A 135,715-nucleotide genomic window follows, 5' to 3' on the forward strand; every position below is an offset into this window, starting at 1 on the left:
AAGGGCTGTTTGATTTGTCACATCCAAGCTTGTGTTAAATGATACTTCACTGATTCACCTAGATTTTCCTAAACAATAACACCTGTTAAGCAGAAATGTTTCTGATTTCATAGGCGTTTTCTTTTTTACCTAGGGAATATTAGTTGGTCCTCAGGTTAAATATGTGTGGTAGTTGGAGAGGACGATCTTTTGTCTACGTCTCCATCTGCACTCTTATGACAACATCAGAGGAGGAATCCTGAGGAGCCTGTTGGTATGTGTAACGAGTTGCCGTGGCTCTTCTCCCAATAAAGGGTGTGTTCAGACTTTGCTTATTTATAGACCAATAAAAAGAAATTTCCACTGTTCTCTTCAGCAGGCTGAGGATAAATAGCTCTTCCGCTTCTAACATTTAATGTTCACAGATACAAAAACAACTGCTCTGAATATTAAGCCAACATTCGTATGTTTTTTTTCCTATGAAGGGGAGAAATCCTTGAATACGAAACAATGGCAGATTCAGATATAATCTTTCCCATTTTAGAACTGTTTTATTGCAAATTGTGTTCCTTAACAAAGAGGCACTCCAGGCTTAATTTGGTTACTGGATGAAGCATCAACTCACATGCTGTGACGATTTTCTCTGTGACCTGAGAGCTTAGGGCTCCATGGCATGAAATCTCACTCCTGAAGGCAGTGCAGCCACAGCACCAAATGCCCTCTGATGAGGTGGCTACTGCGGGGTCGAGCTGTTCTCCCTGAGCATGTGTGCAGCAAATGCTTTCTATTTTCACATTCTAGAGCAAGGAACAGCATAAATTATCCCTAATTCTTGATTCTGTGATGAAGTAGCCATCTGGTCTGATAGTACAGTGACAATGATATAGGAGTGAACACTCTATGCTTGGTCTACTGCACAGAAAAGGACAATAGGACATATTTTAAAATGTCAGGATCCATCAGAAACATGTTCAGGAAAGTTTGCATTTATGAAAATAAATAGTATTGAAGATATATCATGATGCAAATCTAATTATGGTTGTTGGGCAGCTGAATTAAATTAAGAGTAAATCTGAATCTTTCCAATTAAAAATGTGTTATTCCTTTTTTGCTGTGTTTTCTGTTTGCAAAAAAAGATGCTTCGCTCTACTTTGGGGAAGTTGCGTCACAAAGGCTGTTGACCTGCTTACCCTTCTCCTTTGACATATGTATGTGGAACTCAGACTCCATATATGATGAATTTGGCAATTTCTAGTTAGTTACTAGTGAAAATTGTCTTCACCACTAATCTATGATAAGGCATATATACTATTGGAGTGGGGACTATTGAGAAATCACATGTGCGTGAGCGTAAAGTGTATTAACAGAATAGCAAGAGGCTTATTTTTTCTAAAGACCTCCCATTTAATTTATTTATCTACCATTCATTCACTCAACATCATTGAGTGAGTACTTTTCATGTATCAAGCATGAATAAGGTGTCTTCTTGAAATTTGGGGGAGGAGAACAATAATAGATTTGGATACTCCTAACGTAGTTGATAGACATTCCTTTTAGTAAGAGTGATTTGCAACCACATGGTGATTGCCTATGAACACCCAGCGTCGGTGTCTGTATCACTGCTGTAGGAAGCCAGTCAGATGAACATCAGGGCTGCAAGATCTTGGGTGGGACAGATGAGAAGCTGGCTGAGGGTAGGGAAAAGACCTGCTCACTGGGTGAGTGTTGTAGGTACTAAAGCCAGCTTGTAGATGCTCATATAGGCACAGAGTTCAGAATATCTAAGAACGTCAGCTATGATTCAGGCAGCTGGAAGCAGGAGGTCTAACTCAATGGGAAGAATACTGCATCAAGATCTGAGTAATAATGAGAGCCCCCAACTCTTAGTGGAGGACAACTCTGAATAAAAATTGAGCCTTTATTATCTTAGTTTCTAATAGATACATGCCACTTCTCAAAAGATCTCAGCACTCTTTCTCTGTGGGGTCCAGATATTGGGAAATAGTCATTCCTTTTTTTTTTTTTTTCTGAAGGAGTAAGGAATTCACAGATTCAAGGAATAGCTATTGGGTATCTGTTGTATGTCACAAATAGCTCAAATTCATTGCACATAGAACAGTCCCAGAGCCTGTTTCAAAGATGAAATTTTACCAGGTGTTGTGATTATGAATCCCTCAGTGACTCTACATTGACCTTTGGAAGCAAATCTATGATTTGGCCACTGTTCATTTCCCCAGCCTCATCCTTTCTCCCCTCACCCCCTGGGGTATCAAACATCACAGCCATGCTCAACAATTTGAATTCTGCCTTTGTCTTTCCGAGTGTAGCCTTCCATCGGAGTCTTCTCACTTCCTTCATTGCAATCTCATCTGGATTGACAAGATTTTCTGCTTCCTTTCTAGAAGTTGGTCCAAAGGATAAAACAAGCCCTTGATTCCCCAAGAATTGAGATTGACTTCTCCAAGTACTGAGGTAGTGAGCAAGGTCCTAGGGCCGACACTGGTCTTCTCGTTTGCTCTTATATTCTTCTTCTAAAAGGTCAGTACACACGAGGCGCCTGGGTGGCTCAGTCGGTTAAGTGTCCGATTTTGGGTCATGGTCTCACAGCTTGTGAGTTCGAGCCCCGCATCAGGCTCTGGGTTCTGTGTCTCCCTCTCTCTCTGTGCCTTCCCCACTCACACTCTGTCTCTCTCTCTCTCCCAAAAATAAATAATAAAACATTAAAAAAAAAAAAACTTTAAAAAAGTCAGTACGCACTAACAGTCCCTTGCCTAGGAACCTTACTCCCCACCCCTTATTCTGCTTATTGTTGTGCTTCCTTCCAAAACACAGCAGATGGTCTCCTGACAGTCTCACCAACTTGGAAAAGAGCATCATCACTCTACTACTTTCCTGAGCAATGGCTTTCAACCATGGTTTCCCTTTGGAGAAAAGATATTTGTTTTTGTTTTTGGTTTTTTGGGGTTTGTTTTTTGTTTTTTGTTTTTTGTTTCCAGATGATTGCTAGGATTCTGGGGTCTGGCAGCATTAATAGCCTCTTATTTGAGTGAAACCCTACTTCCTGCCTATGTGGGGTATGTCTTTGATCCTTATCACTCAAGCAATAAAACACTGCCTTCATCAAAAAAATATCCTAGTATCCACACAAGAATCACTTATAAAAAACAAAGGAGTTATTTGTTGAAACAGAATTATATTCTGCTTTTATGTGTATCATTATAAGCATGGATATTATGTATTCACTCAAATACGCCCCATTAAATAAGACCTTATTTAAAAACAATGGCACTGGGGCACCTAGATGGCTCAGTCCGTTAAGCATCTGACTTTGGCTCAGGTCATGATCTCGTGGTCCGTGGGTTCGAGCCCCGTGTTGGGCTCAGTGCTGACAGCTCAGAGCCTGGAGCCTGCTTCGAATTCTGTGTCTCCCTCTCTCTCTGCCCCTCCCCTCCCCTTCTCTCTCTCTCTCTCTCCCCCCCTCTCTCAAAAATAACTATTAATAAAATAAAATAAAACAAAATAAAAATAAAAATCACTGGCATTGATAGAGCCTACATTTTCACAGAAACAGATGCAAAAAATTTGCACATTTCTTCAGAATGCTGTGCACTCCCTGAATCAGTCATGTGCTATTCACTGAATATTCATGTGCTCCCATGTGCTCAGTGGGCCATGAACAAGAGTCACTCCTGGGCTGAAGCATTCAAGAGTCAATGTGCAACTCTCTGACTCTCTTTTCTCCTGCCATGACACAAAGATGAGTATGCATTGAGATGGTGGAGCTGTAAGGTACAAATAGCTTGGATCTGTATGTCATAGCATGGTGGACAGCTACTCTGAAGAGTTAGCTGACTCACGTTGGGACTCAGCACAAGTAAGAAATAAACCGTGGGGCGCACCTGGGTGGCTCAGTAGGTTAAGTGTCCGACTTCGGCTCAGGTCATGATCTCATGGTCCATGAGTTCAAGCCCGGTGTCGTGCTCTGTGCTGAAAGCTCAGAGTCTAGAGCCCGCTTCGGATTCTGTCTGCCTCTCTCTCTCTCTCTCTCTCTGCCCCTCCCCCTCTCATGCTTTGTCTCTTTGTCAGAAATAAATAAACATTAAAAAAATTTTTTTAAAGAAATAAGCCTTTATTGTGCTAAGTAACTGGGACTCTAGGGTTATATTTTTATTACATCAGAGCCCACGCTATCTTGACATACATACTCCATTATCTCAGATTCTGACATACACAGAACATGGCAAGTTACTTTAAAACTGATTGAGGTATTGATATAGGGAAGCATGCCAATTAATGTCCGTTTTTATAAAGATTCCGTTCATCTTATCTGAATACGCTGAGGATATGGAGAACAGTGATAACTAGTCTGAGAGCTTTCGGTGCTGGTATGTTATCTGCGTTAATGTGAACTTTTATCACCAAAACTTAGACAAGTTAAGAAGTTGGATGCATACCAAAAACACGTACATTGTAGCAAATCATTTTAAAGACTCACTAGAAGCTTTAAATATTGGTTATGTAAAATGAAACCTTTTCTATCTAATCTGATTTAGGCTCAGCAGTTCAAAGAAGATTTAAGGCATAATTTGTCCAATGGAACTGTTTGAGACACAGGTCTGTTCGGTTTTGGAAAATGAATTCCATACTGAAGAGACCGCTTTCTCTCCCATGGTGGATATATAATCTGTATGAAGCCACTCATATCAAATTCTTGGTCTTTGGAAAGATGTTGAACTTGGACACCTTCTCCTTGTGGCCCACTTATTAATTGCTTATGATTTACTTGCCTTCCCCATTTTGGCTTCAAAATATTGAGCCAACGAGACAGAAGTAGTTACAGTTTCAAGAATGTTTCTTGCTTTTCTGTTTTTTAACAGGGTAAACTTTCAAAAAACGATTTTTAAAAATTGTGTATTGGGGAGCTAGAATGAAGATAAGGTGGGAAAAAAAAGGGATTGTATCAGAAAATCTAAGCTAAGAATTATTATTGAGATTAAACATTAAATTTGGCTCTGAGTTTCCTAGTAGTCAAAACAAGAGGGCAACCTGAAAAGTTTTATAGCCTCGTTTCAATTTTGGCAAAAAATAATGTTAACGGCAAGGGTTACTGGTTGACTCTACAGATCATTTAAAAAACTATTTTGATGGTCTGATTTCAAGCAGCACTTGGTCCTGCCTAACTAGAGGAATTCTCTACAAAGTTTATCTTCAGGAAACTAAATTAATTTACCGGTTGAATGAAATTATTTCATACTGCAAATTCTTTTTGAATGCTTAAGTGAGGAGATTATATCTGAGAAGTAGAGAAGCAAGTTGAGCAGGATAGAGACCCACCATTCACAATGATTTTTAAAGATTTTTCTCCGAAAGTCAATTAATCGCCTGCATTAGTGTGGATGGTAGTTAGCAGATCCCATCTAGAGAGAGTTCTGGGAGACTCTACAAAATGTGTAACAATCATTATAGTACTGGGGAAAATAGCTCACTCTGATGTTAAAGAAAATGTTCCCCTATACGAGCAATTAAATCCTGAAGTCTTTATTGACCAGGTTGTCCAGCTGCAATCTGTTCCAGTATATTTTTCATAGAAAGAGTTGTTCCAGGGGCGCCTGGGTGGCTCAGTTGGTTAAATGTCTGACTCTTGATTTCAGCTCAGGTCATGATCTCATGGTTTGTGAGTATGAGCCCTGTGTCGGGCTCTGCACTGACAGCACAGAGCCTGCCTGGGATTCCTTCTCTCTCTCTGCCCCTCTCCCTACTCTCTCTCTCTCTCTCTCTCTCTCTCTCTCTCTCTCTCAAAATAAATAAATAAACACTAAAAAAAAAAAAGTTGTTCCAAAGAGGTAACACATTTCTTTGTCATGTCTCCTGAAGCCATCTTATCTTTCTAACTTTGCTGGCTTTTGTGGGCTTCACGGTAGTATTTGCAAATCAAAAGAGGATGCCAGTTACCCAGTCACCAAACCCAGAGAAGGCAGGGTCTGTTTCAATTCCGTGATTTCTTAATAGGGAAGCCCAGCCCAAGAGACAGGTATTGGATCCCAGAGGGTCACCTATGAACTGGTGTCCTTGCTCCATTCCAAACTAGAGACCTTTGTTTTACGATGGCTACTGCCGTTGGCTACTACTACAGAAAACTCTTGGCTTTGACCTGTCAGTGCACCCATGTCCTCCAAAGTGCAGGAAGGCAGACGCTCTTGGAGTTTGGTTTAACACCGGTGCTCACTTTACTGGCAACTCATAGAGACTGTCTGCAGTGAGAAGCTAACCAGCAGTACAAGCTCTTTGACACTAGGGCTTACAGAGCAGAGTGTAGAGACCCTTTCTGAGCAAACTTGCTGTGTGAGTCTGTGTGGCTAACTCCTTACTCAGGTCCTCCAAGAAGAAGGGAGATCTACCCTGGGATCTGCCTGGTACAGTTATTGTGATATTCACAATGGATGCTACTCTTTCAAGAGCTCACCTGGGAGAGAATGGTGGTTTGGAGGCCATAGGAAATGTAGGTGAGTTTTACCTTCTCTTCCTGGGGAAGAAGATTCAGACAACAAGTCATATGGAGAGGGCTTGCTGGTGAGTGCTCCTAGGAGCAAAGCCTGTAAGGAGTTGAGGGAAGGAGGACTGGGCAGAAGCGAAGTTGAACTGTGATGGGTTGCAACAGGAGTCTCAGATGATTTTACAGGGAGGTCTGGAGCTGGGATGGCCTTTCAGAGATGCCCCCAAATTGCAGCAAAGGTGCTGGGCTTTGTGCCCACGTATAGTCTAGGCATTACATGTGGGCTGCCCCTGTGGAAGCAGCTAATTTAGGCAATGCAGCTTCCTTTGGCCAGGGGAAGTTTCTGACAAGGGTCTCAACTATGAGCTGTGAGCAAATGACACTTCTGGAAGTGGGAGGGGGAATGACATTGACCTTTTTGGACCTTGGTCCAAAAGGAGGAAACTGGGTGGCATACCACACAACTAGGTGACTTTTTTGTTGGGGGAGGTGGGGAAAGGGAGAGGACGGGGGAAGGGTAGAGGAAGATGAAGGGAATCTTAAGCAGGCTCCACACCCAGCACAGAGCCCAACGTGGAGCCCAATGTGGGGCTCGATCTCACGGCCATGAAATCATGACCTGAGCTGAAATCAAGACTCAGGCACTTAACTGACTGAGCTACCCGGGTGCCTCAACTAGCTGATTTTTTCTATCCCAGTACCTTCATATAGACAATTAGCTTCAGAAATATATTAAAGGGAATGATATATTTAAGGGGTGTGGGTAGGGGTGAATAATCACTTGCATCTTGACCCAAATTGTTATAAGGATATATACAAAGTAAAGGACTATTTATTAGAGGAGTGGGTGAAATGATTCCATGATTCTCAATGGCTATTAGAGAAATTTTTCTTAAATTTAAGAAAATGGTAGCGGTAAGTAGGCAGAAGTTCTTGTTTACATGACCTAGAATAGTCAAGCTATCCAATGTCCACCCATGAGAATCTTTCTGGCTTGGAGTAGAGCTGGAATTGGTTATCTTTCAGACCACGCTTGACCTTCGAGACGTGGAGAGACACACTATCACCCCATGATCATCCGGTCCCCAGACACAACTTCATCCCTTGGGCTTTCAGAAACCGACCTGATTGAAACCTCCCATATCAAGAGACATTAAATGAATAAAGCCCATGGGAGACCTTGCTGTTAATGGTTTCACCCTTAATGACTTCTCAAGGTCATTTCAAGTCCTATGCTATATTTAAATAAATATATATACATACACATTATCAGAAATTCAGACAATACACAATGATGAAATAAAGAATTAAAAATTAACTTTAATCCCACCATGGCTAACATAATGGTAAACATTCATTCTTCTAGTCTTTTCTTCCTACCCATGTGCAAGTACTATTTTATTTATTTTTATTTGTTTTTAATTTTTTTAATGTTTATTCATTTTTGAGAGAGAGAGACAGAGCACAAGCAGGGGAGGGGCAGAGAGGGAGACACAGAATCCACAGCAGGCTCCAGGCTCTGAGGTGTCAGCACAGAGCCTGAGGCAGGGCTTAAACCCACAAACAAACCGTGAGATCATGACCTGAGCCAAAGTCGACGCTCAACTGACTGAGCCACCCAGGCACCCTGCAGGTACTATTTTAAAAAATGATTTTACCATGGAGACATACAGCTTTGTATTCAAATCCTGGGTCCACCACTTACTCCTGGTGTGAGTTCAAGTAGTCCACTCTTGATTTTTTTGTTCATGTCTAAAATGGGAATAATTACAGTCACCTCATGGAATTTAAAACAAGGTGATACATGTAAACCATATATTCCATTGTCTGGTACAAAACAAGCATTCAACAAATATCATATCCTTTACTTCTCCACTCGAAGGGCTAACCTGGAAAAACCACAAAGGACTGAACTTCCAGAACTGAGTTATGATCTAAGAAAAGCCTCCTTAAAAAGATCTCAAGCTTCACTGCTTAAATTAATTCCAAACTTTTTCAAGCTATTAACAGGCAATGCACAATTTGATTCAGATATGTAACACGAGACTATGTAATTAAACATATATATCCTGAAATTAATTTTACATTCACTTTTATAATACAGTACACTTATATAGAATAACACATGGCTCTTGATTAAACAGCAGACTGCCATTCAGTCAAACAGCTCAAGATAGATCATAAAACGTGAAAATGCAGCATCAGCACCAAAATATGGTTATGGGATTTTAATATTCACTTCCACACTTTTACCTAGGTAGCATAAAAATGGATGTTTCCGAGAGAAAATGTTAAGAAAATGTTAAGCATTAAGTACATCACATTTCTGCTTAAATGCTATTGGGTCATCGAGATTTATTGTAAATAAGACAAGAGAAATTTAGAGATTTGTCTTTCAAAGTAAAGTTAATTAGGGCCAATATAATTTTGGTTTAAAATTTTCAATTATGGAAATAAAAAACTTTTAAAGGCATTTGAGTTTATTATTTTCTGTATTTCTTATTTTATTTTCAAAATAAAATCTACTGAACTGTGCACATATCATGATGGAAATATTTTCTAAATCTCAACTCTAAATAATCCAAACCCATGCACAGTTGGGGGAATAGGGAAAAGGATAAATGAAATACACAGATTATTCCTTAAAGTCTTGTTTCATTCTTTAATGTGATTTTCTTCCCTTCCACAAACCTTTATCTGAGCAATAAAAAAGACAGTCAAATTGGCCATTTGAGTTTCATTTACCTTACCTTCCCATGTTGGAAGACTTTTTAGGTGGGAAAAACACTACGCTCTACTAAAACTCACCCACTCACTGTTCCTAACATTAAAGTCATTTTCTCTCAATCTGATCATGCCCAAATAAGATCTAGCTAAAATACCACATAATTTTAAGTTTAAACTTTTTATTGAAGTACACCATGTTGTAAGATAATCCTCTGGGGGTCTTTCATGTTTCTGCAAGCCTTGTGAGCAGAGAGGCACTGATAGCTTTTGTTCATGACTACCTTTTCAAGGATGAATATATAGAGAACAGCCTTGGAAGATAGTGTCTCCCTCCCAAGCAGAGGACGGGTTTGTTTACTACCTAGTATAACAAAGATATTGTCTCCCTCCACGGAGGTGGGGCAGATTTGCTTGTATCCCATTATGAAAGATTTGGGTTCTCTAAGCTTGGGGTTCCTCAGTTGACACAAAGCCACGGCATGTACAGCATTCCATCTGAGCCCCCCCTGTGCAACTTTGAGGAAGGGGAGCAAGAGGAACAAGAACAAACGTATAACTTATGCTGCTTGCTGTGCTTCGAGTAATCAATTCCTTTGTCTCTGACCCAGGAGTATCATGTCTTCTGCCAGCGTGCATAAAATTGTGGCAGGCTTGCTGGCAGAGTAAGCCTCAGACACTTTACAGTTCTCGACATATGATACACAAATCCTAAGGTACACAAATCCTAAGTGTACAGGTAGGTGAATTTTAGTGACGTGAACACATATAAGCAAACCACCCCCCCCAAAAAAAAACCCAGAATGTAACCAGAATCCCAGGATTCCCTTCACACTTCTTATGGGTCACAGCCTGCCTACACACTGTAACCAACCATTTCTAACACCATAGCTTAGTTCTGTCTTTCTTGAACTTTATATAAATGAAATAATACAGTGTGTATTCTTTTATATGGCTTATTTTGTTCAAAACTATGTGGAATTTATTAATTCTGTTGCATATAGTTGTAGTTTCTTCTTTCTCATTACGGGATGGTATTCCATCATGTGCATATACCGCATTTCCTGAATTGCATATCTTCTTCTGAACTTGCACAATCCTTTATTAGTAACTTTCCTATTCAACTAATCACTTTTTGCTTTGCATTGTATCACTGAAGTATATGTATTATTTCCTATACTAGACTTATCCAACCCTTGAAAACTTAAGCCTCAAGAGAAGCTAAGCAGTATATTCATTCATTCATTCATTCATTCATTCATTCAATTATTCTACAAATATTCAAAAAGAGCCACTTATGTCTGCAGTATGACAGATGTCAGCAGTATGCTCATCCACATAACAAGTACTAGAAAACATTTGATGAATGATTGAGGGTTTAATAAGCAGGAAGCAAAGCGAAAGAAGGTCACAAGAAAACAGCTGAGGAAATTGACCAAAGAGAGAACGTGTCTTGACTAATGCAGAGTTGATTGTGTTTCATGAGGAACGAGACTGGTTTTTAACAAAGACTCAAGGACTTATATGGTAAACTGCCTTGTAAAATCTTCACAAGATTGTCTTATAGGCATTTGTCAAACTTAATCAAAGAAAACTTGTAACTTACACCTCCCCAGATCTGCTCCCTCCACAAATCTTTCCCATCTCATTAAAATGTACCTCAATCCATTCAGTTGCATTCGGCAACATTTTCTCTTTCCCCTTTTCCCCATATCCAGTGCATTGAGCCCTACAGACTCCATCTCAAGAGCACATCCCAAGTCGGTATGTGGTCTATCTCCACCACTATCCACCTAGTCCTGATAGTTTCCTTGCTTTGAGTCTGCCCCTCGCAAACAGCAACAACAGATAGCTTCTGAAACATAGATCATGTTATAACCTCGCTTAAAACCCTCATAGAGTCTCTCATTGTTCTTACAACAAAATCTAGATTCTTTACTCCAGTTTTTACAGCATATTCTTAACTGTGGGTTTATTCTGTCCTTACTAAGTTCCAGCTTTCTGGCCTTTTATTTGCCAAGCTTGTCTTGTCTTTTGGCCTTGGTACTTTCTCATGCCTTGTCCTCGATGCTTTTCTTCCTTATCTTCACACAACTGACTCTTTCTTTTCAGTCGGTCACCACCTCAAAGAAGCCTTGCCTGAGCTTCCAATCTCAAATAGCCATCCACTTACTTTCTGTCACATCCCCATATTTTAGTGCTGTGGGTAGCACTTTCCTTACCTGACATTTTATTTCTCATTTTTGTGTCTATTTTGTGTCTGCCTGCTTCAACTGAAATGTAAGTTCATGAGGGCAGGGACCTAGTCTGTGTTGCTCACCAAGAAAGAAATAGAATGAGATTCAGTAGGGACATATGGAGGCTTTAATTTTATTCACAGTGTCCTGTTTCTTAAACTGACAGGTACATTGATATTCATTCTATTACTCTTTCTACAGTATACATACATTATATGTATTCTTTTTTGTATATTTCATAATTATATTAACTATTTTATAACTTAAACAGTAAAAATATAAAAAGTTAAGTTATTTACTTGTAACTAAAGCTTCCATGTTCTGTACTATAGTTTTGGTAAATACGTTGCCTGATTTGTAACCTAACAGCATATAGTGCTATGAACTCTGTTTTCTACTTGGATATTGCAAATGGTTGAACTGTGTTCCCCAAAAAGATATTTTGAAATCCTAACCTCCTGCATCTCAGAATGTGAACTTATTTAGAAACAGGGCCATTGCAGATGTGACAAGTTAGGATGAAATCATACTGGAGAAGGGTGGGCCCCTAATCCAATATGACTCATGTTCTTATAAGAAGATGGCCACATGCAGACAGAGACAGGAAGATTAGAGTGATGCATTTACACTCAGTAGGAATGCCTGGAGCTACCAGATGCTATGACAGAAGCATAGAACAGATTCTGTCTTGGGGCACCTGGGTGACTCAGTTGGTGAAGCATCTGACTCTTGATTTCAGCTCAGGTCATGATCCCATGGTCTTGGGATCAAGCCCCAAGTAGGCCTCCATGCTGCGCATGGAGTCTGCTTAAGATTCTCTCTCTCTCCCTGTGCCACTCTGCCCCTCTCCCCTGTTTGTGCTCTCTCTCTTCTCTCTCTCTCTCTCAATAACAAACAAAATAAATAAATAAAAGAAAGAAATAAAAAAAATGATTCTGTCTTAAAACTCTCAGAAGGAATCAGTCCAACCAACTCCTTGATTTTTGACTTGTGGTCTCCAGGACTGTGAGACAGTACATTTCTCTTGCTTTCAGCCACCCAGTTTGCAGAAATTTGTTACGGCAGCCTTTTGAAAGTAATACAGATGTGTTTGAGGGAAATAGATTAAATATGCACGTTGATGATTTAAGGTCTTTCCATGACAAGAGTGAGACCATACTGGATCCAACAATGAAATCAACTTTCTCTACTTTTTCAGTTTTTTTTCCTTCTGCAGGCTCCAATAAAGCATGTAGTGATAACACAGTGCGCCTGAGATCCAATCCCAAATTTAAGGTGCTTCAGAACATACTAGGGTATATGAGAAAATTAAATAGCTCATTTTCCCTAAGACCTTCATTGCCATTGGTTGAATCAATCATTGAGCTGCATCCATAGCTATTATTCATTGCATGTCTGGTACCATTATGACCTTTCAGATCTTATTAGTTTAGTTGAAGTTGGTAGAATTACATTTACATTGATTTCTAAAGGGCGGTATATTTGACAGCATGCTTGGTGGTGTTTACCAAATGGGGTTGACGGGGTAAACACAGATAAAGAGTTAAGAACACTCTAGAGTCGGCCAGATGATAAAGGCAAATCTTATTTAAGAATAGCTGATTTATGTTACCCATAAATCTGAATTGTATCTGGGAAATGCTCCTTTGTATCCAATCAGTCTATAGGTAGGGTTAGAGGAAGAATAACATCTAATCTCCCAAGATCACTTCTTGACCATGGTGAATAGTTGCTATCTTGTTTTTTAATACAGAAATCTTGAGAATTTCTTGAGAATTCACACACATGCCAGCGTGTGACAAGAGTGCATCTTATGCTCAACTCTCAATGGACATCCAATAAGTATTAAATGATGTCGCTTGAACAGAAGTCTCTGATAATGTGGGAATCATTGTTCACTGTTATAAGATTTTATCTCGATGAGAGAAGCTTGGGAAGATGGCAGAGTAGGAGGACCCTAAGCTCACCCTGTCCCATGTTTACAACAAGATATCCCCCACATCCGAGTGTATAAGGTTTTATCTCTACATGAGTCACACTAACTTGGTCAAAGGATTCTACTTGCTTGGAGGTTTGGATTGGCGATAGCATGGATGCTACACTTTTAGATCGGAGTGGCTGCTGAATTACACATGGCCAGATAACCTCTCCACAGATGACTGATGGCTAGTGGCTGAGAGTACAGGAGTTGGAAGCAAGTATTCCTGAGTTTGATATTTGGCTCCACTCCTTAGAGGCCACTGACCTTTAGCTAAATTATTTCACTTTGCTGCATTTCGGATTCTTTACCTGCAAAATGAGAATTAATGATAACACCCGCTCATTAGAGGTCTTGCGAGGATTAAGTGGGGTGAGGATGCGGAGGTGAGAGGGTGACTGCTGTTAGGAATGAGGCCTCTACCCACTCCACTGCCCAAGAGTTTCCCGTAACCAAGCTTCGCCAGCCCACCTGAGCCTCCATGCTTTGTATCACCAGGTGGTCACCTGCCCCTGACACCTGCTCTGGCCCAGTGGGCAAGTGAACGACTGGACCTTCCCTGCCTTACTCCTCTGTACCCTCTTTCCACCCCTCTCTCCTACTCCTGGATTGGTGGTGGGTTGCTAGGGAAAGGACCAGAAGGCCAGAGGCATTTTTAAGGAAAGTAGTATCTCAACTGTACAGTAACAGCTGCAGAGAGACCTCTCTTTATGGCTCTGTCTTCCCTCCTGCTGCTCTGATCTCTTATATGCCTGTTTCTCTTCAACTCTCTCCAGCAACATCTGGTTTCACCTCCTTCTACTGCATGTTCTCCCATCATGGTGGAAGTCCACTACCATAATCCAAATGCACAAGGTTCTCAATTGGAAATGATATTATTAACAATAAGTGCTGACCCATCAGAAGGGACTGTGGCAGAGGTAGCCCTGGGCCAGAATCCAAAGACCCCATGCAGGCCCAGGAGTCAATCCTTCATTGGCTGGATTCTGGGGGGAGATCCTGGAGAGCCTCTGGAAAGGGACAGAGTAGGCTGGTAGCAGGTACAGCGGGCTTGGCGGTGGGGTGCTTGGGGGGCTCAGGGCAATGGTTATTTACACAAAATCCTTTAGCTGTTAGGCTGTTCCCAAGTGTACAAGTGAAATACCAGAACTGATCCCAGACTTCTCGGTGTTCTTAACAAGTTATCCTTTCTTTGATTCCACATGTGAGAGAAATCATATGATATTTGTCTTTCTCTATTTCACTTAGCATAACACTCTCTAGTTCCATCCATGTTGTTGCAAATGGCAAGATTTAATTCTTTTTGATTGCCAAGTAATATTCCATTAAGAAACAAAACAGATGAACAGGGAAAGGGGAGCAAAAATAAGATAAAAACAGAGAGGGAGACAACCCATAAGAAACTCCTAAATATAGAGAACAAACTGAGGGTTGCTGGAACGGAGGTGGGGGGGGATGGGCTAAATGGGTGATAGGCATTAAGGAGGGCACTTGTAGGGATGAGTGCTGAGTGTTATATGTAAGTGATGAATCGCTAAATTCTATTCCTGAAGTCATTATTACACTATATGTTAAATAACTTGGATGTAATTTTTTTTTTAAGTTACTCTTTCATTTTCCTTCTTTCCCCCTCTCTCCCCTTCTCTGCTTGTCTGTCGTCCACTGTTTCATCTGGAAAATGTCACATCACACACAGCAGGCAAGAGATCCATTCTGTCCTATGAATAAGGCAGGTGGACATGAACTCAGGAGAGTTGAGGGGCAGGGCTGGTCTGCGCTGGTTCCCCAGGGCTGCTGTAACGAAGCATCTCACAGTTCCAGAGGCTGGAAGTCTGGGGTCCAAGTGTTGGCAGGGCCATGCCCCTCGGAAGCCCACAGAGAAAGCATCTTTCCTTGCTTTTTCCAGTTTCCAGTAGCCCCGGACATCCCGTGGCTTGTGGCAGCATAATCTCAGCCTCTGTCTTCAGAGTGTTTTCCCTGGGTCTCCAAACATATCTTCCTTCTAAATTTCTGTCCAATTGCCCCATTATATAAGGGCACCAGTCATATTGGGGTAGTGTGCCCCCTGATGACCGTCTCATCTTAACTTGCTAAAATCTGCAAAGACCCTGTTTCCAAATAAGGTGACATTCTTCTGAATGCGGGTTAGAACTTAACATATCTTTCTTGAGGAGAGACGATTCAACCTATAACTGTGGCCCTTCCCCATGAGGTAGCCCTTGGGTGAAAAATTCATGAGGTTCTCTGCTCTTGTGCCAACACCAAAGCCACGATTTGAAAACTAAGAGCCTCTGTTCTCTATTCAGACACAAAGCATGCTGGGCTAAGGACATGTGGTCAATGTCAGAGAGCAACAGTGCTCACTGAGCTTCAGTGCTGGAAGGCCTTTCCGAGGTTTCTATGAGCGACCTGCCCACTTTACAGATGAGGAAAGTGGAGGCCCAGGGACAGGATTCACTTGAGATCTCAGAGCTTGTAAGAACGGCAGCTACAAGTAGGTCCCGCGCTTCTTTGCTCCTTTTCTGTCCCACTCTCACAGGTAAGGCGTTAGTTTAACCAACATTGCATTTGCCTTCTTTGGGGTCCTATTTTGAACCGTGTCTTCACCTTACCCAATCTCTGTAGACATAGCTTCTAAGACGATCCCTAAGGAAATACTTCTCGGAGACATCAGTGTATCCAACAAGTCTCGAAGAGTAATGATGAGAATCAGTGGGTAAGGCGCTCTAACAATCCCCAAATGTGTTTTTAACACTGTTATTGTTGTTTTAACATTGAATACACTTAACCAGGAAATTCAAACTTCTTTCTGAAGCATTCCAACTGTTGTGTTTATACCCAGTTGCCACACAACATTTGCTCCTACTGTGTTTTAGTTGGCAAGGGCTGGAGGAAGGGGTTTTAGAGCCAAGTAGCCTCAGATAGGGAATCTTTCCAATCCCCAGGGACCTGGCATAGCCCCAGAATCAATAGTCACAGGGACAGATGCCAACACTCATTTTATCCAGTGTTTTAGCTAACCTTGGACCAAGCCCCTATTTAGACCCTGAACCTGGATAGGAAGAACCAGCTGAAAAAATAGAACCTTACAAAGCTTATAGATAAATAAGTAAAAACTGAGTTTTTTTTTTTTTTTTTCCCAATCGGGAAAAAAAAGGGAGACTCCTGCAAAGGATATATTAAATTTTTACTCCCCTCCCCCCCAAAAAAATCTCAAATGCAGCCCTGTTGCCAACCTCATGAATTAAAAATGGACAAACGCAGTCAATGTTTTACTATCATTACGTATTTTCCAGACTACAGAATGCAGAATTCTGTCACCACCACAGAGTATTTCCTACTTTCATTACACAATTTGGAGGCTGTGAAATGAAAATACACATGATTTAAATAGCAGTGCGTAAATCTGACATCTTTCTCTATAAGACGTATCATTTATTTCTTCAGCAAACTTTGGCTGAGCACCTACTATGACATACCAGCACAGTGCTACGCGCCTTGACTCTTAGGTGAATGAATCTGCACCCCAGAGGTGCTCACAGATTGCCAAGGAAGACACTTGTGCCCCGGCTACGGCCCACTGTGTCACTTGCTATAATAAAGGCGGATAAGCAACGTTAGAGGAGTGTAGCCGCATGATTAATTCTGCCTCTGGGGGAGAAGTGGAAGACAGGGGAGCATGTTCCAAGAAAGGTTCAGTCTGCTCGGTGTTTCAGAGAGATGGGTCTATCGATAGCGCAGAGGCCACTGGCAGGCAACATGTACCCTCTGTGTATCCACTCCGGGCCCTCGCACATTATGCGAATATTTAAAAGTTTCTTCAGGGCTGTGTTTCTCAGAAGGCAGATTAGGACAGAGAGGTTCCCTGTGACCGTTCGAACGTATCCAGCCATGAGGAGGCTGGTGCAGCGTGGGCTGCGGTGTTTTCTCAGGACCTCTGCCTGACATCCTGACCAGGGACAAGCCGCAATTGTTCACCTGTCCGAACGAGCACCAGATTATACCCTCTAACTGAGGATGCACCAGGAACTGTAGTTGCAGGGAAGGCAGTGGGGAGGGGAGGAGGAAAAGAAGGGGGCCCGGGGAGAGCGGGACCACAGAAGGGGAGGCTGCAGGTGTGGAACTCATCTGGCTTCGTTTGGATATTGCTCTCTGGGACTCCAAATGGAAAATAGGACTGAACACCCATGATTAAAAAATGCAATACATGCTAAGAAAGTCTAAAGTAATTTACACCAGGCATTAAAGTGTTTTGCATGAGAATATAGTATGATGTAGACAACCGAAGAATTATGACTTTCATTAAAAGGTTTGCAACTCAGTGTGCTGTGATATAACTATAGCAGTTTTTCTGTCTTGTGATGGTTTTTTATTTTCAACACTGCCTTCCAAACCAAGGAATGCAAATGCCTCGGGAACACTCGGCCTTGGGTTTTAACTTATTGCCACCTCTTACTAATCACTTCCCTTTAGTACTCTACCTGCTATGGCGGGGTGAAAGGTGAGAAGTTACACCTCTATTGCCCCTCAACCTCATGTATCCTGAACCCAGCTATAAAGTAAACTGTCATTTCTTTCTTCATTATTCAAAGTTAGGATTCACTAGTTCAAAGCCCGTTTGAGATTGTGCATCAAGAATGATATACATTAAGGTTGGGATTAAAGGAAAATCAGTTACATGAAAGAAAGGTGTTTTTGCCACAAATCTTGTGTGTGCATGTCAAGAAGTATATTCATTGCCTAATTTAAAAAGAAACCAGGACAACTCCCAGAGATATATACCTGCATCTGGCCAGTCTTTCAATAAGGACGCTTTCTGTTTGAAGTTTGGCTGTGAAGTTAGAGGAAAAACATCTTTCCCTGGATAGCACATGCAGTTTGTTTTTTGTTTTTTGTTTTTTAAAATTACCAGGTATAATTCTGATTTTAGACACTCATTAAGAGTAAACTCAAAAGGTGACTCATCCTGAATATGCTTAGACAGGGTAAGAAAACCGGGCTCACAAGTAAGATAGACAGGTTTAGGCTAACTATAAGGAGAGATTAGATGAATTTTCACAAGCTCCTTTAACCCAGCAATTCCACAGTTTTATCAGTTATTGCCTAATTATACTGATGATCCTGCTGGCCTGTTTGAACCAACTCTTCCCTGACTTGACACAAGTCTTGATGATGCCTAGTTGGACTCAAGGGAACCGTAATGGGCCAGGCACTGAATTAGGTGTTGTTTATGAATCGTTCCATTTAACCCTCAAATAAATCCCTTGATTCAGATATTATGGGTTTATACCATGCATCTTCCTCCATGGCATGATTTACCGTATACCTTGGACTATTTTTAAATTGGGCACCCGAGGTCTCAGATCTGATGCAAAACTGAATTTTAAACTACCATGATCGTGTTCTGTACAATATCTAGAACACCGTGAGCTCATGAATGTTAGATAATAAAAAATACTAATGCCTGTATTTTGCTGGATCAGTTTTGTAACTTAGAATGTAATGTGCAAACCAAATGTGTGAATGTGAATTTACCAAGATGCTGGTGCTGTGGAGCAATTCTGGCTCCAGAGGTTGAGTGCCTTCTGGTCTCTGTGATGTTCCTAATTCCACCCTGACTCCCAGCACGTCTGGCGCTAGGGATGGGTTTGATAAATGTGTGTGGAACTGAACTTAGGCACACCAACCTCTCTTCCAGGCTCTCCTAAAGCACCTCCAGTCCTCTCGCTTCCAAATATTATGATGGGAAGGTCAGAAGGGCAAGACCTTTCCATGTGTTTCTGGCATTCTCTCTGATCAAGACTTGATAAGCGGGAGTGTTATCTGAGGCCTCCAAAGCAGATGCTCTGAACCCATTTCTACTTTTAACTCAAAGTCAGATTTTGCTAAAGGACTTTTTGGGGCCTGGATAAGGGCCCTGTGATCTGTAGAATTTGAGGAGAAGCATTCAATTCTTCTGTAACGTGGGGAGGGTGCAGAATATTTCAGTGGGTAGAAACTAGTGGAAACCATACCTCTGTCTCATAGTTTTGCACCCAGCTTAGGCATCTCATCACTTCCATCTGGTTTTGCTCTTGTATAACAAAAACATCAAAGCAGACTTGGCAAGGATCATCCCCCAAATATGCTTTCATTATCTGTGTCAGTGAATCTCTGTCCAGTCAATAGAGGAGAATGTTTTACTGTGGTTAATGCCACTTGTTTCGTGGAAATAACTCACTTAAGCAACTGTACCTAATCCTGAATAAATCCAATGATTTTGTAACTAAGGAGAAAACAAACACTTATTGAGTCGCTTAATTTGATCCAGGCATTTTATTTAATGCAACTCTGTTTCCAAATATCTACCCTACCGGTGAAGAAGCACAGACTCTGAAAGATTAAGCAATCTGCTCATGATCACAGAGTGTATCAGCGGAGTTAGTGACTGAGTTAGGATTTGTACTCTGGTCCATTGGAGAAGTGAGACCCAGGTTTTTCTACTAAACTCTAAGACGTTTTTTGGATCAACAGAGACACAGAATCACTGATTCATACCTCTGCTTCTCCATCTCAGTGTGGCATGAGTTACTCAGGGCTGTCTCTCTGTTCTAAGGAGGACCCATGAAGCGTTGACACGCAGCTCTGTGAACGTGAACGTGAACAAGGAAGGATGGCTGCTGGGTGTGCTCGAGGGTTTGATAAGGGACAGGTGCAGTCACCCCAGGCCAACTCAGCAGCCTTGAAGAGCCTGGGTGGTAGTTGCCATGAGTGCTTCTGACCAACACAGTGCCAGGTGGGGCCTTTAAGGCTCTAGATGGACGTGACCATGTCTGTCCAACTGAGAGAGCACAGAGGTGTTCATAAGCATCATCCAACAGCAGCGTCAGCGTGCAGCCGCGCCATTACAAATAAATGACTCCCATATTCATCAGTGAATTCTTCCTTCAACACTTAAAAATTACACAAAAGTATAAGTCAGAAACACCAAGCTGACCATGGTTTCCGGGTTATTCACTGCCTACCTACTAACTTCAAATGAAAATAAACGTCTACACCATTCAAATGACACATTTGCAAACAGTCCACTCTCTTGCTTGTGGAACGTAGTTAATGGGTGAAATGAACAAAAATCAGTACGTTTTAATCAACTTGGGTGAAAAGGTGAGTGTCTGTTTGCCATGGTGATTAAAAATACTGTATAGTTAATATGTATATGTAATTCTGCAGTTAATATGTGTATATAACTGAATTACTTAGCACTTGATTGGCAGAAAAGTCCGAGGTTATCACTTTTATTATTTCCCATGGAGAACCCATAAGATTGGGCAGTAGCCTTGAGTTTGTTTTCAGACATGAAGAAGCTACAGCTCAGAGAGGTCAACCATCTGTTTCAGAGTCCACAGCAGGTGATGAGTTCTAACACATGCTCTGGGTTTCCCGCCAGAGCCAACTTGCTTACATGACCAATAAAATGTCAGTAGGCACAAATGGTAGTGTAATAGCACAAAATGTTTAACTGTTCCCAGATGAATTCTTGAAATTAGAGTTTGTAACAAAACATAAAATCTAACAAATTAGTGCTGTGCAAACGTCTTCTTCAAGTGCATTCATTTAACAGCATCCTGATGAAAGTTTTTGCCTTTGAAAAATACCTCATTTTGGTAGCTATAGATATTTTTCTTTTCTCTCAATGTTTTTACTAACCATGTTTCTATATGGCACCTTACTTAATTTCTGCTCAAAACCACATTATGAGAAATGGAACTGAGGTTCCGAGGGTTAAGTGACTTGGCTAAAGCCCCGGGGTTAGTAAGTGGTAGAACCAGCACTGGGACTCAAGTGGCTGGCCTAAAGCACATGCTCTTCCCAAGACTGCCCAGAACCTGCTCCGTTAGGCTTCCTGAGGGGTGTCTTACTCATACAATTGGGAAAGGACATGAAGAACATGAAGACAACCCACGCTAGACCATCACAAAATTTTGTATAGGCCAAGGTTGATCTACAATAAAATGGTGAAGTGTACATTGGGTCATTTAGCTAACAATGCAGGATTCCCCTCCTCCAGGCTACTTGGACTCCATCACTATCACTAGCAGCCCTGGAATCTCATTTCTGGCCTGGTGCCTTTTTTTAAAATGCTTATTTATTCATTTATTTTTGAGAGAGGGAGAGAGAGTGCTCACATGCGAGTGGAGGAGGGACAGAGGGAGAATCCCAAGCAGGCTCTACACTGTCATCGTGGAGTCTGACGTAGTGCTCCACTCACTAGCTGTGAGATCGTGACCTGAGCCAAAATCAAGTGTCGGATGCTTGACCGACTGAGCCTCCCAGGCTCCCCATGGCCTGTTGACTTTTTTGATCCAACTATTTTCTAATTCTCTCCATCCTCAAAATCTTCCCTCTTCAAAAATATCTAGAGCTACCAATAAATGAATAGTGAATCTGATAAGCCAAGCCTGTTTTTGACAGTGACCCTGTGGAGACATTCCTATCCATAGGCATGATGGCTAGAGTGGAAATTTCAGACACATCAGCAAATGAGTGGAGAAATCTTCTAGGAGGATTCACGATCTTATAGTGCCCCCAACAATCATTCCTGAATGGGACCACATCCTGGAGTGGACATGGCTGGCCTCAGAGTCCCTACATGTGCAACACGCCCTTGTCTCGGACTTATCGGATGTTAGATCAGAGATACATATGACACATATTTGGTTAAAAAAACCCAGAAACTCACTTCAGGTAGCCTAAAGGGAAAAAATTAGTTTGTGTATATAGATGTGAGAACCGGAGAAGAACCGAGGAAATAATAATTTGGATAATTTGGTCTCAGAACAAAGGAGAACAGAGGCTGTTTGCAGGATGCAGATAGATGTAGGAGTTCAAAAACTTTGTCTTACTATTAACGTGACTTGGTTCCCAATACCCAGACCAACTCTCAGCCCAACGTGTTGAAAGAAGGAGTCAGACTGAGCCAGTCTGAGTCAGGTGGTCATTTGAGCCAATGAGCTCTAGCCTGTGAGGATCATGAGGTCCATACCATACATGAAGTGAGGAGGAGAAGAGTTTACAAAGAAACATTTCTACTAGGAGGCCATTGTGACTGCCTTCGAGTCAATTCTTTTCATTACAGGAGTGGAAACAGAGGCCTAGAAAGTTGAAGTGACTGCCCTAAGGCCAAATACTTGGTAGTAGAAGAGCTGGAATAAAAATACAGGCCCTCTTAACCCCCAGACAATGAACTTTGACCTGTCCTTCCACTTTTGTCTCTTGCATATTTCATAGCTTCAATCTATCTTTCCTCCCACTCACTCTCCCCATTGCTGACACAGAAGTCTTCTGATAGCCCAGATCTGATCATGATGCTTCTCTGCTAAGTAGTCATCTATCACTTCTAGTCCAAACTCCTTAGCACTGCAGGCAAAGCCTTATGGAGTATATTAGTCTGTTTGGGCTGCCATTACAAAATACCATAGACCGGATGGCTTAAGCCACAAAAGTTTTCTCGTGGTGCTGGTGGTTGGGGAGTTCAAGCTCATGGTGACAGCAAGGTGGGTTTTATTCTGAAACACTGTCTTTTGGCTAGTAGGTGTTAGGAATCTCACTGTGTTCATATGACCTCTTTGAGTGCTCAAGGAGAGAGAGAACCCTGGTGTTCCTTCTTTTTATAAGGACACAACCCCTGTTGTCCTAGGGCCCCATCTTTATAATCTCATTTAACCTTAACTACCTATAGAAAGACCCTATTTCAGATATGGTTACTTGGGGGTTTGGGACTTCAACATATAAATTTGGGGGGAACACCATTCATTCCATAACATGGAGCTTGTCCCACTCTTCAACACAGTCTCTATCTTCCCCATTTACTTTACCTTCAGCCCCTAGACTTACTTCACCCCAATCCCACAAGTCTTGCCCTTTTAGATTCTCTCCCCTTGCAATGTACTCTGGTCTTTGTTTTCTGCTTGTGCGTCAAGTCCCAACTCAATGGTTGTTACACTGTGAAAGCTTATGGATGGACTTCCTCTGAGTAAGATGCTTTCCATGTGCTCTTTTAGCACTGCCATGAATGTGTGTTATGTGTGTATCCTGTGTGTGGACCATGTATATATATCATTGCATTTGCCACATTCCATGTTAATTAGTTTATGCATTGATCTTCCAAATAGAATGTGAATTCTTACAAGGCAAGACCTGTCATTGACTTTAATCTTTTGTCCCTATTGCCTACATTTGGCACATGGTAGGTACTGAATAAGTATTGGTTGGATAAAAAGGCAGCATGATTATAAAAAAGGAAGGCTGATTACCACAGTCTTTGCCTCCATTTCATCACCATCTATTTCGGGAAAAACAATTCATTGGTATACATGTATCAGGAATTGAAGGAGAAAGCGAAGAATAGAAATGAGAACATTTTAATGAAGGGATAAGGAAAGCAGAACTTTGCTTATTCACTAATGACAGTGGGGAGACCCACTTCAGATTACGAGATTTTGCATAGTTGATCCCTTATGCATAAACAAGGGGTGAATTTATCACACTCTTTCACGTTGCTCTCTAATATTGCTATGAGACCGCACAGAAACTGCAGTGGGAGACCTCACAAAGCACCTCAATAGGCAGATGGGAAACAAACATGATAAAATACAAGAGTACCACACTGCAAGTCTCACTTTTTCATTCACTTTGACAAGGATAATGCAGTTTTAATTACTAATGATAATATATATTGCCTACTAGTGAATGTCTTGTGGTGTATTTTGTAAACCTTTCATCTTAGCACACCACGGTACTCCCAAATTTGTTCATTAAACCTTCGCTACAAACCAAGAGGTTATTGGCTGTCAGGAAAATATGAGAGAGTTGGTGAATTAGCAAAAAGGGATTAATCGCCTCCTATGGTAGCAGTTGTATCCTTTGAAAAGCAGAGTGCAAGATGCAGTAGTCTTTTAAAATGTTTAGTTAATTGGAATATAATAATTTCAAAATTAATAAGTTGAACAAAGGCCGTATTCAAATATGTCTCAAAATAATGGAATAATTGATTAAAACCTAGTTTCATCTTCAAGGTCAAAGAAGGAGTGTATAAAATGTGCTTGCCAGACAAGCTAGCGGAGATAGACAATTGTTTTATTTTGTTTATGTTTATAATTTGTAGCACTCAATGCTCCTATTGATGTGTGTTTGTCTTCATAACAAATCAGGCACAATTATCAATAAGAATTCAAAGAATGCTGCTAAGGTGTGAAATTATACAAATCATTCTATTGCAAAGAAAAGGCCCTGGAGGTGAACAGTATATTGAATTTTTCAAAGGAAAATTATGTGTTTGTGAATGTGTGTGTGTCTCTTGATGAAATGATTGTCATGGAAAATTAAATCTCACCTTGAAAGAAATGAGTAACAATGAGAAAAATCACCATAAATTCTGTCTGTATAAAGGAAGTGTACCTTTTTATAAAGGCATGTTTCTCTAAGCCTCTCATCATAGTATATGATTACGTTCACATATGGATTGATATAAGTATACATTTTTACCCATGCTATTCTTTGGGCCTAATTCAGATTAATGTCAAAGGGAAATAAAAAACTTTGGCATCATTTAATTTGTGTGTTCCTCAAAGTATGGCTCATGGACAGCCTATGTTAGAATCCACTGGGATACTTGTTGAAAACACAGCTTTCTAGGTTGTAATCAAGACCTGTTGACTCAGAATCTCAGAGGCAAATCTTATAATGAGGCAAGTTAGGGAAACACTTGTCTAATTTAGGCACGATTTATTTACAAACCATACAATTGGTTTCAGAACCTCGGTACAGTGAGACTGAGTGACAAATTAATTGATGGTGAAAAGGCTTTTGTGACTTGGAAAAAAAACCATCAATTACAAAATGCTTCTTAGGGGTGCCTGGGTGGCTCAGTTAGTTAAGCATCAGACTCTTAATTTGGGCTTGGGTCATGATCTCAATGTTCGTGAGTTCGAGCCCCACGTCAGGCTCTGTGCTGATAGCGTGGAGCCTGTTTGGGATTCTCTCTCTGTGCCTCCCCTGCTTGTTCTCTCTCTCTCTCTCTCAAAAATAAATAAACTTTAAAAAAATGCTTTTCAAGAAATTGGTTTTAATATTTTTAAATACTGTATATATTATAAATGAAGACATAAATGAGCATTAATAGATTTAATAAGGAGCATTCATGAAAAAGTTATTATTCACAACAGGCCTGTCCTACATATTAATGCCTCCTAAATATAAAACTTTTATAATATTCAAGACTTGGTTACTGGACACAGCAGTGAAAGCCTCAAGAAGAGATTCATAATTTCTGAGTCCTTGTTTGAAAAAGCTACAATTTTTAAGACTGCATTCTATTTGCTTGAGAGGAAGGTTCAGGAATTTATAAAATAACACATTTCAAACTTTTTGTTAAATAAGTATTGCACAGACATCACATGAGTTATAAGAAGAGTCCAGATTAATGGAGCTTGAATTAATGGTGTTTGACTGAAAGAGTTCTGCAGGGCATCTTGGCCATGGTAGTGGGGGACATCTTGGTAACATCTATAATAAAAATAGTGAAATCTGTGATCTCTGGATGAACTTCTCAAAAGAATATAACTATAACTTTAAATATGAATATCACCTCAATTCAGTATGCTTTACTCTAATATTCTTAAGTAGCGAACTTGGATTCTTGGATTTTGTGACATTTAGGAAACTACCCAACCCCTCAAAATTGCTTGCTTGGAAGGGTCCCAGATCTCAGTCTGTGGGATAATCCTTGGCAAAGCTGTGAAATGGGTGAATGTTGCCTCCTTGCACTCAGATTAATGTCCCCTATGACCTATGGGAAGGTCATATATAGGGGAGTGGTTAAGTATGTGTGGCTTGCAATCAGAAAGCAGTTGTTTGAATCATGGCTTTGCCACTTACTAGCTATGTGACCTCAGGAAATGCACTTAACCTCTCTGTACCTCACTTTCCTTATCTTTGTCACCTATCATGCCAGACTGGAATGGAATGAAGCAGGTTATACATATAGCAGAATGCTTGGTACATAATGAGCATTCACTATATACAACACTGTGATTGTATTTGTCTCCCATCCCAGCTCCCATCCCAGGCTCCAGTATTTTCTGAGCAAATTTAGCTCCAAAGGATTTCTACTGCACGTGCTACCCAGACAATGACCAGACTCTTCTCACAGGGCTCCTCTCCCTACTCTTTTCTTGGAAGTTGTTAGGATTGGGCCCATGTATTCTGTTTCCCATGGTAAACATTTACAGGGAGCATTAGATAGGATTTATCTGATTGCAAGTGGTAGCAACCTAACTGAGCAAGCTAAAGAAAGGAGAGATTTATTGGCTCCCCTAACCAAGAAGGGCAGGGACGTAGCTAGAGAGGACTGTTTGTCTGTTTCTCTGTTTCTCTCCTCCCCCACAAATGGGGGGGGGTCTCATTTACCCCACTGCCTACAGGCTTCCTCACTACACAGAAGCCATGTCACTGGTACCTCTAGGCTCATTTCTTCATTCTCAGAGAGGAAAGGGCTAACTCCAAAGAGAAGTCCTGGGAAAGGACTTGGGTGGATTCATTTGGGTCCCGCGTCCACCCATCAACCAGTTGTGGTGGCCAGGATGTAGTGAGACCTTGATCCCTCTGAATTGGACTACATGGTGAAAGCAGGGGCAAAAGGAGTGGTTTCCAGAAGAATGGGTGGGGGTAGCACTGACCCAGCTGTGGGAAGAATCACTGTAAACTAGGCAGCCAAGCTCTGTCTCTTTTCTAGGTGACTATGCTTAAGGTAGAAGAATTAATTGCTAATGACCGTTTCAAATAGCACCTGCTGGCCTATGGAGAATGGAGATAATTTATGGCACCGAGATGTAGGGCCCTCCAGAGAAATGGCTCACTGCAATAGTCACCAAATTTTTTTGGTCACCGTATTATCACTATAGAAGTAGAAAACCAAGATCTTTCAGATGATAAAAGCTGCTTGATTCCACTTTGAAATGTGTACATTTGAGTGGCTGTTAGCTACAAGTTTTAAAAGCAATGATGAGCTATTTGTGCCTGAGCAGGAGTCTCTGAATGCCCAATATAGTGCGGTGGTTCTTAAAGTGGTGTTCCAGGTCAACATTGCCTGGGAACTAGCTGGAAGTACAAATTCTTGCACCTCACACCAGAATTCATGGATCAGAAACCCTAGGGATGAGCCCAGAGTCTGCATTTTAATGAGCCCTCCAGATGATTCTGATGTGCACTAAAGTTTGAGAACCCCTGGATAAGAGTATGCTGTTGTAGCTGGCCCAGATTTCCTCTTCAGGACTGTGGTGCTTATTCACCAGGACCTTGGGGATTTGGCGGCTTCCAGCTCTCAACTGAGTCCTCTCCTGGCTTTGCAGTCAGCTAAAGAGAGTTACCTCATCCAAGGTCACACTTTCTCTCTGGAACTTCCTGCGTGCATGACTGGTCTATGGAGGTAGAGAGCGGGGATCTGAAGGCTTGACACCCTTTGCTCAACCTGGGATGATTGTGAAGGGCCATCCCAGTCCAGAGCTTCCCAAGGGATCCAAGGAGGCCTTTGTTGTGACTACATCACTGTTCAACTCCTCCCCCTACCCAATCTGCTACACTTGGTCCTTCACAGCTGTTGATCTAAGGACATGCCCCAATAAACTTCATGCATGCAAATCACCACCTCCAAGTCTGTTTCCAGGACAAACAACCTTAGATACCTGGTCCCTCCTGATAAGAGTTAGGACCATGCACAGCCAGTCCCATAAAAGAGAGGGCACCATAGTCCCCACTCTGCAAATGCCCAAGGCAACAGGACCCTGCCACTTCCCTGCTGCTTTGGTTCCTCTCTTTGAGGCCCATGGATAAAAGTTCTATATATCTTCCAACCCACCTTCCAGAGGACCTTATTGAAAATATTCTGTCCAAACCCCTTCTCTGCCACCACAGCACAGTAATAATCCCTGCACATGGTGAGAAATCACAAACTATGACCATCAACTCCCCTCAGAGGTTGGAACATCCCCTTCCTCCCCACTAGGTCTTTGGAGGACCCAAAGCATCAAAAGGCTCTCTTGTAGTTTTCCCCACTCACGATGTTTGCATCCCTGTGTAAAGGCCAACTCATTTGGAGCAAAATGGATCTGCTTTTAACGTCATGCCTGGGGTTTAAAAATTTGTCCTTAGTCCTACTGAGATGAGTACTGTCCTGAAAACCTGGCCACATCTGCTTGGGCATAAGACCTACCGTGGGCTGTGTATCAGAGCTTTCCTCACCTCTTCTCTGAAATCCCAACCCTTTCCAAGCAAAGATACAGCAGCATTCTTAACTCTTCCACCATCCAGGCTGGACTCACACCTCACCTTCATTCTCATCTTCAAACACCTTTATCTGACAACACTCAATAGTTCATTGTTCCCCAATCTCAACCAAGGTTTTTGTTTTATGAGCCTTTGTCCATATCTGCCACCACGTGGACCATCGTTGTACCCGTTCTGCTCCAGCTTCATCTCGCCCAAATTGAAAGGCCAACTCAAGTACCACTTCCTCCACGAAGCATTCTTGGATTCCCATGTAAAAGTAACGTACGCCAGCTCTGAGCCCCACAGTCCCCTGCACCTGTCTCACAGTATCATCACTCTCTGCCTTGAGGTTGACTGTACATGGCTTCTCTCTTCTGCTAAATTACAAGTTCCTTGAGGCCTGGGGTCATGCCTTGGACAACTTTGTAGCCCCCATAAGACCCAGTGCAAGTGCTTTCACCTAATGCAGAGAGGATTCAAAATATTTAGTATATTGCGGTTACTGTTACAAAGAAATACTAGCATATTGCTGCTGCTGAGACACTTTTATAAACACAGTCCTGTCCTTCTCCAAAAGAAACATGAACATTAAAAATCAATAAAAACTATATTCCTAAGAATCTGTGCCCAGCATGAACATGTGTCCTGTTTCGCCCCCAGGACAGCCCCAATTTATTCCTGCTGTCTTGATATAATTATTAATACCATCTTCTTTCACTTTCAAAAGTGTCCCAGATTGGATGATAAATTTTATGGTCATCCTACTTACACAACTCAAACCATTAGCTAACAATATGCTCTGCTTACCTATTTGTAGGAAAGTCACATGATAAGAATTTCAAAAGGAGAGTGTACCTTGCAGATATTTTTACCTGCCTGCTCTTGCGCGCAAATGCACACACATTTTTTTTTTACTCAGGGCCAATGCACAAAGTTATCCCACACCAGGGTTTTAAGGGCTACTCTCCAGCAGGTGGACACCAGTGCGAGCCCGGTCAGATCCTCTACTCCCGTCCCAGTGACCTGTCTTCTCCTTTGCACCAATGACAGAATATGGAGGCTGTTTGAAGGTCCCTGGTTTCTCTCATTCCGTTTCAACCAAAGCTGACTGCTTTCTGCCTGAGGGAAGATATATCCCCCCTGAGGCTCTTCAGCAAAATTACTCAGATTGGCACGGGAGGATTGGGGACAGATCGTAACTGTGGTTTTTCTACTCTCCAGATGCAAACAACTGCTGCCAACAGAAAATATCCCAACCTCACCGAAATGGCGAGGGGGCCTCAACATATTCTTCTTTATATTTGCTTCCTGATCATCAAGTAAGTAGATAATTATAAGTAACTTATAAACACATGCTTCATCTAATCCTCACAGTAGCCCTGTTGGATGCTATTGTAATCACTATTCTACACATTTTCGTATTTATGGTTAGTATTGGTAATAGATTCCATGTCTTAGCCACTGCATAAGCAATTTATAGATATTAGCGTATTTCATCCTCACCACACCAGCTGAATACAGATCTATTGATTATTTATTGCCCATCATACACAAACACAAGCTTTGTAAGGGCAGGACCTTGTTTTGTTCACATCTACATCCTCTGTGAACACACTGAAAATTTTGTTTGGCACAGACTAGGTTCTCAGTAAATACTTACTGAATGAATGAATAAGTGAATGAGTGGATAAGGGAATGAATGAGTGAGTGAGTCAGCAAACCTATGAGAAAGGTGTGCTTATCCACATTTTGCAGATGAGAAAACCAAGCCTTAAAAAGGATAAGGAGTTTGCCAAGATCTTGTAGATCACAAACCGAGGACTTGAAGGTTTCAAAGTCGTAAAGATAACAATGTATACACCCTCCCTTCTCATTTTTCTGATGAGAAAATTATGGTTTGGGAAGTGATGTGCTCAGGACCAGCTAAGCATTAAGTTATTAAAGCTCAGACCCAGGAACCCTGACTCTGACTCACACTATTTCCTGCTCCTTATGCTGACAGGTGGCAGAGTCAAGCCCATGTCCTTGGTGGGTACAGCCATAGTGTCCTCTGCAGGGGAGAGGGGTGGGTGGTTCACCCAAATAAGATTCAAATCCTTCTGGCAGGAGGAAGATTGATTATAATCTTCTACCTTACCCCTGGGCATTAGTGTTCAGCCAACTGAGAATGAAATAGGGACCAAAGTTGATTATCTGGGTTAGGGTAATGCTTGCTGCCCCGACAAACTATAACATTTCAGTGGGTTAACACAATAACTGCTTATTTCTTAATCACTTAATCATGCAACATACCAGATAGGCATCTTGGTGAATGGGCAGCTTTGCTCCATACTGGAACTTCAGAAATGCAGACTCCTTGCACATTTTGACTTGAGAATCCTAAAGGCTCCAGTCCTCTGCTTTTAGTGGCAGAAGAGGGAAGAGAGAACACGAAGAAGGTTTCTTAAACACTGTGGCCAAGAATGGTCACACCTCACTGCTCACAGACCATTGATGAGAACTAGACCACAGCTCTGCTGGGATGCATGTGGGGCTGAGAAATGCAGACCCTGGGCAGCCAAGGGCACTGCAGAAGGGGGAGCACAAAGTTTTGGTGGGCCGCTAGCCATCACAACCATGATGAGAAAAGAGGGGGACAGGGAAGAAATGGGAGATAGGAATCTGGGCTGCCGCTTAGAGAAGGATGGAAATTGAAAGGAAACAGTGGAGGCAGGGCAGAAAATGCCAACTTTGGCAGCCTTAGAGGATTTTGTGGACTTTCCCTCTTTACTAGCGATGGAGATGGGGCAAACCTGTCTTTGCTGCCAGTTTGATGCACACATGGAGGAGAACTTGGAACCTCTCATCTTAATTATTATCAAGCATCTACCCTCAAAAGCGCTACCCAAGAGGTTAGCAATTTCCATTCACGCCCACCCCTGCCTTCTCCTTTTGGGCTGTAAATTATAAATCATGCAAAATTGGGCAATAGCATAAAAGCCACAAGATGTATCGAGTGCCACAGCCTTCAGTTATCTTAGTTCATTAAACAGAAAAATAGGTGTAATTTTTTTTATTTATAGGAAAACAGTATCAAGTAATGTCACACAATATTTCAAAATAGCGTTTGTCTTTGTCAGCCAAAAAGTGAACAATAAGGAAATACTGAATGTCCTTTTTTAGAACTGATTTGAAATTAATTTCAATCCATTCTGATGGTTCAGTAAAAAAGAGAAATATAAGCTTTGGTAGGTTTCTTAATGTAGATTGTTATAGTAATTTAAAAACAACAAATAATAAAAGTAATAATTCTATCATGCTGCCAGGGTGCTTGACAGAAAATAGTATATTTAAAAAAATAAATTTGCCAGTGCAACATATGCCAATGAATAGACTTCAGGCATTGTCTTCAGATGAGAAAGATTCATAAGATCATTTTCACTTATTTTAGAAAATTATTTATTCCGACAGAAGTAAAAATATTAAGAGTTTAATTATTGACAATCTTTCTTCCCCTCCTGCCTCCCAAGGAGGGTCCTTTTGTAGCAGGAGTAATGGATAGGGTAGGGTAATGGGGAGAGACACAGACTTAGAGAAGTTGAGAGGCTTACTGGCTTGACATATGTGTGAACATAAGAATGTCCAGAGAAAACCGAAAGAGCTGAGAGTGGAAAGAAGGTGGACAGATCTTGGCCAGAGAGGGAAGAACTGAGAATTTTTGGAAGCTCAACTGGGCAGTTACCATGAGGAGGGGACCATGGGGAGAGAGTTCAGGAAAAAAGGAGCCTTCAGAAGTCTTAACTCATGCAGGGCACCTGGGTGTTTCAGCTGGTTGAGTGTCCGACTTTGGCTCAGGTCATGATCCCACATGGGGCTCTGTGCTGACAACTAAGAGCCTGGAGCCTGCTTCAGGTTCTGTGACTCCCTCTCTCTCTCTCTCTGCCCCTCCCCTGCTTGCTTGCACGCTTGCTCTCTCTCTCTGTCTCTGAAAAATAAATGAACATGAAATAAATAAACATGAATAAACAAGAAAGAAAGAAAGAAAGAAAGAAAGAAAGAAAGAAAGAAAGAAATCTTAACTCATGCTACACAGAGTAGCTCCCACAGCTATTGCTGCTAGAGGGGACCTTACCTGAACTCCCTCCACTGCTGGCCTGCGCTGTGGAGAACATAGCCTAGCAGATTAAGATAGTAATGATTATAGCTAATGCTTACATAAACACACTTCCTAGGTGCCAAACAGCAAGCTAAACTTATCTACGCTAATCTTTTAATCTTTACAACTTTATGAGGTGACAGTAGAAAGTAACACTCTTACTAACCTTCTTTTACAGAAGAGACAACTGAGGCACAGAAGGGCTACTTCACTCTCTCAGGATGCACCAGCTAACAAGTAGTAGAGCTGGGATTTAGGCCCAGGCAGTCTCGTTCCTGAGCCTGTGGGCTGTGCCCTGATACTCACCTCCCAGGCTGTTGCAAAATCAATATAGGCAATACATAAGCCTTATGTCATAAGAACACCTGAAATCTGGACTAAACTCCAAGTCAATGGTGTTCAGTTTCGCTTACAGTACTCCCAGGCGAACATCCCTTCGAGAGAATAGCGTGTAATTGTAGGTGCCCAAATGCCAAGTTGTTTACATGGCTCACAATATTGAAAGTTGCTTATTTACTAAATTTTAGGAAATAAGACTGAGAAAACAAAGGCATAAGGAATTACTCTTTTTCCAAATTTGATTTGTCTGTGGCCTGTTTTCTAGGCTTATATGACTTTGGTAATAACTGAATAATGTTATAAAAGATCGATGCAACACTCAGAGTCTCTTGACTGTAAAGGCTCCGTTTTGACTGGCATTGGAACTAATTCATAGGAAACCAGAGACTCTTACTTGTCCGGTTCTTGGTCTTTTCAGGTCCCATTTATTTATCTACCTGTTTATCTATCTACCTCTTTATTTATTTTTGCATATGGAAGTGTTTGAAGCTTTATTTATTTATTTGTTTTGAAGCTTTATTTTTATTTTTATTTTTTTTAATTTTTTTTTCAACGTTTTTTATTTTTATTTTTGGGACAGAGAGAGACAGAGCATGAACGGGGGAGGCGCAGAGAGAGAGGGAGACACAGAATCGGAAACAGGCTCCAGGCTCCGAGCCATCAGCCCAGAGCCCAACGCGGGGCTCGAACTCACGGACCGCGAGATCGTGACCTGGCTGAAGTCGGACGCTTAACCGACTACGCCACCCAGGCGCCCCTGAAGCTTTATTTTTTAAAAAGTTTTTTTTGCTTCAAATTTTTATTTAAATCCTAGTTCATTAACATATAGTGTAATATTGGTTTTCAGGAGTTCAATTTAGTAATTCATATGTAAATTCACTCACTTACATATAATACCCAGTTCTTATCCAAACAAATGCCTTCCTTAATGCACATCACCCTACCCACTTCCCCTCCAGCAATCCTCAGTTTGTTCTCTGTATTTAAGAGTCTCTTATGGTTTGCCTCCCTCTCTGTTTTTATATTATTTTTGCCCTACGTTCACCTGTTGAGTTTCTCAAATTCCACGTATGAGCGAAATCATATGATATCTGCCTTTTTATGACTCACTTATTTCATTTGGCATAATACACTCTAGTTCCATCCACACTGTTGCAAATGGCAAGATTTCATTCTTTTTCATTGCCTAGAAGTATTGCATTATATATATATATATATATATATATATATATATATATATATATATAATCACACACACACACACACACACACACACACACACACCACATCTTCTTTATCCATTCATCAGTCTATGGACATTGGGCTCTATCCATAATTTGGCTAGTGTTGATAGTGTTGCTATAAACATTAGGGTGCATGTGCCCCTTTGAGTCAGAATTTTTGTATCCTTTGGATAAATTCCTAGTAGTGTGATTGCTGGGTAGTGGGGCAGTTCTATTTTTAACTTTTTGAGGACCTCTGTACTATTTTCCAGAGTGGCTGCACCAGTTTGCATTCCCACCAACAATGCAAAAGGGTTCCCCTTTCTCTGCGTCCTCACCAATATCTATTGTTTCCTGAGTTGTTAATTTTAGCCATTCTGACAGGTGTGAGGTGGTATTTCCTTGTGGTTTTGATTTGTATTTCCCTGATGATGAGTGATGTTGAGCATCTTTTCATGTGCCCGTTAGCCATCTTGATGTCTTCTTGGGAAAAATGTCTATTCGTGTCTTCTGCCCATTTCTTCCCTGGATTATTTGTTTTTTGGGTGTTGAGTTTGGTAAGTTCTTTATAGATTTTGGATACTAACCTTTTATCCAATATGCCATTTGCAAATATCTTCTCCCATTCTGTCTTTTTGTTGATTGTTTCCCTCGCTGTGCAAAAGCTTTTTATCTTGATGAGGTCCCAATAGTTCATTTTTGCTTTTGCTTCTCTTGCCTTCTAATAAGAAGTTGCTACAGCTGAGGTCAAAGAGGTTGCTGCCTATATTCTCCTCTAGAATTTTTATTGTTTCCTATCATATTTAGGTCTTCCATCCATTTGAATTTATTTTTGTGTATGGTGTAAGAAAGTGTTCCAGTTTCCTTTTTCTGCATGTTGCTGCCCAATTTTCCCAACACCATTTGTTGAAGAGACTATCTTTTTTTCCATTGAATATTCTTTCCTGCTTTGTCAAAGATTAGTTGACCATATAGTTGTGGGTCCATTTCTGGGTTTTCTATTCTGTTCCACTGATCTACAGGTTTGTGTTTGTGCTGGTACCATGCTGTCTTGATCACTTCTGCTTTGTAATATAGCTTGAAGTCCAGAATTGTGATACCTCCAGATCTGGTTTTCCTTTTCAAAATTGTTTTAGCTATTTGGGGTCTTTTGTGGTTCCATACAAATTTTAGGATTGTTTGTTCTACCTCTACGAAAAATGCTGTTGGTATTTTGACAGGGATTGGATGAAATGTGTAGATTGCTTTGGGTAGTATAGACATTTTAACAATATTTATTCTTCCAACCCATGAGCATGGAACGTTTTCCCATTTATTTGTGTCCTCTTCAATTTCTTTCATAAGTGTTCTATTGTTTTAAGAGTACAGATTTTTATCTCTTTGGTTAGGTTTATTCCTAGGTATCTTATGGGTTTTGGTGCAATTGTAAATGGGATCGATCCCTTGATTTCTCTTTCTGCTGCTTCATTAGTAATGTATTGACATACAACAGATTTTTTATGTTGATTTTTTATCCTGAAACTTGCTGAAATCATTTTTAGTTCTAGCCATTTTTTTTATGGAGTCTTTTGGGTTTTCTACATAGAGTATCATGTCATCTGCAAATAGTGAAAGTTTGACTTCTTCCTTGCCAGTTTGGGTGCCTTTTGTTTCTTTTTGTTGTCTGATTGTCGAGGCTAGAACTTCCAGTACTATGTTAAATAACAATGGTGAGAGTGGAATCCCTGTCCTGTTCCTGACCAAAAATAAAATCTCTCAGTTTTGGGGCGCCTTGGTTGCTCAGTTGGTTAAGCATCCGACTTCAGCTCAGGTCATGATTTCATGGTTCATGAGTTCAACCCCACATCAGGCTCTGTACTGACAGCTCAGAGCCTGGAGCCTGCTTCAAATTCTGTGTCTTCCTCTCTCTCTCTGCCCTGACCCCACTCACGCTCTGTCTCTCTCTCAAAACTAAATAAATGTTAAAAAAAATTTTTTTTAATCTGTCAGTTTTTCCCCATTGAGGATGATATTAGCTATGGATCTTTTGTATATGGCCTTTATGATATTAAGGTATATTCCCTCTATCCATACTTTGTTGGTTTGTTTTTTTTTTTTTTTCAAGAATGGTTGCTTTATTTTGTCAAATGATTTTTCTGCATCTATTGAGAGGATCAAATACTTTTTATCTTTTCTCTTATTAATGTGGTGTATCATGTTGATTGATTTGAGTTTCCCAAACAAAAACTAAAGGAGTTTATGACCACTAAACCAGCCCTGCAAGAAATATTGAAGGGTACTCTTTGAGTGGGAAAGAAAGACCAAAAGTAACACAGACTAGAAAGGAACCAAGTAAACCTCCAGAAATAATGACTTCGTAGGTGATACAATGGCACTAAATTCATATCTATCAATAATTACTGTGAATGTAAATGGATTAAATGCTCCAATCAAGACATAGGGTGTCAGAAAGGATTAAAAAAACAAGACCCATCTATATTCATCTATATCTATGCTGCCTACAAGAGACTCATTTTAGACCTAGAGACACCTCCAGATTGGAATTGAGGAGATGGAGAACCATCTATCATGATAATGGATATCAAAAGAAAGCCATAGTAGCCATACTTCCGTCAGACAAACTAGATTTTAAAAGAAAGACTATAACAAGAAATGAAGAAGGGCACTATATCATAATAAAGGGATCTACCCAACAAGAAGATCTAATAATTAGAAATATTTATGCCCCCAACTTGAAAACACCCAAATATATAAATCAATTAATAACAAACATAAAGAAACTCGCTGATAACAATGCAACAATAGTAGGGAACTTTAGTACCCCACTTACAACAATGGACAGATCATCTAGGCAGAAAGTCAACAAGGAAACAATGGCTTTGAATGACACTCATATCATTTATTTTTAAGGGTAACTTCACCACCAGCCATGCTAGGTGTAGAGCAAGACAAATCACAGGGAGAAAAGTACATTAGATACTGGAATACTTATTGAAGTTGAGATCACAGACTCTGGAAATTTATCATTCTTTAGTTAATTCTAGACCCAGGTCATTCCCCCATAGTTCATAATAGAATAAGAACATAGAACCAAGATGAATAAGGTAGGTCTTTGGGGACCTACATGAAGGCTGAGTTACTCCAATCAAAAAAGATTGAGGGGCTCTAGAAAATATTAATCTGATGATGAGCTCTGGGAGGATTGACTTAGGAATTAAAGTAAGCCTTTGCTCTATTCCAGCATTAGCATGTGACTATAAAATGATCTGTATGTCTTAGATCTATTTTTTCACATCATATGTCATCACCAATAATTTTATTCACTACAGTTTATTCACCAGCTCCACAAGTGGTCATGACCTCTGGCATGTGTCTTCCATGGATTTAAGTGGGAATAAGGACTCCACCCTTGCTCTCTTCCAAAAGTGAGAAGAGGACAAAATTCTACCTTTCATAGTTTGAGAGACAGTGATGCTGTGTTCTGCAAAAGTAGATTAGAAAATTAGGCTTCATCAAGGGGTATCCACGAGGTTATCATCTCTGGGTTGACAGTGAATGCTGTGGACCCACTCATACTGAGAGTGGATGTACCAGTGAGATGCTGGCTTAAGGACCAATATTTAGTCATGACAGCAGAGACCTGGATGTCCAACAGTAGCAAACTAAGACAGCTGTACCCTGGTCAATATTCTCTGGAGTCAGAGCTGCTGCTTCTATCTTATGATAAATTGCATTGATCATGTAGGTTACAGAACCCCTATCAGTATCAAAGAAAAGACATTAGGTTTTGACATTGTCAATTTCTGGAAGTGTCACACAGCACCGCGGGGAATGGCTCATTTAATTTCAGTTTATAAATTAAACAAAGCAGAAAACCAAGATGATAAATCTGAAATGTTCCAAATATTTAAACTTAGAATAGATCAACTTCATGGAACCGGGGCCAAAATTGATACTACCAAAACTTCACCAAGACCACCTTCAGAAAAAAAAAAGAAGGTTAAAATGCTCAGAGGCAGAACGTTTGTCATGCTTCCCAATGAGGAAAGTAGAATCTGGCCTCTTTTTTGGAAGGGGTGTTATGAAAACAATTACAACAGGTAGTTATTCATTGTTTTAGCTTATTCTGTCCTAGTGAGACTTTAACTTCATTTTCAACTCTTCATTTTGCAATTAATATCTTCTTTTAAAAAGCCAGAAATAAATTTAACCTTTTGAGACTAATAGGTTCCTCAGGTCTTTTAAATAGTAAGTCGGGCGGAGCCCTTAGAAACATTGCTCTGGGCGTCTTTGGCTATTTTTACAAGGAGTGTTGCACATCTGTGTGTCCACACGTAGCCTGGGGTCTCACCTCTGGGGTCTCCTCACAGAGGCTTGGCGGAGCTTCATTTATCTTAGGAAGGGAAATGGTGGAGTGGAGCCTGCCTGACTCTGGACCTGTGATTCCAAGGTGGAAAGAGTCCAAGATTGTTGCTCAGTCCATTAAGCAATCCCTTTTAGCTGAAGGGATTCATCTATCAATCTCGATTTTCAGCCAGTAATCTGCTTATTTAGAGGCTTAATTACATTTTCAGGTCACCCGAGCGCTTCTCCAAGATATTTAATAAAATGAGTCCTTATTTTATTTATCACACAGTGTATTTTACATGGGCTACCCAGGACTGGGATGGAGTGAAAGGGGCAATTACTTATAAAAAGATAAACAAGTGAGATTTCCACGTTCAAGGTGTCCCGAGTTAACACAGAAATTATTTGGGTCCCGGGGCTCAATGACGATAGCAGATTGATCTAAAACTGCATGTAGCAGACACCATTCCTGAAACAGAAAGTCAAATATTGATTTCCCAGTGCTTTTATGACCCATTTAACAACAGGCATTTTGGATTGGTTTTTTCTTAGGGCTGGAGAGAATGTTCCAGCCAGCCTCCTTTTGAGCTTCCTCTTAATTATCTTCTCTGGAGATGGGTAAAAATTGATGTTTAGCCCTGGTCCTGCACACGCACGTGAAAGTGCACACACACAGACACCGTAAAAGAGGCCGACACACGTGTGGCACCTAACACTATGTAAGTTAGCTTGGATGACGGGTATTTAGATATTTTCCACAAAAACTACCAAATTGGATGAGGGGTAGGTCCCATTGGATATGTCTGCTAACAAATTCTCACTAATTGACATCAAGCCAGTTAATTTCTACGTAATAAGTGTTGAGTGATTCAGGGGCCTTCCCCACCCGCCAAGGCTGGGTCTATACAAAGACCTCTACCTGTTTGGCTCTCAGAACAGAACATTTAATGTTTTGCCAAATTTTCAAAAATGCTGGGAGTAGGAACAGCATTTTTAATCTTTTGCTCTTTGGGCTACTAATTATGTAGCTAAGGGTATAAAGAGGGCTTTACAAATCATTATTTCCATTAGGAAGGTGTTGGAACCGATTCCACAGAGGGCTCCCCTCCTATTTGCGCAGCTGCTGTTCCCGGGGGAGGCGGCCGCTGTGGTGCTGGTTGAAGCGGGGCTTCTGTTCTGTTTCCCCAGCACTTGGAAGAAAAACAAAACAGGCCTAATGAAAAACACACACGGGAAATGCTTTATTACTTCATCAGCCTCACCTACTGCGCTCTGGCACGGCTCTGTGATCGGGAGGACTTCTCCCCGGCCGGCTTGCTCCCTCTCCGAGCGAGCGGAGGCCGAGTGGGGCGGTATGAGGCCGATACTCTGTCATTTCCTGTCAGATCATTTTGGAGGAATTTGCTCTTATTTCCTCCTGGCCACAATTCCCCACCTCCACCCCTGCCTCCCCAGCTCAGCACTGGCCCTATGCCCTACAGTACAGTGGTGGTAACTTCAAAACACAGGGATCAGGGGCTCCGGGGGGGCGGGGGGGGGTGTGGAAACTCTGGGCACCCAACGCAATCAACCTGTAACTTCCGAAAGCGGAGAGATGGGTCAGAACCACAGAGTGAACCTTAACCTCCAGAGAACACCAAGGGGCACCACTTCTCTGGAAAACCAGTGAGTTTGGGGGGAGAGGGGAGGGTGCTGAAGTGAGTCACAATATTAATCCAGACTGCAATCTTCCCACATACATTTTCTTGACTTTTCACCAGAAAAGAGCGTCAGAGAGCAGACATTCCCCAAATCTCATTGGACCGTTAGCAAGTGAATAACTCCTTTCATAAAAAAATGTCTCCATTTCTTTATTCCACACAGAGTGAAACCTGGATATAATAGACAATGCATTTATTCACATGGTACTCAGCAGCCCCCTACCAAATAATCCAGGCATGGTCAAGCAGGTATGGCTACCCAGGAAATTGGAATGCTTTAGGCCAGACCTCGGTGGGGCCACCAATGCCTGTCTGTAGCCATGCATCACTCACAGCTTTTTTCTGTTGTACAGTTTGGCAACTTGGAAATGGTACCGGGCCCTCTGCTTAGAAGATGTGTAATGAATATTTGCTAGATGTTCAATAAATATCTGATGAATTGAGAGGATGGAATGCTAAGCTGCCACCCAGTTTTGTGGTAATGGAAAGTGGGTGCTTCCAGGTAGCACCCCTATATGTTGCCACTCTCTTGGGGGTCAACACCACCTACCACCATAGCTAAATAGTAAGAGTTCTAGAATGTGGGCAACTTTTCCTTGATGAAATTTCTACCAGATTGGGTAGTTTTATCTGATATTTGTTAAACTACAACTTATGGCATGGGTAATACAGTATTATTACTTAGATGTTTCATTCAACGTGCATATCTTCTCAAAGAGTATTTCGTAAATAGATGGATCAGTAAGGGTGATATTTGTATAAGTGCCAAGTAAGTTTGTGTGGGGAGCCTTATGGTGAGAATTGGTCTATGTGTATAGACGTGCCCAAATGTAAGATAGTCCTGCCGAAATTTAATTCCCCATGGAAATGTAGAAATAAATCATGTAAAGTAGCTTGTCTGATGGAAAAAATTCGAGATGAGAACAAAATGATCCTCCAAAGCAGAAGCCATCCAAGATACCTGCCACCAATAGATGGCGGGAAAGGTTCTGTCTGGTGTATCTGTACTTCATTTTGAGGCATTTGATAAACATCATCAATCCCATCACAGTTGATAACTACAAAAGCACTGAGAATACTAGAGACGCTAAGTATATGATTATGATGGAAACAGTAAACTTTTTTTATAAAGGCAAAAGGCCTAAAATGTAAAAGTGCTGAGGAAAAACAAACCTTGCTCATAGGTATGGAGTGTAACTTTGACAGTAAGAATAACGCAGAAGGACAAAGAGTAGTTTTCCAACCTGTGGAAAGGTACCTACCTAGCGGATCGACAATTGTAGCCAAGAGATTGATGAAATAGGAGACATTCTTGTCTGGGCTATTACAGTGGCTTCCAACCCTCACTTCACCTTTGAATCATCCAAGGAGCTTTTAGAAACTGCCTTGGGGGGCCTACACCATAGACCAATGAAATCAGAACCCCCAGTGGTGGAGCACAGACATCTTGACTTTTTAAATCTCCCCACATGATCCACTGTGTAATCAAAGTGGGCCACAGCCATAGCGCTCAGGTTTTAGTATCAGGATCACCTGGAGGGCTTATGAAGCTACAGTTTTCTCATTCTCACCAGAGTTTTTCATTCACCAGGTTTGGGGCAAAGGCTAGGAATTTGTATTTCTACCACGTTTCTAGTTGATGCTGCTGCTGTTTAACCTGATGGTTTCTTCTTGACTTTATGGCGATAATGCAACTAGGGAAATTTTTTTTTCTGCAGAATATGGTTCATTCTTCAGTTTCAAGGGCCATATGAATCTACACATGATGAAAGTAAGTGCTCGAGTAGAGTGTGAGACAATGCAGCTGCTAAGTTGTTTCCTCAACGCTTGGCTAGATCAAGGAATGTGGCCAGTCTCAGCATACTGTGTCTTAGAAGACACCAGGTAAAACATATATCAGCAACGAAAAGAGAATGGTGGGGTATAAAGCATCTCAGAAATTCACCTTGGGGCTGCAAGTTCATACCCTTCCTCCACCAGATGTTACCAACAAACGAACTTTAAAGCATTCATCTGGAACTTCTATATTAGCCAATGAATATTTGCTATGTTTGTAACAGTAAAATTGTGATAAGCACTTTAAGCATAAAACCATGCAAATTATAAATGAAAACCATTCAAAATTACATGAGAGAAAATTGGGCTTTAAGAATGTGACTTTGAGGAGATGGTAAGTCAGAGAAAAACTGTGAATGAATTACTGTACCAATTACCATTAATTCCTAGCCAATAATTGTTTCAAGGAAAAGCCAGGTTTCACTTCCATCCCCTTCTCTCCCTGGCCACATGCCCATCTTTTCACTGCTGACAGATGCAAACGTAGCTCATGGAACCATCACACAGCTATGGCATGAGTAACCATCTCTGGTCCTCCAGTGGATGTGGCCACCAGCCCTTCTTCCTTAACACTTTACCTTCACGTCTAGTCATCTTTAGGTCCTCGCAATTCCATGGCAGTTTCAACCACGTTTTTTAAAAAATACAAATTCTCCAGTGCAGTTACAAAGGCTACCATTTGTAAAGCTCTACCTTAAGAAATGCAGCCCTCTCTTCCTGTTTTCTCTTTTAAAAAATATTTTTAGATGATTAATGAAAATAGTGCAGTAGTCAGCCAGGCTGAAAGGAGACTGTAAGCTCATTCATGATTTACTGAGGTTTGTTGGGTGTCCAGGGGTAGCTCTCTGGGGGTGTCACATCCAAGCAGCTCTGTCTAGTCTTTGAATCTTCATATTAAAATCCGATCATGTGATTTTTACATTTCTCATTTTCAGTGGTAAGTGGTGGGCATAGAGAGGGTCACTTAACTTGCTTTCAAGCACTGATAGTACCTACAGTCTTTGGATTCATCCTGCATTTTGGAAGTTTGTTGGCTTTCATGCGGGAAACCTGTCAAGTGAGCCATGTAGCATTAAAACTCCAATTAAAAGTAAAATGATGGGGTTGTGGCTGCTTCATAGAGGGGAGATTGAACCACATGTGTGGGTGAAGAACGCAAAGGAGAAATATGCATTTTGATGACTAAATATTACAGCATATTTTTAAACTATGTACTCAAATATATTTGGTCTGATCAAATAAATCAGAATGTTTGGAAATAAGACACTCTGATTAATATTCTAATTAACTGAGTATTAATCAGAATTTGCGGGGGGGGGGGTGGGGAGGAGAAATCCTTATTGAAAAAATTTTAAGGGAGAAAAAAAACTGTACTCACCCAACTTCTCATTTTAGCAAATGGGGTTCATAGAATCAAGTGTATCCATTTACAATTGTAAAACTTGTGTCTAGTTAATGAAGATCAGCTAAATGTGGAGTTCAGATTAGTTGTTACTCATTTAGTTTGCTTTTCAGTGTCAGACTAACCTAACAAGTACCAAATAATAACTTCAATTCCGGGGGCATAATAAAGATGAAAAGGAAAGATCCCCACCCTGTTGGTTATATATATATAAGTCCTTTTTATTGTTTAAACATGTTAGATAATGTAAAAATATCCTATTAGTGTCAGTTTTTGTTTGAACACATTTTTCTTTTAAAAGTGCCTTTTTCAGTAAAGCTGTGGGAGATTTTTCTTTTCTGGTATTTAAAGTAAGATAAAGTTTGGCTGATCCCTTTGCCTGACTATCCACTTCCCCCTCCAAAGGCTTAATAACCACAATCCTAAGATTTATGGTGAGTGACAAAGAAAAATAAGTAAATTATCTGTCTGAGGAGCCATTCTTCCTCTCTCTGGCCATACAGACTATTTTAAATGCTGCTAGCAGCAGTCTAATTAAAATAATTTCTGTCAGAAGTCTGTGAAATATGCAGCCACAGCCCAGCTCAATGTTCTCGAGCAGGAATGACAAATATCTGCTTAATTGGTACTTAATATGGTAGTACAGGATTAGTAATTCTCCAGGATAAAAGGAGATAACAAGTAGAAATCTCTTGCTTGGGGCAGGAAGCCTTGGAAGATGAACAGACCAAATAGTGCTTACCCCCAAACTGTTCCTATCAAGGGTTGTTAGTTTGGCCATCATTTATGAAATAAAAGACAATTAATGCACACTTTATGGCGAGTTCTAAGTCCTAATTAAATACAACTATGTACAAAGAATGTGAACAGCCTGACTTACAGAGACCAAAATAAATACTGGCAGAATTATGGTGACCACTGCAGCCTTCGCTCATCTTTTTATCCTGTCTTGAGGATAAAAATCTTGGCAGAGTCATAAGCTACTTCTGAGGTACAGCCATTAAGCTGAGACTCATAGTGAATTTTAGAAAATTTGGAAATTGTAAAAGAGCTGAAGGGAGAAAATTATCCATAGTACCATTGCTAATAAGTTGGGTAATAAGTTGGGACCACTGCTAACAAGTTGGAATATTTCCTTCCTGTGTGTGTGTGTGTGTGTGTGTGTGTGTGTGTTTATTTCCAGTGCACAGTTTCTCTGTTTTGCTTATTCCAGGAATTGTTGCAGGCCATTTTGTATTTGACTTTTTTTTCACTTGATATTAAATAGAAACATTTATTTATATTCATAACTGCTCAGTATAAGCATCACGTTTCATGTTGACACAGTATTCTATCAGGTACAATAATAGTAGCTAATACCTATCTTGTGCTGACTGTGTGCCAGATGCTATTCTATAGGCTTTGCTTGTGTTAACGAATTAAATCAATAATAGCCCTATGAATCCAATACTTTCATCATCTGCATTTTGTAGGTGTGGATACTGATACACGGAAAGAGTGCATTAATTTCTCCAAGGCTACATACAGTGGTTAGTGGAACAAGGACAGTCCAACCACAAAAACTGTTTTCAATTATTCTACTAGGTCATCTCTTGAGGCACTACCTCAACTTAACCAGACAATGCCCTTGATCAAAGTCAGGAAACTTTCTTTGCTAAAGGCCCAATAGTAAATATCTAGACTTTGTGGTCCAAATACAGTTTCTGTGTCATAGTCTTCTTTTTTCTCTGACTCTTAAAAAAAAACAACAAAAAAACCCAGCATTTTAAAAATGTAAAAACCATCTTTAGTTTACTGGCCATGTGAAAACAGGCCACAGGGCAGATTTGGCCCCATGCTACTGAATAAAACCTAATTGTGTGAGTAGCAATTAAGATAATTAATTTCAAAAAATTTGACACTAATGAAGCCAAATAATTGATTTGATTGGATTAATTATTCTTACTTCAGCTTGTAATGTTAGTATCATGAATATACTGCATAAGCATTTGTGTATACATATTTCTAACGGCAGTTGAACTGATTGAAAATATTTAAGTTTTCATTGAAACCTAAAATTTAAAGGAATTGTGATTTGACTTAAGGACAAAATGAATTTGTTCTTGGTTAATCTCACAAAGTTGATAGAAAGTCACAAATTTATACATTTAATAATCAGTGTATGCTTTTGGATGGACCACATAAAATTCTAGTGTGTTCTGTTCATTCTTTGATGGTAGCGGTTCTCAAATTGTGGCCCTGAAACCAGCAGCATTGGCATCATTTGGCTTTGTGTTTGTTAGAAATACAAATTCTTGCATCCCATTCCAGAAATCAAAAACTCTGGAGGTAGAGCATATTAAAAGTTTGAGAATCACTGTTTTGGAGAAATTTAGTTCCGAACAAATTTTTTTTGAGAACAAAGCTCTGTGTGTGTGCACACAGGCACACACATATACACATGAACAAAAGGACTATTTGTGAGCTAAAAGTATCTCGTATTATGCCATATTATGATACATCATGGAACCGCCATGTAGATAAGACACAAGAATGAAAATGAGCAAATTTTAGGGTTGCATGTGTCTCTTAGGAATATGAATAAATCTATACTGTCACACCTATCTTGTTATATGACACTGTATTGATTTTGTCACAGCTATTTCCTGGCTCATTACCTAAGCATGTCTTTCTTTATAACATTAAGGGATTTAAGACTTAAATATCTGAAAACTTCTTTTTAAATTGAATGTCCTCAATTATTGAGGACACTGTCCCTGAAACTTTAATTGACAAGTTTATTGTAACAAAATGTGTCATTTTAAAATGTCACTCTCAAGATTTAGGTTCTGGGGGAAATGGAGAAAGCACACTCTTCTGTGTTCTCCATTTGAATACAGGTGTAAAACTTGGACAGAATGTGTGGACCAGTTGCTTGAGGACTTTGAAAAGTAAGCAGTAAATAGAAAGTTGCAGAAGAGGACCCAACTTCAAAGTACCATTGAACTGGTGTGAGTTTACCACTATTGTTTCCCTGTCACATGACCCTGGAGGCAGATGCAGCTGTAGAAATGCATGACAGAACCCCAGCTTTCTGACAGCCTCAAAAGGGAGTCCCTGGAAACCAGAAGGAGATTGTAGAAAGGGAAGGGCTCACAAAAACAACCCCATAAAGTTATTTGCTAACTCTGAGACTCCAAGATTTGCACATGAATGATCCTCATCCTAATCAGTATATACAAGATTTTGAAAAGTGAATAGATTTTCATCTAGGTCTCAGACCGGGTGGTACACTCACGGCACAGATCTGAATAGCAAAGGGCTTAAAACCTGAACTTACAGTGGGACCACAATCCATAGAAAGCAAGTTGAAACTTGTGGCCTGAAAATAATCAGGTCAATTGACTACTGAAACAAAATATCAATATTCTTCGCAAGCTTTAAATAAAATCCAGAGTCTTGTAATATAATAGTCACAATTTCCATACTCCAATCAACAATACTTGGCATATGAAGAACCAGGATAATTCAATTCATATGGGAAAAGGCAATCAGTAAACATCAATGCCAAGATGACATGTAAGTTCAAATTATCTGATAGAATTTAAAGCAGCTATTATAAAAATGCTCTGATAAGCAGTGACAAATTCTCTTAAAGCAAAGGGAAAAAAGTCTCAACAGAAAAACAGAAAATATGAAGAAGAACCTAATGGAAATTTTAGTACTAAAAATACAATAACTGAAATAAAAAAGCTCACTGGATGGGCTCAATAGCAGAATGGAGATGACAAAGTAAAGTCTGAATGTAGAAATTATCCTGAGTGAAGAAATTATGCAAACTAAAAAACACAGAGAAACTAAGATTAAAAAAATTAATAGAAACTCAGGTGTCAGTGGGAAAATAATAAAGGACCAATATTCATGTCAAGTCAGTTCCAAAAGAAGAGAAAGGGAATGATGCTTAAAAAAAATTGAAACGATAATGACTGAAAATTTCCCAAATTTGGTAAGCCATAAGCCTAAAGATTCAAGAATCTTACTGAACCCCAATGGGACAAACTCAAAGAAATCCATGCCTGACACATCATAATCAAACTGTTGAAAACTAAAAGCAAGGAAAAATCTTGAAAGCAGCCAGAGAAAAAACAGCCTATTATCTATAGGAGAAGAAAGATTCTAATGACTGCAGATTTCTCATCAGAAACCAAGGAGACCAGTGGGAAGTGGCACAAGAATTTTCAAGTGCTGAGAGCAAAGAACTATCAACACAGAATTCTTTATCTAAAGAAAATATCCTTTAGGAATGAAGGTAAAATAAACATTCTTAGATGAATCAAAACTAAGATAATTTATTGCTAAAGAAATTGTTCAGAAAGAAGGGGAAAGATATTAAAAGGAAACTTGGAACATCAACATACGAATAATCAACTATTCTCCTCTTGAGTTCTTAAAAACTGATAATTGAAAAGGAACATTATAGCATTTTCTTATAGGGTTTCAAAGTGTGTAGATGTAATACGTGACAACTATAATATCCAAAGAGAGGAGTATAAAAGGATCGATATGGTGATAAGGTTTCTACATTCTATTTGACATGGTACTGAGTCTACATAGATTGTGAAAAGTGTATACATTATAATCCTTAGAGCAACCACTAAAAACTTATAAAAAGAGGCATAATAAAAACACAATAAGTTAAGATGGAATAGTAAAAAATAGTTCAAGTAATCCAAAAGAAAAAAATAAAAGGATAGGCTTAAATCTAAATAGCCCAATAATTACATTAAATGTAAATGGTCTACACACTCAATCAAAAAATAGAGATTACCAGAATGGATTAAAAAAATCATGCCCTCCACTTGTGCCTTCTATAAGAAACACACTTAATATATAGTGATATAGGTAAGTTAAAAGTACAAGGATATGCCCCATATAAATAATAAATGAGGAAAATAAAATAATAAATAAAAAAGGACATGCCACAAAAACATGAATTAAAATATTGCTTCCATTTGCTCTTCCTGGGAAAATATCTGCCATTCAAGAACCCTGATACTATAATATGAAGTAAACTCATTTTATTACTTGAGATTGTGTTGAATGATCATCAGCTCTGCTTAAGCTGCATTTTTTATTTTTAAGTGGGCTAAATACAAGCTTAATGAGGAACGAATTAAGCTTTCTTCTGTCATTTCCAAGGAAGTGTCATTTCCTCACACTTTCACAAATGTTTTTGTGTAGCAACAAGCACCACAAAATCCAAAGATTGATTTTAATTCTAAGGCAAAATCAATCTGAATATTCACATATAATCTTTTAAATGAGAGAAACACACATAATCCTCAAGCTCACATGAGGCTCTAAGTGTTTATTAAATATCATAAATACATCAGATTTGTACCTGTGCTCACAGATAGACATGCATACACAGGCAGGTCACAGCTCCTTGGAAAACCACCCATGTTCTCTTCCTCAGCTATATTATGTAACACATATGGTTCCTGTCAGTACCACTCATTCAGAGAGATAAAAATCCTGCAACAGCTAAGTTCAGCCTCTCTCCAGTGGCCCTTTCCTTTGATTTCCAAGATATCAAGTGACTATTCACTAAGCCCTATAATTGCCAACCTTAGCCAGTCCCACCTCTGAAAGAAGAGGAAAGAAATGGCCCATTTAAAAAATATTTTCTCCAGTACATTGCATAATTAACCTATCGTGGTTCTTTCTGATAATAGCCTTCTTTGTTAATTTTTTTAAAGAAATAAAAGCCATCAAAAGATACATGTGTTGATTAACTGTACATAAAAACTTGAAAACTAATTTAGGGACATATATCATAATTTTTGTTGTTAATATACACTATTAAATGTGTTTGATAGCATAATAAGAAGCGATAGTCATGGGCATGGGGAAGTTTCTTTCTTGAAAACTTTTACAGAGATGAAGCTAGCATTGTTTTCTTCAAACCTGGCTTGAATTCAACTTGACACATTGTTCTTTTTCTTTTTTGTTCTTCCTGTCCTTAACTTCTCTTCTGCACTGTGAAAATACAAGGCAGATGTCTTCATCTCACTGGAATGCTTTTAACCTTAATGAAGGGTTGTAATAAATCAGTACTTTCAACCTGCTTTCTATCATCAACACATACATACTTTTTGAGATATTGGTCTCTACAGAGATTATTAGAAATAATTAGAACAAGTTAGAGCTTACAATTATCAGTTTGTTAATGGACATATAGTTGTTTTTTGTTTACTATATTTAACTTACAGAAAATTATCTTGTTTGTTTCTACAAATTGTAGTTATTGGATAAGACCTTTTTCTAAAAAAGCCATCAAGAATTCAATTTTATGCTAGAATATGTGTGGAATATGTATGCATATTTACACACAGAGATACACTCACATGTACAGGACTATTAAAGTAATTGGGTGATTTTTAAAGGTTACATGTATAAATCATACAAACTTACAAACTAGGAAATGAAGAACTTTTTTCACTTAAAGATTTTCTTGATTAATATGATAAAATTAGAATTTACCTTTTCTTGACTAGATACAGTATTTCGTTATTTTGCATTTTGTATTTTTTATTTACTCAGGATTCAAATATGTCAATTTTTTCGATGAACAAAATTCAGTATCCTGAACTCCTCTCATTAATACACAGAAGAAAAATAACCTGCAAAACTGCAGCCCCAGAAAAGGGAGGCAGTGTAAATAACCTCATAAAAACGTGGTGTCTTGGTGACCTATTTTAAATGGAGGAAATTTGGCGATAGCAAAACAAATCACTACTTTCCAAGATCACATCAATTAAGATGCAGCTAAAATTTCTGCTAAAAACCACAGCTAGCAATGGCTGAAACTGAAGATGTGATGGATATGAATAAGCTTTGCAGTATACTAAGCTGAAATAAATTTTTCTGATGGTGACATCCATAAGAAAATTTTATAAGGCAGACTAACTACCTATCTTGATTCTCAAATGTTTAAAAAAGCTGTTCTGACTTCCAATGAATCAAACCTACTCATTCACCTTTCAAGAGGCCATAAAGTTTCATGCATGAAACCCTGGATGAGAAATTATGAGATTTAGGTTATGGGCTTCCTTCTTGGAAGAGGAGAACCAGGCCACCCCAATTCTGTGGCACCCTTCTGCCACATGGATGGCCTCCCATGTGGGTGGCTAGGTTATAAAAGCCTTTTATATTTTTGAGTTTGTGGAACGATGGAATCCAAAGACTCAGTTTCTGATGTCAGCTTTGCCACTTGGGTGACATAAAGAAAATCAACTGCCTTGCCTAAGTTCCATTTTCCCATTTTTAAAATGGGGCTCAAGGTATTCTTACGATGTGTGTGCAATTGCTTGTGACCAGTAAAGTGGCATTCAGCTGTCTAGGTAAGCTGCACTGGATACTGTAGATACTGTTGGTAGCTTGATCTGTATTGACCTGTCTGACCTTTAGCATTTGAAACTTGCTCTTTCCCCTTAAAACTTCCTTTCCAACACAACACACATTTTTCTGATCATAATTCCAGGCAGAGTTGGATGGGATCTCAAAACTAATCTCAAGGCTGATCAGTTAGAGAAACCAAGGCCTGGAGAAGAAGCCAGAATCCCTCAAGGAATCAGGATTTGAATTGAGGGTCTTTATACCACTGGTGTAATTCTCTTCTCTCTTTTATTAACTGATTTATTCATTCCATAAACATTTACTGGGCACCTATTATGTGCTAGCCACAAGACTATCCTAATCTCTCTCCCAAAATGTAGTCTGTGAAAGTATTATACCATCTTTTGGGGCGCCTGGGTGGCTCAGTCAGTTGAGCATCCGACTTCGGCTCAGGTCATGATCTCACAGTTCGTGGGTTCGAGCCCCGCATCAGACTCTGTGCTGACTGCTTGCTCAGAGCCTGGAGCCTGCTTCAGGTTCTGTGTCTCCTTCTCTCTCTGCCCCTCCCTCCGCTCATGCTTTGTCTCACTCTGTTTCTCAAAAATAAATAAATGTAAAAAAAAAATTTTTTTTTTTAAGTATTATACCATCTTTCAATGCTGGTGTCTATGGCGGAGTTAAGATTCTGGTCATAATTTAATCATCATTAAGTCACAATTTTATAGTCATACTGGTACTTTTCTATGACTGTTATTGTTGTCACTGTTAATACTGCTAAGGAAGCCTTCTTCTAGGTGGGCACTGAGAAAGAGGTCCAAGGTAGAGCTCAGATAGAAGCAGGCTTGCTCCAGGTGAGGCAGGAGTACTTCTACTCCAGAACTTCTGAGGCACCTTAGCCAAACTCCTAGAGGTTCAATGGTATCAGAGTCTAAACACCATGGCTTTGCATGATTCTCTTTTGGGTGTGTGTGTGGCGGGGGGAGGAGCTTGACTGAGTGGTTTCATCTCTAGATAGAGTATAGAAGTATTTATTATTATTTCAAGAAGCCAGAGAAGCTTAGATCGCCTCAAAAAAGTTAATCTGCTTTCTTTCCAACATTATGCCTACATCCTTGAGACAGAGGGGTAAGAAATGTACATTTCCTTGTTTAGGAAGATGCTTCCTTTAGGTATCGTATGTTACTTTGGCTCTGACTGGCTACCATTCTATGAAATAAACAGGCCTGTTAAGACTATTCTAACACCAGGGGCGCCTGGGTGGCTCAGTTGGTTAAGGGACTGACTTCAGCTCAGGTCATGATCTCTCGGTTCATGGGTTCGAGCCCTGTGTCAGGCTCTGTGCTGACAGCTCAGAGTCTGGAGCCTGCTTTGGATTCTGTGTCTCCCTCTCTCTCTGCCCCTCCCCCGCTCATGTTCTGTCTCTCTGTGTCTCTCAGAAATAAAAAACATTAAAAATTAAAAAAGAAAAAAAGACTATTCTAACTCCAAATGAGTGAAGTTGTTCATTGGCTTGGTTATAGTCTGTAATAATATTCCAGTGATATTAACAAACTCATCATCACAGTGTATTTTTATAGCTCCAAAGCCTTCTTTTCTCCCAGGAGCATGGGTGCTGGGACTGATGTTTTGATAGTTCTTCATCACTAAAAATACGCTGTCAGTGAAGACTACTGAATTAGGAACACACATGAGCTAATTATGGTGAGCAAGTCAAAATACAAAAACAAAACAAAACGTATTAATAAACTTTCTTATGAAATCTGAAACAACTGTGTTTGTCTAGATTAAGTTTTTTTAAATGCTTTATTTATTTTTGAGGGAGAGAGAGAGAGAGAGAGCACACACAAGCGGATGAGGGGCGGAGAAAGATGGAGACAGAGAATCTGAAGCAGGCTCCAGACTCCGAGTCACCGGCACAGAGCCCTACACGAAACTTGAACTCACAAACCATGAAATCATGATATCAGCTGAAGTTGGACACTTAACCGACTGAGCCAACCAGGCACCCCTATGTTTGTCCAGATTAAGAAGAGGTATATGACATGCAATAAATTGATTATTTTGAATTGAGCAGTTTTGGAAAAAGGTTACATTTAGAACACAGTAAAATTTAGTGACATCAGTTTCTTTTATAAAGAATGGATATAATAGAAGAAAACCTTCCTTTAAATAATTGAGTTTGGAATTTCCATCAAGCCAATCTACTTTTTGCACATTTTCAGGTAATCCATAGGCGAAATGACTTTCATTTGTCTCTAGGATTAATGCATGACAACTGGTTTCCACAAGCCTTGGACTAAGCCCATTTCTGTCAAATAATCTGGAGGCAGAGAGCCTACATTTACATTCTTCTTGGGGTTATGAAACATATTTTTGCAGTAACGATACGTGTTTGCTAGATTTTTATTATTAAAGCTCCAGTTTTTTCTTTGTGGTCAATAAACCACATCAACTGATCTAATCCTCAGGATTTTTCCACACTAAATTATTTATTTTGCTTGTTCACAAGAAGAAAAGAAAGGAAAACAGTATTTCCACTCTGTCTGACTCTACAAGTAAATTACATAGAATTAAAGCAATTTGCCCTTTGGTTTCTTACATAGACATAATTAGATAGTGAAGGGCTGGTGCCATAAAACAACACTATTTTTACCCAAATTAGACTTATCTTATTTGAAGAAGTGGTTTTGCTTTGCTTTGGTATATTTGAGACAGATCCCTACTAGTTTATGTTTCCCTATTTTATTCATACATGATATATGTGGGAAAGAAAAATGATTGATCATTCCAAATGCTTCTAAAAATAAAAAGCTGGGATTTCATTTTTCAAATCTCTGCTTAAAGATGAAGTAGTCCCTTAAGAGTTTAGGGCAGATACCATTCTTCCAAGAAGCCAGCCCAATTTCTAAAGATTTACTCCGTGGTTTTAAGGACCAGAGCCATTCTAGCTCACAAGAGTAAGCCATTTTTGACCACAGACAAGGAGCAGATTCTTGCCAAGGGGGGACCCCAGGCCACCATGCAAAGGACACACACACTTAGCAGGGCAGTACTATGAAACACCTCAACAGGATTTTTTTTTTTATTTGTTAGGGTCCTTTCACATACTATAATACAGTGCTCTAAGCGCTAGTTACTGCAGAAAATGAATAAAAATAAAGAGCACCCCCTCCTATTATAAGTCTGTCACAAGGAAAGCACTATATCCTAAAGAACCAGGTTGAGGATAGTGTATTTACTTCCTTCCTCTCCCTGCTCCCCTACCACTCTCTCTCCTTTACAACGACCTTACCAAAGTGCAATAGAGCAAAATATAAAGCCTGGGGTAGAAAAGGACATGAATGGAAAGGTGACGGTCTCAGACCATCCACTGTCCGCTAGATATACAGATAAAGAAGGCCCCCGCTTTTCTGGGATAGAAAGAGGAGTTCACCAAAAATCAAAAAAAAAAAAAAAATATCAGAAGTACCATACTGTGTGAATGGAAACTGGTGCCTTTCTGGAGGAGTATTGGGCAGTATATTTCGCAGACGCTTGCTGTCAACGTGTCCAGTGATAGGAATTTCTCCTAAGGACAATAATCGTGAATGCATACCGAAGAGTTTAACTACAAATATGTTCATTGCAACATTATTTATAACGGCGTAAAACTGGAAACAATTTCAATTTCCAGCATAATGGTTTGGGTAAGCTACAACATAATCACCATTCAATGATGCCAACAACGAATATTTAATAATTTAATAATTTTGTGATATATTGATAAGTGACAAGAACAGATAACATTAAAAATGATGTCTGTGTGTAAAATAAATATTGGAAGGCTCTATACTAAAATTTTAACAGTATATATCTCTGTATTATGATATGTGGGGTTATTCATCTATAATATTTCTAGATGCTCTGCAAGAAATATGAATGACTGAAAACAAGAAAGTATGTATGTATGTATTTTTTAATGTTGAATTATTATTGAGAGACAGAGAGAGACAGAGCATGAGCATGGGGCGGGCAGAGAGAGGAGGAGACACAGAATCTGAAGCAGGCTCCAGGCTCTGAGCTGTGAGCACAGAGCCCGATGTGGGGCTTGAACTCACAAACCACGAGATCATGACCTGAGCCGAAGTCGGACACTTAACCGACTGAGCCACCCAGGAGCCCCAAGAAAGTATTTTTTTTTAATAGTGGTAAAAAAAGAAGTGCCCTGAAGAGATGAAATGGCTTTGTAGAAATTGACTGAATGATTGTTTAGAAATCTTCCTTGTACCTTCACATTTTAAATGCAATCCAAAATAAAATATGATTTCTTTGTAGAAAGGCTTGTTTTGTTTTTTTTTTAGGAAAACTGTCTTCAACTTGGCAACGTAGCAGCCTATACATCCACATGTTTTACTTTTATTCTTTTTTTCCTCCCAAAGTTCAGATTTATGGTACCTGCTGTTGCTTTTAATGTTGTGGTTGCTCCTAATTTCTGTAGCACAGTGAAATTCCACCAGTCTCCATTCCACGATTTGCCCTCAGCCACAAACAGTCTGGGAGACATAAAACCGAGATATTTTCTAAGGGCAGGTAGCAGACGCTTTTACTAAATATGAAATACCAGGGCCACCCCAAGCCAGAGGGCATTTACTAAAAAGGTTGCAAGTAAGCAGCAGATAATTTCAAGCTACTCTAACTGGGCAACTTTTGAAATTGGATACAAGCCCCTTCAGTGAAAGAGGTCTTTGAAAAGAATCATGAGCCATCCTCCACGTAGACCCACAACTGTCCATCTGGAGAGATGTGAACTTGACCTTTGAATAAACAACCTGAGAGAAAAAAAGAATAATATTTCTCTTGCCAAAACCTGATAGGCATTGTAAAGAGATGGTTAAAGTCACAGGCAATAGAGCCCCTGTCCAAGTCCTATCTGTTTGAGCTTGGGGGAGTTTTAATCTTTCCATGCCTCAATTTCCTCAGGTGTCAAAGGGATATTAAAATGTGCTTAGTCTTATCAGGTTAAAATAGAAGTTAAATAAAACCATTTTTATATTTTGCATATATTTGACAAATGGAAAATAATCTACAAATGTTACTCCTTTTATTTTTTAATTTTAGGATCATTTTTATTATATTTATTTGGTTCAGTCCCATCACCAAGAAAGGGACTCATCTTCTTGTGACTTCCAAGCAATAAAAGAAATTCTTTAGAAATGTTCAGAAAACAGAGGCATATTCCTAAATCGATTTCAGATTCATAAATACAGACCCAACCGATTTTTGGCTACAATCCATAGCTTCCACTCATAATTGCAATTCATAACTTCCCAACTCCTCTTTGCTTCAAGTTACATTCCTACATAGCTCTCTATTCTGACATGCATATATGTGATAAAAACAACTGACTGCCTCTTTAGAGTGGGAAATTGTGGGCAGTCATGAGCAGTGCTTAAAAAAAAAAAAACAACTGCCTTTTAAAACAAAAAAGGGTTTGTGTGTTCCTTTAGTTTTTGAACAATGTCAATCAGCAATGATTTCTTCACTTCCTGTTAATCTCATTGTGGTCACAGGAACGGACATATCATTATTCTGAAAATAACTTCTATGCTGCAGAGGAATCCTACTTAATCTTAGTCACTATACCCATCTTTGCCATTACTTCAACAAATCACCATCACCTAAAGGAAAAATTAACACCTTAGGATGTCCTCAGCTCTGTTCCACTGAGCACAGTACAGGTTGCTACCAATTTTTGTGTGCAAGCTAAACCATTCACTCGTGTAGCCATCCCTACTGAGAGTAAAAAATGTAGTGATCTTTATAATATTCTCATCATTCATATTTGAACATGGAGGTCCATGTCATGACCATCAGACTCCAAATACTATCGTAACATATATTATCATAGCAAAGAGGAACATCAGTGGCCCACATAACACAATAAATGGATTGTATTTTTCAACACAAAAAAGGTAAAAGACAGTTAACCACGGACACTTGCCTCTGCAAATTTACCACTAGCCCCTGGAAAACATTAATGGGCCCATTGATCCATTAACTAAATGTCCAAGTATCACAGACTTAGGCACATAGGTGCTTTAAAATCATTCCAATTTTCTTCATTCAAAAAAAAATATTCCCATTACACACTTTGTTAAGAAAACACCTCCACTGCAAAGGCTCTAAAGAAAGAAATGATACCAGATTTTAAAAAGTAATTCATGTGTGTTCAGACTATATTTTAAGTCTGAGATTTGTGTAGTCAATATAGCATAAGACAAGTAACGCGAAAATGCAAACACTTACTGGCCACAGGAACGCAGAGAGTTATTTGCTACGGTTGTCAAAACCAAATGGTGGAACGGAGGTGAAGGCTCTCCTTTGCTCAAAGGACCAAGGTCTGGGAGGTTCAAAGAAAAAGAAGTTCTTAGAATTAGGCTCCATAAGGGCGGGGGTGGGGGGGGAGGCTGTGTTTTCTTTTGTGCTGTGTCCCACAATGGTACACAGTAGGCATTCAATACCTGTTGAATAGATGGGCGAATGAAAAAAAAATTAGAAGACAATATCATAAATGCCCTGTATGTTACTTACAGGGTGTGATCGTGTGCATGCGCGTGCATTATTCTGATAATTGCAGGTGAACACTGGCACCCAGAGTAAGCAAACTTGGTAAGCAAAACTCTTTGCAGCATGGTATCCCAATAATTCTTATTCCTGCCAAACACCATCACTTAGCAACAGAAAGTGGGAGAACTATGCATTCCCTGGTTTTGTTTCTTCTGGCACTTGGGACATCTTGGCTACTACCTAGGAATTACGCAAAAAGTAAAATTCTGATGCCTACGTTAGCAATGACTTTATGTAAACAGGAAAAAATATTTATTGTTTAAATAAATCACAAAGTTGGACTAAGGCCTTGAAAAGGCTGAAGTTTCCGTATAAATGGCAACTGTCCAAACAATTTTACATTCTTAAGTGTACTTCAGAAAGATCTTTTGTGAAATGGACACTAGGGAATCATAGTATCAAAAAGGGAATAAAAGGACTTGGTACAATATCACCGTAAAACCCAAGTATTTGAGGTGCTTTCTTGGAAACTTTCAACAAAGTAATCTCTATTTCTGAGATACATAAATATATATATTTGTAAATACGCACAAGGTTAGCCATAAGTTTTATCACTGCTGTTGTATATTCTGGCTGCCTCTGTTACTTCCTGGTATTTAAAGAGTATGGCTGTGAACAAGAGTTGGAGATATGGTTTTATATGTCCTTTTTAGCCTTGGGTCATTATTTGATGCATAAATCAAAAGCAGGAATTCAGTTTTGCTACTAGAGTGCATGCACTATAACAGAACCAAAAGAAAGCACCAGATTTTCATAATTTGGATTATAATGAAAATCATAATTCCACTCCAGGCAAAGTTTTGGTTTTTAATGTTTGTTTGTTTTGTTTCATTTTTGTTTGTTTTTGGCTGTAGTACTTCTGCTCTATAAAATATTTTTATACAATTTTATAGAATATCTCCACTGAAACAGTTTGCCGACCATCACAGGAATCAAAGCTTAATATTTTGAAGTTTGTCTATTTCAATTCTTTGATACAATGATTTTCAAGCACCCGTTAAATGCCTCCCACCACACTGGGTCCTGCTAAAGATGCAAAAGAAATGCATTAAATAACCCTTGCCTTCGGAAAGCTTACATCAGATGAAGTTGTACTCGGCCAAAAGTCAAGTGGTGAAATGTGTACTATGAGCCGTGCATGCCACGGAAAATCAGGCAGATGACGGAGGACAAAGCAGGTGCTGTGGAGGGAAGTGGAGCTGAGAAGAGGCTGACAGAGGGGGAAGCGGGTAACCGGGGTACTGAACTGGCAGGTGCAAAAATGTGCCAGCAGGAAAATCGCGCAAGATAAAATGGAGTATAATTTTCTTTTGGGGAATTTCAAAATGATCTAATAGCTAACCTTCATTGGATATTTATTAAGGACCAGGCTGACTTGACTTCCATCATTTAATTTAAACCTAAAAACAAATGAGATAAGGTACTATTATTATCCCCATTCTCCAGATGAGGAACATGAACTTCTGAGCGCAGATAACTCAGCCACACAGCTCATAAGCAGTGCAAGCAGAAGTGAACCCGGGCAGTGTGGCTCCTAAGTCATCTTTTATACATTCCATTGATCCACGGAGTTCTACATGCAATATTACTAGAAAGAAAGCTAGACAGGCTTAATGTTAGTGATACCAGCATCACTGTAGGGAAACTATTTAGAGATTGGAAACATAATTTCCAAGACTGTGTAATACCCTAGATGCTGAGAATGATCTTTAAATGGATTCCTCATTCTATAAAATGTGCACGCGCTCACAAACAATGCAGTGGTGATATCTCTTTGATCATAGAATCTGCTGTTATCATGCAGTTCAAGAAAGGCATCCAAATTCTACACAAGAAGTCAGCCAAAGAAGCCAAACCCTGGGCCAGTCACTTAACCTTTCTTGATCTCAGTTCCCTCATCCTAAATGAGGGGTAAGGACTTGGCGATCTCTAGGGTCTGTTTTGAAATTCTGCAAGTATTTTATAAATGTCACTAACAATTTCAGACAAACATTAGAATTCCAGAAATGGAAATGTCAACTGAATAATGAGTAGCAGGCGCCATGTGGAAATTCTGTCATGATCGTTCTTGAAAAATAAGCCTTCTTTGTTTCATTAGCGACACAGGAAGGCAAGTACCCCAAAGACTTCCTTTAACAACTTGAAAGTCTTTCTAAAAAGACAAATGCAGAAGAGCTGAGGTGGATTGTATGAAAAATGGGAAATGTGTATTTAATATCAATTTTTTTGGTCGTAAAATCACCATAGCCTCATACCTCAATTAATCTAAATATTCAAGAGAATGAAATATGTTTTACTGAAGTATGCTTGAGGCCAACAGTATCATTAACTAATTGATCTCTTGCTTGGCCAAGTGATGAATCAACCCTAAAATATCTATTTCCTGACTGTTTACGTTTAAATGCCACCATTTCCGAAGGAGAAACTTGCAAATGAAGCACTTCCTCATTTAACGGGAACATTCTGAAAACTTGTCCTGGAAGGTCTCTCTCCGTGAACTCCCAAGCATATCATATAATGATCTGAGTTTCCCTAGCCCCAGCATTTTCATGTCCTGTGGCAGAAGTGAGAACGGGTGAAAGGTTCATGTGTTTTCCTTTATCCTTTTTTCATTTACTCCTTAGAATAGAGTCATAATTTTATCTCTGTTCATGATTGTTCTTACAAAGTATGAACGTGTAGTTTTGCTCTGTGTATTTTATTTTTGGATAGCTTTTTAAATTTGTTACGCATTAAGCTACAATTTACAAACAGTAAAATGCACAAATCTTAAGTATACAGCCCAATGATTTTTTTCCATATTATGTACCGTGCTAACCACTGCCCAGATTAGGATAGAAGACATTTTCATCACCCAGAGAGTTTCCTTGCGTACCTTGCTAGTCAATAACGCTTACCCCACTGAAGTAGTTCACATGCAGATTTCCATTTCCATAGACTCGTCATGCTTGTCCTTGAAATTCATATAAATGGAATCATATGTTACAGACCCTTTTGTGTCTGACTGCTCTCACTCACTGGAACTTTTTTTAGATTCTTCTGTGTTGTGTGGGTATCAGTAGTTCATTCCTTTTATTGCTGATGCAGGAATATAAGAATTTGTTTATCCATTCACCTGTATTAGGGCTCCTGCCAGGCCTGGGAGGATAGGTATATGTTTAACTTTCTGTGCATTTTATGAATACCATTGGAGAATTGCCACATTAAACATCTATTGTGCAGGTGTATGTAGCTGAGATCTGCAGGTAGGAAAAAAGTGGAATTTCTGGGCACACTCATAGTAATCTCCCAGATCCAGCATTTGGACAGTGACTAAATAGCCGATCCAACAATTTTTCCAGAGTTACCTGCTCATATATAGAAGGTGAATGCACCTTTTACAACCTTCATGGATGCTGGGGAAATCCTGCCCCTCTACCACAGGGAGATCATTCTCTGGAAACCAGGTGGTATTTCCAAACTCAGATTTCCTACCAGGAAATGTGTCGCCAAACAAATCCTAGCATGTGAGAATCCTGGGCAAGGCCAACCTGACATCTCATTTGACCATTCAGGCTTCCACAGAATTTGATAACCCCTCACATCTAAGACTTGCCTGTGTCCCTGAACACAGTAGACTTCAGCCTCAGGAAGTTTCAGTCATTTTAAAACCCATCTCCCTCTGCTCAGATAATCATCTTGCCTGATTTATAGTGGCTAGCCTGCAGGTGTTGAAAAGGTGGTCTTCATTTAGCCAGAAAGCAATAATCCCAGAAAGTATATTTCCACAGCTACATCACCCTTCCCCCATTACCCACCATCAAAGCCAGCCAGCTCCTCACTCCCTCCAGCTGTGAATCTGTAACGTGCCTTGGGTCATATTTGTGTCATTGGTAGCAAACTCTTATAATTCTGCCCCCAAGTCGAAGTAGAAAAATGCCCACAGGGATCAAGGAGAGTGTCTCCTTACACAAATCTTTTTTCTGATAAGAGGTGACCCATAGCCAGAACCAGAGATTTATATATGCATTTTGACATAAATCTGCATCTGTAATTATGAGTCATAACGATCTTTATAGGCTGCACTAAATTGGTGAAGAAGAGTTACTGTTATTGACAAAGCATTGACCTGAACATTAGTGGAGGAAGAGCTAATTATTTTTTTTTCCTGAGGAGTGAGACTTCTTTTCTCGTTGTGAATCACTTTGAACCCGGGCCTTTGTTAAGTGTCTTTTCACATCTGAAAATAAACATAACTAAGCCTCCCATACTCATCCTGTATCTTTACATAATTGTAGATGTGTGAAAATGTCAAACCACATTCTAGAAGCTTTTTGATCATTTCCAAGACAGTGATCAGGGTACGGGAGGTGGCTGAAGAGGCCAATCTGCATTTTGTGAAAGCAAGTCATCTGGTGAGACGTGCTCCCGTGTCTCAAAGACCAAAGCCTATTTTCAGCTGGACATGCTGAGATTCAAGTGTGGATCCACCATTAGCCTTAATAGAGCTCCGGGCGGCTCACTGCTGTGGAGTCAGCCCAGAAAATGTACTCTTTGGAGCGGTGGAAGGTTAAAGCGAGCTTTAAATCACAGCCTTATCATACTTGCATGTTATTGGCAAGTCTGCCTAAAAATAGAATCTCATTACTTTAATTCTACAGTATTCTTAGGTGAGCCAACCTTTATTATTAATAACAGCATATCACATTTATATAGCACTGTCTGCTTAAGAGAACTTCACAAATTATACACATAAAACTTTCCTCCCTTAATGTAACAAGCTATGGGTTAAGAGGCCAGGAGCTAGGTGGTACGTAGTGGCCCCCACTCTCCAGCCAGACAGGAGGACTAAAGGAGTGTCACCAGGTGGCTCTAAACAAAGCCACTCTTTCAAGTGGAGCCATTTTAATTCTTCGAGAGTATGTTGTGGTTTGCATTGATGATTTGCAAGGCCCTGGGGAGAGTCACAGTAACTCAAGAATCATAGGCTGCTTCTAGAAAACATTTTGTGTATCTCTATTTAGGTCTTAGCTGAATTTTGGAAACAACGGGGGCAACAAAAATGCACACCTTCTCCCTGCTTTCCCCCAACCAACCGGATAGTTCTGGAGTGCCTTTCTATGGGTTCCCATATCTAGCTTGGGAACCCAAACCCAGCTATTTAGGATGGAAGGAAGATGGAACATTATAATCATTTAGGCTTATACCAATTCCTTACCAAATTGCATAGAACAGTTAGGACAGTAAGTAGCCATGTTTTACAGATAAATACTGTGTGGATGTGTAAAGAATGCCTTTTAGGTGTGGGGCAGTGTTGTAGTCAAGATTCTAGTTCAACAATGTAACTTAATCATGTGTGTGTGTGTGTGTGTGTGTGTGTGTAAGAAAGAGAGAGAGAGCTATGTAGTGGCAATAGGTATTCAGTCAGTCAGCCTACATTGAGTGGGACAAACATAGGAATGGGATAATACATTCTCTATACAGTTAGTGAGTTTTACTAGAAGCTCATGTCATCTAAAGAAGCTGTCAAGCCAAGACTTCCACAATAACAACCATTTATGAAGTGCCTTCTCTGGGTCAAACACTGAATGGGCATAAAAACACCGAAGAAGGCATAGTATCTAGCATTCAGCAGCTTGCAGCCTAGTGAAGAACGTTAAGTAAAAAGGAATTCCAATCAGTGGGATAAGAACAGAGTACACAGGCATTTTGAGGAGCCCATAGGCAAGGAGAATGACCAGATCTTGGGTGGTCAGGGAGTGCTTCCTGGAAGAGATGGCATTTAAGGTAGCCAAGCAGGCAAAGAAGGAAGGAACTCCTCTAAAGGAAGAGGAATCAACAGGTACAGAGTCCTCAAGGCAAAGAGAGCTGCACAATCCTAGCACTGAAAATGGGTAAGACCGGGGTGTATCTCGTGAGGGGCAAACAGTGTCCACTGGAGGAAGAAGGAGAATATTGATGGGCGGGATGTGCCCCTCTAAGGATCTTGGGCTTTATCCTGAGAGCAGTGGGACTTCACAAACTAGTATTTTAATGGGATAAGACTGTTTCTATTTTGAAATATAGCAGGTAAGATATTTCAGCTTACTCTGCCTCATAGTTGTACTTTTGAAGCTAGCCTGCAGTCTCTCCTCCCCACCCCCCCCCCCCACTTGATTTCCTTTTTCTTACCTCCACACAAACTGTCCCAGGATACCTACACCTCAGCATTGAGTCAAAGTTAGCACACTGGGTCTTCTTGCGAACTCAGAAGTAAAATCAATGGAAAGACCCCCAAGACAGTGGTTCATACCTGGATGCATTCAATACTCCCAGCAGCTTTTCTGACACCAGTCTCAGAGGTAAATCCTACAAAATGTCACCTAGTCTTGCGCTCTTTAGATGGACCAAGGCATGGGAAGAGGGACAAAGGAGAATTGCACAAAAAAAGGGCATTTCTCTCACATTGACTGTGATAAATATGTTTGTTCAGGAAAGAAAAGGTGAACTAGAAAGCTCAGGAGTCTGATCTGGAGAGGAATGCATACGTGTTTGTAGTTCACAGATGGAGAAATGCTTCATGAAAGGCCAGCCCATTGGCACTGTTAACTCCTCTCATGGTGCCTGATGATGTTTGCAGAATGTTGGCTATTTCCACACTGCAAAGTTTCAAGGGGACCTGCTGGCCCAAAGGTTCAAGATCATGGTGGCATGAACACTTCTGAAAGCTTCTGGAGAGGGAACAGTTTAAGTGCCTTTCTTCTTCCTCTTTTTTTTCCATGTTGAACCCCATCGGTGATTCTCCCCCCACCCCATTCCCGCCTCCAACGCCTCACATGACTTTTGGAGAAAGTACGGTGGCTGTTAGCCTGAATGAAAACAAGAAAATTATACTGATTATTACGAACTCTCCTTTCCCCTTTGAAATTGTTCTTTTACATGCTAGTAACGTTTTCTCAACTGTAAAATGAAGATTTGGGGAGGATTCGATAAGACAATCCATGTAAAGAGCTAAGCATGGACCTGGCTTATAAGAAGACCTTAATCAATGTTAGCTATTCTTGTCTTCCTGTGGTTCCTGTGAATTATCATATGGTTCTTCACAACAGCCTACAGGTCCTGCGTCCAACATGGTGATTCTTCCTTGTCTTCCAACTTCCAAGGAGTCTTGGAAGTTTGGGTAACGTATTTCGTTATTGTGTCATCTGATAGGCACTTACATCATTCAATGCAGTGCTCTTTTACCAAATAGTTTTGAGGTGGAGATTTTCTGTAAGAGAAAAGAATTCAAGCTTATGCTGGAGTTTAATAAAACTCTATTTGCACAATGCATGATCAGTTGGAACGAAATTTGGAAATATATATCAAGTTCCATAAAAATGCTCAACTTTTTAACCCAGTCATTTATCTTTTATTTCTGGGAATCTTTTCTGAGGAAGTCAGCCAGAATGTAAGAAAAAAATATGATTATAAATATATTAACCACAATATGATTGAAAGTATCTTAAAATTTACAACAACCAAAATATCTACCAATAGGGTTGTGGTTTAATTCATATTGGCATATCCGATCAATGGAATGTTAGATTAATTCTGAGGGTCCACTGGGAATTTTCAAAAGGATTCTGAAATGGCATTCACGTGGGAGGAAGGTTTGAAAGAAGAAACTTAATGGGCTCTTTTTAATACAGCCTTCTTTTGAAAGGGGTTATTTCCAAAGTTGCCAGCCAATTTGCTCTTCAAAAATGAGCCTAATGGGTAGTGGCTCTTTGACTATAGCTGCCAAATCCCAGTAGCACATGAATGACAGCCTCATGCTTCCTAATAAATGGTTAGAATAAACACGGTTTGGGGCACGTGGGTGGTCAGTCAGTTAAGCTTCAGACTCTCGATTTCGGCTCAGGTTGTGATCTCACGGTTGTAAGACTGGGCTCTGTGTAAGATGCTCTCTCTCCTCCTCTCTCTGCTCCTCCCCCTTCAACATACTGTTTAGGGAGGCTACAGGCTATGACTTTTAGTCAATTTACATCCATGATTTCGTTTTATCCTCACAAAAAAGTCAAGGAGGTATTATTATCCCATTTTGCAGATAAGGAAACTCAGTTCCAAAGCAGTGTAACCGATCTGCCTGACGTGAAAGCCAGGCACGAAATTGTCCTGAAAATTCAATGCCATGGTGCGTATGGAGCCATAGTAGCCTCTCAATACATAGCAGCTGCTAGTTTTGTAAACCACTATGCAACATTGCTTCTAGAAGTGCTAAACAATCCAATTTTTTTTAAATAAAAAGTAATTCTTGGTCTGCAACAGAAAACATTCTTGCCATGTGGACAAGTTCCAGAAGAATAATTTGGCCAGTACCTTTAGCCAGCATAGCTTTTCAGTAATTAAAACTCGTCTTTTGTCTGTCACTTTAGTGCCAGTTCCTTGCTAAGCTAGAGATAAAGGCAAATAATGGTGTTGGTCAACGGGTTTCTTCACTATTGGCCATGGGAGAGCCTTCCACAAAGACGGACAACCAGAACAGCTTATCCCTGGGGAATCATGCTAAGACACTTTAAAAATAGGCAGGAAGGGAGGGCGGAGGTTAAGAATATAGAAGAGCATGAGTTAATTTGCTATGAGAAAGTATTCTTAGCGAATGAATTCATCAGCACAGATGTATGAACTGTCATTTGATAAAATTAAATGAGGCAAATATTTAATGGGGTTAGGTTGGAGCAATCCAATTAAATGATTGGTTTTCTTAGAGTAAGAGTGTTGTTCTTAAAAACAGTCTTTTCACACAGCATATGAAACTATCCTTCAGTGAACATGTTCCCCTTTTATTACATTCAAAACTTATTTTTTTAAAGCATGTTGAGCCAAGTCCCCTTATTCCACCTCACATTCAATTATTGCCCCCTTTGGATCTTCAGGCAGATCACCCTGGCTTCCCCGTAGATGTGCAAATAGCCTTTATTATAAAGCTATATCTGAGCGGGAGAGAGAGAGAGTGGGCAGAGGCTGGGCGGTCCCAGGGTTCTGGAAGCACTCTCACTGAACCAGTCTGCAGCAGGGAGTAGGCACATACTAATTTCTAGAGGATAACCCAGTGCGAGAAAGCCCTTGCTTTGCTTCTGACAATCATAAAGTCTTTATTACATGGAGTACAGGTATTCCCTGCTTTTCAAAAGTTCACACTACGCCACTTTGCTTTTATGAAACACCTAATTAGTACCTGCTTTCGCTAACTGAAAGAAATCTGAAGAGGATTTTCATTTCTTTGAAAAAAAGCCAAAAGCAAAAATCGCGTTTTACAGCGAGCCATTATAGCGGCAACACACACCTTGAGCGCCAAGAGTAACCCGGCCAAGCTCCCTTCCCGGGGACCACACTCAGCATCTCGCATCCAGGCACCGCAGCTTTGAACTGTGTCTGAGAGCATCTGTGCTTTATCTCAATTTATTTTGTGCATCCATTAGCAAGATGTGTCCTAAGGTATCAGAAAAGCCTATGAGAGGTTATTTTTGGGGTCTAGGAACGCTCAACAGTGTTTCCATATTCATTAATGGTAATTGCTTCTTTGCTCTATATTGTTTTGGCTTAGGAAAGATTTCATAGGAATGCTCGACTTTCAGACGGTGGGGAAACCTCTATGTGCTTATGCCTTTTGTACCATCTTTCTACTTCCACAAGTTCCAGGACAGACTTTCCTTACCTAAACTGGAAATAAGCATGATTTTGCTTCTCCTCTTTATTCTTGCTGTTTGTTTTTGGCTGTTTTTTTGACATGAGAATAATGGCAAAAAAAAAAAAAAAATGAGAGAGGTATCATTCAAGCTTTTTTTTTTTTTTTTAGCTAGGGCTTACTTAGAAGAGGTGTTTATAAAACAAGTAAAGTTCAGCTGGTTGGCCTCTCTGGCATAGAAGGTGAAAACTATGGAAAAAGGCCAATACTCTAACTGGTGCCCGAGAAAAATCGCCTCTCCACCAGGCGCTTGGAAGAAAAGCCACGGAATGAAGGCACAAAATAATCGCATAACATCTCAGAAACCTTGCTCTGAGCTGCTTGACGAGCTATTTGTGTCTCTTCGTGGATTTTTTTTTTTTTAAGAAAAATGAGATGAGACACTTTCAATTTTCCCCTCCTTTGTAGTGTTAGAGGTTGTTTAATCTCAAGTGAACTCAATTCACATTTTCCTGGCAGTGTTAGCTATCAACTCAAACCATTTTACTCATTGCATCATACTGCCAGTCAGCAAGCAGGGACCTAATTAGCTCTTTGCTTTAATGGCAATAGTTAAATTTACATTATTAATTTAAATATTACAGACTCTGTGGACTTGAGCACATAGCTGACATAAAGATGTAAAATGAATAATAAGGTGCTGAAAAACACCAGAGTCATTATTCCCATCATGTTCAAACTTTGAGCTATAATGATGTCAATTAAAACTCTAATCCTAGCGAAAAAGCTTTCCTGGTTTTCTTTTGTTATAAAAGCTGCCGTTACATTTCAATGCTGGGCTGGGGTATTCAAGCTATACTTCGCAAAATACAGTGGTCACATATGTCAAGAGGCATAATTACAGTTCTCATTATATTTTTGCTTTTTAAAAATCCCCAAGCAGTAAAAATATAGTGACTTCTTCAATGTCCTGTCGTGCATCCCTGGCTCTTCCTACGTCCCGAAGCGTTGCAATCACTCTGCAGTGTCAAAACCTGTTTGGGTTGCAAGACAGATGGGACCTTCAAAATGAAATGTACCTATGACTGTTTGCTACTATATATATAAAATGTCTCATTTAGTCTCATCTGTGATTTTCCAAGAGGAAAATGTTTCCAGGAGCAATTTATCTCAGTCCTACAGGTTTGTATCACTGAATGACCATCTGAAAAACAGGACCAGAATCTTTTCTTAAAGGGAAACTGCATGCTGGAGATGTTTTCCATGCAGTGGTTGAACGGCATTGAATAACATTAAATTGAATGAAATGCACAACAGGAAATAACTGGAAATTGCAAACTTCAAATTTTCATTTGGTGTACGAACCCTTTCATTTGAGTTCATACAATATTTCACATTGTAGCTAGGGGAACAAAACAACTGGTAGAAAAGATAGAATTAATACACAAAAACGTTTGTCATTTTAGTGCCAGATCGAGTTTTTTTTAGCCCCCTTGCTATCTAACCAGCTCTCTACTGAGTAAACCAGTTTCTCACTTCTTTGACATGAGCTCCCTCCCCTGCCAAAGCAGCCGTTCCCTCCCCCCAACAGGGCTGCAAGCCCAGCTGAAAAACCTCCTCAACCCCCTGACTCCAATCCCTCTTTTATGGCTATTACTATTCCTTTACCTTTGATGGAAGATTCTAATTTCCCCTTGCAAATGGGTTCCTTGTGGTCAGGCTCTGTGTCTGATTATGCCTAGCATTTGGGAGGCGATCCCTGATGTTGACAGAATGAACTAGAAATGAGCTAGCTCTAGAGGGATGATGCAGTAGTTCACCCACCAAGTTCAAAGTCACTTTTCCTTTGGATACAGGAAATACATTGTTCTAATTTTAAAAGATAACCATGGTTTTTCATTATTTATTTGGATCCAAAGATCTGGGTTCAAACTCTATGTGATTTGCTCATCGGTGGAGTGGTCATGGCCCAGTCATTGCTGTATCCAAGGTTTCGCTTCTTTAGCAGCAAAGTGGGGAGAACAGTGACCCCCTGGCTAGGGTTATGTAAACAAAAACCCTGCAGTATTTTTGGTAAAACTAAATAACAAAGGCGGGGAGGTCTAAATAGCAAAGCACGTAACACCCCATTGTGAACTGGAAATTACAAATAAAAGTGTAAAGGATTATGACTACCAGTACATCTGATCAAACTGTGTTTCATTCAACACAACATGGTGGTAACACATAAGGACTCATTCTTCAAAGAGGACAGTAGAGTAGCATCTGGTAATTTAAAAAATGGGTTAGCAATCAATATGACCTGTGGATGGTGGTTTAGGGTAGTCGTTAAAGGCATAGACTCTGGAGTTACAATCCTTGGGTTCAAAGCTTAGAATAATAACAGTGTCTACCTTTAGGATCCTTGTGAGGATGATTTACATAAAGTCCTCAACATAGTCCTTGGTCTTTGGTGAGCCTTCAGTAAATGCTAGCTATTATCAAAGAATAAAACTGTATAAAATTCAAAATTAGCTCATCTGTATGTATAGACAAGCTTCATGTTACTTTTTAAGGAATTGCATGTATTTTTGTCTCTCCAAAAAATAAGAGCTCTCCCTTCTATTCTTGAAAGGACTGGTACAAGTTGCCCACAGAGGTCCTTTCTTGGTGTCCTTTGAACGAAAGGATGAATGAATCCAGGTCAGTATCTAGGATCAGAGCTCCAAAATTAATGGAGAGGACGTGCCATCAGGAGCCAGAGAAAGTGTCTATAGTCCACTGGTTACATGTTGTATAATTGAACCAGTGTCTCCTGGACTGTCCAAACCACTGAGGATCCATCTCAAGCCAAACAAAAACTTTGTGTAACACACCTGAAGAGTCCCATGCAATAATAACAGTAAGAGCAAACACTTAGTGATGGTTTACAATGGACCAGGTACCATGCTAAGAGCCTTACATGCATTATCATATTTCACCTTACCGTAGCCCCCTACCTTGCGACTATTCTTATTCTTATTTTATGAAGGATGTCACTGAGGCTCACGGAGGTGAAATTAATTTGACCAAAGTCAGACAGTGACCAAAGATGGTAGTAGGGCTTGAACTCTGATCATTGGTCTGACATAATCTAATACTGCCTCTGTGGAAATACTTAGGGATATGACTTCAAGATCTGGGAACTCCTGAGACCATGCTCTATCTACTAAAATCTTGAGATGCTCAACTTTTGAGACTTAGCAGGACGTTAAGTCTCAACTAAAGTGATTCTCCTGGTTGTTAACTCAAGGGCCCCGTTTGGAGCCAAAGTCAACCGCAAATCCTGTGAAACAAGCCTCCACAGAATTAAAAAGGTGACACCGCCCGGTGGGGCAAAAGGTCCCCCTCTTTCCTCCTATCCTCATCATCTGCCAGCTGCTGTACTTCTGGTGTGTTAAAACTCATGGGGCAGAGAATACTTAGCAAATTAATAGAAGAAAAAACCTGACTTTCCTAGCTCATAAAAGGCTGATACCTTCTAGCCATGCTACTGAACAGAACAGGATTTATGCTGTAACTTTCTTCCCAGATGGGAAAGTGCTTTACAAATAATGGAACTAATGCAATTTATTCCTGGTGAGTAAATTTGTCACCGTGGATGTTGTATTAACTCTCTAAGGCCAATGCAATTGGGGATTCAATAAATAAGCTCTTTCAGCGTAGCACATGATGCCCCACCGGTTCGCAAGAGTCCTAGATAAATAGCAATTTGATCCTTTGCCACCTTGAATTCTTGAGTCCTCGAAACATGCTTTTGAGAAATGTGGAGAGGATTAATGCCTCCATTTTCCTGCTGGAGAAGCTGAGGAACGTGCAATAAGGAGTGAATCAGATCTCAGATCTCGTTCAACTCTGTGACCATCTAAACTCCTCATTTCATGAGTGTCTTCTAGGTTTGTTCCCGGGTCATGTTTTTTAAAAGTGATCAGAAAACTGTGCTTGAAAAACGGTTCTCTGACTCAAACACGGTTGTTGCTGTCACCCTTAGGTGAATCTGAAACTACCTCCTTCGGTATCCCGCTCTCACAAGCTTCTGTTTTATTCTTGCCCTTGGCCACTCTGAAGGGTTTCATTCTTTGAAGGGGCACCACTCTGTGCATTATGTACTGGATGCTTCCTTCATACGAAGCTGAAGGTCATTGTTTATTGAGTCAAAGTTGGCACTGAGAATGGAAACAAATGGGAAAAGGATGTGTATTTGAATTCACGTCGTGTTATTTATGCCCATGGACGATGGCATGGAGCACGTACAAGGAGTATTTATTTATTTATTTATTTTAGTGAACTCAAGTCGTGCTTCATGAAATGAATGAGTATTGCATGAAATTGGATTTTGGAAAAGAAAGAAACTTGTATTAAAGAGTAATGTATGTGACCATGCGGCAGTGCAATTCTCTGAACAGAATTCCTTTGGAAAAGTGAAATGTATGCACCTGGTTTCACTAAACTATTAAGATGGGTTAAACTGTTGCCCGCTGGAAAAGAAAAAACAAACCCGCACTAGAGGAGAAGCCATTCCTTATAACTCAATGGATAATAATTCAAAAGTCCACGTAATGCTCCTTAATTCCAATGTATCCTACATAGGATTTAAAATGCCGTGGGGGATTTGCTGGAAGCATTGTTTTATTTATTTTAAGCAAGTGTTGCTTTATTTTGTTTTAAACAAGGAAGATGGATCAGAATTGATGGGGTTTTTTTTCCACCTAAATAAATAAGAAGGTCCATTTTAACGTGAGCACTAATCTGGCAACCATGTTTCCTTTATTAGTAGTTGGCATTGTTATTATTCACTTAGTATTTTGTTCTCATGATGTCACCGTGGGTAGCTTGGTATTTCTGGGCTTTTCCGGATTCTTTCCTGTGAGTAATTCGCCTTCTTTGGATATTTGATAGATGGCATTGTAGGAAAAAAATATTAAAATACTCCTACGAACAATGTACGTGTCCATTGTGAATTCTACATTAAAGTGGTGTAGAAGCGTGTTGGGAACATAGAGGTTTGGTTCATTTGCTTTTTCCAGCTTGCCTTTTTCTTTTTTGTGAAACATGCTGAATGTACTGTTTGTCTTGATGCAGACTGTGTTATTTATGAAAGGTCTGCATGGAGGAAGAAAACATAGGCAGTATTGTTCAAAGAATCATTAAGGAGATATTATTTCAGATAATAATGTAATTAGATTCCGTTAGAGGGGAATGTAAGTATTCGTATTTTTAGCTTCTATATAGGAATGTAGCTGTGGCTAATTAAGGGGAAAGTCAACTAATTCACAATGTTTAAATTTAGTGTTGTTAAACCTGATAATATATCTGAAATTACAAAAACCAAAACAACTCCAGTGTTGGCTCAAAAGCAGTTCTTTAATTCGGGGCCAGATAAACACTGTGTATAGTAATCAAAATTCTAATTTTATAGAGCCTTCTCGGTCTTAAAAGAAGTCAAAGGCAAAAGAAAATTCCCTACAAATCTGCCATGTTCAAAGTATCCACTTCAAAAGAGAACTTTTTTTTATGTCCAATTTATCCCGACAAAAATTCTCTTGGGTTTTTATTTCAAGAGATGAAAAATGAGCCATGGCAGTCAATAGTGTATGGTGACTATTTATCTGTTTACACCTATCCATGTGATTGCTAAGAAAACCAGATTAGACTTTGAATGTGATATAAAGAATCTATGCTATTCACAAGCCCCTATTCCCCAGAGGAGAAATAGGTTAAAAACACAAAATTAAGTTTTAGAAACCATACATTTCATTTTGGGGAACAATAACTCAAAGCCTGATTTTTTTTTCCAGGTAAAATATATAGGCCCAATTTTTAAATAAACATATCATACAGCAAATCAATCCATGGTTTATACTTTATCCCAACAACAAAAAAAAGCACAAAGCAAATTATTTAATGATGTCCACATTTTAATTTATGTGACAGGTGTCTATCTGAACAATCCCTATACATCTGCTTTTGATTAATTGAAGAATATCATAAATGCACCAGAGAAGCCTTTTATTTACAGCCTTCTTCAGCAAATATCTTTACAAAGCAAAGGGCACTTTATCAAATTAATAATAGCCCTGAATCAGTCCCATTCTCAGTTGTCAATTTTCATAGATTGCATTTCTTTAAGAGGGTGTGCACCTGTAGGAAATTTTATACGGCAGGCGGCCACACTGCCATAATCAGAAACCAAATTCATTTTCAGAGGAAAGGAGGAAATACACAATGGCATACGTGCCTCTTTTACGGCCACATCTGCACAGCTCGGGGAGAAGTTTGCAGATATGTCTGGTGATCACATTACGGGGCTGTTATGAGAGAATAAAGTTGCACCTTTGATGGGCCATTGTGGCTGAGTTAGAGGTCCCCAGTTATTAGAAGTTTTGCATGTCACGCAGCGGAGCAGATTGGAGACCCAGAAATACTTTATGCAACTCGCTGAATTTTTGGTCATTCCCATCAAATATCAATGGACTTGTTAAACAGAGATGAACCACACACACACACACACACACACACACACACACCAGTAATAAAGATGACTCTAGCTTATTTCTGACTTTCACCTCCATAATAGAAAGTCCCTTGTGCTCATACAGTGCCTTCAGGACACCAGCTGAGAACAAAGCTGCTTTCAGAAGCAGCAAGTGATTTCATTCTATTAATGTCCAGGTGATATGTGAAGCCCATTATCACATCACTAACGTGGCAGCAGACATTTCCTGGCCAACCCAAGGTAGCTCACATGTTGGCGAAATGCGTAACTGGAAGAGGTAGTCCTAAGAAACCCTCTCTATTTTTTTTTAACCAGTGTCCCTAAATGCTAAACACAAGCAAAGAACTGATCTTTTAAATTTCAAAAAAAAAAAAAAAAAAAAGTTGAACACATAAATGATCACAGGAGATACCGAAACGAAACAATTTGTAGAATTTAATTGAAGGGTTTGGGGGGAAGCGTTTGTGTTCCAGATGTAATGGATGGCGTGTTATCAGAGAGAGCCTAGAATATGAGGGGGAAAAGCTATTAATGTAAAAAATGAGAAATTCCGGGTCGCTGTCAGAACACACAGAGTGAACAGGAATCATCCCTAACTGTCCATTGTTCTCCTGAGGACATATCATAACACATCGGGGGCCACCTGTGTGGATTCCAGGCAGGCAGTGTGCCCTGTAAAATTAATGTAAGTTGTGAGCAGGAGAATCCGCTCCTCGACACATCAGGCATACTGAAATACAGAGGCAAATCGCGAGGCTAAAAACAGAATCTGCAACATGATTAAAAACGACAACTGCTACCTACTTTTGAGAAGGTCTTGGGAAACAGCACACACGTGCTTGTTTAATATTTTTCAACCATTCCAAGTCCATATGACCCGGGACTATCACTTCTTTGAGAACCCACCTCAAATAAATGAAAATTTGTCATTTTCCAGATGGCAACACAGGTCGATCCAACACGTCTGATTTGTTTAAATGAGATATGTTACTTTAAAAACAATTAGGATTAGAATTCTAGGTAAAAATCTTAAGATCTAAAATGAATACAGTAAAATCAATATTGATTATTAGGTGTAAAAGTGCTAATTGAGGCTGTTAAATCTTTTAAGAACTAAGAGGAGAAAATTTCCGGTAAAACTACAATAAATTACTATTATTAAATAACCAGGATATTTGTGTGTAATTTAATGTCAGTACATCAGGCTCCCTGTAATTTTTTTTTTTTAAATAGTGTATTACTGATTCAGTCCGGAAGACTATTCCAGTAATATTACAAGAGCAATGTCACTTTGGCAAGTTACCTTTTCAAATGATATTTCATTACATTCTAAAGAAACCTACTTTTCAGATTTCTTAGGCTTTTAAGAATTCATTTTTAATTATTGCTTTTTTTTTTGGCCCTCAGGTCTTTCAGAGCTTAATATCTACTGTTCTCACACTAGTTAAAGCCAAGCGATTTTATTGATGGACCACATTTTAATATTTAACACAACATTCTCACAGCAGATATTCTTGATGGCAATTTGGAAGAATCAGAAGGGCTCTATTCTTTACTGTGTTCTTACAAGATCTGACCCAAATTTTCAGTAAGCTGCCTTGAATGGGCACATGTTAGCAAGGTCCAAATCCCCTAGAAAAGCTGCTTTAATCAGGGCAGAAGCTGGTGCTGACTTCGGGTCAAAGAACCCCCACATTAAATCTGTATGTTAGCATTTAAACACTCCACTTAAGAACTTTTCATTCCAGAACACTCCAAGGGCTCCATCTAGGCTGAAATCCACAGTCTGGAGCAGCATTTAAATGCCCTGTAATATATTATTGTTCCCTTTAGAGGCATAAGGAATTCTGGTCTTTCTCAACAGCTGCTTCTCTGTCTTTGCTCCCTCTCATTTAGTCTCATCTTTTCCATTTGATCTATCTGCTTCATATCTTCCCGAAAAAGAATTCACATTTCTCACTTTCTAGCCATATTTGAGGTTTCATCTACCCACCCCCCCCAAAAGATAAGAGGGAAATGGAGACACTGTAAACTGGACAACAAAATGTTCCTTACAATCTTTATTGACTTGGTTCCCTTCCAGCATCTTATGGGTGACATGGAGTGACAGTGTTGTTCAAGGTTCTTGAAGGCCCCCCAGAAATACTGTGGGAAGTGCCCTGAGCTGACGTCAAGCAGGCCTCACCTTCCTGATTGGTCCCTTTTGCTGTTCAAAGAGCCCACTGAAACATAGATTGAGCACAGATTCATAAAAGCCAGACCTGGAATCTACCTCAAAGAATATCTCTTCAAATAGGTCCTTTTGCAGATAAGAAAACTGAGGCCTATGAAATTAAAAAGTTAACAGAGAACTGGGACTAATCTCCTGCCCTGGTCTCCATCCCAGAGGTCTCTTTTCAGGACATAGGCTACCCCATGGCTTTTGTGGGCCCCTGCGGTTTTGCTGGAATTTGCCTTTGGTGGAAATTGTGTAAGTGGCCCTAAGCATGTAAGCATTATGGGTAGTCTGCGGTCATCCAGAGCTCCCAAGCAGCTTCTGAACAGGCAAGTGGGCAAACCCCAATAACATAAGGCAGATGCTTCAGAGTTACTAGGATTTCTGCACATAATCCCAGAATCCTTCAGGCATGTTGTCGGTACGTTACAAACAACACAATTGTCAAATGCTCTGCCATGAACAGGTACTATTTTTAAAAATTTTTTTAATGTTTATTTTTGAGAGAGAGAGAGAGAGAGAGAGAGACAGAGTGCGAGTGGGGGAGGGGCAGAGAGAGACGGAGGCACAGAATCTGAACCAGGCTCCAGGCTCCCAGCTGTAGGCACAGAGCCCGATGTGGGACTCCAACTCAGAAGTGGTAAGATCGTGACCTGAGCCGAAGTCTGACACTTAACCGACTGAACCACCCAGGTGCCCTTGTATTATCTTTTTAATAAAAAACACTGGGGCACCTGGGTGGCTCAGTCGGTTGAGCGTCCGACTTCGGCTCAGGTCACGATCTCGCGGTCCGCGAGTTCGAGCCCCGCGTCGGGCTCTGGGCTGATGGCTCAGAGCCTGGAGCTTGCTTCCGATTCTGTGTCTCCCTCTCTCTCTGCCCCTCCCCCATTCATGCTGTGTCTCTCTCTGTCTCAAAAATAAATAAACGTTAAAAAAAATTAAAAAACAAAACACTAAACATTATAAAAATATCATCACTGATAATAACACCTGTTTGATATCCCTTTATAGTTTATGAAGACTTTTCATGTAGTTATCCTCACAAAACTGTGAGATTCCTTGCAAAAACTGTAACGTAGTCACAGTGTCCCCATTTTCCAGATGAGGAAGCTGAGGTTCAGAGGAATTAAGAGATCTGCCTAAAGATACTCAGCCACTAGGAGGCAGAACAAAAACGTAAAACCCAAGTTCTCTGATCCTAAATCACAATCCCCCTTGACATGAGCTTGAAAATGTCCTCTTTACAAGTTTTCGTGAGCCTCTTGCTGAACCCAGGTCTCCAAGAAGCCCAAATGTGTTTTCTAGCTACTGTCTGGCTTCTCGTCCTCTTTTTAACATCCTCTTTTTACTCTTTTGAACTTAATTTTGAGAGAATAAGGCCCCAAGGAGCCCGACTGTGTCCAGGAGACACAGACACGTGAGGACTGGAAGCCAGGAAGCCCACACTCGGGGACCCCACCCGAGGCAGGACTTAAAAGTTACATGCCTACCGGGAGCACATCTTTTTAGGCCTCAAGCACTTTATCTGCACACTTTAAATTTTACCATCTTGTGAATTCACGGTAACCCCCTTTTACTGTAAGTATGTTGAACAAATACAATTGTCCAAGGACACAAATCAGTAAGAGCAACCACAACAAAACCCCCGAGGAATTCAGCAATTTACCTACTACTCACTTAACATTCAGTGTGCTTCAGGGAACATCTATCAGCTTGGGTTGCCCACATGTTCTTCTCCAGGAGATGCCGTAGAATGCAGTTTATGACCAGGCCTGATGGCGGAGCTCTTGGGAGAAAATCGGGAGCTGGAGTGTCTGAGAACTTGAAGTGAGCTGTGTTTTCCGCCTCTCATGTTTCAAGGAAGTCTTTCTGTCACCCACAGCTTTAGCAGGGAAGGAGAGCTGCATGAAAAGGGCCAGTCTGGGGTCCTTAGACAGAGATTTTCTGGGAGCACTGTCCGCCACTACTTTTACTAACGTTCAGCTGGGTCACGGCCGTAGCTCCAATGAGGAAAAGATAAGACTCAACTGTCCAACTGCATGAATGGCTGCCATATTGACTCCCTGCAGTGAAGCTCTGGTGTAAATATTTGTGGTTCTCTAGTTTTTCTGGTCACGTTTCTAGAAGAGAAAAGCTACGAGATACACACCTGCGCATGTGTGTGCACACACATGTACTCACGCATGTGAAGTAAACATGACTTAGAGTTGGAATCTGGTTCAGGGATCGACTCTGCCCCGGATTGCATAAAAATAATAGTAGCATAATCTTTTAAAGCATTATTTTCCTTTCCAGTTTATCTTTGTGTTGTTCCTTAAGCTTTTTTTTTTTTCTTTTTTTTTTTTCTTTTACATTTCATCATTTCTGCTTTGTTTTTCTAAGTATTCACACTTCTCGCATATTTCTCCTCTAGTTTTCACTTCAGGCCAAGAACATATTCAGTGACCTCAAAGCTTCCAAGTAGAATTTAACATGCTAAATTAATTTCTTCTTTATTTGAAGTGTTATTATAAGAGTAAATGTGAAAACGCTTAACAAATTGTAAAGCAATATACAAATGCAAGATGATATAATCACAAATTCAATTCCTTAACTGAATTCACATATTCATTTATTAAACAAGTATTTATGCAGTGTCCATGGTGAAGTAGTATAATGCCAAGTGTTTGATGCTGTCAGGGTTGCCTGAAGACCCCTATGATTCTGGTGTATGGACAATAATTTATCAGTGGGTAATATGCCTTTGACATTATTCCTAAGTAAAAAGGATAGCATAGGCAAAAGCTTTCAATTTTAAATTTGCAAACAATTGAATTTGACTAAGACTTTGAAAACACACTATTCTATTCAAAGCATGAATAATTTTTTTTTAATGTCTGTTTATTTATTTTTGAGACAGAGAGAGAGAGAGAGAGAGGGAGAGCACAAGTAGGGGAGGGGCAGGGAGAAAGGGAGACACAGAATCTGAAGCAGCCTCCAGGCTCTTGAGCTGTCAGCACAGAGCCCGACGTGGGGCTTGAACCCACAAACTGTGAGATCATGACATGCACTGAAGTCAAACATTTAACAGACTGAGCCACCAGGAGCCCCCAAAGCACGAGTAATTTCTTAGCCTCATCAGCTGCAACAAATTTTATCTGGTAAACAAAGGCAGTGCAAAATAATATAGCTATTTGGTAAGTGTTTACTTAATTTTATTATTACAGAAAGCAAATTAGAATAACTTATGCCCTTAAGGGGATTTTTCTTCCTTTCTTCCTTTCTCCCTTTCTTTTTCTATATTGTTGTTGTTAGTGGGTGGGGTATTTTGAGAAGAGGGGGTCACTGATTATCTTGGTGAACTGCGTTGATCAAGTGAACAGATTCCATGGGCTGGGCAAGCTCTAAATGTTGTTTGGCGTTTGATGCCCCTAAGTCACAGTAGATTTTGTTATTTGGATTTCATGGTCAATTTTATCAAATTGAATAACTTCAACCTAACTTTATCAAAAACAGGGTTTCTCTGCTTAATACAGAGGAAAAAAGAAAGGCAGAGATATGGTGAGCAAAGAAAGAGAATTGTTCCCCAATAAGCCTGCATTTGGGATCTATAGACAAACACTCATTTTGCAATTTCTGCCCGTGTTCTATATAATGTGCCTTTTGTGCCTCATGGCATCAAAAGGGGGATACACATTTTTTAAATAACAGGCTCTTTAAAAGCAGTTTCAAGTTCCCTGAGGTTAGCAAGTTTATTTTCTCTCTCTAGCACACAGCTTGGGTGCATCCAGGTTTGCTAAATAAACAAATGAGTGAATGAACAAACCAAAGACAAATAAGGGAAGCATGACCTTCTAAACACAATCTGATGAATAATGATAATGTAGTATTTTCTTCATGTCTTGAGATACAGCACAGTGTTTGATCCATACTATATTTCCAACAAGCGTTTGGTATGTGGTGAATTCCATTGGCAAATGCTAGCAACCTTTGTAAGCAAAGAACGAAACAAAAACCTTAATCATTCAGTCACACATTCACTCAGATTAAGAACACTGAGGGGGCGCCTGAGTGGCTCAGTCGGTCGAGCACCCGACTTTGACTCAGGTCATGATCTCGCGGCTCGTGGGTTCGAGCCCTGCATCGGGCTCTGTGCTGACAGCTCAGAGCCTGGACTCTGCTTTGGATTCTGTGTCTCCCTCTCTCTCTGCGCCTCCCCCATGTGTACCTGTCTCTTTCTCTCTCTCAAAAATAAATAAAACATTTTAAAAGAATAAATAAAATAAAATAAAATAAAATAAAATAAAATAAAATAAAAAGAACTGAGGGTCTAGGAGTATCCAGTAAATTACAGTTTCCAGAATGTGGCTGGTGGTGTTATCCCCATTTTATATTCTAAAGAACTGAGATCCAGAGAGCTTAAATTATTTTCTCAGAATCTCCTAGCTAAGTGATAGAATGTCCGATGGTAGCCGAGGTACCTAATTCCTTGCAGAGAGTTTTTGTGACATCTCGATATGCCAGCCCAACCATAGGCCTTTAGAAACTCAGGCCTTGTACACTAGATGGCAAGTAGGAGCTTCTAGAAACAGTGGGGCCATCCAGGGCTCCGCTCTTGTGATATGGAACTGGGTGTTGAATCAGAAGCTGGGTCTTTGCAAGTATTACCCTGAATTAGAGCAGTCTTATGTATTTGTGAATAACTGAATCATGTTAACACCAGCAGCCTCCACCAGAGCTAGCGAACAAGGCTCCAGCCAGTACTAATTGACGAGCCACCAGAATTTTAAAGATCAAGCACACAGAAAGTTAGCCTGAGCTAGGAACAAAGCTATACTAAGGTCATAAGCAGTGAGAATTTTGTGATGCTGCTCAGCATACAGCAGTGACTTCCCAAAGGCAGGTCTGTGCAAAGATTTTCAGAGGTCCATAGCAAAATGAGAGCATTTTTTTTAAAAGGGAGACAACATAGGGACTCCTTCCTAAAATTAAATGTAGGCAATTTGAAGGGCTTCATTGTCAGATTATGGTCTTATACTGCAGTACTAAAATTCCCCTTTTTGTATGAAACATGAATGTGAGGAGACTGGGTAGCTTCAATGTTTTTACTGGTCTACAGGCGGGAGGGAGTTGGCAATTCTTTGTGAGTCCGAGGATTCTTTCTGGAAACTTGGCTAATTCATGAAATGCTATGGTGAGGTAACCAATGGGCCACAGAACTTCACCTGTCTGCCTGCTCTCATGAAAGTCAATAAAGCCTGTGACCACAAGTCACAATGACCCCCCTATCACTCTCATGACTGCCTGCAGCAAAGGTGGCGACACCCAGACCATCCTCTCCTCCTGATGTCTACAAATTTCTAGGCATGTTACTGACTGCATGTGAGGTTTTTCCCAGTCTGTTTTGAATTCATTCCTACGCTGACACAGGCTACATTTTCAACCATGTTTTTCCTACTAAATGCTTCGTTGGATTCCCCGTGATTGGAGGGGCTTCAGAATCATTTGGTTCCCGAATCCAAAAAAGCATTCCAACGCGCTGGCATCAGAAGAGGCAGAAGAGGGAATGCTTCAATGACGGTGGAGGCTGCCACCAACCTCCCCATCCACGGTCCTGCTTTTCATGACGGGATGCTAATTTCAAACCAGAAAGTCTCTTGAGTCAAAAAACAGAAACTCCCCATGTGACACTGGGGCTGCTTAAGATCACACAGTCTATTACTCTGATCACACACACATGGGGCTCTGAAATCATTAAAGAAAAATCACGCCAATTCTGGGCACCCCAGCTGCCTGAACATTCAAAAGCTTAGATTGTCATGTGCTTTTTTGCTGTTATTCGTGCTGAGAAGACCTTTTCATCTTTTTTTTTTTTTTTTTAAGTTGGTCAGAGAAAATGGGTGGTGCTTTTCCTTAAAAGAACTGGAACAAAAGCTAGAAACAAGATAACATCTGTCACAACTGGAAACTCTATATTGTACTCATTCACTGAAAGCTCTTCTGGCAGGGTCTGGAGAGCCGGCCAGGCCTGGAAGTGAGGCTGGACAAGACCGTGAGGCTGGACAAGAAGTGACACTGGGCTGTGAACCTATATACCCCTCATCCAACAGAGCTCATCATTCTCGGTGAACTCAGGGAGAACTTTGGTTCAGCAGAGAAATTCTGTAATGGCAGAGAGCCCTGGACTCGCTGAGCTGTGTGTCTGAGAATGCTCAGGACGGTCCTCTGGACCAAATGCACGATTCACTGACTTGGTTTTCCCAAACCGGAATAGTAGTGGATGCTGACTTATTTCCCAAGCCTTCCACTTTGACCTTCTCTAAGCAGCCTACAAACCATGGCTTCTGGGGGAAAGAATCACATGTTCAAGAGAAGGTAGAACACCCAGATGTTGTACAGGAAGTTCCAGAGCCACTGACTGATACCAGCACATGTACGCTGATGTTAACATCAGATGGCATGCTAAAAAGAGAGTTCTGGACGTAGAAGTAGTGAAATTGGTTGGAATTCTGGCCCAAATTCTATCAGGCCTTGTCTCAGGCAAGTGATTTTGCCTCTTTGAGGTTTACTCAGTTTCATTAGACGTAAAACAGAGCTTGGACTAGAACATCACCAGGGTCTCAAGCATCTCTAACATTTTCTGATTCAAGTTGTTAATCAAATGTCAAGAGAGGACTGTTAAGGACTAGCATGGTTTTCAAGATCAATTTACATCATCCTCCTCAATCTGTGATGATCATCTTCTATGGTAGAACACAGCCCAAGGGTCTGGGGGAAGTGGGCCCAAAAGTTTAAATCCAATCTTCACCTAGGAAGGGTCTGACATTCTGGTGTAGGAGATATGACACATGCATCAACTGCAAAGTGCCAATGCTTAGCACAGGTACTGCACGGAATCCAAAGGAAGGAAAGCTGTGCCAACGTTTGGGGCAGAAGGAATTATTTGCAAGAGAGGCAGAGCTCTAGCCTAATCTTCCTTGAAGGCTGGGGGGCCTGGGTGGCTCAGCTGATTAAGCGTCTGACTCTTGATTTCAGCTCAGGTTATGATCTCATGGGCTCATGGGTTCGAGCCCTGTATGGGACTCTTCAGGGACAGTGCAGAGTCTGCTTGAGATTCTCTCTCTCTCTCTCTCTCTCTCTCTCTCTCTCTTTCCTCTCTGTCCCCTGCTCATTCTCTCTCTCAAAATAAATAAATAAATAACCTAAAAAACATCTTTGAAGGTAAGAAGCTAGATTGGACCAGTTCTTGGGATCCTTAGAATTCTAAGATTAGAACGAATCAGAGACAATTAATGTTCATGGTACATAAAGGCTCCACTCTAATAGGTATAACTATAATTATTTGTACCATGAATATTAGTAGAATTTATAAAGGACTTGTGTTTCTAGTACAGATATTTCAGGATAGTTAATTACAAATTCATTTGACTAATTGTATCATATGGGCTAACTGCCTTATATGTGACTTAATAACTAATTCTGGTTTACATAATTGTTTACAAATAAATTGAAGATGATTGCTGAAAACTATTGCTGCTAAACCATTAGGATGTTATTTCTTGAACTTCCAGTAACCATCTTCTCACCATTGGTCATTCTGGGGTGGCACACGGGCAATTAAAAAGAATTAAAACAGGGGGTGCCTGGGTGGCTCAGTGGGGTAAGCGTCTGAGTCTTGATCTTGGCTCATGTCGTGATCTCACAGTTTCATGAGTTCAAGCCCTGCGACTGGCTCTGCACTGACAGTGTGGAGCCTGCTTAGAATCTCTCCCTCTCTCCCTCTCTACCTCCCCCTACCCCGCTCACACTCTCTCTGTCTCTCTCAAAGTAAGTAAATAAACTTAAAAAATTAAAAAAAAAATTAAAACAGCTATTTGGCAACCATAAAGAAGTCCTCTCTTGCCATACCACCAACCTTTTTGTTTTTAAACTGGTGGATAGGGAGAAGAGTAGATTTTACAGTTCTCATAAAGCAGCTTTGTTATGTTGGGCACCTAGAAATTTGATAAGGACGCAAACACAACCTTCTGCCTGGCAAGTGGCAGAGAAATGAGCGGGTGTCCCCTCCTTGCAGTGTTCCCCAAACGCGACAGCAGAACTCCCACTGGCCGTTTTCAGGGTGGAACGTAAAGTGTGTCAAATTTAGAAATACACGCAGAGACAAAAGGCTAATTTCACAGAATTGAGCCGTCCCAGATCTGCAGCTCTGATAATGGCTAGAAAGGGCAAGATTTTAAAAAATAAAAAGAAAGAAGTACAATGGGAAAAGGCTTACTTAAAATTAATGTCACACCTCATGTTCAATTAGTCTCTCATGAACTTTGCCTCACTCCCACCCCTGTGCTTGTATATGCTGAAACCTGCAGATGACCATAAAATTAGTTTACATAAAAACGCTAATTAACATACACCGCTGGAGGATAACAAACCAATCTTTTCATCTATTTTTAAATTCTTATTGTGAATCCTTAAAATATGCCCCATTTTAAAGCATCACTGACTCAATTTTAAAACATTGCCAAAACCTGCTTTGCTCATCTGCAAACTCGATAATTCTACCCCAAACCTCAGCACACTCAGCAACAATTTAATAGCAAATATCTCTAGTGGGACCTCGTATTACTAAGATTCTATTACTTTTTATATTACACAAAAAGTGCTAGCACACTCTAAAATATTATAAATAGTTCAGACCGGGCAATGCTTGTCAAAACACGTGGAAGTTTATTTTTTTGCACTCGGTAACCTGGGATTTTTATCTTGTGTGTTTATAATCTATAATGTGCCTCCCATAATTAGCAGGAAATGTAGATTACCAATCAACTTCCTAAAGTTTCTGGACATTTTATTTCTGTTAATATGATTACTAAGGGTGATACGTTGTATGGTTAATAACCCAATCCTGCTACTAAATGCAAATTCTAAACATATCTTAAAATAATTGCATAGATGCCGAAAATGGGCTTCTTTAATTATATTCTTCTTAGACTGCTAAGCAGCCCTTTTTTGATTAAAGGCGTTTGTGTTTATGGTTCTTGAAGAGGTTTAGTTTGAGGTTTTAAGAGACAGCTATTAATTTGGTGCTTATTTAATAGATGTTGTAATACATCTTAAATGACATATAAGAAGTATACATCCCCCTTTATTAATACTTCATATCTTGACAGAAGTCTCTGTAAAACTGTTCAGTTTTTGAAATGTTCGAGTTTTTTCATCATTAATATTAGTCCAGCGAGAAGTATATGAAAGTATGTCAATCTATAAACACAGAGATCTTTCCATGTAGAAGAGATTTTACAAGGCTCCTGTCTTTTCAGCAAATTCATGCTAGTTCAATTTTTAAATTGACCTTTCCTCATTTATTGTGCGACCACGATGCTATTTATTTATTTATTTGTAATAAATACTATTCACAATGCAAATCGGTTTTTAATAAACAATTCACACTCTTTAATAGAGATGAATTGCAATACGCCACTTTCACCACGAAGCAAATCCACCGCTGACATTTGTGCCAAGTGGGAATTGACGTGCTTGGCAGCATGGACCTATCGGTTTCCCACACTTCACAAAATGTCCCCAAGGGTCACAGAACGTCTTTCTTTTGGCTCAGCTCTCTGCCCCTCCTCCGCCCTTCCCTGTCTCCCTAGTATGTTCTATCGCTTTAAATTCCCTCTCCACATTAATATTGTTACTACTCTTCTTTTAAAAGCATTTACAAGGAACTATAGCTGTCACAGGAACCAAAATACTCCAGCTTCTTTTCTCCCTGTAGGTGGATCCAACCAGCCAGCCAAGTCACAAGGAATGGCTCCTTGGTGAACCCTGACTCAAACAAAGGAGGGTTGACTGGAAATCTTACATTTAACACACAAAGCGCATCCCGAGCCCTGGAGTGGTCTTGCTCACAGGAATGGAATTTTCCACCTCCCCACTGAGGGAAGCATAAAACTGCTCTGGGTTCCCTTTGGCAACCGTGCAGCCCTACTTCCTTACCATTTCCGTGGCATAATCTGGACTGTGCCCCAGAATGGGATTGATTGAAATGCAAAACCGGGACGGCACGCCTGGTCTCTGATCCACTAGTCAGGTGCCTGGAAGCGACAAAAGTCAGAATAGCTTTTGTAGGTCGACAAGCAGATGCTATCCTATCAATTTCTTATGCAAACAGTTCTGACAAACCCAAAACCCACTACTGTTCCAAAAAGGCATTTTTGCTACAGGTGTAGTATTCAATAAGCTTGATGCCCAGTGGCTTGGAATCCTCAAAATTCCAAGGTCCTTCTTTTACAGACACAGAAAATAAGACACAGAGAAGTTAAATGATTTTCCAAAATTTGACAGCTAGCTAGAATGCTCCTGCTTTTCTTTATAGGCATTTTTTTTTTTTTTTTTGATGAGACTTCATCAACTTTACTGGTTTTACAGCTACGAAGTAAATTAGATCACAAGCGATGATTGCAGCCAGGCAGGTGGGGGCAGAGGGAACAACAGTGTGCTCAACTTTGGTTTCAGAAGTTAATGGGGGTACCTTTATGTTGTTGTTAATGAAAATACCTGCAGCCTGAATAAAAACTGTTGAACTCAAGGTTAGCCCCCTCATAATGAGAGTCTCTAAATTCTGACTCCAAAACCAAGAAAAAGCCATGTGCCTATAGATCATGATTTGTGGGGAACAGTGAAGAGGGGATACATGAATTAACACACAACCAATGCCCCCCAACTCCTCTTCCTGGTTATTACCAAGTCTCACAACCTATGAGTGTTTCTCCAAATTCTCTCTTCTCCCTCTAAAACTCCTTCGAGGCATTTATCCACTCTCCCAGGGATGCTTCTGCTCTTGAACCCTCCCCAACTTTGTTGCTTGTATGAAATAGGCCGTTCTTCTCTGGGCTTCTCAAATCTACATTTCTACTTTGTGTGTGTGTGTGTGTGTGTGTGTGTGTGAGTGTGCGTGTGTGTGGGTGCACGGGTATGTGTGTGTGATCCATCCTTGCTACCTTTCTAATCTTGAGTCATATACATAAAAAGAATATTTTTATATATTTTCAAGCTTCTAGAACTAGAGCCGATGTCAACTGTGACAGTAACTAGAATAAATGGGTTGGCTGTGTCATGGAAAGATTTTTCGACTGGACTAGAGAGAGGATAATCTTTCCCTGTCCTGGTCCTCAGTGTCCACCTCCCCGCCCCATCCCCGCCAGATTAACAGAGGGCATATTTAGGTTATTAAAGTTATTTCCTCCTACTAGTGACATCAGTTATGATGGAAGATGCTCAAGCATCTCCCTTCTGTAATGAAAAAGATTAGAATCTACTGTTCGTGTCAGAGGATATTTATGAACTCTTAGAGTCCTACTAATTATACCATGTATACAATTCTATATAAATGAACCAAGCAGTCAAAACGTCCAGGATGATACTATAACCAGATAACAATCTGTTCAGCTTTAGGTGCTTCTTAACCCTGGAAGTGACCCGCAATGCTCTTGATTGCGCCTACCCAAAAGCCTCACATGCGTCTGCCCCTTCGCATTCCTTTGGTTAAACCACTCAAGTGTTAGATCAAAACCAGCCTGCGAGGAAGTTGTTCAAGAGTTAAGTATCGATGCCAGAGATAGAAAAAGTAATGAAGACATTTTGGTTGTAAAAAGGCATTTGGCTTTCTGCCATTGGCCAATTTCTCCCTTCAGTAGTGACCACTGAGCCTTCCTTATTTCTCTTCCATTGTTTTTCTACTTTTTTCAGGAATTATATCACTTCTGACAAGAAGAACTCGAAATGGTCTGAAAGGTTTTCATTAGGCCCTGAGGATACAGCTGTTGGTGCGTAACTCAATTCCCATACCCCCAATCCTGGCTCATCAAGGGGAGATGCAAAGTGTTGTGCTATAGGTTTGTAACAGCAGGTGAGAAAGAATACATTTTAGAAAGGCTTCATCATGAAGTATCCAAAACTAAGGTAAAGTCCCCAAATCTTAAACTCTTCAGGAAACGCAAATGCAAAGATCTGAGATTTGGGGTTCTGAAGGATTTTGTGACCATCACATGTTACTCTATTTGACAGATAAGAATATTGTCAACTGAAAGGGCGAGGATCATTAGTTCTCTGAGATTTTTAAGAGATTAAAATGAGAAAGAGGAAGCATTAATTGGTGCCATTTTAAAAAGTAACCTTTTGTCTGCACAGATCTTATATAAGCCAATTTCTAGTTATTACATAAATATTAATGCCATGGATCTATTCAGGAAAATAACCATGCTAAGTTACAGAGAATATCTAGTAATGCTGACTTTTCTTAAATACTAAACTGTCAGCTTTTTTTTTTAAGTTTTTTTTTTAATTTATTAATTATTTATTTTTTGAGGGAGAGAGGGCACGTGTTAGTGAGGAGGAGAGAGAGAGGGAGAGAGAATCGCATGAGGGGCAGAGAGAGACGGAGAAAAAGAGAACACACATTGATAGCACGGAGTCCAAAGCGAGGCTCGAGCTCACAAACTGTGAGATCGTGGCCTGAGCCAAAGTCGGATGCTTAACCGACTGAACCACCCAGGCACTCCTAAACTGTCGGTTTTTAAGGACCAGTGTCTCAGCAGAGAAGGTGCCCAGGCCCCCTGACAACTTCAGAGCAGGACCAAACTGGGAGGGCTGATAAGAACATAGAGCCTCTATTGCCTTCTCTGACAGTCTTTTCTGGAGGAAGCAACAGAATCCTAGGAAAGCAGCAGCCTTGGTCCAGTTTTAGATCTGCCACTAAGCAACTGTATGGTCTTGGGCAAGACATCCAGTCTCTCAGTCTTGATTTTTATGTGCAAATTAAAAACTTCAAAACCCCTAAACACGTCCTTCCAGCTCTGAAATTCTGTAAATTCACTACGCAGAGCTAGGGAGTGATCTCATAATCGCCATGTGTGTGCTCAGGGCAAATGTCTGGTCCAAACACAGAATTAAGAGGGCAGGATGGGGTTAAGGAGGTAAGCATGTTGGAACAGCAGCTGAACATAGGAGGGCCCCAGCTCCTGTGTATTTCATGTAGCCATTTTATTGACAGGAGCGGTTATAGAGAAAGGCGTGTCGGTTTTCCAGGCAAAATCAATAGAAACCAAGGTATCCGACTCAAGAGTTCAAGAAGATTGGAGAGAGGAGATGGGCAGGATGAGGATGACAGTGATATGGGACCACACAAAGACATAACTCAAGGGGTACGCACGAATAGAGAGATCGACCCAATACAGTCATGCCTCTGTCATCTAGTACCAGCATGGTCAGAGAATTTTCAAACTTCTGGCTCTGGAATTCTCTTGTGGCAGCCACTATTGTTAAGAGAACCCACGGCCATTTCCTTCTCTCCCTGCTTCCTGTCCCCCCTACACCAAATCTCAGGCCAGCATCAGCTGCAGGTATATGGGGTTCCTTCTCAGACCCAAAGTCCAAAATCGAAGAATCCCATGTTGTATTTAACACCCAGATGTTAATTTTAGTGTTTTGTCCAGGGCCACAGCTACCTCGACACAGATTATACAGCTGGCTTTCAAAAGGGAGTAGCCGGGTGATGTCGGTGCTGGGTAAACCAACACTCCACGACTGCCTTTCTACTCATCGTTTCAACACAGAAATGACAGAGGACGGGAAAATGAGATCCACTTGCAATGAGGAAGAAAGACGGAGACACAGCTAGCCACACACTCCTACCTCATTCGTGAAAGGAGGAGCCTAGGGTAGCAGAAACCTTGCCACACCACCCAGACGTGGCAGGCTGGAGATGCAGGGCCGGTTTGTTTATGGAGTTTGATGGTTTGCTCACTTAAAAAAATTTTTTTCCATGTTCATTTATTTACGTGGGGGGCAGGAGGGGCGGAGAGAGAATCTTAAGCAGACTCCATGCCGTGTCAGCACAGAGCCCCCGGCACAGAGCACCCCCCTCCCCCTCCCCACCCCCGACGCAGGGCTCGATCCTTGGAACCGTGAGCTCATGACCTGAGTTGAAATCAAGAGACAGATGCTTAACGTCTGAGCCACACAGGCACCCCTACTTGCTCACTTCTTAATGAAAACAAAAAAGTGGTATTTTCTGTGATTTCTATGTTTTTGTGGTTTTTCAGAATTAAAAATGTATTACTTTCATTGTTAGAACACTAACCCATAAATATCCAGCTAGTACTGCAAAGTATGAATTTGATAACTACTATTCCTAAGAATACATGAATTTCTTTTAAAACATGATATATAAAGTAATATATATATATGAGTGTGCATATATATTTTAAAGGAACCAGTAGTTAGCATAGTATTTCAGAGGAAAAAAATTGTGAATATTGATTTCTTTTTCCTGATGAGATATTACCTGGGAACCACAGCCAAGGTAGGACTATTTAGACTACTTTATTCTTAACCTTTCTTCACATGTAAATTCACAGACATCAGACTATAAAATACACTTGCTACTTCTCCCAAGGGACCTGAAGTCTGGTACAAGCTCTTATTTTGAAAATGAATGGTTCTTATACCGAAAGCACTCCAAAAATTCTTGGGATAGCCCATTCACGAGTTCAGTCATATTTACAGACCATTAAGTCTTCCTGTGTCTAAAAACAGACTCTTTCCTGGTGCCGTTTAGTGAAACTCACTTTCTTCTGCTCTGTCCAGTGAGGTGAAGAAGGCTAGTTGCCCAGAGGTTAATTTTGTCTCTCTTCAGCCTCTTCTTCTCCAGGATAAATAACCCACCTCCTTTCCTTGTGTACATAGTCTCCAAGCCCTGTCGTCATTTTCCTCTTTCTCTACATGAATTCTATGCAATTTTCATGCATATGTTTTAAGTTACAGGCGCAAAGTGTAGTGTTCAAATAAGAACCCAACCTACGATGAATTTACACAAGGATTATTTCCTAGCTACACATGGTACTCGTCTTAACACAGTTCAGGATAATATTGCTTTCTTAATGCCATCACTAGGTTAATGACTCGTGTATTTCTGGAATACCAGGTCTTTTCCAGCCAAGTTTATGTCAAATTATACTCCCCCTATAGCCCTTTCTCCTACCACCAACTACTCCCCCAAAGAAAGTCACTGTTAATAAATTTAGATGTTAGTTCTTTTAGCGGTTTTCACTGAAACTTCAAGTAAATAATATATCTACACCTCTTTCTCTTGATTTTTCAACCTTAGGCAGTCAGTAGCTATTGACTTCTCTACATGAACGATGAAAACTTTCACTCATTTATATGCCTTCCTTCTCCATCTTCTCCCCAATTTAGGTTAGTTCATGATATTTTACTTCTTCAGTTGAGGAGCTGCATACTTTTAAGTGATATAATTATACTTTTAAATGTATACTCTTAAATGATATGATTATCCCTCCATTCCCGGATCCAGCAGCTTTACAAAATATTTATTGACCTTGGTACTCTAAAAATAAGGAAGTTAATACAACACTCTACCTCCGGACATCTGTTAGGGTACAGCTTTTAGACTGCCAAAGTTTATAATATTTACATTCTGTTTTATAAATATTATGACTTCTGATACTATTATTATATAAATATTATTTATTGCAGATGCAAGAAAAGGGAAATTAATCCTAGGTCACCAAACCCATACTGTTCAAGATACAGTGCTCTAAGCATCACCATCAAATAGATTCTCTATCCTTAAATGCCACCAAACCCTTAAAACCATGCCACAATTTAGTTTACTTCTTATTTGAGTCCTGGCTTTTTGGCAGTTTTAGAAATATCATAACTGGTTGCAAGCGGTTGAAACTGATCAACAATGAATTTGTTGAAAGAATACAGTGTGACTCTCAAAATGAAAAGAAAAGCTAGGGATGAAGCAACTACAGGTTTCCAAGATACTAGATTATGAAACTACAGAGAGAGCTCACCAATTCCTGGAAAAGAGCACCTGATTGGCCTGCTTTGGATCACAAGCTAGGGGCAGAGCACCTTGACTGACAGTCCCGTCAAGGTTACATGCAGTGGTGAAGAGTGGTTCTCAAAAATAAAAGCTGGGGCACCTGGTGGCTCAGTCGGTTGAGCATCCAACTTCAGCTCACGTCGTGATCTCCTGGATCATGGGTTTCAGCCCCTCACTGGGCTCTGGGCTGACAGCTCAGAGCCTGGAACCTGCTTCATATCTCCCCCTCTCTCTCTACCCCTCCCCTGCTGGCAGTCTGTCTCTGTCTCTCTCTCTCTCTCTCAAAAATAAAGATTAAAAAAATCTTTTTTAATTTAATAGAACAAATAAAATAAAAGCAAGTCGATATCATCAGAACCAGAAAGAATAGAAGCAGAGTAAGCAAAAGAGTAACACTTATTATGCACAATAACACTTGTTGCATTTTAATTAATAATTTACATAGTTAATTGTTTGATATTGTCCTTCCCCATCAGGTTTGATGTTCCACAGGGAACATAAAATCCACATGCTTAGCACAGTATACAGCATATATAAGCACTTACTAAATATTTGTTGAATATTGTTTTAAAAAAAGAAATGCCAAGGGTTTCTGGCATATGCTGCATAGACTATCTGTATTCCTTTATTTTAATAACAAATACTTTCAGATGGCCGAATTACATATTAAAGTAGGAAATACTCTTTCCAAAGTTTTCTATTATAAGTGTTGTATTTTAAAATAAAATCACCTCTCAAAACCTCTAGACCATGGCAGGATCCCATGATCTTGTCTACTTCCAAACAACTAATAGTATACAATTACCTGATGCAAAGAACTGGTCGGTAATTTGAATTTTCATTGTGCATTCAGGATGCAACAGCCTCTGGATCTCTGCAGCTGGATTTGATAAAGTAATATTTAAGATCTGATCTAATATCTCCTCTGTAAATCTCCTTGCCTTCCCAAGGAATCAATCCTTCCCCCCCACTCCTCTGTGTGCCACTTTTCCCAGTTCTTAACAAATTCAGTGAGAGTTATTTGTTTATGTACCTGCCTCTACAGCTAAACTATGAGTCCTGTTAACATAAGAAAGTATGTCAGATTCATCTTTATATCGCCAGTGCCTATCACAGAACTTGAAAGTAGGAAGTATTTTTAAATGTTCATTGACTCTGAATCACCATCAAGCAAGAAAGTCTTTAACAAAGAAATAGAATGAGTTCATAGAAACACTAGTCCAGACTCTAAGGAGAGATTTCATCTTCATTTAAAATAATAAGACCAAAAAAGAAAAGAAAAGAAGGAAAAGAGGGAGGGAGGGAGGAAGGATGGGGAGTTTTAGTTCTTTAAGTTGTAGAGAAATTGTAAGTTATTTTTCAAGTGAACCCATTCACGGATTGGCCAGAGAGGTATAATGTCTCTAAATCAAATGATGACAAAAGAAACAACAAAGAACGCAGAAATTCGCCTCTCTAAAATTTCCATTTGTTTCTATCAATCAAGAAGAATGTTAATAAGGAAGTTTCAGCAGGAGTCACTAATTCCTCACCAATGTCAGAAATTTAGTTTCACTTTTCAGAAGCTGCTTGTGGCCATGCTTGCAAAATCAAAACTGTAATTCGTCTCTAGACAATACCTAATTATTACTGATTACTAAGAAATAAGTCAACAAAGATATTTTCCTGTTTACATTCTTATCAGACTGTATCAGAACCATCTGTTTTCAAGTTTGTTGGTTGCTGGGGGTTTTTTTATCCCAAGGGATAAATACTCCACATTGTTCTCCAAATATATGCATGCAAAACTGCCTCTTGCTGCACAGCTGCAATGTTCACTGAAACATTTGGGTAGGGGAAAAAAGAAACACATATTCTTCTGGGAAAGAAAATGAAAAGAAAATTTGATATCTCACTAAATTCACCTTCAAACGAGGGACACGTCTGTCCCATCTCTAAGTACCATCTCCTCACCTGCATGGGTAACTATTGATTCTGTTAAAATATATGTGTAGTTTTAACACATTAACGTGGCACCAATCTAGAAAACATAGTAAAAGACTCTCTAACATGAGAAAGATTCTGCAATTTTAAAACAAATAATATGTGACCCCTTTGTTCCATTGTTCATCAGCTCTAATTTCCTGTGATACACACGATAAATTTTCCTTCTTTAAAGAGAGGCATAATTGTTCCATTGCCAAGAAGCAAGAGTAGGAGATTAAAATTGTGGTATAGACGGAGTTGCTACATGGCTTCGGGCAAGCAATTAACCTTTGGTGTCTCAGTTACTTCATCTGTAAAATAGGGATAAGGGTTTTAGCACAGGTGTGACGCCTGGACTAATTACTATAATTAGCATTATTGATGGGAAAATAAGGTTGACCACTGATTTCACATCTCATGCTAACATCCAAGATCATTTCTATCTCCTCTACACTGAATCACTTTTTTAAGAAGTCTGTAAAAAAAAAAAAAATGATGACAAAAGCCACATATGGAGGCTGGGACAATACAATTACAATGGTCCATACTCACATAGGCATGTATCCATTAAGGTGGATTATGTTTTGGTCATCTGTATTTCTCACTTAGATGTTTTCTACACTTAGGCTAATTATGTAAACCACAAAAATACAAGGAAACCTCACAAGATACCCATTCAACAGGTAACGTGCACCTGCTGCAAAATGTTCTCCAGCTCGTTGGTAGGCGACATGATGACAGTACTATAGTGGCTTCGGCTTGAACTACAGAAATTAGGGTAAGTGAAGTCAAGTAAAAAATATACACTGAAGACCTTGCTCTTGCATCATCAATACTCTCTACTTCCTTGTGCATCATCTGCCTTGCAAGAACCCCAGCTCAAATAGCCAGGACAGAGGACAGGGGTACATGAGGTGCCACCTCTACAAGCATGGGAGGGAGCATTGAAGCTGGGTACAGTAGGGGGTCCTTACACAAGAGCGCAGATAATGACTGTGCTCTGCGTCAAGGGGAGAGACGGAAGACAAAAATGGGGATTCCCTGGGTTCTCATCTAGGACTACGTGCAGCCGCTTTAAAAGAAATTACCTTTGCATGTTGGCGAAAGTGGCAACGAACCACAGAGGGAAACATAAACATTAGAAAGTGCTCCAAAGATCGGTACTCAACATTATGACCTCTGCCTCCTTTTGTGTAAACACGTGTTGTTTGCAGATCCAAAATGCCTCTCCGTGGCTTCCGATACTAGGATTTCTCACCGCAGAGAATTCTCTTTTCTTGAACTGAGTAGACCTCAAGCTCCAAATCTCCCGTGTCTTTGAAGAAGTTAGCCTCTCGACAAGTCCTTCATACTAAGGACTCTATCCCCTGCCTCCATACTTGCCTCAAAATTATAGGCAACAATTTCCAAATTGGAACACTGAAGCTGTTGCCATTTTCATACTCTCCTCACCTATCATAGGCAACATAACAATTAGCATTTTAGCAGGACTAAAACTGCTAACACAACTTCTTATGTCCTACACCATTAAACTCGATTAGAAATCCCTTCACGATTAACATTCATCTCGCTGTATCGCGCTTGAAGGTTAATAATACCCACCATCTCCGGAGAATGGGGGGGGGGGGGGGGGGCGAGGAGGGGAGCGTAAGCAGGAAAAGAGGAGCCGCGGAGGCGGCGGGAGAGGGAATTTCCCCTTCAGTCCACTAGAGGGTGGCTCGGCAGGCAGGACGCCTGAGACCGAGGGAGGCACGGCTCCCTGTCTGGCTCGCCTGCCTTGACTTGGTAAGATGAACAACATTAGTATTCATCGTTCTCTGTGCTTCACTCTCCGTAGGTTTTAATTTCTAATAAGCCCCTTCACAAATGCCAGAAGTCATTGTTGGCTGGGCCAAAGCGCGACGGGGGAAAAAATATCCACCTACGATATTAGACTGCTTAAAATGACATCCCGTCTAATTCTTCTCCATCAACACTGGGTAAGAGAAATACATAACATGTATTAGCAGAACCTAAGTTTAAGACCTTCATACGTTATGCAGCAGTACGCGTGTGCTGCGGACGTGGCTATGGGGTGAACCGTGCATGTACGTTATAGGGCAGGGCAGTTACATTACAGACAATGCATAAAGAAATGTACCTAACCTTTAGCACGCCGGCCAGTTCTGCTTCATAGGACCGAGTTATCCATGAAATGCAGTAGGACATTTTGTAGTGAATATCCTACTTAATGGACTTTCTTAGACCCAGCCACCTATGCGGATTTATATAACGGAGGAAGAAACAGAAATGTTACCAGTGAAAGAAAAACCGCCAAATTTTCCCTCGTCAAAATATGTTCTAAGAAAGAAGGCATGGGGGAATGAGCCTGTTTTGGTGGACTCCACACAGAGGTTAAAGCAAAATATAATACCTTTCTCTATCTGTAATATTGTTCAGTGTAGCAAACCCTTTTGCTTGTTACAGTACAGTAAATGGGGTGTTTAATTTGGGATTCAATGTAGTCTAGAGTCAAGGTGCAGCAGTTTTATTACAGAAATACAATTTTATTGGAGGCTGAAGATTTAATTTCCACCTTACGTAGAGAGCCATAAACGTCATATGCCTATTTTACATTTTGCATAGCATTTGATATATGTAATTTCTGGTCTAATTTTAGAGTTTGAAAAGGTGGAAGAGTCACAATATGTCGATTCAAATTCTCCAACATTTTAGCCACAAATGCCATTGAAAAATGAGCAATTTTCTGTTTCTCAGTCCTGGATTTGAAGTTATTTCTTCCCTCCGCCGATTGAATTCTGGATCACACCCTTTCCAGTTCCAACTAATTAGGTTCACCGCAAAGCCACCCACAGAACACCTTTGCGTGGGAGCAAATGCTTCCTTTGTTTAAATTTGTCTACTAGTTAGTATTGTACTTAAAAGTAAGATGGTCACATGATATGGATAGTTTCTCTATTGTGCTTAATATCTGTCTGGGTCACATGTTAATGGCTGTTCCGATGGATGCATTTGGAATACAACAATTTGGAAATGTATTGGGAGGGTTGAATTTGAAGAAAATAATCAAATGAAGTTAGCTGTAAAGCTATATAAACATTGAAGTCCAAATTTGGGAACTGTGTCATTCTCTTTCCTTCAAACGTATTCGTTACAGGAAACACACTAAACACTGCCTTTCCCATCTGTTTCCCTTTGCAGCGTTAGTTCTCTTCAACATTTCATACCTTCTCTTGGCCGCCAGGTGGAGCCCTTTGTTTATGGACATCTGTCCATTTCCTTTTTCTCGAAGATGCTACCAGATAAATAGCTCCAAAGCTAAAATACTGTTGCAAACACGAAAATTTAACACCCACAGATAAAAAAGTAAAGCTTTTCCAGGCGCTGGTATAATAAACCTTGCCTTAAGAGTCCTATTGCTACTAGATTTAATAGCGTACACATTTTCCTATTTACAACTTCTGCACACCAAACAGCAGAAAATAATACTATTGTGTGTGCCATAAACAGTGTTGCTGCAGGTCTGTTTTATGTAGCATCATCGTTTTTATAATCTCAAATGTTTAGCAACTGCGATCAAAAGGCAAAAAAAAAAAAAAACCAACCCGCAAACCTATATGCTATGAGCCTCAGTTTTCTTCAGTCTTAAAAAATATACACCTCATTAAGAAGAAAATGTTTTCCTTCAGACAAAAGAGAGTGGTAATTCAGCCGTAGGTAATAGAGGGCAATGTCAAATTCTTCTCTTATTCAAATTCATCTCTCTTCTATTTGAGATCCAGTTAAGGGTAAGTCAAAATCTATCTTACCTTTGGTTCTATTTAGCAGCTAATAAAAAAATGAATGCTATTAGCAATGCTTAATTCTTACATTGTTCAATTATTTTGATATTCTTATTTTAAAGAATCAGTTAAAGATCTTCTCATGAACAAAAGGCAGTAATATAAGAAAAAATTAGAGCCCTGATTTGCATGCACAAATAACTGTGGAATGAGTTCACCTAAACTAGTTTGCCAATGACCTCAACCTTGATCTGGAAAGATCATTTAGTCACGAGTAAAACATTCACATTCTCTACGCTAACTCTGTCTTGGATCTTTTCTCAAGGTAGATTACTAACTGTGACGTTCCTGGGTCTAGGTCTATTAATAACGTATGCATTTAACAACACTAGGGCGTTCTGTATTTGATTGAACTGTCATTTCTGTTGCATTTTTTTATTTTAGTCAGGATTTTCTTTGTTTTATATATATGTATGTATATATAAAATTTTGCTTAAGCATCTGCAAAGCGGAGAGTGGAGGAGAATTTGTGGGTATGCTTTACTGAATCGGTCTCTGGGCCTGAGAAAAGTGGCTTTTCTTTTGGTATCCAAACTGGTTCTGCAATCTGCCATCAGAAGCTAGCTGCGTAGGAGCCCTCATACAACAAAATGCTGGAACCACCATTTTGCTGTCCGCTCGCACACCATAAAATGGTGGGACAGAAAACAGTTAACACATTGTGCCCGCGAGAGTTGTCTTTGAAAGTATTCTACTCTCTGATCCAAATATCGAGCTGCTTTTTTAAAATATTGTTACCAAGGGACTAAAGGTATTCATTTTTCTTTAATATATAGAAACTCTGTGTGTGTGTGTGTGTGTGTGTGTGTGTGTGATGCTGGAAGAATCGGCAGTATACATTCCACCAAAGAATAGAAAGAACTGGTGAAAAATAAACACTAGAGCTCAGAGGGAAAGCAAACCTAAATAAAAAACGCAGATCCTGAAATTACTTCTCACAGCTCACAAAAGCCTTGTGGTGAATTTGGCCTCGATGACTCCTTTCATTTCAGCATCCACTTGGTGCAATTTAGAGTTAGGAAATTTAAGAGGAAATTCTTCCTTTATCTTCATCTTTTTTTTTTCTTTTTTTAGAGTAAATGTCCTGTAAAAATTAAGAGCAAGCCCATATTTGACTCTCACCTGGGACCCCCACGCTCATTTTTTATAGGAGAAAAAAACAAAACCAAACAAAACAATCGTCCCCTCTTCTTCCATTTCTTCTGCTCTTAGTTTTAGTCATTAAAAAATGCCGCCTTCGCTCTGTTTAAGTGTGGAAATTCTCATTTTTCTGCAGTGCTTCAGACGCTCATAGACTCCTTGGGGACATAGTGAGGAGCTAACCAGTGCACATGGGAAATGAGAATTTTCGTGGTTAGGAAAACTGCAGCGTTTGGTAATTTTCCACATGGAGTACGAGTCAGCAGTGACTTTTTTCTTTTAAACATAATGACTTTACTCAAGCACTTGGTATATAGAGTTGTAGGTTCGAGTTCGAACATTTGAACGCGTGGGAAGTTCTTACAAAATTTAACTAGACCCATCTTTATAAACATTGTCACTGTTTCCGAGTGCATAATAAATAGGTTGGAAGAGGATCCCCTCCCTTCTCCCCGCCAGCCCCGACAGAATTATAAAAGGCTACTGTCTATAAATGAGAAATAACCCTGGAGGACCCACCAGCCGGTCATGCAGTATATGACACAGACCACCAGGGGCTGAAATGAAACCACTAACACTTTTTTCATAGGATCATTAGCTAGAGTGAAACAAGGTGTCCGAGTGAAAAGACGGGGAGGTTGACCTGGCTCCTTACCTTTGCATGCCTTCACTTTAATTATTTTTTGCATTAAAATTAAACACTAATATTCCATTTTATAATTTAAACACGTGGTCACCCAAAGACAATACGTCGCTTTTTGTGTTGTTAAACGATTCATAATGTGTTATTCTGTGGTTACTATTTATGGCCGGTTTTCAATAGATACTAACCATCTTGTGAAAATGCCAATTTAGATTTCAGGCTAAGGGGAGGGTTATTTTTAAAATTTTCCCTGTTGTACTTTATGAGGCAAAATTAATTGATTGGTTTTGAAATTTGGGTCTTAAGTTAAAATCTGCCTCCAACCAAGATGGGTAGGTCTAGGGTTCACGGAGTGAGTTTGCTTAAGTTCTTGACCTTGTACTGACAGTCACTGGGAAGGATATGTTCTCTTTATAATAGCTGCTTTACAATTTCAGAGACATTGCTCAGCTCTCGCATGTGCTAATGCTAGTTGCCCCCTGTACCTTAAGTAAAGCCAATCCAATAAATTTACGATTGTGGTTGGGAAATAAATGTCACGTCAGTAACTCTCAACCAGGTATCAGAAGAAGGAGTATGTGATTGTTTAGTCCAAAAATTAAGTTTCGTGTTTTTAATTGGTGTCATATCCTGTCCCAAGTCTATAGTGCTTCTATCAAAGGCACCTATATTAACCTGAAGGGGAATCATGATAGCAACTCCTTTTATCCCCTGGCTCAAATGTTTGGGTGTGCAACCCTAATTTTTGTTAAAACACTTTCAGGCCAAGGCAACAGGAAATCGTAAACGTGGCTACACCATGAAAATAATTTTCGAGTACGTTATTTCTCTCCGTGTTCAGAGTGAGTTGTGCAAGCTGCAGAGGAAACTGTTGTATCATTAAACCCAGTGCGACGAAAACAGCCACTCTTCCAGCAAAATAACTACCCTCCTCCTTTCATAAATCTTGATTCCAACTAGACGGAGGCCAGAAATTGACTCTGTCTCTCACATCAGTGGCTTAAAACTGTTGCATCACAGTAGTATGTTCAAAGGGAATCAGAACTATCCAACAACAACTTCAGGGGCAGGGAGGCAATTATAACTGACAGCCAGATGTCTGGCCTGGCTGCTTTAATACCCATCAAGACTGCAGATGGTCTTGAGACCTCTGCATCCAAACAGTGAGTCCCAGTGAATGATAAACAACAATACCACAAATCATCAGCGCAAACCAAAAATGCCACTGGGACTGATCAAGATTTCAGATGTCAAGAGTTGGCCACCTTCTCTCCCTTCTTCTCCACCTCCCCCACGCCTGACCCCTCTCCCAAACAAAAAGCTTGTTAGTGGTGGAGGGCCCAGCAGGAAATGTTTTTACACCCAGGGCCAAATGCTAATCCTTCACTGAAGCTTTTAATATATTTAAATGTTTAGATGAAGGAGGCAAGAAACGGATTCCAGTAGAAATCACTTGACATGTGGGATATGGAGATTTCATAATTTGGTTAAGTCTATATTACATTCAGTGGACTTCCTCTTCAATTTAGGATTACCTTAAAGGAGCACATTCTAATTCAAAGAGAAAGGGAATTGGCTTGAATTATCCTTTAAGCAACTACCAGCATGAAACTTTTCGTTCCTTAAATGCGTGTTTCTGGGACAAAGCACGAATAAGTTCTTAACCTATCCAGGTGCACGTATTTCTTCATTTCTTCATATTCACTGGCTGCACATTGTGTTGTCTTGAAATACTTCTTTGGGCATAACTAGACTTGACATGTACTTGCGATTCATAAACTATTACAAATATCAAACCACGCTCCTCCAAATACGGCTAAAGGATTCTGGGGAAAACTCGGTAAAATTGTCTTGGTGTGTAAAGTGGTTTGAATTTTTCACGATGGCTTCAAATATTTGCAAAACTGAAAGAACTAGGTTCTTCCAATAATCAGTGGTGGATTTTTCAGTGCGGTGACCGGTTTTGCCGTTTTCACCCGTGTCTCTTAAAGTAACTACAAATATGCCTTCTCAAGCAAATTCCTTTCTATGAAGTCTTCACAAAGGTGTTTCGAGTTCCCATTTCAGATACATCTCCCTTTTGTGACGTTCTCCCCAAGGGCTGCGGTGCACACTCCTGTAGTTATCTGTCCCAAACCCATTTTGAAACTCGGCTTTCTCAATAAAAATGTCAAAACCAGGGGCCTTTCAGAGTAGCTGCTATGAACACGAGCCCTTTCTTCACAGCCGGCCTGACCGTGTCTTCAGTCTCCATCAGAGACCTGCTGCGTGTGGACACGCATAGCAGTTTTCCCAACAGAGACGCATCGAATGCCCTTTTCCGGAAACAACACTTCCAGAAATGTGCTGACCAAGAAGAAACAGCAGGGGTGAGAGAGGTGGCCAAAGCACTCACAACATCTTAACAAGCACTAATTAAATGTCTTTCTTTAAAAATATGGCTTAAGAAAGCCAAATACAATAACTTCTTACAGATGGTTTTAGGAACTAACAAGACCCATAGGAAATGGTGCAGTCATTAAGATTAGTGTCCCCAAAGTCTCCTACAACCATTAGTGACTGGAGGTGCTGTGCACTTTAGGAAGAAATGATGAGAGTCTGTCTGATGTGAAGTGCCCCCCACCCCCCGCCCACCACCACCATTTGTCTCCGAAGGGAACTTTGCATCTGTGTTAGTGCATTACACAGTCAATTATTGAAAGAGCTAGTCAATTGAATATAAAACGAGTATTAGCAGCCTTGAAATCTAGTTTTCTGTCGGGGGGCCAAAGTTATCGTGAAAAAGGATCGTCAGTACCAAAAAGGCAGGAACTGTGTGTTATCATATCAATACCTCAAGTTCCAACACATAGTGGGCATGTGGTAAGTGCTCATTCATTTACTGGACAAATATTCCTTTAGTGGTTACCCTGTGCAGGCACGGGCGAAGCTTTGGAAATAAAGTAAACGAGAAGACAGATAAGGCACCTACCTTTTAGAATAGATAGCCTGTGTGAAGATGTTTGTTAAAGGGATGGATGGATGGATGGATGGACGGATGGATAAATGATCTAATAAAAGTATTTCTCAGACGCACTTCTGACTTTCCTTTAGGATACGAGCCTTGGGCTGAGCTCATTCAAAGAAATGTAGAGCCAGGTTCCCAAGAGAGATGGCTCAAGACAATCCCTGTGGCAGTGATTGGCTTCAGCGTGGGCTTGGAAATAGACGCTTCCACGGCAATCTGAGTTTTAGACGAAGGAGCTACTAGTGTGAAATGAAGTTTAAAGGATCTTAGAACCCGTTCGAGATTACTATTAGCACTAGCGTTCTTAATAGGATCTGAAGACGCGCCTCTGGTAATAAAGGAAAACCCAGGCCTGACACTCAGAAAAAAGATTTTCACCTTCAAAATATAACTAAAAGACTAAAAGGTAAGTGTGTGTCCGAATGTATGATTCAGAAAAGACCTCTTGTTTCTAGCTATGTGTGTAATCCCCCTCTGGAAGACGTGTCTTGACAGCCCCCAACTGCTTTTCACTCTGGCAGGCTTCTTGATCTCTTTGCTGTTTTGTTTTTCTTAAAAAATTCTATTCCCATTTGCCATTATTCAGCTGCTTAATGCTGATGTTCTACAGCTTGTAGATGCAGGCTTCATGATGCAGACTGGCATCCAGGAGCAAAATGACTGTTTGGAACCAGTAAGACCAGAGGGACAGGAGACCTTCACACCCGCTCCCCAGGGCAGTTGGCTGAGTGCTTTGGGGACGTGGGCCCTGTCACAGAAAGCATCAGGTAAAACTTCTTGGTGGGAAACAATAAGTCAACCTAGCCTGGCCGTGGGGGAGGTGGGGGAAGGGATTCAGGGGGAAAACTCCTGCCTAGGCGTTTTCTGTAAAACAGCTAGTTAACTGGATGGTTGCTGGTTGCTTTGCAGTATGATGAGAGAGAATTTCCAAGTTATTGGGTTGACAGGCCAGCACCGGACCCCATAGAAACACCTGTGCCAAGTCACTCCGTTTGTCAACATGACTTACCAACCACCACCACCACCCTTCACAAACAAAGAATCCTTACGGCGACCGGTGGGAGAAAACAAACTCTCTTTGGATGTGGTGTGATTTATTTCATGCATTCACTCAACAAACACTTACTAAGAAACTCTTCAGTGTCATTTGCCGAATAACTCTACCTGAGCAACTTGGCAGAAAACAAAGAGCTGCTAAAGAAGCTATTAGGGGAAAACATTAAAATTATAGCATTACAAATCAAATCTTCAGGCTTGGGGACAGAGTTGGGGGAAAAGTTGCTGCATGTGGCTACCATTCACAAGGTGATTGCTTGCCACAAGACCCCACTGCACTCCATTCCTTCCTTTCATTTTGTTGTTTAATGGCTACAATGAATCTATTAAGTAGGACTCATTATTCTCATCTTATAGATGAAGAAACCGACGGCCAAAGAGGTTCAGTAACATCTAGTAAGTGGGAAGATGTGGTTTGCACTTTCAGTCTCTGCAAACCTCCCTCCAAAGCCCACAGGAGTCTCCGGCTTCTCTCACATGCTCTACTGCTCACATTTGAAGCCAATTAATATTCAAGTCGAAACTTTAGGTGATTGTCACTAACGCATCTCACACATGTGAGAGTTGAGTGAGTGTCTTTTAAGTGCATGTGTTAAATGCAACATTCACAGGTATGGTCCAAAAATGTTAGTAATATTTTATGAGCTCCAAATCTCATTCTTTGTGTTCTCTTTTACATCAGACCTCTCTCAGAGGGGCTATAGATACAAGGTTTCAGATCAAAAGTTGTTGATCTTGAGGGCATTTTGCTAAGTGAAATATGCCAGACAAAGAAAGAGGAATGCAGCGCAATCTCACTTACATGTGGAATTTTTAAAAATCAGATATGGTGGAAACGGGGATCCGATTTGTAGTTGGTGGGAGTGGGGCAGGAGGGTGATTTAGGTAAAGGTGGCCAAATGGTACAAACTTCCAGTTGTAAGATAAATAAGTCCTGGAGACGTAACGTACAACGTGACGGCTATGGTTAGCAATGCTGTATTGTAGATTTGAGAGTTGCTAAGAGAGGGGTGTGTGTGTGTGTGTGTGTGTTTGAGGTGGGGTGCAGAGACAGAGGGAGAATCTTAAGCAGATTCCATGCCTAGCGCAGAGCCCAATAAGGAACTTGATCTCATGACTGTGAGAGCATGACTTCCACCAAAATCAAGAGTCAGGTGCTTAACTGACTGAACCACCCAGGCTCCTGGAGGGTAGATCTTAAACGTTCTCATATGTAAGAACTACGTGATTGGATGGGGCCCCTATGTGTGGTGATGAATATTAACTAATCTTATTGTGGTAGTCATTTTGCAATCTAGACAAATATCAAATCATTCTGGTGTGCATCTTAAACATACTCAATGCCATATGTTAATTCTGCCTCAATAAAAACGAGGAGGGGGAAGGTGTTGCCTTTTCCTCTCCCCGACAGCACAGTCTTGCCTATGTTCCTACGGCAGCTGTGATGGTCAAGGAGCCCACATATGTGATGCCTGACAGGAATGTCCCTCAGGGGTCTGAGGTGCTGGTAGGGAAGAGGAAAGAGGAGGGGAGGAAAAGCAAAGCTAGCAAAGCAGAGGGAGAAGCAAGGCAGAAGGAGAGAGAAAACCGCTCTCCTGTCTTCCTCTCGCATCCTTGTAGCCAGTTCTGTGGTCACTTCACAAACAGCCGGCCATTTGTCACCATCTTCCAGGTGGCCTCCCCCCTCACCCAGGCTGCTTTCAGAAATGAGCAAAAGAAGTGTGTGGGGGCAGAAGACCCAGAAGTTTTGGCTTGTCATCTGAAACTTATGAACCCAGGCAAACCATGAGCCTCTCTGGGTCTGTTTCCTCATCTGTAAAAATAATAAGGTGCTCTTCACCAAATATTGAACATCTAATGAGATTGTGCATTTTCAATAGTTTCATTGAGTTATAATTGATACATGACAAACTGCATATGTTTAAGAGACAGCACATTTAAAAGGGCATTTGTAAACCATAGAATTTTCTTCTCCACCAGGCTTAAAATCTCTCAGTAGTGCCTGAATTTTTGAAGACAGTTTCTGCTTAATCTTTTTGATGTTTGTTTGCTTGTTTGTTTGTTTGTTTGAGACAAAGCACAAGCAAGGAAGGGGCAGAGAGAGAGAGAGAGAGGGAGACAGAGGATCCAAAGTGGACTCCCAGCACCCCTTTATTATTTATTTATTTATTTTTATTTTTTTAAGTGAGAGAGAAGAAGGGAAGGAAGGAGGGGGAGGGGCAGAGAGAGGAGGGAAGGAGAGAATCCCAAGCAGGCTCCACACTGTCAGTGCAGAGCCCGACATGGGGCTCGAACTCACAAACCGTGAGATCATGACCTGAGCGGAAATCAAGTCAGATGCCTGACCAACTGAGCCACCCAGGCGCCCCTTCCTTCCTTCCTTCATTCTTTTTTCTTTTTTCTTTTTTTTTTTTTTTTAAATCTGCTTAATTTTTAAGAGCCCTTCATAACCAGGCTGCGCCTTAGCTGGTCAACCTCATTTCTCACCACTTCCTGATTCAGTCACTCTGATACAATAAGACTAACCTTCCTCATTTCACATTCTTTTAGCTGGCTTTTCCCTGGAACACTACCATAAACTCCAAGCTCCCACCACTCATGGGCCAACACCTTCATAGTCCTGCATTCATTCAGCCCTTGACTGAGCACAGACTGTCTGCCAAGCACTGATCCAGGCCCTGGGACTGCTTCTGCGAGCCAGCAAGACAAGTCTGCTGTCCTCAAGGACCTCCGAGAGGGCCCTCTGCAGTCTACCAGGTGCTCTCTTGCCGGAATCGTCCCTCCCTGGACAAGTCCTCCCAGCTTCCAGTTCCCTCTCCTCTGTGAAACCTTTCTGAATTCCTATTAACTCATGATCTTGTCCCTCTTTGTTTCCTACGGCACCTGAAGGCTGTTTCATACAATTCGATGTGTGTCATTTTATTTCATAAAATTCCCACAGATTGAAAGCACCGTGCAGGAATCTATTTTTCCACATCCTCACAACCCCGAATAGACGCACGAAATGCCTATTGATTTCAGAAGAGTACACCAGAAAGGCAGGGCATGTGGGAGAAACTTTCTGAGGGAACAGAACCCCCCATGGCCACTCTGTGTCACATGCACGATGGGCTGGTTGGCTCCTTGGGAAGGGCAGCACCAGCGAGGACAGACTGATTCATGGCTTGTCCAAAGCCAACCACAGGGGAAGCCACGCTCAAGGACATGTTCCTGCCGCCAGCGAAAGACGAGTGTCTCCTAGCAACCAGATTCCAGTGGCTTCCTGGCCTCCAGAGTTTGCCCCTGCTCACTGCTTTGTTGCCTCTGGGTTTGCATTTTGGCGTTTGCTGACCATGGCATTCATTCTTGATTCCAAAACTTGAGGAAGAATGTCTGATCCGTAAGCTAGCTGACTGGACTAGCTCTGAGAACCATTTCATTCATGACATCCTTTCGGTAATGCTATAACTTTCAAGGAACAGAATGTTTGCTCTTAGCTTAAAAAGGGTGAATACATTTTCCCCCAAGATTTTTATTTATATCAGAGCAGCTGGTTTGAAAGATACATAAAAAGGGAAGAGCATACATTCTTTCCATCAAATAATCAAAAAGTACTCAGACATTTTCAAAAAAGATACACTGTCATTCAAAACCTGTTTCAGCAATAAACTTTAACTTGGCAAATTCACAGATGCAGAAGGAAAGGCAAGTCAAATTTGAAGAAAATGACTCAAGGTCGTTAAAAGTTTGGATGGCTAATAAAATTATGTCTGCTGCAATATATGGCCTCAGCATCAATTCTTTCAGGGTTCTTTCTAGAGATTTCCAGCCTCAGCTCTGTTGTAGGTAGTGCTACGTTTTTAAACTGGCAGGATGAAATTTAGCAGCTAACATTGTCTTTTTTGTTTTCTCTTGTTCTAATCAAATATTCATCAAGACACAGTCAGTTACTCATCCATTTTTTAAAAAATGTAGTTCAGACTTCATGGTGAGGAGCTCAAAACCAACTCTAAATATAGCCTTAATTCCCCAAGCCCCATAAATGCGCGTGAAAATTCGGATGACTTTTCTCTTTCAAAAATAACAACTCGGAGACTGAAAGGTGAATGAAGTGCCTGCGTCATGTTCTCAGAGGACTGGTACCCCCTGATACCCGAGCCAACCCCGAACCACCGCTGCCTGAAATTGCCTTTGATTCGCGAGGAGCAAACCCAGGCTTGCAGAGCCCGCTGCTTCTCCATTCCGCACAGTGAGCTTGGTCTCTGTCGAGTTATGAGTCCTTGGGAGGTATCTCTCCCGTTTCCTCTCCCTTTCCCTCCCCTTCCCCCAGCAAGAACAGTCACAAAGTCTCAAGTTGAAGATTCATTCTAACTATTTCAGTGGTGGGGGAGGAGTCTCACTAAACCTAAAATCGAGACTTTGAGGGATGGGTTTGTACTAAAGCAGTGTTGAATATTCCCTAGAACAATTTAACGAGCTCTTTGATACGCTCTTCTGGGGCTCTGTGCACGTTCGTTTTAAGGGTGCAGAATTCATCACGTGGTTAAAACCATGCACCCCTGCGTTACCCACGGCTTGTTCGTTGAGAGACCTTATTTGTGAATCGAGGCTTTTCTTATTGTCTCAGGTTGTTCTTCTTTCCCTGAAATGGTTAGGACACCCACCAACTCTCTTTGGAGAGTGGGTATCCTTAAAGTCCCCCGGTGAAAAGGAAAAGCTGTGCTGTCCCGCACTTGTGTAAGGTCTGGTTCCTCACTCTCTTTTCCATGCAACTCCATTCACGTGTTGCGTGAGGACTAAGTCAGCTAAGTGCAGCATCGTCATGGCTTTTCAAAGGGGGAAAAGTAATCCTGACTTCTCTGCAGGCCCTTTTTAAGCACCAGTTGGGGATAGCCCCTGGGAGGCAGCACTGTATCTCACTCCCTTGAGCCCAGCATTCAGATCACTGCACAAGACACAGATGATTCAAGAACAGTGGGCCTAGGTTTCAGCCTTAATCATTTCCATTTTCACCAGGACTTATACAATCGTAAATGACCAGATTGCTTAGGGGTTCTATAAAGCCAAGCAGACTGGGAGGCAGTGTAGAATAGTGGTCAACTGACTGCATAGCTTTTACATTCCCATGGCCCTGGGTTAAACTTCCACGTCTGTCATTCCCTAGCTGTGTGACCTTGGGAAAGTCCCTTGACTTCTCTGAGCTTCATCTGCCTTACCTGTAAAACACACATTGATAACTCCCTGTATGAAGGTCAGTGTGAGGAGGAAGTAAAATGACATATCGAAGAATTCAGCATAGTGCCTGCAATTGCTGCTTGTTAAATCATAGATTATACTGGAGAATGCTTCGATATGTATTGGTAATTGACTTATCAGTTTTCTGTTACTTCGATACAAGCCACTGTGCTTAGTATAAGGACTTCCTCCCCACCCCTCACCCCGACCCTGCAATTTGAACTCTCTCTTTCCCTAAAAACTGTTAGCTAATGGTTAATTGAGAAACAATATAGAATTCCACAGGAAAAGTAAAAGAGCAGTTGGGCACAACTTTTCCTGGGGCTCTATCTATTCTCAGTAGCGTCGAGACCTGAGGCTGATACATGTGTCCCCATGGGTCACACCTGAACGACCAGTGCAGTCAATGAAATAACATTCAACACTCATCCAACAAGCATTTATTGACATCTACTATGTGCCAGGTGATGGATATGTCAATCTCCCTGGGGTTTGTTTTAAGCAGCGCTCAAGGTCTGTTTTAAACATTTTCATATAAATTAACTCTTTTTTAAATTGTTGTAATGTTCATTTATTTGACAGAGAGAGAGAGAGAGAGATGGAGACAGAGACAGAGTGTGAGCAGGGGAGGGGCAGAGAGAGAGGGAGAAGCAGGCTCCAGGCTCTGAGCAGTCATAGCCAGAGTCCGATGTGGGGCTCAAACCCACAAGCTGTGAGATCATGACCTGAGCTGAAGTCAGACGCTTAACCGACTGAGCCACCCAGGCGACCCTAAATGAGCTCTTTTCACCCTTCAACTAAAGGTGGGAGGTACTAGCATTGGTCCCATTTTACAGATGAAGAAACTGAGCACAGAGAGGTAACGTGTCCAAGGCCACACAACTATTATGCAGAATTGGATCAAGACCCAGCAAAGTAGTTGTAGGGTCTTTCCTCATCATCCCCAAGTCTTACTGCTAACTGCATTTGTTCATCTGAGCAGCCAATGTCATGCCTCCAGCTTGGTTTCTTTACTCCCCTTTCGAAGCTGGATTCCCTAGATGATAGGATTGGGGCTTCACTCTTTCCTCTCTGCTCTGAATACCTCAGAAGGGGCTGTAAAATCCCCTGGACGCTGGTTAGGCCCTCCATTGATCAAGCCGTGTGTCATCGGTTACTGTGTTGAAGACAATCTCTTGCTCTTTCCAGTAACAATTATAAACATACTTTGATGCATTAAAAATATCTACCTTAGGGGAGGTTTGCTTCATAATCTAATAAAACAGATTTCTAACTTGCAGGTTATTACAGCCTTTGAAGTATTATTTAAATTGTCCTAGACACAAATTACTTATAAAATTGAACTGTCACTTTATAGCAGAATTAAAATTAATATGCTCCTCTTGATTCCCGTACTTGGGTATAAATTCCCTTATGTAAAATGCTCTGAAATTTGGAAAGCTCAAAATCTGCACCCATTTCTCTGCCCACTCTTGTGTCTCTTGGTAAAAGGGAAAGAATACAAACTGTCACTAACAACCAGAGTGAAGGAAGAATGTTTATTCAGAGCCAAATGTCACTTTCTTTCAGCTATGTTAAAAAACATCACTTGAAAAACAGGAAAAAAAAAAACCCTGTCATATTTGCAAATGGAAAACACTATAAAAAAGAGAAAAATGGCTGCCCAAATAATCCCAAGACGTAAATTTTTCTTAAGGGTGGGTGCTATCCTTCATATGCTCTTTTCAGAACCTAGACCGTCCTGCACACACAGTAGACTATTAGACCAGGCACTAAGTTTCATCCCTGGTTAGCAAATGACATACAAAGAACAAAATTGCTCCCTTGAAGTTGAAATCAAAGAGCCCTGGTGAGCAGCCGTATGTCCATCAGGATGGGAGAGCACACACATGTGGGTGATGGAGGCAATCCAGAGAGGGGCATGCCTCCCAGGGGTTGTTTTAAACAATGACAGACTGCAAAATCTGAAAGTGATGTGTTGGAACATGAAACACACACGCACGCATGCACACACACACACACACACACACACACTTGTAAAAAAGATCACCAAAGTCCCTCAGAGCCAAAGTTTAAAAGAACACGTGCTCTGGACATAGTAACAGTAATTTCAAAATCACTCCATTTATGACTCTATTCCTCATCTCTTTGATCACTTTGGCACACTATTCAGGAAATAACAGAAAAAGAAATATGAAGCTGGAGACAGAAAATTTGATTATAAAACAAAGCCACCCACCTTGCTTTCAGGGTCAGGAAGTACAATGGCCTTCTTTTGCAGCAAGAATGAACTTAACACCAGTGTGTTAAATAATCATGTATATATTTAAAGGAAAAGGAAATGGTTCTTTAAAAAAAAAACTGCAACATCTCAGTCCTCTTAGCAAGTCTTACCAAAAAAATAAAAATAAAATAAAAGCAGCATACTGTGGTTCTTTCGCACAAGGCAGAGAGCGGCGTCTTCAAGTCACTATTTCCCTGTTTTGCAAAACCGAACAAAAAGCAACGGCAGAAGATGCGGGGAAGGACCTTCAAACATCTCTTGCCCTCCTGGGTCCCTCCCAGTGCCTCCTCTCCGTAGGGGCTGTAGCAGCCGCAAAGATCAACACCAATGTCACCATCGGCTGCTTAAATGCCACAAAAGTACACTTAGAAATGAGAGGAAAGTGACTGACACGGATTTGCTGAGCCAGCCCCACTGCCACTAGAACAGCCTTAAATGCCCACACAAGGAGAATAAAAAGAAAAGCACATTTTGCAATAGAATAAATTCTTTTTTTTTTTTTTTTATTGAGACCGCGGAAAGTCACATGACCCTGCATGTAGCCTTTTAGGAAAGCAACCGAAATGGTAAAGAAAGGCGTGGGGGCTGCCTCCTTCCTCCCGCCGCCTCTCAGCCGGTCCTGCCGCGTGTCCGCATTCTTCTGGGCGCATCTGTGGAGCTATTAAGTGGGATAATCCCTCTGGCCTTTGATACATTTCTGGACATGATTATTTCATTACTCGCAGTATATCAGTAGGATCATAATAAAAAGGACTTCTGACAACCTGCCAAGAGTTTTGTGGCCTTGTAAACACAAAAGTGCTCTAATAAAATTTTATTAAGTGTTAAAAAGTCATAAAAAGTGAAATAACATAAACTACAAAATTTACTGTCCTCAGCAAATGCTGAAAATATCGTCCACAGTAAAATTAAATTAGCATGTAATAGACAGAGAAGCAGTGTGGAGTGGATTTAAAAGAGGATCCAGGGAAAATGACACTGTAACCCAATCTGGGTCACGGGGATTTAATTCGGATTCTTCTCCCTAAATGTGAATAAATGTGCTGATTACAGACAAGAGCTCCGGGGTTATTGGAGTCTCACACATTGTCAATACTTTGGGAGAAATAATATATTGCAGATTGTAATGAGCGAGGGAGCCCGAGCGAGCGCGGCGCGGAGCGGGCTAGGGGCAGGGCGTCCACTAGGGCGCGCTGCGAGACCGGGAATCCCCGCCCGGCGCCCGCGGGGCCGCGCCGCCCCAGCCGCGCGCGCACGCCTCGGCCCTCGCCCCCTCCCCCGAAATCATATTTAGAGGGTTTTTTTCTTTCTTTCTTCATCCCCCCCCTCCTGTGACATTTTCTCCAAATCGGATAGTGAAGTGTAAGTCGAGCTTCGCCGCAGGCAACCCTGGGTCTCCGCCTTCAGACTCGGGGTCCCTGAGTGGGGTGCGCTGCCCCAGCGCTGCTAACCCAGGGGACGGGGTGGGATCCCCCCCCACACACACACCCACCCAGCCGAGCGCCGTGGGCCCGGCCGTTCCACCAAGTGAGGCCGAGGAGCGCGTGAGGCCCACGCCCGTCTCGGGCCGGGGCACTGGTGCGCTCCGAGCACGACGGGTGGCCGGCCTCGCGGCGGGTTCAAGTGCACGCCCGGGGTTGGAGCCCGCGGCTCGGCGAGCGAGTTCTCTCCTGCTCAGCCCCCTCTCCGGAGTTCACTGTGCCCCGCTGCTCCTGGGACCCCCCTCTCCCAGCCCTCCCAGTCGCGATGAGCCGGCGGCCTGGGGCGCGAACCCGGGCGCGCTCCACCCCGGCCCCAGCCCACGGCGCGGGCTCCCCAAGAGCAACGTGGAGGCTCCGCCTGGAAAAGAAGTCCGACTTCCTCTCCGCGCTGCTCTGGTGCGATCTGGAATCGGCAGGAAATGGCTCGAACACCCGTCCCGCGCCTTTGCAGTCAGCCCTCGCTTTGCTGAAGGGAAGCAGCTCCCACCAAAGTCTTATCGCCCCCTCCCCCACGAAAGACCCGCGCAGGTTTGTAAAGAAGGGTGCGAGATCTGAAAAGTATTTGTCTTCTAGGGAGAAAGATGTTGGTGACGGAGCCCAATGAAAGATGGGGTGCTTTTTAGGTAGAGATGATCAGTGGGCCACATCTTGTTTTGCAGTTCCAAAATGATGCAAACGCGGCCAGCTGCGGAGTCAGTATTAGGAGCGTATTGATGAGAAGTTAGTGAAATAGGAAATAAATGGGAGTGACATTTCGTGGCATCGTTTTTCCTCCCGGATGTTCAAGGTTTTAAGCTGCATTTAAGAATTAGCTACATTCTGCCAGAAAGTAAATACTAAGCAAACTGGTTGCCGAAGCTCAGAAGAGGTAAGTGCAGCTTCCCATATAAGACCTTCCAGTTTCCTGTTGAGGCTTGCACAGGTTACTGGGATGAGGATACCTGATACTTGTGATTTGACAGATGGCAAGAACGTTTGATTTTGATGTGGCAAGGTAATGTTTAAAGCAAACGGAGCACCCAAGGATCTTTTTGATAAAGTAGTGTTCACTTCTAGCCCGAAAGAAATGTAACTCATTTATAGTGGTAGTTATAGCCCCATGTTTTAGATTTTTTTTTTTCTTATAACACACATGAAAAAAAAAGCGGTCTTTTAATAATTTTTTTAAACACTGTCTATTGTCATTTGCGAAATATTGAATTCAAAATAGCCTGGATGGGATCATTGGAGTTAAAAAAGCAAACAAGTCCATTTAACTACGGTTTGACATTTGCTAGCCAAGGCTTTGAGAGCTACTAAAAACAGAATTAAAAGAGGAATTGAGCCATTCCCTGCAAACAGCAATTGTAATGTGGTCAATCAGTGTTGCCTTTGAAAACGAAGGCCAAGTATGTTTATGGAAGTACAGAAACAAATATTTTACTGCATAAGATTTTCTCAGTTCAGACTAAAAGTTTTGTATTTAAAATTTTATGATACACATTTTTTCGTTCATTTATGAAGTCCAAAAGGAAACTTTCTGTGTTCACATTTCAGATTGAAGTTCATCTGTCCTTCAGAAAAAGTATTTTCATAACTACTAAAAACACCATCATGACTAGTATTTTTAATTCTCTTCAGGTAGATATATGACTGGTGTAATTTTTTTTTTTTTTAAACAAGATTAGTACAGCCCTATTCAAGGAGTTTAGGGGAGTGAACAAGGTTTCCAAACCTGTGAGTGCATCTGTGTAAAATGGTAAAATCAAAGATTGTTGTAAGGAAACTTGGGAATTAACACATTTTAAATGAATATAAAAACACTTTTGAGAGGGGTTCTTCCCCACTATTTCTGTTTTCCAGAAAAAAAAAAATCAGAGACTGTTTTCCATTCTATAGATCTACTATAATCAGGTATAAGAAAAATTATTACATAACAACAGGTCCATCAAGATGGTGGATATTTTGAATGTATTACGAAGGAAAAAGAGCATCTTGGCCTTTGGTATGTTGGAGGTACTTGAAAAGGCAAGAAGCTTGTAGAAATATTTTACTACTGAAATCAACAAGACCATTAAAATGTGCAAGTAATTATATTCTAAGTGGCCGAGAAGTATTTTTTCCAACTGCTTTTGAAACTTGAAAAATTTTGTGTGTACTTTAATTAGTACCTTTGTTAAATGTTCCAAATATTTTGTTATATGAGCTGTATGATGGAACTATTATTGGACTTTGTGGTTTTCCTGTGTACATGAACAGTTAAGAAATGTTTTATTTAAATCTTCTCTTATCTGTACCATGGGATAAATTTGAACATGTACCCTGTTGGAGTAAAGATCAACACAAGTTCATTTTTCTCTCCAAAACCTGACATTGATCCTGATCTCACAGTTTTTATGTACACAATCTGCTATTGAAATCAATTTGGACGTCCCAGTTTGTAGGGAAATTTTAAGACAGTGCAAGTTTTCCATGGAAGAATATATATTAAGGCAGGAACTAGCTAATAACCAAAATTAAATCAGGAGCTGTGCTTGTAGCGTTCACTCATTTGGATGATAACTTTTAAAGGTAGTTTTGCACTCAGGAAGGATTTCCTTGTGCTCTGTATTTATGTATATCTAAAGTATGCTACCCTGCAGTGTAAAAACTCAATAACCAGATAGCAAATTTATGTATTTTGAAGGTAACTAAGGCCAAGGCTATGAGGAGCAGATTGGCTCCAAGAAAGAAAGCAAGCATTTAAAATTATATTTTAAAATATAAACTTAATTTGAGTTTCTGACAGAAATCTTGTGGCCAGTTCATCAGTTTTCCAGATCAGTTTTAAAGCAGCATGTAAAAACTACCTTTTCCACATTAGAAGTTCATATTTAAGTTTCCTTAGCTGCAAAATCACTCTGAAACAGAGTGTTTTATGTTAAGGACCGTTCATGTGTTGGTCCCATTGATTACATACGAATGTATAAAAATCTTGTTTAAAGACCAGTAAAAGTGAGGAAATTCCAAGTCAAGTTGGCTAATTCCATTCATAATTCATCCCGAGTGCCTGACTTAAGAAACTTGCAAACAGTTTATAGCTATACATACAAAATCGGTTGACTTGCTTTGTAAGCGGGGAAGCAGGGTCAACTTTGACCTCCTTGTTCAGAGAGGCTTAAGTTGATAAAAGTATGGAATGTAGGTTAAGCTTTTCGGTTACGCAGGAATTTTCCAATCTCACCCTTTTTTTTGATTTTCACTTTTTGAAAATGTAAACAGGGAAGGACAACTTTTGTGCTCTGAAATGGGATTGACTTTCACCCACCCATTTCCTTCCCGCTTGCACATTTGTTCAGTAATACCTCTGAGTGCCGGGAGAGCGAGAGGCCCTGCAAGGAGAAAACAGCATGCACCGTAGCTCTGTCCCCTTCAGCCATGCCTACCCCCAGCCCTTTTATTCTGAGAGAACTGGACGCGAATTTAGTACTCCTATTAACATGGTTCAAACTGCTGCATCTGTGGCCTTAAGTCCTTTTGGGGATTGGCAAGAAATCCCTGGAGACTTTGCGTTCTGAGTGGGGGTGGGGAGCTACTGGGGAGTCCTGTGCCTTGATAATGGGGAGCTTCTGGGCTGACCTTCAAACTGAAGCAATCATCGCTCATTTTCCAAGGCTGCACCATAGGCCAATGCCTTCCCCGAGTTTTCATGTTCAGGAAGACATTAAGACATTTTCAGAGTTTCTTAAACATTCTGAGCTACTGTAATCTTAAACCAGACGAATTTTAAGAGTGAAAACTGGCCCAGAGAGAGTCTTTACATAGTAACCTCAATCTGATGTGAACTCCAGCGACTTTTTAAAAATAAGGTCTTGAAAAGGTGGGTTTCTGGTGGAAAGGCTGCGGTCTCCTTAGAGTAGGGATCCTCGAGACCCGTTAATATCCACCAGACACGCTTCATTAAACTGGAACAAACATGACTCTGAATCACCGGCTCCCCGTTTTCCTGAATGTAGGTCATTTCGTGTCCTTACAATTTAACGTCCGAAGGGATTTCCTGTCTTTGAAGTGTAGCACTTTGTCACCTGTTTGGATAGGCTCCCTAAAAGTAAGGGCTCTGTTCCTACTTTGCAAGACTTAGTGACTCCATGTTCCCTGGCTGGAGTTTCCCAGATCACTGAAGGCCGCGCACTGCAGGTGTGGGTCTTTCCTTTACAAGTCGGCGCCTGCAGATCCCATATTCCAGACTTCATTCCTCTAGGTCAGAGCCTACGAGAAAAGCCCGGAGCCATCCACTCACCTGGGTGAGGCCATAAAGAGGTAAGCTTTCATAATGAGGAGCCATCTATCAAAATTCATAGCTTCTGAGAACCGGAATAACTAGTGCTTAGGCATTAGAGTCTCTTGCTAGAGCAAAACACAACAACTGGGGATAAATGTGCCACAGTGGGTGACACCCATTTAAGTAACGACCCACGTACAAATGTGCTTTTAAAAATGTATTATTTTTACCAAAGAATGCATATTACTTCATCACCTTTTAGTATATGGATCCTACAGTTAAATATTTTTAGCGAAAATTTGCATATTTACGAGGAAAATGCGATTCCCGTTGAATAACGTGTTAGGAGACGGCCATGAATTGATTCTAGGAACTGCAGGTATGCTTATTTTTGCCAAACGATGCAACATGTGCCAAACCTCTTTATAAACTATAACACACCCTGCGAAGGAAAAGGTATTTGTGTAGATTGAAATGACCATTTAGCCTTAGTATGTCCACCAACTGATCTGTTAGTTAGGCACATCCACCAACGAATCACTACAAAGACTCAACTTGTTCTCTTTTGGAGAGGTTCACTACTTGTTTGAAAGCTTGGGCACAAATCAGGCATCTTCACAGTATCCCTCACCAAGAGTGTTTTCATGTGAATATTAAGTAAACTATCAGAAGTTTACACATTTGGGGTGCTTTCTTTTCAGGGAACTGGATGCTCATATACATGAAATTAAGACCTTTTGGTTAAGTAAGAGGGAGAAAATCAAGATAGATTTCTACACAGCTCCGGTTTAAGGTCATGATCAGAGAAGAAACTGAGCGTGCCTAAAGGAAGGAGTATGGGGCTAAATATGTATCTGATTTTTTTCATAATGAATGGAAATGCAGTTTTGATGTCTAGACATTTTTCTTTAGGTGGGTATTAATCACTTTGATCCATTTGATTTCTCGGGAAGAAATTGTAGCCGTTGTAACTGAGTCCATCCTACTGGGTTGCTTTCTCACGAGTGGCATAGGAATCGTCTAGAAAGAAACATCACGTGCACAAAGCATCCACCCAAGGGGCACACCTCTCTCATCTCTCACAAGGCAAATGGTCCAGCAGAGGAAGTAGACTCAGATTCATGCACTTGTCTCATGTTTTTGGTGATCTTCTCCCTGGTCCCTGCTCTTGGTAACTGTAAGCCAAGTGTGTGTGTGTGAGTATCAGACGGATTCTCTAGCTCCCAAATGAAAATTCTGTCTTTAGTCACACACTCCTGCACCTTTCACATGGGGAAAATGTTCCAATTATTCCTTGATTACATCACAGATCATATGAGAGCCAGACGGGTGGAAACAGGGTACAGAGCAGCTGAGTATCTCTGCAAACTCGGAGCACTTAAACATACTTTGAAGACACACAGCTGCTCTCTCTTTTTTTAATTGTTTTCAGTAAAACTCCAAAAACCCCACAATGTGTACCTTAAAAGCATCAGGAGTATTTTAATTGGGTAATAACCATCCATATTTTCCTTCTGATAAAAGGATTTAAGAATGAAATTTTATGATGATTATAAACTGTAGTACTGACCCAAGGGACAAGAACAATTATGAAAAACATGTCCTACATATTTGGCGTGATGTGAATTTAGACTTCGAAATCATTCATCTTAAAGGCTCCAGCAACTTATTAAAGCTTATAAAATAATATTCACATAATGACAACAGGGTAACTTACAATCATGATTGAGATGATGTCATCAATATTGCAGTGGGGCTCCTCGCCAGAGACTGAAGCTGACTTGGTCTTTGCCCCTTGGGTTTCTGATAAAACTAGATATACAATAAAAGAGGTCAAAGACGGTAACAGATTTTGTGTATCCGAGATCCCCTTTTGGTCAATGACTGTTGTACAAATGCTTTTAGCACATCATATCGTTTCCCCTTCTCCCCCTCCTGTTCTCTTCTCTTTCTTTCTTTTTTTTCTTCTCTCCTCCAGTTAAAATTACCAACCACGAGAAGGAAAAGTGATTTTTGGAAAACATGAAACATTGGTGAATTGGAGTCTGACTACTAAATTTGGGAGTGGATCTGGACAAAATGAAAGTTTACATCTAGCAGCTGAGCAGCTGAGGATGAGTTCGGCTCACGTGAACGTGAATCCCCAGGTGAGGGTAAACCACCACACTTAGCCCAGCTTCAGCCAGGCCCCAGGATGAGAGTCCTCTCTGAGGGCAGGAGCATGTCTAGCTTTGAGTCAGTGCTTGCTGCCAGCCCTCCTGATACATTAATTCTCACAATAACCCTTTTCTTTTTTTTACATTTATATTTATTTTTGAGAGAGAGAGAGAGACAGACAGAGCGTGAGCAGAGGAGGGGCAGATACAGAAGGAGGCACAGAATCCGAAGCAGGCTCTGGGCCCTGAGCTGTCAGCCCAGAGCCCGATGCGGGGCTCGAACCCACAGACTGTGAGGTCGTGACCTGAGCCAAAGTCAGACGCTCGACGGACTGAGCCCCCCAGGCGCCTCTCTCACAGTAAACTTTCTGAATGAATTCAAGACCGCTAGGGAAATTGCCAGATTTCCACGATGTGGGCGAGAACGGGCATGCTAAGTGGAGGGGCTGCCTGTATCCGAATTTGTCTTAAGCCCAGCCCTGCAGAACCCCAGCACTTCTTCCTCAGACACGTATTCTATGTTAGCAGAATTAAGCCCTTTCGAGTATACATGTAGCTGTAAGTGGCTTGTACCACTGAAGTATTAGTACTTTTTAGCATGACCTGCCTCTGCTATGATGATAGAAAATAGCCAAAGATTTAACCTCTGCCCACGGGCCTGGGTTTTGTTCTAGCTCCGTTGTGTGACCTCTGGCAGGTTACTTAACTGGTCTGAGCCTTGGTTTCCTCACTTATAAAATGAAGGCAGTGACACCTCTTTGCAGTATCAGTGTATTAAGTGACCTAATATTTGTAAATCTGGAACACAGCTTGCAGTCAGTAAATACATATTATAGGAGTTGCAAGGAAAAAAACACGATTGAATCTTTGATCTCGCCTTTTCGTTACCTAAAATTTTAGAGATTGTTCAAGAAAAAAAGGGCAACTAAATGCACAGTTATAACACTAGCATCTGCTTTCCACCCAGAGGCATAGCCCCGACCTCAAACTTGAGATTTCAGTGTGAAATCCCATCATAATCTGAAGGAGAAAAAAAAAATTTGAACACAAAAGAACTTAATTCTTTTTACTCCAAGTGATAACCTTTACTAGGCAACTCAGGTTAAAAACTGACCCACAGGCCTTGAAGTACACTGTTTACCTAGAGAAAGGAAAAAACAAGTAAGGGAAAAGTGTTTGGGGTCTATGGATAACCCAAGAATGGCAAATCCCGTGCAGCTTTTTTCTGATTTGCATTTTACACAAATTCTTGCGGGAAGTGGCTTTTATATGCCAAGTTTCCTTCTGTGGTTAGTTTCTATGGGCACTTCATGAACTCCTGAATGTAAGGACCTGGAATAGAAATACTCACACACCTGCAGCTAGCGTGGTATGATTGGCATCCCCATCGTGTTGTCACTGACACACAAAATAAACTTAGGATAATTGCTGCGTAGCTTAGGCAACAGAAGACCTACAATAACTGTTATGTCTGAGTGTATTGTAACAGTCTGACAAACCGTTTGATCTACTCCAGAAATAGAGCTGTTCCTACACGTGTCATTCCATTGCTATCCTTGGATAGCAAAACCAACCATATTGAGGTTTGTGGTCATTATGTTTTTGGCCACACTTCACTGAATTTTGGGCTTGAGATCTTACTGGATATCCTTGTGGCAACTGCCTAGTTGGGATTTGAGATTTGCTTTTAAACTTTGGATAGTCTGTCTTTGCTCTTTACAAGTGCCCAGTTGTCTAAGAGGACTTTCCAATTTTTTTTTTCTTGATTACACTCAACTAAATTATAGGCAAATAATACCTCTAAAGCTTAGTTTTTCCCCTCTGGTTTTCCCTGCTGAACTACATCCATATGCCTAGATGTCCTCACATCTAAAGTATGACTCCAGGGGCGCCTGGGTGGCTCAGTCGGTTAAGCATCCGACTTCGGCTCAGGTCATGATCTCACGGTCCGTGAGTTCAAGCCCCGCGTCAGGCTCTGTGCTGACTGCTCAGAGCCTGGAGCCTGTTTCGGATTCTGTGTCTTCCTCTCTCTCTGACCCTCCCCCATTCATGCTCTGTCTCTCTCTGTCTCAAAAATAAATAAACGTTAAAGAAAAAATAAAATAAAGTATGACTCCATAAAGAGTCATTCTAAGATTACAAATTAAAATATATATTCAATCACCTGGACCTAAATCAAATGGTACCTTTTGGAAGACTCTGGTTTGTTCTCATCCTTTTGTAGGTCGGTGGGGAGAAGGCGGGTGGGATGTGGGGTCCTCGTTTGTAAGGAGAGAGCATCCTACTTGGAGTAATAAAGGATCAGGTTATTCAAGAAAGTAGAGCATTAAGAGCTAAATTTTGTGGTGCCTACCTCAGTGCTTTAGGAGATCAAAGGAAAGAAATACCAACGAGGACAGGAAAAGCTAGGAAGGGATTCTCCAGAAGAGATGGGTTTGCAACTGTGTTTGGGGAAGGTGGGTGGCTTTGGGTGGATGAAAAGAACATATCCAGTAAGGGGGACATAGTGGGTGAAAAGTGCTGAGGCAGGAACGAGCTCAGTATGTTCCTAGACCTGTAAGGATTCCAAGTGTGCCGTGCTTACTAGTCTTTTTGTCCAGAGACCGCTAGTTTTCCCAGGGACAGATTTGACAGTCTGCGCACACAGAGGTCTACTTCATTTTAGCTTTGTGTCTTGCTTCTCTCAGATCCGGTTAAAATGCTATTCTGGATTGTGTCCTTTCCCCGCTTAAGACCCGGGCTTGGCTCTCCATTGTTCAGTCTCCCTTAGATTGCTAGCAAGGCCTTCATGACCCACTCCCTCCCCACCTTGAACTTCGTTGCACCTCTGGCCCCTTCTTGCTCCTCCCAACCCAGCTTTAAGCCACCTGGGACCCACCATATTCTCTTTTGTCTCTGACTTCACATTGTCCCTTCTGCAGGAAGACCAGGTGAAGGCTCCCCCGCCGTTTGCTCTCACAGCTCCCTGCAGGAAGCATATTTTGTCTTGATTTCTTGCCTGATATCTATCTTTCCCACAAGACTATAAACTCCTTGCAATGAGAAACCATGTCGGGTTGATCATGAGTGGCCAGCACAGAGCCTGCTCACCGCCCCCCCCATCATTGATTCATTGAGTCAAAAATCCGTATTAAACACCATACGCCAGGCCCCAACGCAACGGGGAGCAAAATAAGCAAAAACCCTCTGTTTTTATATTCTGCTTGGGAGAACAAACGCCAAAACTAGCTAAACATAAAATACATACAATGTATGTATTTATAGGCTAGCATAAACGCGTAAGAGAAAATAAGGCAGGAAAGGAAAACAGAAGTGTCTGGTGTGCAAGGAGCTTTAAGTGGAGTGGCCAGGGAAGGCCTCCTGAAGACCGTGACGTTTGAACAAAGACCTAGAGGAGGTGAGGTGGTGAGACGTGCAGATACTGGGGAGGAACAGGCGGACTGGGGAAGGAGTAGGTGCAAAGGCCAGGACTGGTGTGCCCCAAGAGCATCCACAGGTCAGTGGGCTGGAGTGCAGAGAGCAAGGAAAGTAGAATGTGAGGTCAGAGCACGAGGACAGTGTGGGAAAGACATTAATCATGGGTATAGGATTGTTGCTTGTTGCTGCTATTACTTCCTATAAGCACTTTGGATTGGGAGACCCAGAGAAACCAGGCTGTGCCTTTTCTGCTTTAAAGACTATTTCAATGACAATTTGGATGATTTACAACATGGAACAAAGCTCCGCTAGTAAGCCAGTTGAGTAAAAAGATACCAACCTAAGCACCCCCTGAGGGTCTTGAGCAAAATGCAGAAGGACCCTATGTGACATTAAGGGGCACCTGCCCCCAACTCGTGTTTTGGTTGGAGATTTATGCCTGGAGGTGAAAGAGCATGAAAGTTGGTAACTTCAGTTACCAAAGGGTTTGGGTTTAGAGTCCTCCCTTTACAGCAGAAGGCAGAGGAGTGTGTGATTATCTAATGACAACAATATAGAAAATAGTTGTGGTTTGAGTTCCAAGAACTCAGTTTTGGGAAGCCTTGTTCTTTGTCTTCTCCTCCTTTACTTAGCAATTAAGTAACTCATTTTATCAGGTGACACTCAGCACCATAAGGAATGAAATACCTAGTCACTCTGAGCCCAGGACAGGAGTTTCAGACATTCCAGAAAGGGAATGGAAGGGGAAGAAATTCCTTTTTCAAAATACCTCTCCATGGCTGCAGACTGCAGGGTTCGTAACGTGTGGGGGTCATGGCAGTGCCTTCTGTGCAGGACACCTGGCCCAGCCGGCCGTGTGGAACGTCACTCAGCACGCCCGAGGGGCTCCCTCACCGCCCGCGCTCCGCCAGCACAGCCTGCACACCAGCCTTCCTTCTCTCAACACTTGGCTGCCAGCCATCTGGCCCCCATGACCGGAGCCTCCCGAGCAAAAGGTACACAAGAAATGGGCTGAATGCATACCACGTCTTTTTCAAAACTGGCAAACTGGTCATGAGAACGGCCTTCCAAGCCTTAAGGCTTGGGTTCAGCTCTCTCGCAAAAGAAAAACAAATCTCTGTGTTTGTCCAGAGTCTAGAACACATCCAAGCCCTCTGACTGCCGTAGCACACAGGACATGGCATGGAGAACATAAATGCACCAGACAAAGAAACAGCACTATAGAGAAAGCTATTGGTGCTCAAGAACTACGTAACAGGAAGGAAATGCGAAAAGACACGATATCCGTGAGGGAGGTGTTGATGCTTCTATTCTGACCTAAGTAAGGCTGAGACAGGGTTTGTGAGGCAGACATTAGCTGCTTCTCCACATAATGTTATCCCCTTAGCATGTGATTGGAGTTCGGGGGTCTTTCTTTTCTCTGATCTCCCCCTTTTGTCATTGTTCGTGAAAGTAGCTGAGCTTCAGGTTGGCCTGAAATCCCGTGGCACTTAGAGCTACATGATCAAAGTCTGTTGTAGGCATTTGGGCTGGTGCCAACAAAGTTCAGGTTGTGCTTCAAACAGGGCTTCGGGCACCTCTCAGCCACGGGCGAGGGGCTGACTGGGTTTGATCTCGAACTGTGCGCATTTGGGGAGTCTCAGGTCCCTTGTTGATAAGCCCTGCTTGGCAGAGCTCTGCTTTAATTAACATGGCCCTCGGGTTGGTTCAATTTCCCATGTTTCAGCACCTCACTGGGTGTAACCTTATCTTTCCATTTCGTACGCATGATGGATCTGAAACGGCACAGGTGAAGTTTGTCTTTGACTTGACAGCTGGATTACTTCCAAGTTTCACAACTACAGAAAAAAAGTCCCAAATCCCAGCTCTTCCTATCATTTGGCATTTTATGGAGCAGGTGCAGTGGGTGAGATGTTAATATGGTTAGACACGCTTCCAGCAAAATGAACTTATCGCTTAAAAGTTTATGTATCTACTAAGTATAAGTGTTAGAGGCAAGGGAAATAAATGAATGATAGATGTAGTTGGGGGTGACGGCGAGGCGTCTCTGAGAAGCTTGGAAAGAGGGCAAGTAATTGTCGCCAAGCATTAACGTACTTAAATAAATGAATATAATTGAAGGAGACAACATGTTTCATTACCTTTCGGGAAGAGTGTTCAGATGAAAAAGGAGGACAGTGTCCTGAGGAGCACAAGTCCTGCAAGACGCTTCTCTAGTCAGTTTGAGGCAATCTTTGGTAGATAGGCACACGCCCCTTTTCCTTTGGTTACATTTCCATTTCTCTCAACCTTTTTTTTTTTTAAACCATGAAACCTCATCACCACCCCCAAACTTTGTTTTTTAAATCATGCTCATTAGCATACTGAGAAACTCATTTGCAAAACATACCTGCTCTGGGACTATAGCATGGCCCAAAACACAAGGAGAGGAATCACTCCGGTAGTCTGAGACTGTGTGTGTGTGTGTGTGTGTGTGTATGTATGTGTGTGTCTTGAAGTGTTATCTGTCCTTATCATGGTCCACATGGAGCATCTTCCGATACTATTCACTCTCCCTGTGCAGATTTCTAGATAATGACAGCTTCTTAGCTAGTGTGATACCAGGAAAGTGTTGTTAAGGGTAGGAGAAAAGGTATTTCTGTACCCTGGAAAGGGATATCCTTCACTACAGGTAGTCAACACCTTCACATATTCATCAGTTTCTCGTGAGTTAACGCGAGACCATGACCAGCTTTGAAAGATGTGGGTCCAGGTAATACCTTTGCCACTTACTAGATGTGTAGTTTTCGTCCTGGCTCTGTGGCTCGGTTTCTTCATTTGTATACTGGGGTTATGAAAATATTTTGGAATGGCTGTAAGTATTAAACAAGCCAACATATGCTTAGTGCCTGCCACAAATATATTTCATATTGTTTTGTTTCTATTATGATTCCTTATTTCAGAGATCAGCAGATGTCAACATGATTTTTATAACACACTAGAATTCTCTAAACAAGTTCCCCAAAAGGCCATTGTTAACAAAATGTGCATTGTTTCTTTTATTCACCATTGCAGAGATATAGCCAAGCATTCAAAGCCGCCACTCACAAGTGGCTCTCATCTTGCAAAAGCCAAAGAGGTTTATAAATAGAGTCCCTACTTTAAGAATTTTACTTCCTGGGGGCACCTGGGTGGCTCAGTCAGTTAAGCATCCAACTTCAGCCTAGGTCATGATCTCGCCATTCTGAGTTCAAGGCCCACATCGGGCTCTGTGCTGACAGCTCAGAGCCTGGAGCCTGTTTCTGATTCTGTGTCTGCCTCTGTCTCTGTCCCTCCCCTTCTCATGCTCTGTCTCTCTCTCAAAAATAAATAAAAATCAGGAGACTATAGATGTTGGAGAGGATGTGGAGAAATGGGAACCCTCTTGCACTGTTGGTGGGAATGCAAATTGGTGCAGCCACTCTGGAAAACAGTGTGGAGGTTCCTCAAAAAATTAAAAATAGACCTACCCTATGACCCAGCAATAGCACTGCTAGGAATTTACCCAAGGGATACAGGAGTGCTGATGCATAGGGGCACTTGTACCCCAATGTTTATAGCAGCACTCTCAACAATAGCCAAATTATGGAAAGAGCCTAAATGTTCATCAACTGATGAATGGATAAAGAAATTGTGGTTTATATACACAATGGAGTACTACGTGGCAATGAGAAAGAATGAAATATGGCCCTTTGTAGCAACGTGGATGGAACTGGAGAGTGTTATGCTAAGTGAAATAAGCCATACAGAGAAAGACAGATACCATATGTTTTCACTCTTATGTGGATCCTGAGAAACTTAACAGAAACCCATGCGGGAGGGGAAGGAAAAAAAAAAAAGAGGTTAGAGTGGGAGAGAGCCAAAGCATAAGAGACTCTTAAAAACTGAGAACAAACTGAGGGTTGATGGGGGGTGGGAGGGAGGGGAGGGTGGGTGATGGGTATTGAGGAGGGCACCTTTTGGGATGAGCACTGGGTGTTGTATGGAAACCAATTTGACAATAAACTTCATATATTGAAAAATAAATAAATAATTAATTTAAATAAATAAATAAACATAAAAAAATTTGTTTAAAAAGAATTTTACTTCTTTTTGTTGTGGGTCTGTGATTTTCCAGCCAGTGAAGGTCATAAGATAAGGGCATAGGTAAGGATTTGGCTAGTTAGGCTGTCACATCTTCTCTTTTACAAGACCAAATATTTGTGAGTGATGCTAAGCTGGGAACATAGAAAATCGGCCTCCTGGCCTTCCTTGGCCCTGCCAGCCACAAACATATAGTGGTATTTGAGCAAGTTGATGGTTTTTAATTTATTTGTTATACGTTTAAAAATCTGTTGAAGCTTTTTCTTTATTAACATGCATTATGCTTTCTAATAAACAGACTCAGAAAGTGAAAAATCGACATTTAAGTTTGACTTGGTGGCATTTAGCATACAAACATTGGAAGGCCAGCAAAACAAATTTTCAGATGCAGTCGTGTGCAATAGAAAGAAATGAGGAACCATGTATCAAGGATGGCTTATATACTCTCTTGCCACCCAGAAATTCTCTGCATCGCTGCTCTGGGTATGGAAGTGACCGGTGACTGTGACTGGTTACAACACTGATCCTATTTTCATGGGGTTCTTTTCTGTTTGGCTGACTTATAAGAGTTTCACCATCACCTGGTCCCAACATCATCACAGCCCCATCACCAGCAGGAAAGATGCTTTTCCTGCCAGGACCACTGCTGCTAGGAGAGCCAGATCTTTGGGCACAGCGAAGACTCAGGACCCCATGGCATGGAATGTGAATCCTGAACAAAATATAGCTGTGTCTTGAACCAGGAGCCATATTCTTTGTACTTGCCTCACGCTGTGAGCCACACCCAGCAGCTGCTACCAAATTTGTACACCTGTTGAAAGTTGTTAAGATTCCCTAAGACTATCACAGCACTAACTTCTGGAAAACAATGATAGCAGAGTAACAGTTGGGTGGAGGGTCTCCTGTGGGAGCTGACCTGGGAGGTGCTACAAAAGATTGGGTTTCTAGATTTCTAGAAGAAAAGGGGCAATCTGAAAACAGAATCAAAGAAGTCTCGCGTAGTGAAGGGAAATCACGGAGCTGGGGTTGGTAGACTGGAATCTAATCACACATTCAGAAAATATTGAGCTCTAGGTTTCTTCCATCTATGACTTTGGGTGACACCGTGTATCTAAGTCATAGCTTCCTCTTGAAGGCGACTTTAATAGAACCTCCTCTACTTCGCACGATACTGTTGAGGCAAAATGAGTGATGATATATACAAAAAGTGAAAGGATATCTATATATATATGCAAGACTTCTATCTTCTCTCCTAGACTCGGAGCTCTTAGAACACAGGGTCTTACATCTGTATACCCAGAAGGCACTTATATTAAATGATTGGATATGCTAATTGCTGACTGTTGACCCCGAAAAAGAATGTTGCCATTGGAGGTGTTGAGTAGAGCAGTAGAAAGCAGGTCCCAGAAGGGAACACTAGCTTGGAGCATGCATGTGAGAAGTGGGCCCCTAAGAAGCTATTGCTGTCTGGGACTATAGAGAAAAGAAAGTTTAGATTGGGAGAGGGAATAGCCTAAAGGATTCCTGTCCAGGTCTTTATTCTGACAGAAACTTGTGGGAAAAGGTCCCAGCTCTCTGACGCTGTGAATGCCCGTCTGAGTGAGGCAGAAAAGTCAGGTGAAATCAGTTAGGGTGTTCTGCTCAGTGCGGCTGAGTGTGATGGATGGCTTGGTATGCTGTTTATCTGGTGCAGGTTGGTATTTCACCTCTGTTTTCATTAGACTGATGGTAAGGTAATAATTCTTTCCTCTGGCTGAAAAATCTGTCTTCAGCCATTTGTTGATCTTCTTGAACAGGCACTTCAGGTGCACAGAAGTCACCCTAAAGGAGATTTTGAATGAAAACTTAAATAATGCTGGTCGGCGTCCGTGGAGCTCTGGAGCAACACAGGCCATCTGTGAGACTTGCTGTGGTGGTTTGGCGCACAGAGTCCCATTTACTCAAAGAGAACCAGCCTTGGGGGTGCCTGGGTGGCTCAGTGGGTTAAGCGGCCAACTTCAGCTCAGGTCATGATCCCACGGCTCGTGAGTTCGAGCCCGGTGTCGGGCTCTGTGCTGACAGCTTCGGAGCCTGCTTCGGATTCTGTGTCTCCCTCTCTCTCTGCCCCTCCCCTGCTTGCTCTCTGTCTCCCTCTTTCTCTCAAAAAGAAATAAACAGAAGAGAGAGAAAGAGAGAGAGAAGCAGCCTAAAAAATGGACCAAGGTAACCACACCTCCAGGAAACAAAGAGCCAATGTCATACTTTTGTCTCGAAAATTTCAAGTTTATTTGCAAACTAAGTGAAGGCAGGGCAATCTTCATGGGGTGTTTCCCCAAAGTTGTGTGTGGCAGTGGGAAGTGCCCCAGACAGGGATTCAGAAATCTACTCCCTGGTTCTCACTATGGGCAGATTTTTTCCTATCTCTAAGACTCAATTTCTTCATCTCTGAAACAAATAATAGTATATGCAGTGGTTTTAATTGAAAGCTCTTACCAAGATAACATAGCTTTTGGGTTTTCTCGAAGGCTAGTAGGAACACATTGGAAACAATGACAGAGGCTGTGGCGTTAATGAGTTGCAGCTCTATGGCCCCTCCCTCTTTCCAACCACTTTGATGAGGAGCATAGAAAGCAAGAGAAAGATGTTAGCTCAGCATTGGTCAAGGAAGCCATCTTCCCACAACTGACAGGATAGGTCCTTCCAAGCAATGTTATGGGTTTGTGAGCTGAGGAGTAGGTGATCAGACCTCTACTCACAGAGTGCATGAAGTTGCTTTATCTGCAGGGACCAGCTGTAAAGTTTCACCCACTTAGTAGAGTATAGTCCAGCCATCAGGGGACATAGTCGGGATCTTGAACTACTTGTCTCCTCTTAGGTTTCCCATTCACAATGAGAGTCGCTTCCATCCCATCAACCTGTGGGGACAGCTCGTCCATCCTTTCTGTACCACAGGCCCCTTATCTTGACAAATTGTTCTTATTTAATATAACTAGGGTGAATGTATATCCTGATTTGTCCTTAACAGCCCTTTTTGTGCCAGAATAAATATAACACTCTCATTAACTTTCAAAATGTTTGGGTTTGGACAGAAAATTATATGACACCCCAAATACAACAGATTAATTTTTCTGTAGGAACCTTCTCCACCCCCAAGGAATGCCTCATGTATGTCACTAATATCCTTTCTGCCATCATCTTTGTTTATGACATGCAAATACATATAAATTGTTACTTTATAATTTTCACGTGGCAATCTGTATTCAGCAATATAATTTTCAAGGTACTCCTGACTGGATGGAGGGAGTCATTATGAAGAATTGTAATTACTACAATATAATGCTTCCAATGAGGAAGGATTTTCCCCCAAATCCTTTGGTGAAGATAAACTAATATAACTTCTGTGGCATGTCAATCAAATGTAAGCTGTAAGCATTATTAATAATTCTGAAATAACAATTCCAACTAAAGAATTATTTTTATTCACTCCCCCTTCAATTAAGCAATTAGTCAACAAATATTTGTGTAACGTTTCCTGGCTCTATTTCCTGGAAATACAAAAATGAAAGACAATCTCTGACCACAAGGAATTGATAGAAAAATGGGATAAAGAGACAAGCTCGTGAAGACAGTCTGGCTATGGTAGCACAGAACAGAAGGATCCAACTCAGCTTTAGGCCACATTACAGAGGTGCAGGATGCTGGTGAGGGATGGCTTCCAAGAGACATGGAGTGTCTTAAAGGGCGTGTAAGAGTTGGCCAAGGAAGAAAGATATGAAAAGTATTTTCTTCCAGATCTTTTTAAAAAGTTTTTAAAAGTTTATTTATTTATTTTGAGAGAAAGAAGGAGAGACTGAGTAGAGGAGGGGCAGAGAGAGAGGGAAAGAGAATCCCAAGGCTCTGAGCTGTCAGCAGGGAGCCCAACCCAGGGCCGTTTCCCACAAACCATGAGATCATGACCTGAGCCAAAACCAAGAGTTGGACGCTTAACCAACTGAGCCACCCAGGTGCCCCCAGATTGTTTCTAATATTAGGAAATAAAATAAGGAAGAAAATTCAAAAATCAGGAAACATTTCTTTGCTCGCATACTGACGTCTTCCTGTTGATTCTAAAGGAAGCTCTTGTTACCAGCAGAGGCTTCTGGTAGTCTGGAGGACTCAATGGTTGAATAAGCTTTCACAGTTAGAAGACCCTTAAGAAGCTAGAATTCTATGAAATCACCTTCCAGTACAAAGTTGTGATCCACATATGGAATTTCAAATTTTCCAGTAATCATATTATGAAAGTAAGAAGAAACAGGTGAAACTCATTTTGATAATATGTTGTATTTAACCCAATATATCCAGAGATATTATCTTATCATACAATTCATTGAACTATTTTTGCAATCTCATTTCCACACTGACATTTCAAAATCCAGCATGTATTTTACACCTAGAACACATTTTAGTTCATAGTAGTCATACGTGAGGGCTAGTGGCTCTCGTATTGCACAGTGTGGTTTTATGACATCAGAGCTCACTGTGGTCACAAGTAAAAATGAACCCAAAGTGCCCTGACTTGGTTTATTCCTGAATATTAATTCTCTCATATATATGAGGAGCATATACTTCTTCAAGAAGGGGTAAACAAAGATTCCACAAAGATCTGTGTTCTTTCCTAAGTATTCCCTTATATTTGACTACCAGCAGTTTATGGCAATAAGCCCTATACCTCAAAATATAAATGTTTTCATTGTGGGTACAAAGCATTTTGGGCTTCACAGGTTAATTATAGAGTCCACTGCCACAGGGGCCAGTTTGTGAATATGATACAATTCAGAACCAATTATTCCATCACAAAAGATGTGCTCTAGGCAACCCTTCATGCGTAACATCACTTATGGTAAGTGTTTTTCTTTCTGAAATAGTTGCATTGCTATCTGTATATGACTTACTACATTTTGTGGGCCAAGACAGAAGAACGATATCAGGATGAAAGTCCTGCTAATGAGTCCCCTTGGGAAGGCAGTGATCTCTGGATCTCCACTTCTGTACCTGTACAATGGCAGTCATAATTTGGGGCCCAAGGTCTTAGTACCATGAAGGTAGGAACAGATACCTCTTATCTTTCTTATTCTCAGTTTAGCACAGTGCTGATGTCAGAACAAATTTCTCCATCTTTAAAAGTGTCCGTGAGGGGCTCCTGGGTGGCTCTGTCGGTTAAGCGTCCAAATTCGGCTCAGGTCATGATCCCATGGTTTGTGGGTTCGAGCCCTGCATCAGGCTCTGTGCTGACAGCTCAGAGCCTGGAACCTGCTTTGGATTCTGTGTGTGTCTCTCTCTCTGCCCCTCTCCCACTTGTGTTCTCTCTCTCTCTCTCTCTCTCTCTCTCTCTATGTCAAAAAAGAATAAAGACATTTAAAAAAAATTTTAAAGTGTCTGTGTCATCCAGACACAGTCTGGACACAGTCATCCAGTGAGTCACTTTTTCTTAATTCTCTTTAATGGGTCACTCACAGTTTGTGACAAGAACGTTACTAATTGCATACCCAGTGCCAGTGGCAGTGTGGAGTCATCGAGGAAATCACTGTTAGCTACAACCCGTATAAAAATGGATTATTCTCTAGAGAGGCCACATGCCATCCTGAGAGAATGCGGGGCTGGTGCCTCAAAGTTCTTAGGCAGGTGAGGTACACAGCCTGGGGCCCACTATGTTAACTGCAGCCTTCTCAGCTGTGAAAAATGAGAACAGCAATCCTTCCTGCTCTAGAAGAGAGTTGTGCTTATTAATTAGTTTGTATTTCAAAGTGCTTCCCAACTGGCAAGTTTCACTATCGAATTAAGGAAAACTTCCTTTCATTTTATCCCCCGCCACATTAGGATGAAAAGAAACTGTGCTCACTGAGGCTGTGAGAAAATTGGAGGGGATTCAGGCAAAAAAGCTAACAAACCTGACTTCCAAAGGTAGTGGCTCATTTCCCCAACTGCAAGATGGCACCCATTAACAGAGCTTGGTAAATTAGGTATCTCAAAGGGCAACCGAATCTGCTTTCTGAAGAATTACATTCGTTTTAGATTTAATTTTTATGATCCCTTCAAGAAAAAAAAAAAAGAAAATGAGCCAAATCACACTGTGATGGTGGATTTGAAAATGGAAACTTCCCCTTCTTCCGTACGAAGTGGTATAAACACTACCGTGTTTTCTTGACACTTGCTTGTATCCCAACTTTTAGATCTTCAGATCACTTTGTCTTTCTAGTTTCTATGCTAGTTTATGCTAGAAATTATGCCCACCAGACTTCTCTTACTAAGGGTTCTATTGTCATCTGAAGATTAATTGTTCAAAAAAAGAGAGTTCACTCCTACTCTCCTTGTGGGTAACTGTCCACTCACCTTTTTGTTTCCTTCCATCCTGTGGAAACGCAGCTGCCCAGCTGGGACTGTGCTTCCCAGTCTCCTTTGCATCTCGCTGGGGTCATGCGACAAGTTTTCACCAGTGGAAAATGAGGAGAAGGAGGGCTTCTAAGAAGTGAATGTGCCTCTTCACTGTCTCGGAGGGCTGAAAATGATTCTGAGACGTAGACAGAAACCTGAATCCTTTAACCCACAGATAAGGAACATCTGCTTTGGATTATTATCTGAGTAATAAACACTCTTCTGTTGTATTAAGCCATTTTTTTTTAGTTTATTGTTACAACAACTAATGTAACCCTAACACATACACTGCCAAAGCTGACACTCTTCTCCAAATTTCCTATTATAGTTGTCTTTTGCATGTCTGCCAGACCACAAAATTTCTTTAGGACTTTGATGACACCCAGTATAGCTCAGAGCATATAAGGTATTTTAATAAATGCATGTGAAATGGGGGGAAAGAAGGAAGAAAGGAGGGAAGGAGGGAGGGTAGAAGGTAAGTAAGAAGAAAGGGAGACAGGAAGGGAAGGAGGAAGGAAAGAAGAAAGAAAGGAAAGGAGGGAGGGGGGGAGGAAGGAAGAAAGGGAGACAGGGAGGGGGGAGGAGCGATTGAATCAATGTGGACGCATTAAAGGTGACTCACTTATTTTCCTTTAAGCTTTCCAGCTCAACATGCCCATCCCTCCCCCACCCTCCATTAAGTTGTAAAGCAGGGAAATATTTTTCTTTTCTTCATGGCCTTCCAAAGAATGGACACAGAACCACGAGAGAAATCGCTGGCCAGAGGAAAGCAATCCCTTAGAGAAAGCAATCCAACTATCATCACCCTAGAGAGCTGGGCCACCGCCAACATCTCCATCAGCAAGTTGGAAGAGTTGTCTGACTTCCCAACACAATAAAAATGGAGACATGAGCATCCAGAGCCCCAGCCAGCACAATTACATGAAGCCAAAGAACATTATCACTTCTGGGTTGCAGGATTTATGACCAACTGTGATGGAAAATAAAGACAGGGATACTTGCCTGAATTCATCATTCACAAAAGGCAATACGTTTTAATCATAGAGAAGTTGTATATATTGTACTTTTTAAATGAAAACCCTAGCAAACAGAGCAGAATCAGATGCCAGCATCCTAGAGAAAAAAGAAACATGAAAAAGATTGCCAGTTTGCTCCTGTTTAGAAGATACGCAAGTGATATCCTTTATTGTTGAAAAACTTTTAAATGCACCGAGGCAAGCATTTCTATCGTGGTGGTTTCCTGGATTTGGGAAACTGCTTCTAAGGAGTAGGCTTGTATTCGGCATGGTGTCTGCTGATCTAGGAATCAAGTAGTGAGGATAATATGCCACTTCGAGGAAGCCTGTGATTTCCATGTGCCATGAATATTACTTTCTTGCCAGTGCATCTGCCCTGAACTCCCCTGGAACCATGCTCTTTGCCCAGCAGAGCATTCTTAGGTATTATTACTGTTCTCAATGGTTGTCTCCACTCTAAGACGTATACCCACCCTATGAGTGAAGGCTCATGGTGTTCCTGGCCCAAGGCTGGCACGTGATGAATACTTAGAAAATATCGAAGAGCTCTGATTAAGTTGTGATTTTATGTAATTAAAATTCTTCACACAGATGATCTGTTTTCACTGTTGGCAATGAAAAGGTAAACCAGTATGGTTTTAGAGTTCAGCTGTTTATCAGAACCAAAATTAGCCTCAGAACCACTGAAAGTTTAAAAAGACTGCTTGAGGAAGGAAGGAAGGGTCTACATAATCCTTCAAACACAAGATTCATTCTATCAATGCTTGGAATAGCTCCTCGAACCCTAAAAGTGAGTTTGTTTCCAGAACACCTGAAACAGAGACCACATTTTTATGATGTTTGCCTTCCACAGTCAAGTTTACATTAGGGAGCTGTATTTTCCTTATATTTATTTTGAAATCATTTGAGTTTTCCAATGAAATAACATTCTCATTTTCTTCCCTCTTCCCAGATGAACACATTTATTGTTTTAATCATGAAGGGTTCTACATGGGACTGTGGTTGGTGGTTGGGATGCTCTGGAGTGGTGCACTTGGAAAAGAATGTGTTATTTGCATTTAAGAAAAATACTTAGTGGGCTGAATGTCTAGCCACTAAAATAACAGTTCATGAAAACACAGTTATCCCAGATAGCCTTCCAAGAGTGGCAATCAGATTTCCTAGAGTCCAAGAAGAGGATGAGAACTGTGAGGAGGGGCAGACCAGAGGGACAAACTATATTTGGAAGCAAGAGTAGGTCAAGGAACGAAGGATTTGAAATAGAGGAAAATAAAGGGGGAACACATGGGTCATCTCCTCTGTAGATATCCAGTTTGAACCTAATCTTAGTGGGAAGTAAAATCATTATCTGACATCTTGTGGCCACCTCAGAAATATGTTGGTAATTTCAGCCAGAGTCAACACTGAAAAATCACCAGCACCACTGACGGGCTGCACAGCACAACTATGGCCCAAACCTGCCCAAAAAGGTCCAGTGCCATTTATGCTCACGTAATGGGGCACCACGTTGAGACCTCCACTCCTGGGCTACACATTCAACCCCTCTCTGGAGCAATAAAGAAATGGCAAAAGGTTACGCTCCTTTAGTTAATCTTCTAAGGTGACCATAGATTCAAAGATTTATTTTTTTTATTCAGTAATGACTTAGAGTTTAAGTATTTGTACATGCATATATATGCCTATATATAGTCCTATATATGCCTATATATATATATATATAGTCCTATATATATATATATAGTCCTATATATATATATATATAGTCCTATATATATGCCTATATAGATATATATAGGACTATACATAGGCATATATATGCATGTACAAATACT

General features: G+C 40.8%; 1 protein-coding gene across 1 annotated transcript; it reads left to right on the forward strand.

The window, feature by feature from the left end:
* The first annotated feature begins 39,994 nt into the window (after positions 1-39,994).
* Positions 39,995-114,915, forward strand: LOC125911395 (uncharacterized). The gene is made up of 8 exons (XM_049615257.1): positions 39,995-40,249; positions 100,282-100,360; positions 101,745-101,887; positions 103,136-103,292; positions 107,693-107,809; positions 111,377-111,438; positions 112,267-113,088; positions 113,220-114,915. Exons 1-8 carry the CDS (start codon positions 39,995-39,997, stop codon positions 113,283-113,285), a joined length of 1,701 nt encoding a protein of 566 aa, XP_049471214.1. The 3' UTR covers positions 113,286-114,915.
* Positions 114,916-135,715: the final 20,800 nt, after the last annotated feature.

The sequence above is a fragment of the Panthera uncia genome (assembly GCF_023721935.1).
Source record: "Panthera uncia isolate 11264 chromosome C1 unlocalized genomic scaffold, Puncia_PCG_1.0 HiC_scaffold_3, whole genome shotgun sequence".
Lineage (NCBI taxonomy): Eukaryota > Metazoa > Chordata > Mammalia > Carnivora > Felidae > Panthera > Panthera uncia.

Excerpts from the sequence above, each read along its gene's own strand:
- LOC125911395 (XM_049615257.1), top strand. The coding sequence starts at position 39,995 with ATGCTTTATTACTTCATCAGCCTCACCTACTGCGCTCTGGCACGGCTC. Across the intron at positions 100,361-101,744 it reads TATTTCTCTCCGTGTTCAGA|CCGGCCTGACCGTGTCTTCA; the intron begins GTGAGTTGTGCA and ends CTTTCTTCACAG. Across the intron at positions 113,089-113,219 it reads CCCACGAAAGACCCGCGCAG|TTCCAAAATGATGCAAACGC; the intron begins GTTTGTAAAGAA and ends CTTGTTTTGCAG.